Here is a 121,896-nt window from a genome sequence, read left to right on the forward strand (position 1 = left end):
TGGATTAAGTCTGGTGTCTCTTTCGCTGACTTTGGATAGAAGTAACAGGTATGGAAAAATGTGTGTGTTGGTGGTGCCTTCACACAGTAACCCTATAGAGGTACTCTTGATGAAAGCAAGAATTGGCCTTGCTGTCAAAAATTTAAATGACATGCACCTGTCAAACAGGTGTGGAAAAATTGATCCTTGGGTGTTAATTGTGCCCATAAAACCTACACCAAAAAATTTCTTCCAGATGGCATTAACACCCACAAAGCTAGGCAGCCTAGGCAGTCTTTTTTAGAGATTCCAGATTCAGAAAGCACTTAATCAGTGACATCGGCATCAGGGGTTTAATAGCTGCTGCTAATCCAGGACTGATTCATTTTGATAAATGTCAGCCGGACCACGGAGTCTGTGGACAGACGCACTCTCTTACCTGTCACAAAACCTCCAGCAGCACTGAATGCCTATTTGGAAAGCACGCTGGATGCAGGGCAGCCTAGCAGCTCAATTGCATACTGGGCATGTTCTGGCCAGTGGTCTATTCCCATGACCCAGTAACCCATGGGAACTGGAAAGCTTTCCATGACTGTTTTCAATCTTAAATAATCTCCCTCCATATGATACAGACGCTGCCGATGGAATGTGGAAACTTACAGCCCTGGGTGTTGAGGACTAAAAAAATTGAAAAGCATCACTGAGGCGGCCCCCTTCTCTACCAATCCTCTCTTGACCAACAGAAGCCTCAAAACTGTTTTCCACGAGACTGTAACCTACCACAGTCTGGAAAGGCGTTACATAAACTCCTCCTTAAATCTGGTGCAGCTGTGCATAATAGCTAATCAGCTTCTAACTTCAGCTTGTTCAATTAAGCTTTGACAATAAAACCTAGAAGCAGAGATACATCAGATTTTGCACATCAGTTTTAGTAAATCAATCCCAGTGAGCCTCGTACTAGGGTGAGCACGCGTCTAGTTTGATCATCGTGCTATGCCGTAAAGATGGGGGACTCAGTGGTAAAAACCATCTATAACTAAGTATTCTTGTTACATTTTCCAATATTATTATCTGTATGTAGATGGGGTGCAGCATGGTGGCTCGGTAATAACACACTTTTCAGAGACAGTTCACAATAAACCCGGTGGGAAGACAGCCCAACCGGGAACAGATACGGGTCCCAACAGTGTGTAGAGAGCAGGTTACAGCCGAACTGACAGCACCTGTTAGGAGGGGCAGAGCCTCGTGCCCAAGTGGGAAGATGTCCAGAGAAGTTGCGAGCCCTAAACTTTCCCTCCTCGCTTGGAACTTTTCCCTGCTGCTAGTTCTGTCCCTAACCTGTCCCAACGCTATCCACTCTCAAATGCACGCCAAACCTGGGAGCCAGGGCCCAAAATAGGCTCTGCCTGACCCATAATGGCTGCTGGAGTCACATGGGGCAGCAGCATCCAATCGGTTAGCTTCCCCAGTGACCCAGGAAACCATAGAGGAACCATGTCCCTGTTGACTTCCTCTCTAGCTGCAATGCCACTGCGGACGAGCGCCACCTGCAGAGGAGAAAATAGACTGCTGTACCTGCCTACATTTACTGCGGTTCGCAATAGTAAACACTGAATAAATAGATTTCATTCACAAAAAATGGTTGTTTATAACAGTGATATTCACTGTTATAAGCAATCATAGTGTGTAAAAAAAAAAATCTCGATCACCTCCCAGAGTAGTATAGTGTTACTATGGTAACGCTGGGCTGTTATGGTCACAGTATGCAAAAAAAAAAAATAAATATTTTTAAAAATTGAAGAAAAAAAATATTATTATTATTTGGTTTTTTTTTGCATACTTTCACCAGTCAGTGTCCCTGATCACCGCCACACCTGTTATATGATGTACTATTTATACTGGTGACAGTATGTAAAAATAAAAAATTGTGAATTTTTTTTTTTCTTCAATTTTTGAAAAATTGTGATAAATTACATTTTCAAAAAACTTGCCATGCCTTTTACTAAATACCTTGGACTGTCTACTTTTCAAAAAGGGGTCATTTGGGGGGTATTTGTACTGTCCTGATGTTTTTGGGCCTCAAGAATTGAGATGGCCGTCAGTACATCAGGATTGATCAGTTTTCAGATATATATGCCATAGTTTGTGGACTATCCTATAGACTAAATAATATACACTGATTTGGGTTATTTTCACCAGAGAAATGGAGCAGAATACATTTTGGCCTAAATTTATGGAGAATGATTATTTATTTGCAAAATTTTATGACAGCAATGAAGAAAAACACATTGTTTTCCAAAATTTTCCAAAATATTTCATTTTTTTTGTTTATTTAGCAAAAAGTAGAAAATCCAGTGGGGATAAAATACCCCCAAAAGAAAGCTTTATTTATGTGAAAAAAATGATAAAAAGTTCATATGGGTACAGTGTTTAATGACCGTGCAGTTGTCATTCAAAGTGTGACAGCGCTGAAAGCTGAAAATTGGCCTGAGCAGGAAGGGGGTGAAAGTGACCGGTATCAAAGTGGTTAAAGGCCTTGTCCCCTCTGGCAAGGTAACCACCCCATGTTGATAACACGTGAAATGGTATGTCCCAAGAAGGAGGGTGACTCAATTGTTTGCATGCAGATCACCCTAGATAACACCCACATGTGATGCTGAGCCTCCATGTTTGAAAGAACTGAAATTCAACGAATGACTTGTGGTGGGACAGGGACAGTCAGGCTGGGGAGGAGAGACCTAGGTGACACTGGACCTCCTCCAGCCAAGAAATTAGGTGGGGCTCTATCTGACTCTTTGTAGCTTCTTATGTCCTGTACACACGGTCGCACATTCCGACAACTAAATCCTTTGGATTTTTTCCGACGGATGTTTGCTCAAACTTGTCTTGCATACACACGGTCGCACAAAGTTGTCGGAATTTCCAAACGTCAAGAACGTGGTGACGTACAACACGTAGGTCGGGACTATAAATGGGCCAGTAGCCAATAGCTTTCATCTCGTAATTTATTCTGAGCATGCGTTGGATTTGTCTACACACGATCAGGATTTAAACGATCGGATTTTGTTGTCGGAAAATTTTATATCCAGCTCTCAAACTTTGTGTGTCGGAAATTCCGACGGAAAAAGTCAGATGGAGCCCACACACGATCAAAATTTCCGACAACAAGTTCCGATCATACATTTTACGTCAAAGTCCGACCGTGTGTACAGGGCATAATGCACATTGTGACAAGCTCACAGCATGTGGTGAAATACAGGACCCTATACAACTGTGCAAGACTAAAGAAAAGGTTGGAGTTCAACTTGAAAACTGCAGATTGGATGCTCTGAGATCCTCCAATTCTAGAAGAACAACAAGTCCCAGCATATCCTGCAGCATTATTTTATACAGTAGTAGATTCTATATGGCTGTAGTATGATGGAGGAGCAGCAAAGGTACAGTAGATAGAGATATTAGGTGTCCTCTGGTGTCCTTCAGTCTATATCAGAAGGTCATCTTCTTCTCACAGATGTAGTTTATCTTTTCAGAACAGTGAAGATCATTCCAGTCATATCCAATCCATAACATACCACAGTCTTCCCCTCCTCCGAGAACATGACCCTTCCAATCATTGGGCTGATCCTCCCCCCAGAACCTGAAGGACAGAAGTGACAATAGAGGTTTAGACCAATACAGGAACTAAGCAGAACTGGGACCTCAGAAATGCTATAAAATGAGATTTAAAATACAACCCCATACATACATATAGCCCCTAGCTATGTGATGTGTTCTTCCTCCCACCTCTTTCCCTGATTCAATATGTGAAGAGTTTTCTCCTCCAGATCCTTCATGTGAGAAGTTCTTCCCCTTCACTCCTTTACCTATTGGTCTATGTGAGGAGTTCTTTCCCTCATCTCTTTCTTACATTGAGGAGTAGGGATGAGCCAATGGGTTGGCTTAAACCTAGGCTGTTAAGGTGTTTGGAAGAATGACCAAACGTTTGGTCCCCTGTGCACTGGGAGCTGAGCACTATCTATAGAAATGGTATTTCTACTGCTTCAATATATAACAGCTTCCTATTGTCAGTGGTTCCTAAAGAAGCAGCAAGTGCTGGTGCCCGCTGCGTCCCTAGCAACCATCTACGACACATTGCTCACATGGGTGGGAATCTACAGTTACATTAGCAAAGGGACAGGGACTGTCACTGGCCATATTTGGTCAATGATGTTACTACATTCCCCTCCCCTTCCCTTATATAGCTGATGACAGCTCACTGAACTTTCATTCAGCGAGCAGTACCATTGGAAATAGCCATATACATCAGGTCAACCCAGTTTTCAATTCTGTTAAGCCGGCAGGCATAGGGCATCCTGATTGATGATGGATTTACAAGGGCAGGTAAGTATGACATGTTTGTTATTTTTCCTTGTCAAAAGAAGTTTATTGAGTATACAATGTTATAAAGATACATAAAGTAAGTTTACAAGGATCTATAAAGTAAGCTCATTGTTTTACAGTAGGGTTTATATAGGTAAATATCATGAAATTTCAAATATTAAACATTGGGTTCACGTAAACCTAAATTAAAGATATAGATCATTTCCTTAGTTACTTTTTTAGGTATTTAAATGATTTATACCTACTATACATATTGTTTACAGGTAGAGTGTATATAGGTCAAATAAATTCTGATAATGAGCTTTAATCGTAAGAGTAGAGTACGAAAGTACAAGAGTAGAGTACGAAAACCTCAGAACCAAACCAAGACCCCCACTGGCAACTGGGCATCCATCTTCGACCAGAAAGGCAACTACAAGTATGGAACCAAAAACTGTGGAGCCTGTGCCTTCATGGCACACCGCAAAAAAGAAATCATGGGGTCCGACGGCCAGTACCACAAAATCAAACAGTTCATCAATTGCGGTACCCCCTATGTAGTCTATGGTCTTATCTGTCCATGCGGTCTTCTGTATGTTGGGCGCACAATACGTCCACTCAGGACAAGATTTAGCGAACACAAATGCAGCATAATCAATAGTAACACGTACCATCAGAGTAAAAATAAAAAATGCCACAGCTATTCAGTACCTAGGCATTTCAGAGAATGTCATAACAGCAATCCAACAGGCATCAAAGTGTTTGGCATTGAAGCTATCAAAAAAGACGCTGACAATGGGAGGAGATTCAGAAGACTCTGTAAACAAGAATCATTCTGGATTTTCACTCTTGGGTCATTGGTTCCCGATGGAATGATTGAAGATCTAGATATCCACGGGACCATCTAGATACAGAATATCACCATCATGCTTTGCCCCCCCCCCCCTCCCTTATTACCTGTGATCCCCTTCATATCATCACCATCATTCCACCATACGGTAAACCCTGTATACCCACTCCTGTCCCCGCAGTTTCATGTACACCATTTCTCCTCATATTATTCACTTCTGCAGTTATACAACCCATATAAACCTGTGTGTGTATGTGTATGTGTGTATATGTATGTTTATGTATATGTGTGTATATATGTATATGTGTATATATGTATATATATGTATGTGTGTGTGTGTGTGTGTATGTTCTGCGCAGGGTGCCTCCGGTTCACTATTCAAATCATAGTCACACTTTTCATATCACATTACTTTATATGGCTTAATTGGATTCAATAATAGCCTTTTCATTCATGCCCTCGGACCCGCCCCCCAGAGTCTTTTAAACCCCCAGCACAACCTCATCACAAAACCTTTCCTATCCCTAGGCAGCAAGACGCTTTCTATCCAGGCATCAGCTGCCTCAAGGACACCTCCTCCCTCCTTCTCCCCCCCCTTCTGCTGCCAGGATCACACGGCTCTCCACTCCAAAAGATCTCTACAGTCTGCAGCTGTGTTTACACACTTCTCCTGAGACAGGTTAGCCACAATGGTCTTTGTAACTTCCTTATCCTGTTAAACCTAGCAGTGTCCATAAGAGCTTGCTTACTTTCCCTGCTCAACCTATGTTTCACTACAGGCACATCTGACAGCCTAACAGCACCGCAAAAAGAAAATACAATCTATTTACATCCATAGGTAGGTGCGTTCTGTCATCAGCCCACCTGTCTGCCACCTCCAATATTTGGTTACCAACACCAGATTATCCCCCTAACGTATCCACTCCCGCCACTCTCCGCTATTGCGTTGCACCAACTACACATTCCCACCCTACCGCCATGACACTGGTTCTACATAGGCACAATACATGCTGTGTAGGGGTGGTCTCCACATGTGTGTGTGTATGCATGTGGACATGTATATGTGTGCATGTATATATATATATATATGTGTGCATATGTGTGTATGTGTATATATATGTGTACAGATTTATGTGAATATATATATATATTTATTTTGTGCATATTGTTTCTTTATCTATGTATATATATATATATGCATATGCGTTTTAGATTTTTATGTACATTTGATATATGCATTTTTGTATATATTTTTGTGGATTTCCATTTGAATGAACACATTTCTGTTTTTGCACAAACCACATGGCCATCTTTGTGCCCCCATTTGTGCTTTCAGTGAATAGGGGCATACCTCCACATATCTGTTCCAGCACAGCGTTTTACGTGCTAGCAGAGTTTTTACACGCATGCGCATGTCCTTTGGACAAAAGCACAACCGGTTTTACCATGCGGAGAGACAATATCTCTCAATGTGTCTCAGTGCACTTTTTACTTCATTTACCATCGCCCCCCCCCCCCCCTCTCATATGCATATAGTTTTGGGTTTTTTTTTATGCATTTACATGCGTTTGTATTATGCACGTGCATGTATATGCATGTATGTGTACACGAGTATGTGTGTGTACACTTATGTATGCGTAGATTTTTTCATTTGTATGTATTTAGACTACAATCTCATGTTCTGTGCTTCAAAATCCCACTACCTATCATTAATTTTTTGTACTGATATGGTAATTTTTATTTCTAATATATTTATATTATATACTTTTTATCATTTTATGAATGCATTTTTCAATGTAAACTTATCTTACGTCTCCAGTCTGTAGTGTACGGTATATATTGTTCTTATTTATACCCCATCTAGAACACCTAGGTATGGAACTTGGAATAATCAATTGTCCATCACAGGACACATCCTCCTACTAGCAACACCACCTCTCCCCATGTACACATATCGGCCTACCGGCCCATACAGACTGTGCTCCAGTTCTCCTGGCTCTGATGAAGAGGTTTTCCTCGAAACGCGTCAGCCTTTCTTAAATACCTGCCTCAATATGGGCACACCCCAATTTTAACTTCCTAGTACTTATTTTGTTACCTGTTTTTCCTTTTTTTTTTTTTTTTTTATAATATTATGTAGTATTTGTATGATTTTATATCTATATGACTATATGTCTGTATTCTTTTACATAAATAAACCATACATTTCTTGATGTAAGCGTCTGATCACGCGCCTTCCACCCATTCCTACTCAATTTGGTGGTGCAGCGTTTCCTAAGTACGTACTCAGGGTTGCAAGATGTACTAAAGCAGGCCAGAAGAGTCTGTAGTCATTTCAGGCTGTCATATACAGCCAGTGTTCAGTTGGCTGAAATTCAGCGGGAATTCCACCTGCCCGTAAACCACCTAATTTGTGACATGCCCACCAGGTGGAACTCAACTTTGGGAATGCTGCAGTGGCTATACATGCAGCAGAGGGCCGTCAACGAGTACTTGTGTCAGTACGGCATGACCACAGGCTCAGGCCGCCTCAGCCTTTTTTCCCCATGCCAATGGCTGATCATTAAGGATGCATGCACTGTATTGTCACCATTTGAGAAGGCCACAAGGATGGTGAGCAGTGACAGTGCATGCATCAGTGACACAATCCCTGTTGTGTTCCTGCTGGAGCAGACTTTACATGGCATTATGGACAGAGCACTGGAGGCAGAGCAGCAGGAGGAAGAGGAGGACTTCCTTTCCTCTCAAGGCCCACTTTATGCAGACACCATAATTCCTATGTCACAGAACACACAGGAGGGGAGAGGGGAGGAGGATGAGGATTCTGGCACTTTCATAGGCCTTGAAGAAGAGGAAGACATGCATCAATCTGTAAGCAATGGCTTTCCAACCCCAGGACCCTTGGGGTAGTACGTGGCTGGGAGGAGGAAGTTCCAGATGCTGTCATCCTGAGTGACCCCGAGGAGTCTGCTTCTCAAGCCTCTGCATATTTTAGGCGCATGGGCAACCTCATGCGACCCAAGGACCCAAGAATACGTGGCATAAAGGAGAAGGATGAATACTGGTTGGCAACCCTCCTTGACCACCATTATAAGGGGAAGGTCTCTGAACTAATCCCATCCCCACAGAGAGTGCAGAGGATAAAATCTCTTGAGAACACATTAAAGAGGATTTTATTGAACGTTTTTCCTGACTCTAGTAGGTTACAGTGTGGTGGAAAATGTCGTTTTGAGTCTTTCGTTGGTCAAGAAAGGAGCGTTGGAGAAGGCATCCGCCTAAGTGAGGCATTTCGGAATTTTTTTAGTCCTCACCGCCCAGTGCTGTCAGCTTCCGCATCCCATCAGCAGCGTCTGCATTACATGGTGGACAATTACCTCGGGGCCAAAACAGAGACGGAGAGCTTTCCAGCTGATGATCCACTGGCTTACTGAGTCATGAGAATAGACCACTGGCCAGAACTTGCCCAGTATACTATTGAGTTGTTGGGCTGCCCTGCATCCAGTGTGCTTTCAGAACGAGTATCCAGTGCTGCAGGAGGTTTCATTACTGATCATTAGGGATGAGCCGAACACCCCCCTGTTCGGTTCGCACCAGAACATGCGAACAGGAAAAAAGTTTGTTCGAACACGCGAACACCGTTAAAGTCTATGGGACACGAACATGAATAATCAAAAGTGCTAATTTTAAAGGCTTATATGCAAGTTATTGTCATAAAAAGTGTTTGGGGACCTGGGTCCTGCCCCAGGGGACATGGATCAATGCAAAAAAAAGTTTTAAAAACGGCCGTTTTTTCAGGAGCAGTGATTTTAATAATGCTTAAAGTCAAACAATAAAAGTGTAATATCCCTTTAAATTTCGTAGCTGGGGGGTGTCTATAGTATGCCTGTAAAGGGGCGCATGTTTCACATGTTTAGAACAGTCTGACAGCAAAATGACATTTCGAAGGAAAAAACCCATTTAAAACTACTCGCGGCTATTGCATTGCCGACAATACACATAGAAGTTCATTGATAAAAACGGCATGGGAATTCCCCACAGGGGAACCCCGAACCAAAATTAAAAAAAAAAAAATGACGTGGGAGTCCCCCTAAATTCCATACCAGGCCCTTCAGGTCTAGTATGGATTTTAAGGGGAACCCCGCGCCCCTGTGGGGAATTCATTTATCAATGAACTTCTATGTGTATTGTCGGCAATGCAATAGCCGCGAGTAGTTTTAAATGGGTTTTTTCCTTCGAAATGTAATTTTGCTGTCAGACTGTTCTAAACACGTGAAACAGTTTTTGACAATTCCTTTATTTAAATGCTTCTTCTTTCTTCTATCTTCCTTCATCTTCTTCTTCTGGTTCTTCTGGCTCTTCTGGCTCTTCTGGTTCTTTCTCCGGCGTTCTCGTTCAGCATCTCCTCCACGGCGTCTTCTGTGGAGCAGAAGAGAAGAAGGAAGAAGAGAAGAAGATGAAGAAGAAGATGAAGAGAAGAGCGGGAGCCTCCCCCCATGCCATGGGTGTGGAGCGGCCTCCTACGTCATTTTTTTTTTTTTTAATTTTGGTTCGGGGTTCCCCTGTGGGGAATTCCCATGCCGTTTTTATCAATGAACTTCTATGTGTATTGTCGGCAATGCAATAGTCACAAATAGTTTTAAATGGGTTTTTTCCTTTGAAATGTCATTTTGCTGTCAGACTGTTCTAAACACGGGAAACATGCGCCCCTTTACAGGCATACTATAGACACCCCCCAGCTATGAAATTTAAAGGGATATTACACTTTTATTGTTTGACTTTAAGCATTATTAAAATCACTGCTCCTGAAAAAATGGCCGTTTTTAAAACTTTTTTTTGCATTGATCCATGTCCCCTGGGGCAGGACCCAGGTCTCCAAACACTTTTTATGACAATAACTTGCATATAAGCCTTTAAAATTAGCACTTTTGATTTCTCCCATAGACTTTTAAAGGGTGTTCCGTGGCATTCGAATTTGCCGCGAACACCCCAAATTGTTCGCTGTTCGGCGAACAGCCAATGTTCGAGTCGAATATGAGTTCGACTCGAACTCGAAGCTCATCCCTACTGATCATAGAACGCGTCTGTCCACAGACTGTGGACCGTTTGACTTTTATAAAAATGAATCAGTCCTGGATTGCCAGCTATGAAACCCCTGATACTGATTAAGTCTTTTTGGGATGTGGAATCTCTGCAGGACTTTGAGGCTGCCTAGCTTTGAGGGTGTTCAATCATTTCATCTGGAAGAATGTTTTTGGTATGGGTTTCATGGGCACAATTAACACCCAAAGACCAATTTTTCTGCACCTGTCTGACAGGTGCATATCATTGCAATTTTTTACAGCAAGGCAAATTCTTGCTTTCATCAAGAGTACCTCTATATGGTTACAGTGGGAAGGCACCACCGACACCCAAAGACCAATTTTTCTGCACCTGTTTGACAGGTGCATATCATTGCAATTTTTTACAGCATGGCAAATTTTTGCTTTCATCAAGATTATCTCTATAGGGTTACGGTGGGAAGGTGCCACGACACCTACAGACCAATTTTAACGCACCCGTTACTTCTATCCAAAGTCAAAGTGACACCAGAATGTATCCAAAAAATCTCCAATCTTGTTACCACATTGTGGCCTCATCATACACACTGGCTCCCCAGCTGTTGCTGAGGAAAATAAAGGCAGCGTGCAGGAAAAATGTAATTTTTTTGGCTTTATATATTCAGTTATTGCTGCAGCAGATTCTAGACATGGTACAGATCTACCACTTTACAGTTAGACTAAGGGGACCCTTCTGGCACTATATTGGAAGGAATTTTTCATGTTTAGGATTTCAATTTAAAAATCAAAAAATCACTGCTCATTTAAAAATGATGTTTTTCACAAACTTTTTTTTTTTATTGATCCATGTCTCCCAGGGCAGGACCTAGACCCCTATAACCATTGTATGCCTAATTACTTGCATTTAAGCCTTCAAAATGGGCACTTTTGATATTTGACATTTGGGTCCCATTGACTTTAATGGAGTTTGCTATTCGGGTCCGAACTTTCGCGGTGTTTGGACGTTCTGGTCCGAACAGAACAGGGGTTCATTCGGCCCATCCCTAATATCGAGTATTTTCACTCCAGTATCCGAAAACACTTTACGGTAGCCAACATCTGGGAAAAGCTTTCCGGTACCCAACACGTTTCAGGTTCAAAGTCCTTTCATCAGGGGTATTTATATAGGAGAATTTAAATTCAAGTAGATAACAAAAAATAGAACATAACATTGTTTATAGTGCAAAACATCATTTTGACAGGTATAATGAGCACAATACATCCCAGGTTCAGAGGGGCAACCTACCGAGATATGGTGAATGGCACTGAAATCCAACACAGAATATTCAGGCAAGAATAAGATTAATGTTGTCAGTGAGTTAATGTTTTCTTCATGTTCCTTAAAGTGTTGGTGGTCTTTGAATGGTTCAAGTTTCACATAGATCTCATCAATCTCTTTCTCTACCACATCAATATTTTTCTGATATTCTTCTATCAAAAGTTTCATCATTACTTGTGTGCATTGTTGGAGGTTGTTCTCCCACCTTTTCCTAAATGTAGTGTCTAATGTGGCAAACATTTGTATTCTTAGACTGAAAGGATTCATATCTTCTCCGACATAATGTTCAAAGTTCTCGATGTGCCAAAACATGGATACCTTCTTTTCCACCAATCTTTTTAGTTAAAAAAACAATGAAGTCATTTCCAATTCAGTAGAAAAAAAGAAATTTGAGAATTGTCTAGTGTGAAGTTACTGCCAACATCCTAATAAACATTATAAAGAGAACATGCACCAAATGCATTGGAAGACACCCCCTTGGACTTTGATGGCAGAAGTAAAGTGTAAGAAATCAAGATAGATAAAAGAAGGGCACAAAAGTGCCAACTTTATTGAATACAAAAATGAGAGAAAATATATAAATGTTGTATCACATATAGACACAGTGGTTTAAAACGTATTGCAATAGTGCATCAATAAGTATAACAAGAAATAATTAGTACATATTAGTCAAAAGATCACTGGCCAGACCGGGAGGGGGTTGGCCAACTGGATTCTTTAGACAAAATAAACCCGACATGTTTCGGAAATTATTTGTGCAATGGTATGCATATTCCTTCTTCAGGGGTAGTTATAGAGTGGGTAATTATGTTCTTGTCTGCAACATAAATATAGGTATATGGTAATGTTTACATGACAACATCCAATAAATATCGATACTGTCAACAACCTTGTATAAAAATAAATAAATAAATAACAAGACCAAAAGTACTTGCATATCGCAGATTCAATGCAAGTTTAGCAAAACATGCTGGACAATACAAGGAGATTATACATGCTGGCTGTACCCATCCACACACTGGCACAATAGAGTTGATAGAGGCGTGCATCCACAGCCCAATAGTCAAAATGTGTTTAAAAAAGACGCCTGACAATCGCCATGGCAGCAAATTGGCAGCACATTGTGCACTGTGGAGACAATGGCAGGAAAAGGGGGGGTGAGTCCCTTTCATGGCAGAGGTGCATATATGCACAGGGTAAGTTTATATATAGGCAGTGAAAAGGTACAATAGATAGCTGATCCAGAATTAAGTTCAGCAAATTTAAAAGTTAAAGTCTTTACCTTCAGGGAGTAAGGGCATGGAAGATGTGGACACCAGGTCAGCAGCCGGCATACTGACAAAACCGTATGGGCGCCAGCAATTGTCCGTTCAGCTGTGTTTGGCATCAGCCAATCAAAACTGCGCCGGCCATCTCGCTTGATCAGCTGTAGAAAAACAGCTGACTGCGAGGTCTGGGCATCTTTCAGATGCGGAGGTGCGTGGTTACAATTGAAAAAAAAAAATTCTTCAATTGTAAGCATTCTGGCTATTCCCTCATCGTCCCACTAGATGGCTCTCCGCCGTTTCTCCACCTGCCCTCGTCTCTGCGTAGACACCCGGCGGGTAAGCCCCACCAGTGCAGGCTGACTGGATGATGGATTGTTCTGTCTCTATGTCGGCCCTTTGTGCTGGGAGGAGCTTTTGCGTTCCCCTCATTGTCCTTAGCATCAGGAGTTGGGAATTCCCTCCCGCCGTTGACGCGGGGATACGCCGCGCACCTCCCCATCTGAAAGATGCCCAGACCTCGCAGTCAGCTGTTTCTCTACAGCTGATCAGGGGCATCAGACTTGGAGACCTTTCCAACTGGGTCTTGAGGATGGATCACTGGCCAGAGCTTGCACAATATGCAATTGAGCTACTGGCCTGTCCTGCATCCAGCGTTCTTTCTGAATGCACATTCAGTGCTGCTGGAGGCTTTGTAACCAATCACAGAGTGCGCCTGTCCACAGACTCAGTTGATCGTCTCACCTTCATAAAAATGAATCAGTCTGGGCTACTGTTAGGTACTTGGTAGTTGAGCCCGACTGGTAGAAGAAGACCTCTCTTACAGCGCTGGTTCAGGAGCCACTGGGGTGGGAACAGTGGTCTCTTGAGCACAGTGGGTAGGAGTGCCTGGTGAAGGTTCTTGCAGAGGCCAGCACAGGAGCTAAGAAGAAGTCCTTCTGGGATGGCTGAGCTGCAGATGTTGGCAGGCTGAAGCGAATCAGTAGGCATGCAGGTAGGAGGTGAAGCAGCAGCAGAACCTAGAGCTGGATAAGCAGGCTGGAAAGCAGCGTCACAGGACACAGGCAAAAGCAGAGTCAGACAGTCCATTTGGCAGGAGATCAGGCAGGTATTGGCAGAAGGATAATCACAGAGTAGTCAGGCAGGCAGGCAGGTGTTCGGCAACAGGTCACAAGAGGTAAAGCAAAGTCAGGCAAGCCGGGTCGGATTGGAGATAGCAGGAAGGTCAGACGTAGCTGGGTCAATAACAGGAATAACAATAGCAGGCAGATTCAGGAACACAGGTGCAGAGCTGCAGACGAACAGCACCTCATGGGTGCAACTGACATTCTTTTAAAGAGCCCTTGGCGCCAAACAGCGGACGAGCGTGGGAGCGCCGGCTCCCCCCAGTAGGGGAATTCAACTGTATCACCCTGGGCAGGCCCCGCATGCGCACGCGCACACGCATTTTCGCCTGCTGGGCAACGGCACGTCCCTGACATTGCCCCCTCCCAATGGGCAGCCTCCGGATGCCCAGGTAACTCTTTTTTTCAGGGTGGGCAGAAAAATAGGCATGGATTAAACGTTTAGCGTGGATATTGCTGTCAGATTCCCATGAATTATTTTCTGGACCATACCCCTTCCATTTTATCAAAAACTGTACTTTCCCCAATCTTTTTCTGCAATCGAGGATGGCCTCCACCTCATACTCCTCCCCTTTAAAGGTACGAAATGGGCCATTTTAGACAGGCGGTCGACGACCACAAAGATCGCTGAACACCCTTCTGAGCATGGTAGTTCAACTATAAAGTCCATTGCTATCATCCTCCAGGGTCTATCTGGTACTGGCAAGGGTCTCAACAGTCCCCAGGCTCGAAATTTGCGAACCCTATGAAGCGCTGCATGCCCTTCTTATCCAGGGGAACTGGCCAGTCAAGCATGGCGGACACCTTCTGAGGGTTCATTTTGAATGAATTTTCTGTAGAAATTTGCGAACCCTATGAAGCGCTGCATGCCCTTCTTATCCAGGGGAACTGGCCAGTCAAGCATGGCGGACACCTTCTGAGGGTTCATTTTGATACCAGTTGGGGAGATCACTAACACAAAAAATGAATGTCCTTTTGTTCAAGTTCGCATTACTCTGCTTTAGCGTACAGTCTGTGCAAACGAAGGCGACCCAAGACTCTGCGAACATGCTCCCGGTGTTTACTAAGTGACCTCGAGAAAATCAAAATGTCATCCAAGTAAATGATTACAAAGATGTCCAGAAAGTTTCTGAATACATCATTGATCAGATGCCGGAATGTGGCAGGAGCATTACATAGGCCAAAGGGCATGACTAAATACTCATAGTGCCCAAAACGGGTCCGGAAAGCCGTCTTCCATTCATCTCCGGCCCGAATGCGGACCAGATTGTAGGCTCCTCTTAGATCCAGTTTGGTAAAGATGATGGCAGATCTCAACTTCTGAAACAGTTCAGGTATCAGGGGCAACGGGTAGCGGTTCTTAACCGTGACTTTGTTTAGCTCCCGATAGTCCACACATGGACGAAGAGTCTGATCTTTCTTAGAGACGAAAAATATTCCGGCACCAGCTGGAGGTAATAGGTCGAATAAATCCTTTTTCGAGATTCTCGTTGATGTACAGCTTAAGTGCTTCTTGCTCTTTTTCAGATAGCAGGAAGATGTGCCCAAAAGGAATCTCGGCCCCAGGGAGCAACTCAGTTGGGCAGTCATAAGGACGATGGGGTGGCAGGGAGTCTGCTCCCTTCTTACTAAACACATCCGCAAACTCCCGGTAGGCCTCCGGTATGGTTTGGAGTAGATCCTGATCAATGTCCATACAAAGTAAGGTGGGAGCAGATCTGGAGGGTTCATGTAAGCAATGTCTTTGACAGTAAGGTGACAAGAACTTGACTTCACAGGTGGTCCAATTGACGTGGGGGTTATGGACCTGGAGCCAGGGCATGCCCAAAATGATTGGGAACAGCGGAGAGCAGATCACGTCCAGGGTTAGGATTTATTTATGCTGAGATAAACTGATGACAGGCAGAGGAAGGGTTTCTTGAGAGACTTGTCCAGATTTTATGTGGGAACCATCGGCCAGGAAAACTGAAAGTTTATGTGTCTTGTTTTTCAGGAGAAGATTTTGTTGAGTGGCAAAGACAGAGTCAATAAAACAGCTACATGCTCCGGAGTCAATAATGGCATTGACTTGTATTGTCCTTCCCTGGAGCTCCCTGGAGAGGGAGAGCAAGTTCAGTTGCATTGGCAGTCAAAGCAGATAAACTGGCCAGAGTAGAAGAGAAACACTTACGGGTCTTGGCTGGGCAGTTGTTCACATAGTGGCCTACTCCACCACAATAAAGGCAAAGGTTTAGCTGGTGTCGGCATGCCCGTTTTTCTGGAGACAGAGTGTTAGTCCTAACGCATTAGTCCTAGCTGCATGGGTTCAGGAGCATCAGGTGTTGGAGTGACCGAGTTTGAGCAGGAGGGAGGTAAGTAACGGGAAGCAGGAGCCGGTACTCTTGCTGTCATCCACATTGGGCGTGCTTGCTGGGAAGAACGTTCAGACCGGCGTTCACGGAGGCGTCGGTCAATCTGGATCGTTAGTGCGATAAGCTCCTCAAGGGTATCAGGCATACCAACCCGAGCAAGTTCATCCTTCAGGCCCCTCGGACAAACCCATGCAGAATTGATGGCGTAAGGCTGCGTTGTTCCATTGAGTGTCCGCGCTCCAGCATCGGAAGTCCGTGACATAGTCCTCGGCCTGCGGCCTTGCTGGAGTGCGAACAGAGCCAACTCAGCTGTGGCAGTCTGCTGAGGATCCTCATACAGCTGGGCCATGGCTTCGAAGAAAGAAGGCAAGGACTGGATCTGTACAGAGTCAGTTTCAAGCAAGCGGTGGGCCCAAGTCTGGGGTTCTCCTTGTAGGAGGGATATAACAAATCCCACCTTAGTAGCCTCTAGAGAAAAAGTCCGTGGCTGCAGGGCAAAGTAAAGTTGACACCTCCTGCGGAAGGCCCGGAACTTGGTTCGGTCCCCAGAAAACCTTTCTGGGATGGGGACCCTCGGCTCAGGTGGAAGCATTACCACAGAGGGAGATGAAACAGTCTGTGATGGGGCAGCCGCTGAGGCAGAAGCCACATCTCCAGGCCCAGTGAGGTTCAGTACTTGTCCCTCCAGTCTGGTATAGCTATCTTTCAAAGTCTTCACGGCCTGGGTGAGCGCCGCTAAGTGCGTGCAGATCTCCTTAATGGGAGAGGTCTCTCCTGCAGGCTCAGTCATGGCTGTTCGTACTGTTAGGTACCTGGTAGTTGAGCCTGACTGGTAGAAGAAGACCTCTCTTACAGCGCTGGTTCAGGAGCCACTGGAGTGGGAACAGTGGTCTCTTGAGCACAGTGGGTAGGAGTGCCTGGTGAAGGTTCTTGCAGAGGCTGGCACAGGAGCTGAGAAGAAGTCCTTCCGGGACGGCTGAGCTGCAGATGCTGGCAGGCTGAAGCGAATCAGTAGGCATGCAGGTAGGAGGTAAAGCAGCAGCAGAACCTAGAGCTGGATAAGCAGGCTGGAAAGCAGCGTCACAGGAAATAGGCAAAAGCAGAGTCAGGCAGCCTGTTTGGCAGGAGATCAGGCAGGTATTGGCAGAAGGATAATCACAGAGTAGTCAGGCAGGCAGGCAGGTGTTCAGCAACAGGTCACAAGAGGTAAAGCAAAATCAGGCAAGCCAGGTCGGATTGGAGATAGCAGGAAGGTCAGACGTAGCCGGGTCAATAACAGGAATAACAATAGCAGGCAGATTCAGGAACACAGGTGCAGAGCTGCAGACGAACAGCACCTCATGGGTGCAACTGACATTCTTTTAAAGAGCCCTTGGCAGAAAACAGCGCTAGTGTGCACGGGCACGCGCGGGAGCACGCCGGCGCTCCCCCAGTGGGGGAATTCAACTGTAACCCTGGGCAGGCCCCGCGTGTGCACGCACGCACGCATATTCGCCTGACGGCGAATATTCGCCTGACGCGGCACTTCCCTGACAGCTACCAAGCACCTGATGCTTATGTAACCCATTAATTTTTCTATGAATGTGAGATCCCTTAAAGACTGCCTATGCTGAGTGACTATCCTGTTATACTGAGTGACTATCCTATTTCTCCTCAATGTTCATATTGATAGCTTCTAAGAACATTTTTGTTTCAGGACACCACCACCAGTGCCTAATGCCCAATTTTTCTGCCCCTGTTTAACAGGGGCATGTAATTACAATTTTTGCTGTAATATTTCACAGCAGGGCTCGTTGCTGCGCTCAACTAGAGTATCTATGAGGGGTTGCAGTGTTGTGGCACCACCACCAGTGCCTAAGACCCAATTTTTCTGCCCCTGTTTAACAGGGGTATGTAATTACAATATTTTGTCTAATATTTCACAGCAGGGCCCGTTCCTGTGCTCAACAAGAGTATCTGTGAGGCTTTACAGTGTTGTGCCACCACCACCACCACCGCCTAAGGCCCAATTTTTCTGCCCCTGTTTAACAGGGGCATGTAATTACAATATTTGCTCTAATATTTCACAGCAGGGCTCATTCCTGCACTCAACAACAGAATCTGTGAGGGGTTACAGTGTTGTGGCACCACCACCACTGCCTAAGACCCAATTTTTCTGCCCCTGTTTAACAGGGGCGTGTAATTACAATTTTTGATCTAATATTTCACAACAGGTCCCGTTCCTGCGCCCACCAAGAGTAACTGTGAGGGCTTACAATGTTGTGGCACCACCACCACTAAAGGTCCAATTATTTCTGCCCCTGTTTAACAATGGCATGTAATTACAATTCTTGATATAATATTTCACAGCAGGGCCCGTTTCAGCGCCCACCAAGAGTAATGCCGCGTACACACGGTCGGACTTTTCGTCTACAAAAGTCCGACAGCCTGTCCGACAGACTTCCGACGTACCTTCGGCGGACTTGCGGCAGACTTTGTTACGAACGGACTTGCGCACACACGACCACACAAAAGTACGACAGCCTAGTACGCGGTGACGTACACCAAGTCCGACGAGACTATAAAACGGAAGTTCAATAGCCCGTACGACACCCTTTGGGCTCCTTCTGCTAATCTCGTGTTTATCTCGTGTTAGTAGAAGTTTGGTGAGAGACGATTCGCGCTTGTGAGACTCGTATTTTTCAGTTCGTTTTAACTGTTGTTCAGTCTGTGCTTGTGAGGTTTGTATCTGCTTTTCAGTGCGTTTGGTCAGTTGGCATTGAGAAATCTTTGTTTTATTGGCCGCTCGTTCCTGATTTTCAGGTCGTTCTTCACAGGCCTTGCTGTTCTTCAGTGCGTTCTGTTTAGTGCGTTCTGACCAGCCGACCGTTTTGAAGCCATGTTACCTGTACGTACTCGTCGTAGAGCTCGTGCATTGTATGTGCTTGGTGCTGTAGTTTATTCTTCAGCCCAAGACCAGTCCATGAACAGGGCGAGGAGGAGTTCATGGACCAAGAATTGGTTGCTTCAGCGTGACCAGTTCTGTCACATGCCTTTGCTCCGTGAGATCCGTGAGAATAATCCTGAGGATTTCAGGAACTTTCTCCGGATGACGGACCCCGTTTTTGACCGTTTGTTGGCTTTGCTGACCCCCTATATCAGCAGGCAGGATACCTGCATGAGGCAAGCCATCACTCCGGAGCAGAGGCTGGTCGCTACCTTGCGGTATTTGGCCACAGGGAGAAGCCTGCAGGACCTTAAGTTCTCGACAGGCATCTCCCCCCAGGCTCTGGGGATCATTATCCCAGAGACCTGTTCTGCCATCATACAGGTCCTGCAGAAGGACTATATTAAGGTAAGATATTTTTCTTTTATTAGCATCACATGTTCTTTTATGTAATCTTTGATAATATAATGTATTTCTTGCTTCAAACACTACTTACCATCATTGCAATATAGTGTGAATGTCCCCTTTTTATCCTCACACATGCTGGATTTTTTTCCTGTTATTTTTTGTCATGCATGTATATTTTCCTTCAATAACCTTCCCAGCATGAAGTGATGGGAACATATCCACCTAGTCTACTCATTTGGAATGTATTTTGTTTGAGTGTATTTAGTTTGCTGCTAATGAGCAATTATCTAGATTTCACAACCCCCCCCCCCCCCCCACCTAAACTCACTCCAAATAGTTTGCTGCTAATGAGCAATTATCTAGATTTCACAACCCCCCCCCCCCCCCACCTAAACTCACTCCAAATAGTTTGCTGCTAATGAGCAATTATCTAGATTTCACAACCCCCCCCCCCCCCCCCCCCACCTAAACTCACTCCAAATAGTTTGCTGCTAATGAGCAATTATCTAGATTTCACAACCCCCCCCCCCCCACCTAAACTCACTCCAAATAGTTTGCTGCTAATGAGCAATTATCTAGATTTCACAACCCCCCCCCCCCACCTAAACTCACTCCAAATAGTTTGCTGCTAATGAGCAATTATCTAGATTTCACAACCCCCCCACCCCCACCCTCGTTAAAATTTGCTGGAATGTTCTGTGGTGTTGATTTGTCTAAAGCAAATATATGTGGCACTTTGCAAAATGCATGTGCACTCTACAAGTGCATTTGTTCCAGTGCTTTAGTAAATGAGCAGAAGCTCTGCTGATTTCCATCATCAAATCATATGCAAGCCTCAAAGTGTTTTCATTAATTGCCCTTGCATGTGATTGTGTACTCCTTGCAACATGAATGCCTTTTTACATTACCTCATTTACTGTAAGCTGGTTAGCAACTGCACCTGCAGAGTGCGACAACTGCAGTCTTGTAGCCTTTTTAGTCCCTAAATTCCTGCGTGTCCTAAAAGTAATTTTTTTTAGGGATTTCACAACCCCCTAAAATGTAATCAATGTTCCATCAGAGGGGGTGAGCAATCTGATAAGTGTGCCTTTCCATATTAGTTATTCCAGAACAATTAAATTATTGAATGTTATACTGATGCTGGGGAATAATGTTTTTAATTGTCTAATTTTCTTGCAATGTTAGCTTACAAATTAATTGATTTTGGTTTTCTTTTTTGATTTCCCAGTTTCCTTCAACGCCACAGGAATGGCAGACTGTGGCATCCCATTTTGCCAGCCGTTGGGACTTTCCCAATTGTGGAGGGGCTATAGATGGGAAACATGTCCACATTGTGCCACCACCCCATTCGGGGTCATATTATTTTAATTATAAGGGGTTCCACAGTATTGTTTTAATGGCGGTGGTGTCGGCACACTATGATTTTTTATATGTGGACGTGGGGAAGAATGGCCGGATGTCGGATGGAGGAGTATTTGCCCAGACGGAGTTCTGCCAGCGTCTCCAGAGTGGTGGCCTGGGATTGCCACCTGATGAGGATAACGTGGAAGGACTCCCCTTTGTCTTCATTGCCGATGAAGCCTTCGCTCTCAGCAAGCACCTCATGAGGCCATTCCCCCAAAGAACACTCACCCCGGAGAGGAGGGTTTTTAATTACCCGGCTGGCCAGAGCTAGAAGAGTGGTTGAGAATGCGTTTGGAATTCTGGCCAGCCGGTTCCGCCTGTTTCAAACAGCCATTAATTTGGCGGAATACAAACTTAATTTTATCATTTTATCGTGCTGCATTCTGCACAACTTTTTAAATAAGCATGCTCCAAATTATATAGGCACAGTTGGGCCTGAGGCCGGACAAATAGAAGCCAACCTTACAGGCCTGGATACTGTCCGTACTGGCTTGGCCCCCCAAAGTGCCCGTCAAGTTAGACAGCAATATGTTAATTATTTTATGGGTAGGGGGGCCATTGCAATGGGCCAGGATATATAATTTTTGCCAATAAAAAAATTATTGATGAAATCTTGCATTATATTTATTGCTTGCCTTTCTTTTGGGCTGTCTCCTAGGTTATGGTCGAGCAGTTGTAGTGCCAACTGTATTGTAATTTTAAATGTCTAAATAAGCTCCATTGCCACTGTAAACAACTTTTTTACAATTATAACTAAAATGATACTGAGCCTTGAAATAACAAACCACACATTTATTTAATTCCTATAAGGAGATGTTTTTATTAATGGTTGTTATGCATTCAGTTCTGCATTTAGTATAAAATGTTCATTGACAAAAATAGAATGATATCTTAATAATGTAGCAAAATATAATTATATCTAAATATTTATACCTAAATCCACAAAAAATTATTTTTGGCTTTTTGATTTTCACAAACAGGCTTTTTTTTTGGTTTTGGGAAAATCAAGTTTTGTTTTGTGTTTTTTTTTTTTTTTTGTTTTTAAAGCAATTTTTGTGTTTATGTTTTTATTTTTTTAGCAAGTTATTTTTGTTTTTATTATTTTTTTTGAATAAAGTTTGTCTATTTTTGTTTTTTTGGTTTTTTAAAATCAAGTGTTTTTTAATTTTTTTTTTTTTTTTTAATCATGTTTTTTATTTTTTTTTGGTTTTTTAAAATCAATTTTTTTTTTTTTTTTGGTTTTTTAAAATCAATTTTTTTTTTTTTTTTGTTTTTTTTAAAATCAAGTTTTTTCTTTTTTTTGTTTTTTTAAAATCAAGTTTTTTCTTTTTTTTGTTTTTTTAAAATCAAGTTTTTTCTTTTTTTTGTTTTTTTAAAATCAAGTTTTTTCTTTTTTTTGGTTTTTTGAAATCAAGTTTTTTTTTTTTTTTGGTTTTTTTAAATCAAGTTTTTTATTTTTTTGGGTTTTTTAAAATCAAGTTTTTAATTTTTTTGGGTTTTTTAAAATCAAGTTTTTAATTTTTTTGGGTTTTTTAAAATCAAGTTTTTAATTTTTTTTGGTTTTTTTAAATCAATTTTTTTTTTTTTTTATTTTTTGTGTTTTTTTGAAAATCAATTTTTATTTTTTTGTGGATTTGTGAGGTATTTACAAGAAACAGCCCTCCTTTTTTACATTAGCTTAAACAGCCATTTATGTTCTGGCCAAAACAAAAAAGAGAAGGCCCAGAATGGGGTCAGCAAAACAGGAAATGAAGGACATGATTGATGTTTTGGGGTTTAAAAAAGGGCATTTAGATTCGACCCAAAACATCAATCATGTCCTTCATTTCCTGCTGCATACGATCCAGCCGATTCCGCATTTGATCGATCTCCCCATTCCAGGCCATGATTTGAGCAATTAGCCGTTGGGCACTGTCTGGGGTAAAATAGTCAGTTGGACCTAAAGTGGAATGAAAAAAAAAATATGTTTAGAAATATGCACACATAAGTTTACCTTACCATAAAGCTGGTGTCTCAGACACTGACCTGGTGGGGTGCCCATGTCGCAAAGTTCATTAACATCCTCGGGGGGTGGCGCTGTTGCTTGACTCCAGCACAACCAGATCACCTAAAATAGAGTAGAAAAATTACATAAAATAAAAGGCAGCCATGCATAGATTACCGTAAGCTGGTGTGTCAGACACTGACCTGGTGGGGTGCCCATGTCGCCCACCTCTCCTTCCTCCACATCCTCAATGGGACTTGGGCTTATTTCCCAATCATGTTTTGCTTTGGGTTGGCTGAGTGATTTTTCCCCTATGTGAAACAAAAAATTATTTTAATCTAATTAGCACACAGATATTTTAGTACATAGTAATTTTCCAACATTTGTAATGAAGTGGTTTGTGTAGAGTTCCTATTTTACCTCAATATTTAAAATTAGAAAGACATATCGGATAGATAGATATCAATATCTCAAAATATAGTTAATAATCTTTTGATCTCTCTCTATATCTGGAACAAAATCTCAAACTATCTAACTAAATGTAAAGCCAAAAAATTAAGATAACTTCAAATCTTCCAAAAGAATGTTTTAAATTTATATATCTATCTATCTACCTATCTCTATATTTCTCTCTCTCTCTCTCTCTCTCTCTCTCTCTCTCTCTCTCCTCTCTCTCTCTCTCTCTCTCTCTCTCTCTCTCTCTCTCTCTCTCTCTCTCTCTCTCTCTCTCTCTCTCTCTCTCTCTCTCTCTCTCTCGTTTATATATATATATATATATATATATTTATATATAGTTATATATATATATATATATGTGTATATATATATATATATATATATATATATATAGTTATATATATATATATATGTATGTGTATATATATATATATATATATATATACACATATATATATATACACACACACACATATATATATATATATATATATATATATATGTGTGTGTATATATATATATATATATATATATATATATATATATATATATATGTGTGTGTGTATATATATGTGTGTATATATATATATATATATATATATATATATATATATATATGTGTGTGTATATATATATATATATATATATATATATATATATATATATATATATATATAGATATATATCTATAGATATGTAACTAACGAGGTTTCTTAAAAGATCGTTTAAAACGATGAAAACAAAAATCGGATAGGAAGGAAAAGCACATGGAGCAATATACAAGGTAATAAACACAAGATAAAAACACGACAAGTACTTACTTTTTTTAAGAACTTTCCGGATACGTCGGTATTGATCCGGCTCCCTGAGTTTCAGGTCAGACCATCTTTTTCGCAGTTGGTCTTTGGAGCGCTGGACCCCAAAAGATGCCTGCAAAGTTTCCACCACCTTCGCCATTATTTTGGCCTTGCGCAAATTTGGCCGTGCGTACGGCCCATACTTCCCATCATAGTCGTCTTTGTGAAGAATGGCCACCATCTCCACCATCTCTTTAAAACTCATATTAGAGGCCTTAAATCTAGGCCTCACAGATTTTGTTGACGTTCCAGCCTCCGGGCTGTCTCCACTACCTGAGGTCGTCAACATTTCAGGTGTCTCCGCCATTCTTTAACTCCACTACGCGCCGTAACAAAAAATGGGCGGAGAACATGAGTTAAAATCGAACGTCAGGGGCGGGCGACGCAGGCGGAGTTTCACACATGCGTAGTGTATAAAGAGGGGCCTTGCGCACGTGTCGTACGTACGTTCTGTGCGTCGAATTAGGGGGCGGAGAACATGAGTTAATTTCGAACGTCAGGGGCGGGCGACGCAGGCGGAGTTTCACACATGCGTAGTGTATAAAGAGGGGCCTTGCGCACGTGTCGTACGTACGTTCTGTGCGTCGAATTAGGGGGCGGAGAACATGAGTTAATTTCGAACGTCAGGGGCGGGCGACGCAGGCGGAGTTTCACACATGCGTAGTGTATAAAGAGGGGCCTTGCGCACGTGTCGTACGTACGTTCTGTGGTAGGTGATAGTGGACCTGGACGTTACAAAACGAAGGTAATTTTAGATATATTCTTTTTTTTTTTTTTTTTTTGGTTTTTATGGTCATGACTTTGTAGCAAGCGGCCTATATGGCTTGATAGATTGATGAGGCCTACATAGGGAGAAGATGATGAGGGGTTAGCCGAAACCTATAATAAAAGTGTTTTTTGTCTTGTGACTTCATCTTTTCCAGATATAATGAATCCCCTATTTAAGGATCCAGAGTTCCTTACATCTTTTATTTCCAAATATCGAGAGATGAGGAATTTGTGGGAGGTGAAACACCCTCAGTATTATGCTAAGCATGTGAGGAAGTCAACGCTGGAGAGACTTCTGGCCTTTGTCCAGGCGACCATCCCGGAAGCAACAATGGAGACATTGCTCAAGAAAATTGGGGTCTTGAGGAACATGTATAAGAGGGAGCATAAGAAGATCCAGGAATCAAGGAGATCAGGAGCATCAGCAGATGATGTTTATGTACCCAGGCTGTGGTACTACAATCAACTCCGTTTTCTGGATGACCAGAATGAAGCCAGGCCATCACTTTCAACCCTTCCCTCCACCCTTCCCTCCACCCTTCCCTCCACCCCAGCAGAGGCTGATGAGGAGCAAGCTGGGTCTTCCATCCTGGATGAACCAGATATGACCATCTGGAGTCAGGTAAATTATTTTAACAAATATTTACTGTACTAATATTAATGATGTTAACTGGATGTTATAATTGTCTAAAATAATTTGGCACTCAAAATTGTGTATACATATCAATTGACAGTAGTGGCTAAATATGTTTGGCACCTGCTTGAAATAATTATGGTGTCTGATTAGACTCTTTTATTAAAGAGAAGTATTCACATTGAATTTGCTATTCATGAGAAGCAAACTGTGTGTCATTGATGAACCCAAAAAAATATACTCAAACTATTGTCCTTTTTTTATACACAGGATGAGTCCATCCAGGAGGAATGGGGGGAAAGTGGCAGGCAGGAGGAGACCAGGCCCATGGACAGCCTGGAGGAGGCCGGATTCACCATCATCCTGGAGGAGGCTGGGCCCAGTGTCAGGCAGGAGGTGGCTGCTCCCAGTGAGGTGGCTGCTCCCAGTGAGGTGGCTGGGCCAAGTGAGGTGGCTGGGCCAAGTGAGGTGGCTGGGCCCAGTAGGAGCCTGACCGAATCCCAAGTGCCTCCCCTCCACCTTCCCAAAAAAAGGGCCAGGAAGGGGATGGTCACACAGGACGCATCCCTGCGCCTCATGCAAGAGGCCACCCGTTTTTTAAAAAGCCCCCCCGAAGCGGAAGAATCCTATGGCTGCTACTTAGCCAGCAGGCTTCTTCAGATGGATTGGGAGCAGCGCCTCATTTGTGAGCGCCTATTTGGGGAAACAATCCATAAGGGGCTGCAGGGCACGCTAACACAAAACACCCAACTACATGAGGCAGCCCCCCCTCCTCCTCCTCCTCCTCCTCCTCCTCCTGCCACAACTGAAACACCAGAGCCACAGCCTCAAAAGAAGGCTACAGGGAAGGCTGCAGGGCAGCGTGGAGGAAAGGCTGCAGGGAAGAGAAGAAAATGATGACCTGGGTTCAGTCTGGTCTGACAGAAGACGCAGGCTGTTGTAGGACCACAGTCTGGGGACATCTAGATCATCTGCTGGTGCTGTTGATCTCTGGGATTCTTGGACCAGATTGTGCTCCCTCTTATATGGACTCCTCAAGATCCCAATTTTCTGGTACACCGACTTTTTCCAGCGTTGACTTCCTCTTTATTTTATTTTGACCATGAATAAATGGATATTTTTTGAGTTTAGCAAAAGACTTTATGTGTTTTCTTTGAAATCATTGATTTTACACACAATGTTCAATTAACAAGGGACAACAATCTCATTGAGTTTGAAAAAAAACACACCAAAAATACATTACTAATGTTAATAATGTTCAAGTGGTAAGTCTTGAAAATCCAAAAAATTACGTAACCAAAAACGGTGCTTTGGGTTAACTTTATCTAAAAACTAAAAAATAAACACTATAAAAAAAAAAAAAAAAAAAAATAATGGGTTCTTTGTGTTAACTTTACAAACCTAAAAAAAATAAAAAAAAAAAAAAAAAAAAAATAAAAAGGGGAAAAAGTATTATTAGTATGGAAACATTGTTTTAAAAAGGCATACTATATCATTCATGAGATCAAAGAGAAAAAGAATCCAGAAATCAGTTTGGGAGAACTCTGATTATGAACAGCAAAACACCTTCGTTCTTTAGAGCCTTCGTAAAGAAGAAATAAAATGCGCTGCATTGAACGATCACAGATTTTGCAGCGTGATGAATGTGCTACCTACAATACGAACACTAGTTTTACTAGACCGAGTGCTTCCGTTTAGTTTTTGCTTATGAGCATGCGTCGTTTTTTTGTCCGTCGGACTAGCATACAGACGAGCGGACTTCGGGGTCCGTCGTACTTACGACGTAAAGATTTGAAGCATGCTTCAAATCTAAAGTCCGTCGGATTTGAGGCTAAAAAAGTCCGTTGAAAGTCCGGAGAAGCCCACACACGATCGGATTACCAGCCACCTTTAGTCCGTCAGCGTCCGTTGGACTTTTGTAGACGAAAAGTCCGACCGTGTGTACGCGGCATAATTGAGAGGGCTTACAGTGTTTTGGTACCACCAACACCTAAGGCCCAATTTTCTGCATAGTATATAGGACAGGCCATTTAATATATACAGGCGGTCCCCTGCTTTCAAAAATCCGACTTACAAACAACTCCTACTTCCAAACGGAGGGAGACAACAGGAAGTGAGAGGAAATCTACCCCTAGGAAGGGAAATTCTCTCCTGTATCCTGTGTCTCTACTGATGCTTTATCACCAATCCTTGTTTCCCTAATAACCCCAAATTTTCCAGATCCAATTGTCATTGGGACAGAAAGTGAGGTGAAATCTTCTGAACAGGGCCACAGACAGCAAAACAAATGTTACAGGGGTGATGATAACCCTTCCCTATGTTATCCAAAAAGCTTGTAAATTGATTTTGTTGGTTGGAGCTACACTTACAAAATGTACCTGTTCCAAATTACAAACAGTTTATACTTAAGAACAAACCTGCAGTCCCTGTCTTGTTTGGACCGCCTGTATACTGCTGTTCAGAGTATATAGGGCCTGTTCACTCCACGCCTTTTCTTTTTTTAATTTAGGTGCGGGGTTCCCCTTAATATCCATACAAGACCCAAAGGGCCTGGTAATGGGCATTTTTCTCAATAATTTTCACCCATATTTCTGGGACCCAACATTACATTACAGCCGCAAGCTGTTTTAAGTGACTTTTTTCCCTTAGAAATGTCATTTTGCTCTCGGACTGTTGTAAACACGGGAAACATGTGCCACTTTACAGCCATACTATAGACACCCCCCAGGTATGAAATTTAAAGGAATATTTCACTTTCATTGTTTCACTTTAAGCATTATTAAAATCACCGCTCCCGAAAAAACTGCAGTTTTTAAAACTTCTTTTTGCATTGATACATGTCCCCTGGGGCAGGACCCGGATCCCCAAACACTTTTTAGGACAATAACTTGCATATTAGCCTTTCAAATTTGCACTTTTGATTTTTCACGTTCGGGTCCCATAGGCTTTAACGGTGTTCGAATGTTCGTGCAAACTTTCGATCCGTTCGCATGTTCTGCCCCGAACTGAACCGGGGGATGTTCGGCTCATTCCTAATAATTACCACTGAAAGGTGAAAAGGGATCTCTTGACCAGAACTTTAAAACCGTTGGATAATACCCGAGGGTCCATACTCATTCGTGTCCCAAGGGCGGGAAGGATCGATCCGATGTGGCTTGCAAGCAGTCAAGCTGAGGACAATCTCAGAGGGTAAGGGAAGCCAACACCTGCAGCAAATTCCCAATAATATCAATGCACCAAAAGGGATTCCAAAAAGTCCTAACATATTACAAAATGTCAGACAAATTCCAATTATTCATTAATATATGTCTCCTTTATAAAGATCGAGAACATTAAATGCTAAACAGATTCCACATGTTCATTAGGTATGTTCATATATTGTCATAGTAATTAATTTGTATTAAATTAGATGGAGTATGTATATGTTGTTCTGACAATAGTGTGGTATTGTGTGATGGGAAAAAGGGATAGAATGAGGTAGTGTATAAAGGGAAGTAAGGGAGGGCCAAAAAAGGACAGTAGTAAGAGTGATCTAGTGAATGGGGTGCAAGCGCACAACCTATAAATATGGTCTGACAACATAAGCCTGGTATATGTAAATGCTATAAAGCATCAGTTGACTAAAATGGGATGCCTGGCTTCAAATATATAATGAGTAGGGATGAGCTTCGAGTTCGAGTCGAACTCATGTTCGACTCGAACATTGGCTGTTCGCAAGTTCGCCGAACAGCGAACAATTTGGGGTGTTCGCGGCAAATTCGAATGCAGCGGAACACCCTTTAAAAGTCTATGGGAGAAATCAAAAGTGCTAATTTTAAAGGCTAATATGCAAGTTATTGTCATAAAAAGTGTTTGGGGACCTGGGTCCTGCCCCAGGGGACATGGATCAATGCAAAAAAAAGTTTTAAAAACGGCCGTTTTTTCAGGAGCAGTGATTTTAATAATGCTTAAAGTCAATCAATAAAAGTGTAATATCCCTTTAAATTTCGTACCTGGGGGGTGTCTATAGTATGCCTGTAAAGGGGCGCATGTTTCCTGTGTTTAGAACAGTCTGACAGCAAAATGACATTTTGAAGGAAAAAACTTATTTAAAACTACCCGCGGCTATTGCATTGCCGACAATACACATAGAAGTTCATTGATAAAAACGGCATGGGAATTCCCCACAGGGGAACCCCGAACCAAAATTTAAAAAAAAAAATGATGTGGGAGTCCCCCTAAATTCCATACCAGGCCCTTCAGGTCTGATATGGATATTAAGGGGAACCCCGGCCAAAATTTAAAAAAAAAAAATGACGTGGGGTTCCCCCTAAATTCCATACCAGACCCTTCAGGTCTGGTATGGATTTTAAGGGGAACCCCGCGCCAAAAAAACCCAAAAAACGGCGTGGGGTCCCCCCAAAAATCCATACCAGACCCTTATCCGAGCACGCAACCTGGCAGGCCGCAGGAAAAGAGGAGGGAACGAGAGTGCGCCCCCCCCTCCTGAACCGTACCAGGCCACATGCCCTCAACATTGGGAGGGTGCTTTGGGGTAGCCCCCCAAAACACCTTGTCCCCATGTTGATGAGGACAAGGGCCTCATCCCCACAACCCTGGCCGGTGGTTGTGGGGGTCTGCGGGCGGGGGGCTTATCGGAATCTGGAAGCCCCCTTTAACAAGGGGACCCCCAGATCCCGGCCCCCCCCCTGTGTGAAATGGTAAGGGGGTTCTTACCCCTACCATTTCACTAAAAAACTGTCAAAAATGTTAAAAATGACAAGAGACAGTTTTTGACAATTCCTTTATTTAAATGCTTCTTCTTTCTTCTATCTTCCTTCATCTTCTGGTTCTTCTGGTTCTTCCTCCCGGCGTTCTCGTCCAGCATCTCCTCCGCGGCGTCTTCTATCTTCTTCTCCTCGGGCCGCTCCGCACCCATGGCATGGGGGGAGGCTCCCGCTCTTCTCTTCATCTTCTTCTCTTCTTCATTTTCTTCTCCGGGCCGCTCCGCAACCCATGCTGGCATGGTGGGAGGCTCCCACTGTGTGATGGCGCTCCTCGTCTGACAGTTCTTAAATAACGGGGGGCGGGGCCACCCGGTGACCCCGCCCCCCTCTGACGCACGGGACATGACAGGACTTCCCTGTGGCATTCCCCGTGACGTCACAGGGAAGTCCCGTCAAGTCACCGTGCGTCAGAGGGGGCGGGGTCACCGGGAGGCCCCGCCCCCCTGTTATTTAAGAACTGTCAGACGAGGAGCGCCGTCACACAGCGGGAGCCTCCCTCCATGCCAGCATGGATTGCGGAGCGGCCCGGAGAAGAAAATGAAGAAGAGAAGAGGAGAAGAAAAGAAGAAGAGAAGAGCGGGAGCCTCCCCCCCATGCCATGGGTGCGGAGCGGCCCGAGGAGAAGAAGATAGAAGACGCCACGGAGGAGATGCTGGACGAGAACGCCGGAGGAAGAACCAGAAGAGCCAGAAGAACCAGAAGAACCAGAAGATGAAGGAAGATAGAAGAAAGAAGAAGCATTTAAATAAAGGAATTGTCAAAAACTGTCTCTTGTCATTTTTAACATTTTTGACACTTTTTTCGTGAAATGGTAGGGGTACTTATGTACCCCCTTACCATTTCACACAGGGGGGGGCCGGGATCTGGGGGTCACCTTGTTAAAGGGGGCTTCCAGATTCCGATAAGCCCCCCGCCCGCAGACCCCCACAACCACCGGCCAGGGTTGTGGGGATGAGGCCCTTGTCCTCATCAACATGGGGACAAGGTGTTTTGGGGGGCTACCCCAAAGCACCCTCCCAATGTTGAGGGCATGTGGCCTGGTACGGTTCAGGAGGGAGGGGGGGCCGCACTCTCATCCCCCCCTCTTTTCCTGCGGCCTGCCAGGTTGCGTGCTCGGATAAGGGTCTGGTATGGATTTTTTTGGCGCGGGGTTCCCCTTAAAATCCATACCAGACCTGAAGGGTCTGGTATGGAATTTAGGGGGAACCCCACGTCATTTTTTTTTTAAATTTTGGCCGGGGTTCCCCTTAATATCCATACCAGACCTGAAGGGCCTGGTATGGAATTCAGGGGGACCCCCACGTCATTTTTTTTTTTAAATTTTGGTTCGGGGTTCCCCTTTGGGGAATTCCCATGCCGTTTTTATCAATGAACTTCTATGTGTATTGTCGGCAATGCAATAGCCGCGGGTAGTTTTAAATGAGTTTTTTCCTTCAAAATGTCATTTTGCTGTCAGACTGTTCTAAACACAGGAAACATGCGCCCCTATACAGGCATACTATAGACACCCCCCAGTTACGAAATTTAAAGGGATATTACACTTTTATTGTTTGACTTTAAGCATTATTAAAATCACTGCTCCTGAAAAAACGGCCGTTTTTAAAACTTTTTTTTGCATTGATCCATGTCCCCTGGGGCAGGACCCAGGTTCCCAAACACTTTTTATGACAATAACTTGCATATTAGCCTTTAAAATTAGCACTTTTGATTATTCATGTTCGTGTCCCATAGACTTTAACGGTGTTCGCGTGTTCGAACAAACTTTTTTCCTGTTCGCATGTTCTGGTGCGAACCGAACAGGGGGGTGTTCGGCTCATCCCTAATAATGAGTCAGAGACTCAATAAACAGAGGCTAAGATGCAGTGTTAGGCCCCATGTACACGGGAGGCTGCTAAACACAAGTTCAGAGGCAGTTGGACGCTTTTTTGAACTGCCCCTGAACTCATTCAATGTTATCCTATGTGACCATGTACACATTCTCGTTTATTGCCGTTTTTAGGCAGTTGAGTTTAACAGCGTTTCTTTGAAAGCAAAAAAATGTAGGGCTGTTACTGATTAAAATTTTTGTGTTCGATTAATCGATTTTTAAAAAATTGATTAATCGACTAATTTCGATTAATTATAACGCACATACAGATCCAACTACATTTAGCTGATCTCCTTGCATTGTACTACGGATGCGTTGCGCTTGCGCAGTACAAACTATTGCGGTGATGCCGAAAATTGCCGAACATAAACAGCTGTGAGTGAACTCTACACCGCATATGCGCAATTAACATGACATTCTACCAAACTATGCCCCGCACTCTCCAGATGTTCGTGCTACTCTGCAAGGGGTGGCTCTATTATTACTGTTATATCGTGTAGGCCTTAATTTATTTAAACACTCCCCACAAACAGCTCTGCCCATTGATTTAAAATTCCGCCTCTTCTGTAGCCATCCACCCCTTACACGATATAACAGTAATAATAGACCCGACCCTTGCAGAGCAGCACGAGCATCGGGAGCGTGCGGCATCGTCCAGTACAATGACATGTTAATTGCGCATGCACGGTGTACATCTCACTCACAGCTGTTTATGTTCGGCAATTTTCGGCAGCTCCGTAGTCCTTCGTACTGCGCAAGCGCTGCACCTGCGCAGTACAGGGGGGGTCCTTATCCACCGGGCGGACCTTTCTCGGCAGAACACCATCAATAACTGGAGAAGGGGGGGGGAGTCCAGTGACGTCAATGTCCGGGACTTAACCAGATCTCCGACGAAACTCCCTGAAGATCTGGAAGGCGGTGGAGAGGTGAGTACCGATCAAAAGAATTTTGATCGATCAAAAAAATTAATGATTAATCGAGGAATTAATTGTTAATTTCTGCAGCCCTAATATATATATATTAAATACGTTTACCGCAGTTTATATCAGTGCATTATTTTAGGTTTACTGCAGTAAATTTCAGTGCATTATTGCATGTTTAACACAGTATAGACATGGGCTGAACGACCCCCAGTTCGGTTTGCAGCAGAACATTCGAACATCGAAAACGTTCGGAACAGGATACTGAACTTCATTGAAGTTCTGGGGGACATGTATCAATGAACACAAAGTTTGTAAAAAACATAATTTTTGAATGAGCAGTGATTTACTATGGCTTAAAGTGAAACCACAAAAATGAGAACTATCAATAAAAATTAAAAATTCCTTTAAATATAGTGTTTGAGGAGTCCCCTTAGTCTACCTGTAAAGTGGCACATATGTACCGTGTACAGAACCTGCTGCAGCAATAGTGACATTAATAAAGCCAAAAAATGAAATTTTCCCTGCCAGCTTTCTTTATTTTATAAACAACGGCTTAGGAAGCCAGTGTGTATGATGAGGCCACAATGTAGTGCACTCGGAACAAGATTAGAGTTTTTGGATTAAGTCTGGTGTCTCTTTCGCTGACTTTGGATAGAAGTAACAGGTATGGAAAAATGTGTGTGTTGGTGGTGCCTTCACACAGTAACCCTATAGAGGTACTCTTGATGAAAGCAAGAATTGGCCTTGCTGTCAAAAATTTAAATGACATGCACCTGTCAAACAGGTGTGGAAAAATTGGTCCTTGGGTGTTAATTGTGCCCATAAAACCTACACCAAAAAATTTCTTCCAGATGGCATTAACACCCACAAAGCTAGGCAGCCTAGGCAGTCTTTTTTAGAGATTCCAGATTCAGAAAGCACTTAATCAGTGACATCGGCATCAGGGGTTTAATAGCTGCTGCTAATCCAGGACTGATTCATTTTGATAAATGTCAGCCGAACCACGGAGTCTGTGGACAGACGCACTCTCTTACCTGTCACAAAACCTCCAGCAGCACTGAATGCCTATTTGGAAAGCACGCTGGATGCAGGGCAGCCTAGCAGCTCAATTGCATACTGGGCATGTTCTGGCCAGTGGTCTATTCCCATGACCCAGTAACCCATGGGAACTGGAAAGCTTTCCATGACTGTTTTCAATCTTAAATAATCTCCCTCCATATGATACAGACGCTGCCGATGGAATGTGGAAACTTACAGCCCTGGGTGTTGAGGACTAAAAAAATTGAAAAGCATCACTGAGGCGGCCCCCTTCTCTACCAATCCTCTCTTGACCAACAGAAGCCTCAAAACTGTTTTCCACGAGACTGTAACCTACCACAGTCTGGAAAGGCGTTACATAAACTCCTCCTTAAATCTGGTGCAGCTGTGCATAATAGCTAATCAGCTTCTAACTTCAGCTTGTTCAATTAAGCTTTGACAATAAAACCTAGAAGCAGAGATACATTAGATTTTGCACATCAGTTTTAGTAAATCAATCCCAGTGAGCCTCGTACTAGGGTGAGCACGCGTCTAGTTTGATCATCGTGCCATGCCGTAAAGATGGGGGACTCAGTGGTAAAAACCATCTATAACTAAGTATTCTTGTTACATTTTCCAATATTATTATCTGTATGTAGATGGGGTGCAGCATGGTGGCTCGGTAATAACACACTTTTCAGAGACAATTCACAATAAACCCGGTGGGAAGACAGCCCAACCGGGAACAGATACGGGTCCCAACAGTGTGTAGAGAGCAGGTTACAGCCGAACTGACAGCACCTGTTAGGAGGGGCAGAGCCTCGTGCCCAAGTGGGAAGATGTCCAGAGAAGTTGCGAGCCCTAAACTTTCCCTCCTCGCTTGGAACTTTTCCCTGCCGCTAGTTCTGTCCCTAACCTGTCCCAACGCTATCCACTCTCAAATGCACGCCAAACCTGGGAGCCAGGGCCCAAAATAGGCTCTGCCTGACCCATAATGGCTGCTGGAGTCACATGGGGCACCAGCATCCAATCGGTTAGCTTCCCCAGTGACCCAGGAAACCATAGAGGAACCATGTCCCTGTTGACTTCCTCTCTAGCCTCAATGCCACTGCGGACGAGCGCCACCTGCAGAGGAGAAAATAGACTGCTGTACCTGCCTACATTTACTGCGGTTCGCAATAGTAAACACTGAATAAATAGATTTCATTCACAAAAAAATGGTTGTTTATAACAGTGATATTCACTGTTATAAGCAATCATAGTGTGTAAAAAAAAAAATCTCGATCACCTCCCAGAGTAGTATAGTGTTACTATGGTAACGCTGGGCTGTTATGGTCACAGTATGCAAAAAAAAAAAAAAAAATATTTTTAAAAATTGAAGAAAAAAATATTATTATTATTTGTTTTTTTTGTTGCATACTTTCACCAGTCAGTGTCCCTGATCACCGCCACACCTGTTATATGATGTACTATTTATAATGGTGACAGTATGTAAAAATAAAAAATTGTGAATTTTTTTTTTTCTTCAATTTTTGAAAAATTGTGATAAATTACATTTTCAAAAAACTTGCCATGCCTTTTACTAAATACCTTGGACTGTCTACTTTTCAAAAAGGGGTCATTTGGGGGGTATTTGTACTGTCCTGATGTTTTTGGGCCTCAAGAATTGAGATGGCCGTCAGTACATCAGGATTGATCAGTTTCCAGATATATATGCCATAGTTTGTGGACTATCCTATAGACTAAATAATATACACTGATTTGGGTTATTTTCACCAGAGAAATGGAGCAGAATACATTTTGGCCTAAATTTATGGAGAATGATTATTTATTTGCAAAATTTTATGACAGCAATGAAGAAAAACACATTGTTTTCCAAAATTTTCCAAAATATTTCATTTTTTTTGTTTATTTAGCAAAAAGTAGAAAATCCAGTGGGGATAAAATACCCCCAAAAGAAAGCTTTATTTATGTGAAAAAAATGATAAAAAGTTCATATGGGTACAGTGTTTAATGACCGTGCAGTTGTCATTCAAAGTGTGACAGCGCTGAAAGCTGAAAATTGGCCTGAGCAGGAAGGGGGTGAAAGTGACCGGTATCAAAGTGGTTAAAGGCCTTGTCCCCTCTGGCAAGGTAACCACCCCATGTTGATAACACGTGAAATGGTATGTCCCAAGAAGGAGGGTGACTCAATTGTTTGCATGCAGATCACCCTAGATAACACCCACATGTGATGCTGAGCCTCCATGTTTGAAAGAACTGAAATTCAACGAATGACTTGTGGTGGGACAGGGACAGTCAGGCTGGGGAGGAGAGACCTAGGTGACACTGGACCTCCTCCAGCCAAGAAATTAGGTGGGGCTCTATCTGACTCTTTGTAGCTTCTTATGTCCTGTACACACGGTCGCACATTCCGACAACAAAATCCTTTGGATTTTTTCCGACGGATGTTTGCTCAAACTTGTCTTGCATACACACGGTCGCACAAAGTTGTCGGAATTTCCAAACGTCAAGAACGTGGTGACGTACAACACGTAGGTCGGGACTATAAATGGGCCAGTAGCCAATAGCTTTCATCTCGTAATTTATTCTGAGCATGCGTTGGATTTGTCTACACACGATCAGGATTTAAACGATCGGATTTTGTTGTCGGAAAATTTTATATCCAGCTCTCAAACTTTGTGTGTCGGAAATTCCGACGGAAAAAGTCAGATGGAGCCCACACACGATCAAAATTTCCGACAACAAGTTCCGATCATACATTTTACGTCAAAGTCCGACCGTGTGTACAGGGCATAATGCACATTGTGACAAGCTCACAGCATGTGGTGAAATACAGGACCCTATACAACTGTGCAAGACTAAAGAAAAGGTTGGAGTTCAACTTGAAAACTGCAGATTGGATGCTCTGAGATCCTCCAATTCTAGAAGAACAACAAGTCCCAGCATATCCTGCAGCATTATTTTATACAGTAGTAGATTCTATATGGCTGTAGTATGATGGAGGAGCAGCAAAGGTACAGTAGATAGAGATATTAGGTGTCCTCTGGTGTCCTTCAGTCCATATCAGAAGGTCATCTTCTTCTCACAGATGTAGTTTATCTTTTCAGAACAGTGAAGATCATTCCAGTCATATCCAATCCATAACATACCACAGTCTTCCCCTCCTCCGAGAACATGACCCTTCCAATCATTGGGCTGATCCTCCCCCCAGAACCTGAAGGACAGAAGTGACAATAGAGGTTTAGACCAATACAGGAACTAAGCAGAACTGGGACCTCAGAAATGCTATAAAATGAGATTTAAAATACAACCCCATACATACATATAGCCCCTAGCTATGTGATGTGTTCTTCCTCCCACCTCTTTCCCTGATTCAATATGTGAAGAGTTTTCTCCTCCAGATCCTTCATGTGAGAAGTTCTTCCCCTTCACTCCTTTACCTATTGGTCTATGTGAGGAGTTCTTTCCCTCATCTCTTTCTTACATTGAGGAGTAGGGATGAGCCAATGGGTTGGCTTAAACCTAGGCTGTTAAGGTGTTTGGAAGAATGACCAAACGTTTGGTCCCCTGTGCACTGGGAGCTGAGCACTATCTATAGAAATGGTATTTCTACTGCTTCAATATATAACAGCTTCCTATTGTCAGTGGTTCCTAAAGAAGCAGCAAGTGCTGGTGCCCGCTGCGTCCCTAGCAACCATCTACGACACATTGCTCACATGGGTGGGAATCTACAGTTACATTAGCAAAGGGACAGGGACTGTCACTGGCCATATTTGGTCAATGATGTTACTACATTCCCCTCCCCTTCCCTTATATAGCTGATGACAGCTCACTGAACTTTCATTCAGCGAGCAGTACCATTGGAAATAGCCATATACATCAGGTCAACCCAGTTTTCAATTCTGTTAAGCCGGCAGGCATAGGGCATCCTGATTGATGATGGATTTACAAGGGCAGGTAAGTATGACATGTTTGTTATTTTTCCTTGTCAAAAGAAGTTTATTGAGTATACAATGTTATAAAGATACATAAAGTAAGTTTACAAGGATCTATAAAGTAAGCTCATTGTTTTACAGTAGGGTTTATATAGGTAAATATCATGAAATTTCAAATATTAAACATTGGGTTCACGTAAACCTAAATTAAAGATATAGATCATTTCCTTAGTTACTTTTTTAGGTATTTAAATGATTTATACCTACTATACATATTGTTTACAGGTAGAGTGTATATAGGTCAAATAAATTCTGATAATGAGCTTTAATCGTAAGAGTAGAGTACGAAAGTACAAGAGTAGAGTACGAAAACCTCAGAACCAAACCAAGACCCCCACTGGCAACTGGGCATCCATCTTCGACCAGAAAGGCAACTACAAGTATGGAACCAAAAACTGTGGAGCCTGTGCCTTCATGGCACACCGCAAAAAAGAAATCATGGGGTCCGACGGCCAGTACCACAAAATCAAACAGTTCATCAATTGCGGTACCCCCTATGTAGTCTATGGTCTTATCTGTCCATGCGGTCTTCTGTATGTTGGGCGCACAATACGTCCACTCAGGACAAGATTTAGCGAACACAAATGCAGCATAATCAATAGTAACACGTACCATCAGAGTAAAAATAAAAAATGCCACAGCTATTCAGTACCTAGGCATTTCAGAGAATGTCATAACAGCAATCCAACAGGCATCAAAGTGTTTGGCATTGAAGCTATCAAAAAAGACGCTGACAATGGGAGGAGATTCAGAAGACTCTGTAAACAAGAATCATTCTGGATTTTCACTCTTGGGTCATTGGTTCCCGATGGAATGATTGAAGATCTAGATATCCACGGGACCATCTAGATACAGAATATCACCATCATGCTTTGCCCCCCCCCCCCTCCCTTATTACCTGTGATCCCCTTCATATCATCACCATCATTCCACCATACGGTAAACCCTGTATACCCACTCCTGTCCCCGCAGTTTCATGTACACCATTTCTCCTCATATTATTCACTTCTGCAGTTATACAACCCATATAAACCTGTGTGTGTATGTGTATGTGTGTATATGTATGTTTATGTATATGTGTGTATATATGTATATGTGTATATATGTATATATATGTATGTGTGTGTGTGTGTGTGTATGTTCTGCGCAGGGTGCCTCCGGTTCACTATTCAAATCATAGTCACACTTTTCATATCACATTACTTTATATGGCTTAATTGGATTCAATAATAGCCTTTTCATTCATGCCCTCGGACCCGCCCCCCAGAGTCTTTTAAACCCCCAGCACAACCTCATCACAAAACCTTTCCTATCCCTAGGCAGCAAGACGCTTTCTATCCAGGCATCAGCTGCCTCAAGGACACCTCCTCCCTCCTTCTCCCCCCCCTTCTGCTGCCAGGATCACACGGCTCTCCACTCCAAAAGATCTCTACAGTCTGCAGCTGTGTTTACACACTTCTCCTGAGACAGGTTAGCCACAATGGTCTTTGTAACTTCCTTATCCTGTTAAACCTAGCAGTGTCCATAAGAGCTTGCTTACTTTCCCTGCTCAACCTATGTTTCACTACAGGCACATCTGACAGCCTAACAGCACCGCAAAAAGAAAATACAATCTATTTACATCCATAGGTAGGTGCGTTCTGTCATCAGCCCACCTGTCTGCCACCTCCAATATTTGGTTACCAACACCAGATTATCCCCCTAACGTATCCACTCCCGCCACTCTCCGCTATTGCGTTGCACCAACTACACATTCCCACCCTACCGCCATGACACTGGTTCTACATAGGCACAATACCTGCTGTGTAGGGGTGGTCTCCACATGTGTGTGTGTATGCATGTGGACATGTATATGTGTGCATGTATATATATATATATATATGTGTGCATATGTGTGTATGTGTATATATATGTGTACAGATTTATGTGAATATATATATATATTTATTTTGTGCATATTGTTTCTTTATCTATGTATATATATATATGCATATGCGTTTTAGATTTTTATGTACATTTGATATATGCATTTTTGTATATATTTTTGTGGATTTCCATTTGAATGAACACATTTCTGTTTTTGCACAAACCACATGGCCATCTTTGTGCCCCCATTTGTGCTTTCAGTGAATAGGGGCATACCTCCACATATCTGTTCCAGCACAGCGTTTTACGTGCTAGCAGAGTTTTTACACGCATGCGCATGTCCTTTGGACAAAAGCACAACCGGTTTTACCATGCGGAGAGACAATATCTCTCAATGTGTCTCAGTGCACTTTTTACTTCATTTACCATCGCCCCCCCCCCCCCCCCCCCCCTCTCATATGCATATAGTTTTGGGTTTTTTTTTATGCATTTACATGCGTTTGTATTATGCACGTGCATGTATATGCATGTATGTGTACACGAGTATGTGTGTGTACACTTATGTATGTGTAGATTTTTTCATTTGTATGTATTTAGACTACAATCTCATGTTCTGTGCTTCAAAATCCCACTACCTATCATTAATTTTTTGTACTGATATGGTAATTTTTATTTCTAATATATTTATATTATATACTTTTTATCATTTTATGAATGCATTTTTCAATGTAAACTTATCTTACGTCTCCAGTCTGTAGTGTACGGTATATATTGTTCTTATTTATACCCCATCTAGAACACCTAGGTATGGAACTTGGAATAATCAATTGTCCATCACAGGACACATCCTCCTACTAGCAACACCACCTCTCCCCATGTACACATATCGGCCTACCGGCCCATACAGACTGTGCTCCAGTTCTCCTGGCTCTGATGAAGAGGTTTTCCTCGAAACGCGTCAGCCTTTCTTAAATACCTGCCTCAATATGGGCACACCCCAATTTTAACTTCCTAGTACTTATTTTGTTACCTGTTTTTCCTTTTTTTTTTTTTTTTTTTATAATATTATGTAGTATTTGTATGATTTTATATCTATATGACTATATGTCTGTATTCTTTTACATAAATAAACCATACATTTCTTGATGTAAGCGTCTGATCACGCGCCTTCCACCCATTCCTACTCAATTTGGTGGTGCAGCGTTTCCTAAGTACGTACTCAGGGTTGCAAGATGTACTAAAGCAGGCCAGAAGAGTCTGTAGTCATTTCAGGCTGTCATATACAGCCAGTGTTCAGTTGGCTGAAATTCAGCGGGAATTCCACCTGCCCGTAAACCACCTAATTTGTGACATGCCCACCAGGTGGAACTCAACTTTGGGAATGCTGCAGTGGCTATACATGCAGCAGAGGGCCGTCAACGAGTACTTGTGTCAGTACGGCATGACCACAGGCTCAGGCCGCCTCAGCCTTTTTTCCCCATGCCAATGGCTGATCATTAAGGATGCATGCACTGTATTGTCACCATTTGAGAAGGCCACAAGGATGGTGAGCAGTGACAGTGCATGCATCAGTGACACAATCCCTGTTGTGTTCCTGCTGGAGCAGACTTTACATGGCATTATGGACAGAGCACTGGAGGCAGAGCAGCAGGAGGAAGAGGAGGACTTCCTTTCCTCTCAAGGCCCACTTTATGCAGACACCATAATTCCTATGTCACAGAACACACAGGAGGGGAGAGGGGAGGAGGATGAGGATTCTGGCACTTTCATAGGCCTTGAAGAAGAGGAAGACATGCATCAATCTGTAAGCAATGGCTTTCCAACCCCAGGACCCTTGGGGTAGTACGTGGCTGGGAGGAGGAAGTTCCAGATGCTGTCATCCTGAGTGACCCCGAGGAGTCTGCTTCTCAAGCCTCTGCATATTTTAGGCGCATGGGCAACCTCATGCGACCCAAGGACCCAAGAATACGTGGCATAAAGGAGAAGGATGAATACTGGTTGGCAACCCTCCTTGACCACCATTATAAGGGGAAGGTCTCTGAACTAATCCCATCCCCACAGAGAGTGCAGAGGATAAAATCTCTTGAGAACACATTAAAGAGGATTTTATTGAACGTTTTTCCTGACTCTAGTAGGTTACAGTGTGGTGGAAAATGTCGTTTTGAGTCTTTCGTTGGTCAAGAAAGGAGCGTTGGAGAAGGCATCCGCCTAAGTGAGGCATTTCGGAATTTTTTTAGTCCTCACCGCCCAGTGCTGTCAGCTTCCGCATCCCATCAGCAGCGTCTGCATTACATGGTGGACAATTACCTCGGGGCCAAAACAGAGACGGAGAGCTTTCCAGCTGATGATCCACTGGCTTACTGAGTCATGAGAATAGACCACTGGCCAGAACTTGCCCAGTATACTATTGAGTTGTTGGGCTGCCCTGCATCCAGTGTGCTTTCAGAACGAGTATCCAGTGCTGCAGGAGGTTTCATTACTGATCATTAGGGATGAGCCGAACACCCCCCTGTTCGGTTCGCACCAGAACATGCGAACAGGAAAAAAGTTTGTTCGAACACGCGAACACCGTTAAAGTCTATGGGACACGAACATGAATAATCAAAAGTGCTAATTTTAAAGGCTTATATGCAAGTTATTGTCATAAAAAGTGTTTGGGGACCTGGGTCCTGCCCCAGGGGACATGGACCAATGCAAAAAAAAGTTTTAAAAACGGCCGTTTTTTCAGGAGCAGTGATTTTAATAATGCTTAAAGTCAAACAATAAAAGTGTAATATCCCTTTAAATTTCGTAGCTGGGGGGTGTCTATAGTATGCCTGTAAAGGGGCGCATGTTTCACATGTTTAGAACAGTCTGACAGCAAAATGACATTTCGAAGGAAAAAACCCATTTAAAACTACTCGCGGCTATTGCATTGCCGACAATACACATAGAAGTTCATTGATAAAAACGGCATGGGAATTCCCCACAGGGGAACCCCGAACCAAAATTAAAAAAAAAAAAATGACGTGGGAGTCCCCCTAAATTCCATACCAGGCCCTTCAGGTCTAGTATGGATTTTAAGGGGAACCCCGCGCCCCTGTGGGGAATTCATTTATCAATGAACTTCTATGTGTATTGTCGGCAATGCAATAGCCGCGAGTAGTTTTAAATGGGTTTTTTCCTTCGAAATGTAATTTTGCTGTCAGACTGTTCTAAACACGTGAAACAGTTTTTGACAATTCCTTTATTTAAATGCTTCTTCTTTCTTCTATCTTCCTTCATCTTCTTCTTCTGGTTCTTCTGGCTCTTCTGGCTCTTCTGGTTCTTTCTCCGGCGTTCTCGTTCAGCATCTCCTCCACGGCGTCTTCTGTGGAGCAGAAGAGAAGAAGGAAGAAGAGAAGAAGATGAAGAAGAAGATGAAGAGAAGAGCGGGAGCCTCCCCCCATGCCATGGGTGTGGAGCGGCCTCCTACGTCATTTTTTTTTTTTTTAATTTTGGTTCGGGGTTCCCCTGTGGGGAATTCCCATGCCGTTTTTATCAATGAACTTCTATGTGTATTGTCGGCAATGCAATAGTCACAAATAGTTTTAAATGGGTTTTTTCCTTTGAAATGTCATTTTGCTGTCAGACTGTTCTAAACACGGGAAACATGCGCCCCTTTACAGGCATACTATAGACACCCCCCAGCTATGAAATTTAAAGGGATATTACACTTTTATTGTTTGACTTTAAGCATTATTAAAATCACTGCTCCTGAAAAAATGGCCGTTTTTAAAACTTTTTTTTGCATTGATCCATGTCCCCTGGGGCAGGACCCAGGTCTCCAAACACTTTTTATGACAATAACTTGCATATAAGCCTTTAAAATTAGCACTTTTGATTTCTCCCATAGACTTTTAAAGGGTGTTCCGTGGCATTCGAATTTGCCGCGAACACCCCAAATTGTTCGCTGTTCGGCGAACAGCCAATGTTCGAGTCGAATATGAGTTCGACTCGAACTCGAAGCTCATCCTTACTGATCATAGAACGCGTCTGTCCACAGACTGTGGACCGTTTGACTTTTATAAAAATGAATCAGTCCTGGATTGCCAGCTATGAAACCCCTGATACTGATTAAGTCTTTTTGGGATGTGGAATCTCTGCAGGACTTTGAGGCTGCCTAGCTTTGAGGGTGTTCAATCATTTCATCTGGAAGAATGTTTTTGGTATGGGTTTCATGGGCACAATTAACACCCAAAGACCAATTTTTCTGCACCTGTCTGACAGGTGCATATCATTGCAATTTTTTACAGCAAGGCAAATTCTTGCTTTCATCAAGAGTACCTCTATATGGTTACAGTGGGAAGGCACCACCGACACCCAAAGACCAATTTTTCTGCACCTGTTTGACAGGTGCATATCATTGCAATTTTTTACAGCATGGCAAATTTTTGCTTTCATCAAGATTATCTCTATAGGGTTACGGTGGGAAGGTGCCACGACACCTACAGACCAATTTTAACGCACCCGTTACTTCTATCCAAAGTCAAAGTGACACCAGAATGTATCCAAAAAATCTCCAATCTTGTTACCACATTGTGGCCTCATCATACACACTGGCTCCCCAGCTGTTGCTGAGGAAAATAAAGGCAGCGTGCAGGAAAAATGTAATTTTTTTGGCTTTATATATTCAGTTATTGCTGCAGCAGATTCTAGACATGGTACAGATCTACCACTTTACAGTTAGACTAAGGGGACCCTTCTGGCACTATATTGGAAGGAATTTTTCATGTTTAGGATTTCAATTTAAAAATCAAAAAATCACTGCTCATTTAAAAATGATGTTTTTCACAAACTTTTTTTTTTTATTGATCCATGTCTCCCAGGGCAGGACCTAGACCCCTATAACCATTGTATGCCTAATTACTTGCATTTAAGCCTTCAAAATGGGCACTTTTGATATTTGACATTTGGGTCCCATTGACTTTAATGGAGTTTGCTATTCGGGTCCGAACTTTCGCGGTGTTTGGACGTTCTGGTCCGAACAGAACAGGGGTTCATTCGGCCCATCCCTAATATCGAGTATTTTCACTCCAGTATCCGAAAACACTTTACGGTAGCCAACATCTGGGAAAAGCTTTCCGGTACCCAACACGTTTCAGGTTCAAAGTCCTTTCATCAGGGGTATTTATATAGGAGAATTTAAATTCAAGTAGATAACAAAAAATAGAACATAACATTGTTTATAGTGCAAAACATCATTTTGACAGGTATAATGAGCACAATACATCCCAGGTTCAGAGGGGCAACCTACCGAGATATGGTGAATGGCACTGAAATCCAACACAGAATATTCAGGCAAGAATAAGATTAATGTTGTCAGTGAGTTAATGTTTTCTTCATGTTCCTTAAAGTGTTGGTGGTCTTTGAATGGTTCAAGTTTCACATAGATCTCATCAATCTCTTTCTCTACCACATCAATATTTTTCTGATATTCTTCTATCAAAAGTTTCATCATTACTTGTGTGCATTGTTGGAGGTTGTTCTCCCACCTTTTCCTAAATGTAGTGTCTAATGTGGCAAACATTTGTATTCTTAGACTGAAAGGATTCATATCTTCTCCGACATAATGTTCAAAGTTCTCGATGTGCCAAAACATGGATACCTTCTTTTCCACCAATCTTTTTAGTTAAAAAAACAATGAAGTCATTTCCAATTCAGTAGAAAAAAAGAAATTTGAGAATTGTCTAGTGTGAAGTTACTGCCAACATCCTAATAAACATTATAAAGAGAACATGCACCAAATGCATTGGAAGACACCCCCTTGGACTTTGATGGCAGAAGTAAAGTGTAAGAAATCAAGATAGATAAAAGAAGGGCACAAAAGTGCCAACTTTATTGAATACAAAAATGAGAGAAAATATATAAATGTTGTATCACATATAGACACAGTGGTTTAAAACGTATTGCAATAGTGCATCAATAAGTATAACAAGAAATAATTAGTACATATTAGTCAAAAGATCACTGGCCAGACCGGGAGGGGGTTGGCCAACTGGATTCTTTAGACAAAATAAACCCGACATGTTTCGGAAATTATTTGTGCAATGGTATGCATATTCCTTCTTCAGGGGTAGTTATAGAGTGGGTAATTATGTTCTTGTCTGCAACATAAATATAGGTATATGGTAATGTTTACATGACAACATCCAATAAATATCGATACTGTCAACAACCTTGTATAAAAATAAATAAATAAATAACAAGACCAAAAGTACTTGCATATCGCAGATTCAATGCAAGTTTAGCAAAACATGCTGGACAATACAAGGAGATTATACATGCTGGCTGTACCCATCCACACACTGGCACAATAGAGTTGATAGAGGCGTGCATCCACAGCCCAATAGTCAAAATGTGTTTAAAAAAGACGCCTGACAATCGCCATGGCAGCAAATTGGCAGCACATTGTGCACTGTGGAGACAATGGCAGGAAAAGGGGGGGTGAGTCCCTTTCATGGCAGAGGTGCATATATGCACAGGGTAAGTTTATATATAGGCAGTGAAAAGGTACAATAGATAGCTGATCCAGAATTAAGTTCAGCAAATTTAAAAGTTAAAGTCTTTACCTTCAGGGAGTAAGGGCATGGAAGATGTGGACACCAGGTCAGCAGCCGGCATACTGACAAAACCGTATGGGCGCCAGCAATTGTCCGTTCAGCTGTGTTTGGCATCAGCCAATCAAAACTGCGCCGGCCATCTCACTTGATCAGCTGTAGAAAAACAGCTGACTGCGAGGTCTGGGCATCTTTCAGATGCGGAGGTGCGTGGTTACAATTGAAAAAAAAAAATTCTTCAATTGTAAGCATTCTGGCTATTCCCTCATCGTCCCACTAGATGGCTCTCCGCCGTTTCTCCACCTGCCCTCGTCTCTGCGTAGACACCCGGCGGGTAAGCCCCACCAGTGCAGGCTGACTGGATGATGGATTGTTCTGTCTCTATGTCGGCCCTTTGTGCTGGGAGGAGCTTTTGCGTTCCCCTCATTGTCCTTAGCATCAGGAGTTGGGAATTCCCTCCCGCCGTTGACGCGGGGATACGCCGCGCACCTCCCCATCTGAAAGATGCCCAGACCTCGCAGTCAGCTGTTTCTCTACAGCTGATCAGGGGCATCAGACTTGGAGACCTTTCCAACTGGGTCTTGAGGATGGATCACTGGCCAGAGCTTGCACAATATGCAATTGAGCTACTGGCCTGTCCTGCATCCAGCGTTCTTTCTGAATGCACATTCAGTGCTGCTGGAGGCTTTGTAACCAATCACAGAGTGCGCCTGTCCACAGACTCAGTTGATCGTCTCACCTTCATAAAAATGAATCAGTCTGGGCTACTGTTAGGTACTTGGTAGTTGAGCCTGACTGGTAGAAGAAGACCTCTCTTACAGCGCTGGTTCAGGAGCCACTGGGGTGGGAACAGTGGTCTCTTGAGCACAGTGGGTAGGAGTGCCTGGTGAAGGTTCTTGCAGAGGCCAGCACAGGAGCTGAGAAGAAGTCCTTCCGGGACGGCTGAGCTGCAGATGCTGGCAGGCTGAAGCGAATCAGTAGGCATGCAGGTAGGAGGTAAAGCAGCAGCAGAACCTAGAGCTGGATAAGCAGGCTGGAAAGCAGCGTCACAGGAAATAGGCAAAAGCAGAGTCAGGCAGCCTGTTTGGCAGGAGATCAGGCAGGTATTGGCAGAAGGATAATCACAGAGTAGTCAGGCAGGCAGGCAGGTGTTCGGCAACAGGTCACAAGAGGTAAAGCAAAATCAGGCAAGCCAGGTCAGATTGGAGATAGCAGGAAGGTCAGACGTAGCCGGGTCAATAACAGGAATAACAATAGCAGGCAGATTCAGGAACACAGGTGCATAGCTGCAGACGAACAGCACCTCATGGGTGCAACTGACATTCTTTTAAAGAGCCCTTGGCAGAAAACAGCGCTAGTGTGCACGGGCACGCGCGGGAGCACGCCGGCGCTCCCCCAGTGGGGGAATTCAACTGTAACCCTGGGCAGGCCCCGCGTGTGCACGCACGCACGCATATTCGCCTGACGGCGAATATTCGCCTGACGCGGCACTTCCCTGACAGCTACCAAGCACCTGATGCTTATGTAACCCATTAATTTTTCTATGAATGTGAGATCCCTTAAAGACTGCCTATGCTGAGTGACTATCCTGTTATACTGAGTGACTATCCTATTTCTCCTCAATGTTCATATTGATAGCTTCTAAGAACATTTTTGTTTCAGGACACCACCACCAGTGCCTAATGCCCAATTTTTCTGCCCCTGTTTAACAGGGGCATGTAATTACAATTTTTGCTGTAATATTTCACAGCAGGGCTCGTTGCTGCGCTCAACTAGAGTATCTATGAGGGGTTGCAGTGTTGTGGCACCACCACCAGTGCCTAAGACCCAATTTTTCTGCCCCTGTTTAACAGGGGTATGTAATTACAATATTTTGTCTAATATTTCACAGCAGGGCCCGTTCCTGTGCTCAACAAGAGTATCTGTGAGGCTTTACAGTGTTGTGCCACCACCACCACCACCGCCTAAGGCCCAATTTTTCTGCCCCTGTTTAACAGGGGCATGTAATTACAATATTTGCTCTAATATTTCACAGCAGGGCTCATTCCTGCACTCAACAACAGAATCTGTGAGGGGTTACAGTGTTGTGGCACCACCACCACTGCCTAAGACCCAATTTTTCTGCCCCTGTTTAACAGGGGCGTGTAATTACAATTTTTGATCTAATATTTCACAACAGGTCCCGTTCCTGCGCCCACCAAGAGTAACTGTGAGGGCTTACAATGTTGTGGCACCACCACCACTAAAGGTCCAATTATTTCTGCCCCTGTTTAACAATGGCATGTAATTACAATTCTTGATATAATATTTCACAGCAGGGCCCGTTTCAGCGCCCACCAAGAGTAATTGAGAGGGCTTACAGTGTTTTGGTACCACCAACACCTAAGGCCCAATTTTCTGCATAGTATATAGGACAGGCCATTTAATATATACAGGCGGTCCCCTGCTTTCAAAAATCCGACTTACAAACAACTCCTACTTCCAAACGGAGGGAGACAACAGGAAGTGAGAGGAAATCTACCCCTAGGAAGGGAAATTCTCTCCTGTATCCTGTGTCTCTACTGATGCTTTATCACCAATCCTTGTTTCCCTAATAACCCCAAATTTTCCAGATCCAATTGTCATTGGGACAGAAAGTGAGGTGAAATCTTCTGAACAGGGCCACAGACAGCAAAACAAATGTTACAGGGGTGATGATAACCCTTCCCTATGTTATCCAAAAAGCTTGTAAATTGATTTTGTTGGTTGGAGCTACACTTACAAAATGTACCTGTTCCAAATTACAAACAGTTTATACTTAAGAACAAACCTGCAGTCCCTGTCTTGTTTGGACCGCCTGTATACTGCTGTTCAGAGTATATAGGGCCTGTTCACTCCACGCCTTTTCTTTTTTTAATTTGGGTGCGGGGTTCCCCTTAATATCCATACAAGACCCAAAGGGCCTGGTAATGGGCATTTTTCTCAATAATTTTCACCCATATTTCTGGGACCCAACATTACATTACAGCCGCAAGCTGTTTTAAGTGACTTTTTTCCCTTAGAAATGTCATTTTGCTCTCGGACTGTTGTAAACACGGGAAACATGTGCCACTTTACAGCCATACTATAGACACCCCCCAGGTATGAAATTTAAAGGAATATTTCACTTTCATTGTTTCACTTTAAGCATTATTAAAATCACCGCTCCCGAAAAAACGGCAGTTTTTAAAACTTCTTTTTGCATTGATACATGTCCCCTGGGGCAGGACCCGGATCCCCAAACACTTTTTAGGACAATAACTTGCATATTAGCCTTTCAAATTTGCACTTTTGATTTTTCACGTTCGGGTCCCATAGGCTTTAACGGTGTTCGAATGTTCGTGCAAACTTTCGATCCGTTCGCATGTTCTGCCCCGAACTGAACCGGGGGATGTTCGGCTCATTCCTAATAATTACCACTGAAAGGTGAAAAGGGATCTCTTGACCAGAACTTTAAAACCGTTGGATAATACCCGAGGGTCCATACTCATTCGTGTCCCAAGGGCGGGAAGGATCGATCCGATGTGGCTTGCAAGCAGTCAAGCTGAGGACAATCTCAGAGGGTAAGGGAAGCCAACACCTGCAGCAAATTCCCAATAATATCAATGCACCAAAAGGGATTCCAAAAAGTCCTAACATATTACAAAATGTCAGACAAATTCCAATTATTCATTAATATATGTCTCCTTTATAAAGATCGAGAACATTAAATGCTAAACAGATTCCACATGTTCATTAGGTATGTTCATATATTGTCATAGTAATTAATTTGTATTAAATTAGATGGAGTATGTATATGTTGTTCTGACAATAGTGTGGTATTGTGTGATGGGAAAAAGGGATAGAATGAGGTAGTGTATAAAGGGAAGTAAGGGAGGGCCAAAAAAGGACAGTAGTAAGAGTGATCTAGTGAATGGGGTGCAAGCGCACAACCTATAAATATGGTCTGACAACATAAGCCTGGTATATGTAAATGCTATAAAGCATCAGTTGACTAAAATGGGATGCCTGGCTTCAAATATATAATGAGTAGGGATGAGCTTCGAGTTCGAGTCGAACTCATGTTCGACTCGAACATTGGCTGTTCGCAAGTTCGCCGAACAGCGAACAATTTGGGGTGTTCGCGGCAAATTCGAATGCAGCGGAACACCCTTTAAAAGTCTATGGGAGAAATCAAAAGTGCTAATTTTAAAGGCTAATATGCAAGTTATTGTCATAAAAAGTGTTTGGGGACCTGGGTCCTGCCCCAGGGGACATGGATCAATGCAAAAAAAAGTTTTAAAAACGGCCGTTTTTTCAGGAGCAGTGATTTTAATAATGCTTAAAGTCAATCAATAAAAGTGTAATATCCCTTTAAATTTCGTACCTGGGGGGTGTCTATAGTATGCCTGTAAAGGGGCGCATGTTTCCTGTGTTTAGAACAGTCTGACAGCAAAATGACATTTTGAAGGAAAAAACTCATTTAAAACTACCCGCGGCTATTGCATTGCCGACAATACACATAGAAGTTCATTGATAAAAACGGCATGGGAATTCCCCACAGGGGAACCCCGAACCAAAATTAAAAAAAAAAAATGATGTGGGAGTCCCCCTAAATTCCATACCAGGCCCTTCAGGTCTGATATGGATATTAAGGGGAACCCCGGCCAAAATTAAAAAAAAAAAAATGACGTGGGGTTCCCCCTAAATTCCATACCAGACCCTTCAGGTCTGGTATGGATTTTAAGGGGAACCCCGCGCCAAAAAAACCCAAAAAACGGCGTGGGGTCCCCCCAAAAATCCATACCAGACCCTTATCCGAGCACGCAACCTGGCAGGCCGCAGGAAAAGAGGAGGGAACGAGAGTGCGCCCCCCCCCTCCTGAACCGTACCAGGCCACATGCCCTCAACATTGGGAGGGTGCTTTGGGGTAGCCCCCCAAAACACCTTGTCCCCATGTTGATGAGGACAAGGGCCTCATCCCCACAACCCTGGCCGGTGGTTGTGGGGGTCTGCGGGCGGGGGGCTTATCGGAATCTGGAAGCCCCCTTTAACAAGGGGACCCCCAGATCCCGGCCCCCCCCCCTGTGTGAAATGGTAAGGGGGTTCTTACCCCTACCATTTCACTAAAAAACTGTCAAAAATGTTAAAAATGACAAGAGACAGTTTTTGACAATTCCTTTATTTAAATGCTTCTTCTTTCTTCTATCTTCCTTCATCTTCTGGTTCTTCTGGTTCTTCCTCCCGGCGTTCTCGTCCAGCATCTCCTCCGCGGCGTCTTCTATCTTCTTCTCCTCGGGCCGCTCCGCACCCATGGCATGGGGGGAGGCTCCCGCTCTTCTCTTCATCTTCTTCTCTTCTTCATTTTCTTCTCCGGGCCGCTCCGCAACCCATGCTGGCATGGTGGGAGGCTCCCACTGTGTGATGGCGCTCCTCGTCTGACAGTTCTTAAATAACGGGGGGCGGGGCCACCCGGTGACCCCGCCCCCCTCTGACGCACGGGACATGACGGGACTTCCCTGTGGCATTCCCCGTGACGTCACAGGGAAGTCCCGTCAAGTCACCGTGCGTCAGAGGGGGGCGGGGTCACCGGGAGGCCCCGCCCCCCTGTTATTTAAGAACTGTCAGACGAGGAGCGCCGTCACACAGCGGGAGCCTCCCTCCATGCCAGCATGGATTGCGGAGCGGCCCGGAGAAGAAAATGAAGAAGAGAAGAGGAGAAGAAAAGAAGAAGAGAAGAGCGGGAGCCTCCCCCCCATGCCATGGGTGCGGAGCGGCCCGAGGAGAAGAAGATAGAAGACGCCACGGAGGAGATGCTGGACGAGAACGCCGGAGGAAGAACCAGAAGAGCCAGAAGAACCAGAAGAACCAGAAGATGAAGATAGATAGAAAAAAGAAGAAGCATTTAAATAAAGGAATTGTCAAAAACTGTCTCTTGTCATTTTTAACATTTTTGACACTTTTTTCGTGAAATGGTAGGGGTACTTATGTACCCCCTTACCATTTCACACAGGGGGGGGCCGGGATCTGGGGGTCACCTTGTTAAAGGGGGCTTCCAGATTCCGATAAGCCCCCCGCCCGCAGACCCCCACAACCACCGGCCAGGGTTGTGGGGATGAGGCCCTTGTCCTCATCAACATGGGGACAAGGTGTTTTGGGGGGCTACCCCAAAGCACCCTCCCAATGTTGAGGGCATGTGGCCTGGTACGGTTCAGGAGGGAGGGGGGGCCGCACTCTCATCCCCCCCTCTTTTCCTGCGGCCTGCCAGGTTGCGTGCTCGGATAAGGGTCTGGTATGGATTTTTTTGGCGCGGGGTTCCCCTTAAAATCCATACCAGACCTGAAGGGTCTGGTATGGAATTTAGGGGGAACCCCACGTCATTTTTTTTTTAAATTTTGGCCGGGGTTCCCCTTAATATCCATACCAGACCTGAAGGGCCTGGTATGGAATTCAGGGGGACCCCCACGTCATTTTTTTTTTTTAATTTTGGTTCGGGGTTCCCCTTTGGGGAATTCCCATGCCGTTTTTATCAATGAACTTCTATGTGTATTGTCGGCAATGCAATAGCCGCGGGTAGTTTTAAATGAGTTTTTTCCTTCAAAATGTCATTTTGCTGTCAGACTGTTCTAAACACAGGAAACATGCGCCCCTATACAGGCATACTATAGACACCCCCCAGTTACGAAATTTAAAGGGATATTACACTTTTATTGTTTGACTTTAAGCATTATTAAAATCACTGCTCCTGAAAAAACGGCCGTTTTTAAAACTTTTTTTTTGCATTGATCCATGTCCCCTGGGGCAGGACCCAGGTTCCCAAACACTTTTTATGACAATAACTTGCATATTAGCCTTTAAAATTAGCACTTTTGATTATTCATGTTCGTGTCCCATAGACTTTAACGGTGTTCGCGTGTTCGAACAAACTTTTTTCCTGTTCGCATGTTCTGGTGCGAACCGAACAGGGGGGTGTTCGGCTCATCCCTAATAATGAGTCAGAGACTCAATAAACAGAGGCTAAGATGCAGTGTTAGGCCCCATGTACACGGGAGGCTGCTAAACACAAGTTCAGAGGCAGTTGGACGCTTTTTTGAACTGCCCCTGAACTCATTCAATGTTATCCTATGTGACCATGTACACATTCTCGTTTATTGCCGTTTTTAGGCAGTTGAGTTTAACAGCGTTTCTTTGAAAGCAAAAAAATGTAGGGCTGTTACTGATTAAAATTTTTGTGTTCGATTAATCGATTTTTAAAAAATTGATTAATCGACTAATTTCGATTAATTATAACGCACATACAGATCCAACTACATTTAGCTGATCTCCTTGCATTGTACTACGGATGCGTTGCGCTTGCGCAGTACAAACTATTGCGGTGATGCCGAAAATTGCCGAACATAAACAGCTGTGAGTGAACTCTACACCGCATATGCGCAATTAACATGACATTCTACCAAACTATGCCCCGCACTCTCCAGATGTTCGTGCTACTCTGCAAGGGGTGGCTCTATTATTACTGTTATATCGTGTAGGCCTTAATTTATTTAAACACTCCCCACAAACAGCTCTGCCCATTGATTTAAAATTCCGCCTCTTCTGTAGCCATCCACCCCTTACACGATATAACAGTAATAATAGACCCGACCCTTGCAGAGCAGCACGAGCATCGGGAGCGTGCGGCATCGTCCAGTACAATGACATGTTAATTGCGCATGCACGGTGTACATCTCACTCACAGCTGTTTATGTTCGGCAATTTTCGGCAGCTCCGTAGTCCTTCGTACTGCGCAAGCGCTGCACCTGCGCAGTACAGGGGGGGTCCTTATCCACCGGGCGGACCTTTCTCGGCAGAACACCATCAATAACTGGAGAAGGGGGGGGGAGTCCAGTGACGTCAATGTCCGGGACTTAACCAGATCTCCGACGAAACTCCCTGAAGATCTGGAAGGCGGTGGAGAGGTGAGTACCGATCAAAAGAATTTTGATCGATCAAAAAAATTAACGATTAATCGAGGAATTAATTGTTAATTTCTGCAGCCCTAATATATATATATTAAATACGTTTACCGCAGTTTATATCAGTGCATTATTTTAGGTTTACTGCAGTAAATTTCAGTGCATTATTGCATGTTTAACACAGTATAGACATGGGCTGAACGACCCCCAGTTCGGTTTGCAGCAGAACATTCGAACATCGAAAACGTTCGGAACAGGATACTGAACTTCATTGAAGTTCTGGGGGACATGTATCAATGAACACAAAGTTTGTAAAAAACATAATTTTTGAATGAGCAGTGATTTACTATGGCTTAAAGTGAAACCACAAAAATGAGAACTATCAATAAAAATTAAAAATTCCTTTAAATATAGTGTTTGAGGAGTCCCCTTAGTCTGCCTGTAAAGTGGCACATATGTACCGTGTACAGAACCTGCTGCAGCAATAGTGACATTAATAAAGCCAAAAAATGAAATTTTCCCTGCCAGCTTTCTTTATTTTATAAACAACGGCTTAGGAAGCCAGTGTGTATGATGAGGCCACAATGTAGTGCACTCGGAACAAGATTAGAGTTTTTGGATTAAGTCTGGTGTCTCTTTCGCTGACTTTGGATAGAAGTAACAGGTATGGAAAAATGTGTGTGTTGGTGGTGCCTTCACACAGTAACCCTATAGAGGTACTCTTGATGAAAGCAAGAATTGGCCTTGCTGTCAAAAATTTAAATGACATGCACCTGTCAAACAGGTGTGGAAAAATTGGTCCTTGGGTGTTAATTGTGCCCATAAAACCTACACCAAAAAATTTCTTCCAGATGGCATTAACACCCACAAAGCTAGGCAGCCTAGGCAGTCTTTTTTAGAGATTCCAGATTCAGAAAGCACTTAATCAGTGACATCGGCATCAGGGGTTTAATAGCTGCTGCTAATCCAGGACTGATTCATTTTGATAAATGTCAGCCGAACCACGGAGTCTGTGGACAGACGCACTCTCTTACCTGTCACAAAACCTCCAGCAGCACTGAATGCCTATTTGGAAAGCACGCTGGATGCAGGGCAGCCTAGCAGCTCAATTGCATACTGGGCATGTTCTGGCCAGTGGTCTATTCCCATGACCCAGTAACCCATGGGAACTGGAAAGCTTTCCATGACTGTTTTCAATCTTAAATAATCTCCCTCCATATGATACAGACGCTGCCGATGGAATGTGGAAACTTACAGCCCTGGGTGTTGAGGACTAAAAAAATTGAAAAGCATCACTGAGGCGGCCCCCTTCTCTACCAATCCTCTCTTGACCAACAGAAGCCTCAAAACTGTTTTCCACGAGACTGTAACCTACCACAGTCTGGAAAGGCGTTACATAAACTCCTCCTTAAATCTGGTGCAGCTGTGCATAATAGCTAATCAGCTTCTAACTTCAGCTTGTTCAATTAAGCTTTGACAATAAAACCTAGAAGCAGAGATACATTAGATTTTGCACATCAGTTTTAGTAAATCAATCCCAGTGAGCCTCGTACTAGGGTGAGCACGCGTCTAGTTTGATCATCGTGCCATGCCGTAAAGATGGGGGACTCAGTGGTAAAAACCATCTATAACTAAGTATTCTTGTTACATTTTCCAATATTATTATCTGTATGTAGATGGGGTGCAGCATGGTGGCTCGGTAATAACACACTTTTCAGAGACAGTTCACAATAAACCCGGTGGGAAGACAGCCCAACCGGGAACAGATACGGGTCCCAACAGTGTGTAGAGAGCAGGTTACAGCCGAACTGACAGCACCTGTTAGGAGGGGCAGAGCCTCGTGCCCAAGTGGTAAGATGTCCAGAGAAGTTGCGAGCCCTAAACTTTCCCTCCTCGCTTGGAACTTTTCCCTGCCGCTAGTTCTGTCCCTAACCTGTCCCAACGCTATCCACTCTCAAATGCACGCCAAACCTGGGAGCCAGGGCCCAAAATAGGCTCTGCCTGACCCATAATGGCTGCTGGAGTCACATGGGGCACCAGCATCCAATCGGTTAGCTTCCCCAGTGACCCAGGAAACCATAGAGGAACCATGTCCCTGTTGACTTCCTCTCTAGCCTCAATGCCACTGCGGACGAGCGCCACCTGCAGAGGAGAAAATAGACTGCTGTACCTGCCTACATTTACTGCGGTTCGCAATAGTAAACACTGAATAAATAGATTTCATTCACAAAAAAATGGTTGTTTATAACAGTGATATTCACTGTTATAAGCAATCATAGTGTGTAAAAAAAAAAATCTCGATCACCTCCCAGAGTAGTATAGTGTTACTATGGTAACGCTGGGCTGTTATGGTCACAGTATGCAAAAAAAAAAAAAAATATTTTTAAAAATTGAAGAAAAAAAATATTATTATTATTTGTTTTTTTTGTTGCATACTTTCACCAGTCAGTGTCCCTGATCACCGCCACACCTGTTATATGATGTACTATTTATACTGGTGACAGTATGTAAAAATAAAAAATTGTGAATTTTTTTTTTTCTTCAATTTTTGAAAAATTGTGATAAATTACATTTTCAAAAAACTTGCCATGCCTTTTACTAAATACCTTGGACTGTCTACTTTTCAAAAAGGGGTCATTTGGGGGGTATTTGTACTGTCCTGATGTTTTTGGGCCTCAAGAATTGAGATGGCCGTCAGTACATCAGGATTGATCAGTTTCCAGATATATATGCCATAGTTTGTGGACTATCCTATAGACTAAATAATATACACTGATTTGGGTTATTTTCACCAGAGAAATGGAGCAGAATACATTTTGGCCTAAATTTATGGAGAATGATTATTTATTTGCAAAATTTTATGACAGCAATGAAGAAAAACACATTGTTTTCCAAAATTTTCCAAAATATTTCATTTTTTTGTTTATTTAGCAAAAAGTAGAAAATCCAGTGGGGATAAAATACCCCCAAAAGAAAGCTTTATTTATGTGAAAAAAATGATAAAAAGTTCATATGGGTACAGTGTTTAATGACCGTGCAGTTGTCATTCAAAGTGTGACAGCGCTGAAAGCTGAAAATTGGCCTGAGCAGGAAGGGGGTGAAAGTGACCGGTATCAAAGTGGTTAAAGGCCTTGTCCCCTCTGGCAAGGTAACCACCCCATGTTGATAACATGTGAAATGGTATGTCCCAAGAAGGAGGGTGACTCAATTGTTTGCATGCAGATCACCCTAGATAACACCCACATGTGATGCTGAGCCTCCATGTTTGAAAGAACTGAAATTCAATGAATGACTTGTGGTGGGACAGGGACAGTCAGGCTGGGGAGGAGAGACCTAGGTGACACTGGACCTCCTCCAGCCAAGAAATTAGGTGGGGCTCTATCTGACTCTTTGTAGCTTCTTATGTCCTGTACACACGGTCGCACATTCCGACAACAAAATCCTTTGGATTTTTTCCGATGGATGTTTGCTCAAACTTGTCTTGCATACACACGGTCGCACAAAGTTGTCGGAATTTCCAAACGTCAAGAACGTGGTGACGTACAACACGTAGGTCGGGACTATAAATGGGCCAGTAGCCAATAGCTTTCATCTCGTAATATATTCTGAGCATGCGTTGGATTTGTCTACACACGATCAGGATTTAAATGATCGGATTTTGTTGTCGGAAAATTTTATATCCAGCTCTCAAACTTTGTGTGTCGGAAATTCCGACGGAAAAAGTCAGATGGAGCCCACACACGATCAAAATTTCCGACAACAAGTTCCGATCGTACATTTTACGTCAAAGTCCGACCGTGTGTACAGGGCATAATGCACATTGTGACAAGCTCACAGCATGTGGTGAAATACAGGACCCTATACAACTGTGCAAGACTAAAGAAAAGGTTGGAGTTCAACTTGAAAACTGCAGATTGGATGCTCTGAGATCCTCCAATTCTAGAAGAACAACAAGTCCCAGCATATCCTGCAGCATTATTTTATACAGTAGTAGATTCTATATGGCTGTAGTATGATGGAGGAGCAGCAAAGGTACAGTAGATAGAGATATTAGGTGTCCTCTGGTGTCCTTCAGTCCATATCAGAAGGTCATCTTCTTCTCACAGATGTAGTTTATCTTTTCAGAACAGTGAAGATCATTCCAGTCATATCCAATCCATAACATACCACAGTCTTCCCCTCCTCCGAGAACATGACCCTTCCAATCATTGGGCTGATCCTCCCCCCAGAACCTGAAGGACAGAAGTGACAATAGGGGTTTAGACCAATACAGGAACTAAGCAGAACTGGGACCTCAGAAATGCTATAAAATGAGATTTAAAATACAACCCCATACATACATATAGCCCCTAGCTATGTGATGTGTTCTTCCTCCCACCTCTTTCCCTGATTCAATATGTGAAGAGTTTTCTCCTCCAGGTCCTTCATGTGAGAAGTTCTTCCCCTTCACTCCTTTACCTATTGGTCTATGTGAGGAGTTCTTTCCCTCATCTCTTTCTTACATTGAGGAGTAGGGATGAGCCAATGGGTTGGCTTAAACCTAGGCTGTTAAGGTGTTTGGAAGAATGACCAAACGTTTGGTCCCCTGTGCTCTGGGAGCTGAGCACTATCTATAGAAATGGTATTTCTACTGCTTCAATATATAACAGCTTCCTATTGTCAGTGGTTCCTAAAGAAGCAGCAAGTGCTGGTGCCCGCTGCATCCCTAGCAACCATCTACGACACATTGCTCACATGGGTGGGAATCTACAGTTACATTAGCAAAGGGACAGGGACTGTCACTGGCCATATTTGGTCAATGATGTTACTACATTCCCCTCCCCTTCCCTTATATAGCTGATGACAGCTCACTGAACTTTCATTCAGCGAGCAGTACCATTGGAAATAGCCATATACATCAGGTCAACCCAGTTTTTAATTCTGTTAAGCCGGCAGGCATAGGGCATCCTGATTGATGATGGATTTACAAGGGCAGGTAAGTATGACATGTTTGTTATTTTTAAAGAAAAAAAAACTGAGACTTTAGTATTACTTTAAGGATATGAAAGCATTGCCAATAGGATCCACAGGTGTTAGGATACTCAAGAGGCAACACCCCGCTGGAACCTTTTTCTACAGAGTCAGTCCCTCTACCCAGCCCCTCACTGGTATGTTTTGCTCAAAAGGGCTTGCTCATGAAGACTGAATCATAGATTATTAATAAACATGTCCTGCCACTGTAAAAATGGTTGAAAAACGACACAGGGTTCGCACATGTGCAGAGTGCGGGACTCCGGAGTATGGATTTTGAGCTGAGAGAGAGTTTCTTACAGCTTTTCCGGGATTTTGGTATTTGGGGATTTCAAAGTGCCTTGGGAGAGAAGAAATCTCCAACCCAGTGTCCAGGTTTTGTTGAAGACCAGCAGGGTGTGTGTGAAGGACTGAGAACATTTCAGGGCTCCAGCCAGGAGGGAGGTGTGCTCTAATTTTGGAGACAGGGCTTCACCTTAGGAGACAGGTGTGAGCCAGTATCACTGGGTGCATTAAAGAGGAGCTGTGTGCCTTAATTAGGAGCTGTGTGCATTGACAGGCTTGAAGATATGTGCATTGAAGAGATGTTGGTGTGAGGGACACATTACTAAGAGCAGAAGTACTGCTGAAAAAAGAGCCAGGTGGCTTGATATTTTTTTGCCTATTTTTATGCTGTGTGCTGGGAAAGTTTATGGACTTTACGTTAATCTGTTTTCATAAAAGTGGGCTACCAGGCCCTTAAAACTGGCATGGACTTCACTAAAAAAAACGCATCTAATACTGAGTCTAATCACTCCATGTCACAGTACATTATTGTTTTCTAGGTGACAAAGTATTGTACAGCACTAGGGGAAGTGAATTAAAGTCTTAACAATTTGCTCAAGGATCCATTGGTGTGCCACCCTTTCAGATCCTTTTGCCAGATCTTAGAAATATGTGAGTAGGATTCTGATATTTGAGGTTTCAGTGTCTTACTTTGGAGTTATGTCATAAGGCGTTCCATCCACCCATCTCCAGGTTCCATCCGCATCTGTTAGACCGATCCAAGAGTATTGTTCGTTTGAAATCCCACGCAGAAAATTCTTAAGAAAATTCTTAAAAAAGACAAAAAATAGAAGTTGTTAGAAGATAAATTAGTATACACACAATGGGTGATTAGGTCACATGACAGTTGGGCTACCAGTATATTTTAGGGTTTGGGTAGGAAACTGGGAACCAGGAGGAAATCCACTAAAATGATGAGAACACGTCACACCCCAACACAAATGTAATCTTCCCCCGGAGACAAAGACATGGTACAACTTATCTCCAGGCTCGTGACACCCCTGAGGTCAGCCTTAGAAAATAGACAGCAAAGTCAAGGTTTAAAAATTGAGAAGAGAGGAAATGTATTCTACAATAGCAATGTTTTGGCTGTGTGTGGTGATCCAACATAATCTCATGACATTTACATATGAGGATCATGCCTAGAAACCAATTCATTCTGAAAAAAGAAAAAATATTTCCACAAAAAAAATATTTTAAAGTAAACTTGCCCTAATATAAACACAGGGGATGCCACTGCTGACCTCCTACTAAATATACCAGATTGATGGCTTCTACATTAGCCTACTGGTATCCTTAGATGAATTCTTATCTCGGGTCAGTGAATCAAAACACCAAAGCCACAGAGTCAGCATGAGAGCCTGAAAACTCACAATTTTATAGGGAGACGTCAAAAATAGCCAACTCCGTGTTCCTCTTAGGACAGGTTTCCTTTAGTGTTGTAAATGTATGTGTGCGGTCAGAGCATTATGCTGTGAAACATCCACAATGGCACCATTCCAAAAATGTATAGAAGAACAGGGGAAGGAGGGAAAATGTTGTATTGGTATTTCGAGTCGGGCTTCTTTTTGTGGCTTATTACTATTTGAGATGACAACCTAGTTCTATGTTCCTTTTGAGACGAGGTAAGTTTGGTTGTTAGATAGAAGAGCACCCTTCTTTTTTGGCCCTTTGATGCACATATTGGCACTTTTCCTTTTTTGGTTTATGTCTCCCCCATGGGGTATCCCCTCGTGTCTCCCTCTCCCCTTTCTTTCCTTCCTTCCTTTCTTATTCCCCCTTCCCCCCTCCCCCCCTCAATTTCCCTCTGCCCCCCTCTTCTCCTGGGTGTTTTTTTTTTAGCATTCTCTCCTCTTTTTGCTTGTATTGTGTTATGTATGTATTTAATATGCTATTACATACCATATATACTCGAGTATAAGCCGAGTATTTCAGCACATTTTTTTTGTGCTGAAAATGCCCCCCTCGGCTTATACTCAAGTCAAGCACTTTTCTGCAGCGGAGAATGACATTTTCCGTACCAAATTTGGGGCCCCGTATCTCAGGGCCACTTGGTGCTAAGAACAAAGTCGGTTCGGAAAATGTCATTCTCTGCTGCAGAAAAGTGCTTGACATTTTCCAAACCTACTTTGGGGCCCTGTTTCTTAGGGCCACTTTGTGCTAGGAACCCCAGCTTTGGATATGTTTTAGTGCTAGTTCCACTGGGTTTGCACACCAAATTTGGGGTTCCTAGCACCAAGTGGCTCCGAGATACGGGGCCCCAAATTCAATCAACTGTGTCTATCTGCAGCAATGTCATTTTGGGACCCTTTGGGTCCAGAGACCCCAAATTTTGGCTGCAGCTAGGGGACATCTAGAAACCCTTAACTACCGAATTTGAAGTTTGGGGGACCTATGGCTGCAAATGGGCACAGTGAGGCATGCAAATGGGCACAGTGAAGTTGCAAATTGGCATTGCTGACCCTCTTTTTCACTTACAGTAGCTGCACATTTCTCACCCTAGGCTTATACTCAAGTCAATAAGTTTTTCCAGTTTATTGTGGTAAAATTAGGTGCCTCAGCTTATACTCTTATACACTTAGTAGGTGAGGTTGAAAAAAGACACAAGTCCATCAAGTCCAACCTATGTGTGTGATTATACGTCAATGTTACATTGTATATCCCTGTATGTTGCGGCCTTTCAGGCACTTATCTAATAGTTTTTTGAAACTATTGATGCCCCCCGCTGAAACCACCGCCTGTGGAAAGGAATTCCACATCCTTGCCGCTCTTACAGTAAAAAAACCCTCTATGTAGTTTAAGGTTAAACCTCTTTTCTTCTAATTTTAGTAAGTGGCCACGTGTCTTGTTAAATTTCCTTTCTCGAAAAAGCTTTATCCCTAGTGTGGGGTCACCAGTATGGTATTTGTAAAATTAAATCATATCCCCTCTCAATTGTCTCTTCTCCAGAGAGAATAAGTTCAGTGCTCGCAACCTTTCCTCATAACTAATATCCTCCAGACCCTTTATTAGCTTTGTTGCCCTTCTTTGTACTCGCTCCATTTCCAGTACATCCTTCCTGAGGACTGGTGCCCAGAACTGGACAGCATACTCCAAGAGTCTACAAGACCAGAGTCTTGTAGATTGGGAGAATTATCATTTTATCTCTGGAGTTGATCCCCTTTTTAATGCATGCCAATGTTCACCCCGCCCCCTCTGACAACACGGAGAAAGCCACAGGAAACTCCTGTGAATTCCCCGTGGTCACCGGGTGGCCCCGCCCTCTGTTATAAAAGAAGTGTCAGAAGAAGCATCACATGGCTGAAGACTCCCACTGAGGCGGATCATGCGGACGGAGCGGAGAAGAAGCCTGGAGGAAGATGCGGGACGAGAAGAGCGGAGGAAGAAGAAGATGGAGAAGAAGAAGATGAAGAAGAAGAAGATGGAGGAAGAAGAAGAACACCGAAGGAAGATCAGAAGAAAGAAGATGGAAGAAGAAGCCGAAAGAAGAAGAAATTAATAAAGGACCTGTCAAAAACCGTCTCTTGTGTTTTTTAACCTTTTTGACACTTTTTTTGTGAAATGGAAGGGGTACATTTGTACCCCATTACCAATTCACACAGGGGGGGGTGGGAGCTGGGGGTCCCCTTGTTGAAGGAGGCTTCCAGTTTCCGATAAGATCGCCGCCCGCAAACCCCCACAACCACCGGCCAGGGTTGTGGAGATGAGGCCCTTGTCCTCATCAACATGGGGACAAGGTGCTTTGGGGGGCTACCTCAAAGCACCCTCCCAATGTTGAGGGCATGTGGCTTGGTACGGTTCAGGAGGGGGGGGCACTCTCTTGCCAGGTTGCGTGTTCGGATAAGGGTCTGGTATGGAATTTTGGGGGGATCCCACAACATTTTTTTTCAATTTTGGCATGGGGTTCCCCTTAAAATCCATACCAGACCTCAAGGGTCTGGTATGGATTTTGAGGGGGACCCCCACACCATTTTTTAAAAAAATTTTGGCACGGGGTTCCACTTAATATTCATACCAGACCTGAAGGGCCTGGTATGGAATTTAGGGGGACATCCACGCCATTTTTAAAAAAATTTTGGCGCGGGGTTCTCCTGTGGGGCAATCCCATGCCGTTTTTATCAATGAACTTTTATGTGTATTGTCGGACTGGCAATTCATTAATAGCCGCGAGTCGTTTTATATGACTTTTTTTCCTTTGAAATTTCATTTTGCTGTCAGACTGTTCTAAACACGGGAAACATGCGCCCCTTTACAGGCATACTATAGACACCCCCCTGGTACAAAATTTAAAGGAATATTACACTTTTATTGTTTCACTTTAAGCATTATTAAAATCACTGCTCCTTTATAAACGGCCGTTTATAAAAATTCTTTTTGCATTGATCCATGTCCCCTGGGGCAGGACCCGGGTCCCCAAACACTTTTTATGACAATAACTTGCATATAAGCCTTTACAATTAGCACTTTTGATTTCTCCCATAGACTTTTAAAGGGTGTTCCGTGGCTTTCGAATTTGCCGCGAACACCCCAAATTGTTCGCTGTTCGGCGAACAACCAATGTTCGACTCGAATTTGAAGCTCATCCCTACTGGAGAAATACAAGACCAAACGACTGGAAGCTTTGGAATCTTTTATGCCCCATACACACACTGGAAATTCAGCCAGCAAAAGACCGATGTGAGCTTTTGGTTGAAAAATGCGACCGTGTGTATGCTCCATTGGACTTTTGCTGGCCGAATTCCAGCCAGCAAAAGATTGAGAGCAGGTTCTCAATTTTTCGGTCGAAAAAAGTTCAGATCGGAAATTCCGATCGTCTGTACACACTCCGACGCGTAAAATTCCTACGCATGCTCGAAAACAATTCGACGCATGCTCGGAAGCATTGAACTTCATTTTCTCGGCTCGTCGTAATGTTGTACATCACCGCGTTCTTGACGGCCGAAAGTTCCAAGAACTTTTGTGCGACCGTGTGTATGCAAGACAAGCTTGAGCGGAATTTCGTCGGAAAAACCATCCAAGATTTTTCAGACGGAAATTCCGTTCGTGTGTACGGGCCATTAATCATCCTTTCTGTCTGTGGTGGAGGAGAGTGACTGATGTTTGGAGCGAACCAAGTGGAATAATACAGGTGATCACCATAGCTCCCAACTGTCCCTGATTTCGAGGGACTGTCCCTGATTTGGAGAAATGTCCTAATGTCCTAATTTCTATAAAGTTGTATATAAAATGCACTTTTTATCTATGAAAAAGTGTATCCCAGTGCTAAACCTTTCTAAATTGCTGCATTTGGAAATTCCTAAAGCCAATATAAAGGAATAGTTGTGGTAAAAAAAAGGACTTGTGGGTTTAACCAATCTTGTTTTTTTTTTACAGTTCTCCTTTAAGGGGGCGTGGCAAGGGGTGTGTCCTATGCCTGCATACTTTTGATGATAGGTGTCCCCTCATTCCTATCTCAAAAAGTTGGGAGGTATGGATCACTGTGTATATCAGGCGTGTCTGACCCTTATAATCTTACCCGGTAAGAGGCCATCTAGCTTTATGAGGCACACCAAAACAAAATTTATAACAGAGAAACCGCGCTATAAACGAACAACATAATAAAATCAATATTGTGAAGTGTAGTCCCATGTACATTAAATAGTCCCTTGTATAAATCAAAATTATGTCTTGTCATAAATGAGTGATGTGGATTTCATCCAGAATAGATATGTGATGAACAGGCATAAATCTGGAACAATTTATGAGGTAATGTGCTTACCAGAAGTAAGCCAAATTGGGGCAAGTGGCTTAAACCCAGCCTGGGCCTTGAGATGATCAATCCCGGTGAGGCAGGATAAACACGCTCGTCCCGTGTATACAGTCCATAGAGGTTAGCCAAAAATATATGAAGCAAACATAGCGTAATACTGATACGTACAACAAACCTTCGGGAGATCCTGCTTACCAGAACCCAAAATGGGATAGACAGATGAAACGAGATCCCAAAACGAGCTCCTATAGGAACGGTGAGGATACGTCCTGCCACAGTAGGTTCCAGGCTCTTCACAAAGCTGGTAATCTCTCAGCGATCGGTTGGGTGAAATCACATCAATCAGGACCGCTAGCTTCTGTCCTGCAGACCTCCCAGGAGCTCGATTCCAAAAGGTCACCTTTGCTGGTCCAATGTGAATATCCAAGTTCTCTCAAGTTATCCCCTCGGATGAGAAGTGGGGGGGGGGTTACAGGTACTGATTGATGTGATTTCACCCAACCTGAGGTCCGATCGCTGAGAAATTACCAGCTTTGTGAAGAGCCTGGAACCTACTGTGGCAGGACATATCCTCACCGTTCCTATAGGAGCTCGTTTCATCTGTCTATCCCATTCTGGGTTCTGGTAAGCAGGATCTCCCGAAGGTTTGCTGCTGCTTTGCATCCGGTGTTTTTTCCATGTATGGTGGACAGTCTTTGGCTAGATTTACTCACACTGTTTTCTCATCTGGTAAGCAGTTTGCACATGTGATTTGCTGCACCTAGAGGGATTTATGTCTTTTCCTGGGTGACTATTACAGGCCTAATTTTTCCTCTATATCTGGTAAGCAGATCTGGATGTTATTCACATTTTTTATTTTTATTCACTCCAGTATCTATATCTTGCATGTTTGCCTGACACTCATACAATCACCCTCAGTTGTTGTCACTTGCACTGGATTTTTTATGATCACGTATGATTTTTTGGGCTAAGATTGAGTGTTGCACATTTCTGCTTTGAAGTGTTTTACGTATCAGTATTACGCTATGTTTGCTTCATATATTTTTGGCTAACCTCTATGGACTGTATACACGGGACGAGCGTGTTTATCCTGCCTCACCGGGACCGATCATCTCAAGGCCCAGGCGTAGTTTAAGCCACTTGCCCCAATTTGGCTTACTTCTGGTAAGCACATTATCTCACAAAGTGTTCCAGATTTATGCCTGTTCATCACATATTTTTTTCTGGATGAAATCCACGTCACTCATTTACATCTAGCTTTATATTTCTCCGCTGGGATAATATAAAACATCCTTTTTCTGATATTGCAGATATCAAGGCGCTGCATCAGAAGTTTACATGAACACATTTTTTTTAAGTTGATCCGCGGCTTTGTTTTTTGGACTTTCATATAATACAGCATAATCACACGTCTATCTGATTATTTTTATTAATTGATTTTTATTGAGTGTTGGACTAATATCATAAGGCATATATCAATTACACTGTATGTTGTTTAGGCTTGCGCAACTCCCTATTATATGGGTGTGAATTGAGTATTTAATTCTTGGGAGTAGCGGCACCCACACATATAGAATTTATTCACATACAGTATATATTTTGTGTATATATAGACTCCTTATATATACATAAAAAATGTTTTGGGGGAAAATATTTTTTCACATTATATATAATTTTTTTTATAAATGTATTGATTTTTATACGTTCACATATATTTATTTCTGCTAAATAAGTATAATCACGTTATAATATATATTTTTTCACACATTTTAATAATTTTTTATATATTCACATATTTTTTGTTATTAAGCTTAATCACGTTCACCTTACTATTTTTGGTAAGCTCTGAATATTTAAACCATATATCCATTGTACTACTCCACCAGCAGCCCAGCAGCAAGCACGTTTACCGGTACTAGTGCGACTCCTGCGCCGCCTGCATACTCTACCAGGGGGGCCCCCCGAGTCAGAGGTGTAAAGGAAACCTTCCTCAGCATAGACCAGGCTCTACCCACCAGGTATACGTGACAGGTGCCCCTATAGTAAGCTGCTTGCTGTGGGGGGCACGCAACAGGAGGGAGGGGCCAGGAGCACCGAAGAGGGACCCAAGAAGAGGAGGATCCGGGCTGCTCTGTGCAAAACCAACTGCACATACCAGGTAAGTATAACATGTTTGTTATTTTTATAGAAAAAAAAAAAACAAAACCGAGACTTTACACTCACTTTAACCACTAAAGCCCCGGACCATTTGGCCAAAGACCTGAGCACTTTTTGCGATTTGGCACTGTGTCGCTTTAACTGACAATTGCGCGGTCGTGTGACATTGCACTCCAACAAAATTGAGGTCCTTTTTTTCCCCACAAATAGAGCTTTCTTTTGGTGGTATTTGATCACCTCTGCAGTTTTTACTTTTTGCGCTATAAACAAAAAAATAGCGACAATTTTGAAAAAGTGCATTTTTTTTTTACTTTGTGCTATAATAATTATCCCCAAAAAATTTATAAAAAAACATTTTTTTTCCTCAGTTTAGGCTAATATGTATTCTTCTACATATTTTTGGTGAAAAAAAAATTGCAATAAGCGTTTATTGATTTGTTTGCGCAAAAGTTATCGCGTTTACAAAATAGGGCAGGGATATGCAATTAGCGGGATATGCAATCAGCTGTTGCAAAACTACAAGTCCCATCATGCCTCTGCCTCTGGGTGTCATGCTTGTGGCTGTCAGAGTCTTGCTAGGCCTCATGGGACTTGCAGTTCTGCAACAGCTGGAGGTCCGCTAATTGCATATCCCTGAAATAGGGGATAGTTTTATGGCATTTTTATTAATAATTTGTTTTTTTTTTATTAATAATGGCGGCGATCAGCGATATATTTATCGTGACTGCGACATTATGGCGGACACATAGGACACTTTTGGCGCGATTGTTTTGACCATTCACATTTATACAGCGATCAGTGCAATTAAAAATGCATTGATTACTGTGTAAATGTGACTGGCAGTGAAGGGGTTAACCACTAGGGGGCGCTGTAGGGGTTAAGTGTGTCCTAGGGAGTGATTCTAACTGTGGGGGGGAGGGGTTATGTGCGACACGACACTATCAGTGTCACTGTCACTAGGCAGAACAGGGAGATGCTTGTTTACATCAGCATCTCCCCGTTCTTCCTCACCATGAGATGATCGCGGGTATCCCCGCAGACATCGAGTCCGCAGGACCCGCGATCGCGCTCACGAAGCTCCCGGTGGGAGCGCGTGCCCACAAGCCGCCTCTTAAAGTGCAACATACACTTCTGCCTGTACATGCCCTTCTGCCGACGTATATCGCCGTGAGGTGGTTAGGAAACGGTTAAGTTTGGTTTTTCCCTGCTTTGTCTCTCCATTGTTTTGGCACATTTAAAGTCCCTTCAGTTTTTGGTGGGAGGGAGGGGAGTTGCTGCCCCCTTGTTGCGTTGGGGTTACCCCCTTTTTCCCTCCCTCCCCTGTTCCTTCTTCAGTGTTACTCCCCACCATCTAGCTGTTTCACAGAATGTGTAAGTCACTATAATTAGAGAAGAATGTAGGTTTTCCTTGCTAAAAATAAAAATAAAGTAGTATGTGGCGCTAACTAATAAGTGCAAATACGACTAAAGGACTCATAAATGTAACAAGCTCACACAAATGAGTCACAACAATGTGAAAAAAAATAGAATAGTGAATCTTCCATAAAGTGAAAATACTTGATGTAAACGTAAACCTAAGGCTGTCAGCAAGAAGCCAAAATGAATGCGGCAATACTGCAGCATAAGTGTGTAACCAAACTTAAATGAATGATAACAATAGTGCTAACGAAAAGATTTTTTTAAAAATATAGGTTTTCCTTGCTGACCTCCTAAACATGCCAGTGGTCTGGCTAGAACTCCAGTCAAAACGTTTTCTTTCTACTTTTTAATCTCCCGGGAAGGAACTATAACCTCCATCAAGTCTTCATTGTAACACTATAAGAGATGAGGAGCACTGGATTGCAGTGGCGGCTGCTCCATTAGGGGCGCGTGGGCACCGCCCCCCTAATCAATGCGCCCGGCCCTAATCACCAATGTCTTTATGGACCTTGCTTTGTGCACTGGTCCAAATCATTGGGTGGAGGGGGGATTATGGTGTGGGGTCGTTTTTCAGGGGTTGGGCTTGGCAGCTTAGTTCCAGTGAAGGGAAAGCTTAGGCCGCGTACACATGATCGGACATTCCGACAACTATTCCGACGGATGTTGGCTCAAACTTGTCTTGCATACACACGGTGGCACAAATGTTGTCGGAAATTCCAAACGTCAAGAACGCGGTGACGTACAACACATATGACGAGCCGAGAAAAATGAAGTTCAATAGCCAGTGCGGCCCTTCTGCTTGATTCCGAGCATGCATGGAATTTTGTGCGTCGGAATTGTGTGCACACGCTCGGAATTTCAGAAAATTCGAGATCCAGCTCTCAAACATTTGTTGTCGGAAATTCCGACAGCAAATGTCCGATGGAGCCTACACGCGGTCGGAATTTCTGACAACAAGCTCACATCGAACATTTGTTGTCGGAAATTCTGACCGTGTATACGCACAATTTAGGTGTCAGCATACCAAGACATTTTGGACAATTCCATGGGTCCCAACTTTGTGGGAACCGTTTGGGGATGGCCTCTTTCTGTTCTAACATGACTGAGCACCAGTGCACAAAGCAAGGTCTATAAAGACATGGATGAGCAAGTTTGGGGTGGAGGAACTTGACTGGCCTGCACAGAGGGGTTGATTTACTAAAACTGGAGAGGGCAAAATCTGGTGCAGCTGTGCATGGTAGCCAATCACCTTCTAACTTCAGCTTGTTCAATAAAACTTTGACAATAAAACTTGGAAGCTGATTGGTTTCTAAGCAGTTTTAGTAAATAACCCCCAGAGTCCTGACCTCAACCCGATAGAACATCTTTGGGATGAATTAGAGTGGAGACTGCAAAACAGATCTTCTCGTCCAACATCAGTGCCTGACCTCACGAACGCCCTGGAAGAATGGTCAAACATTCCCATAGACACACTCCAAAACCTTCTGGACAGTGGGAGAAGTCATAATCTCTCTCAGTCTACCAGTGCTTAGATTGTTGTCCTGCAAACTGGACAATCTCTTCCCAGGGTGAGGCTGGGAGCATAATAATCAAATACTGCTGGCAGTGATGTGATCAGACAGTGGGACTAATACAATAGGAAGTGTATATCTGTGCATACCATCTCTGCCTCGCTGTTAGTGACCACCAGGTGGGCCTTCCTGTCCTCACAGGCTTTCTTGGAGGCGATCCATGGTTTTGTGTCTGAAGAGAAGTAGTAACAGCTGAGTCCATAGTGATTCCATCCCTCACTGCATAATGGATTGGAGGAGTCTGAGGGAGCAAGAAAGAGGATTAGGTGGGTGATGCTGGATTGTTATGGTTATAGCCATACAGTTTAGCCAAGACGGTAAAATTATATGAAGCGACAGCATTTTTGCTAATTAATGTAACGCTATGTTATTCTATGTACAGTGTTATAGCTTAGTATATATCACCATCTAGCGGTCAAAATGTGGAATGGATTTGGTTTCATTTTATTTTTATGTGGTTAAACTGGAAAACATATCACAGGAAGTAATTATTTATTTACATTTCACATGAATTGACCTACCCAGAATGCCAAGTGTTTTTTTACCCAGCAGGACTCAGTACTGAAAGTCATCCTGGGTAGGCTATAAAAAGGCTGGGAGCGGCCATCTTAGGACTCTGGGGAACGCATGGCCTGCTGCAAAATGTGGACAAGGAAAGATTACTCCTGCGCTTGTGAGGGTGTATTAGGTTTGGAATGGTAGTATTGTAAGCTGTAGAGGAACTGAAAGAGATGGTGTTGCGTTTCCTGCTGCCCAAACTGACCCCGGGGTCGTCAGTGTAATGCCCTGTACACACGGTCGGATTTTCTTATGGAAAATGTGTGATAGGACCTTGTTGTCGGAAATTCCGACCGTGTGTAGGCTCCATCACACATTTTCCATCAGATTTTCCGACACACAAAGTTTGAGAGCTTGCTATAAAATTTTCCGACAACAAAATCCGTTGTCGGAAATTCAGATCGTGTGTACACAAATCCGACGCACAAAGTGCCACGCATGCTCAGAATAAATAAAGAGATGAAAGCTATTGGCCACTGCCCCGTTTATAGTCCCGACGTACGTGTTTTACGTCACCGCATTCAGAACGATCGGATTTTCCAACAACTTTGTGTGACCGTGTGTATGCAAGACAAGTTTGAGCCAACATCCGTCGGAAAAAATCCTAGGATTTTGTTGTCAGAATGTCCGATCAATGTCCGACCGTGTGTACGGGGCATAAGACTATATTTAGAAGGGTGGATGGAGGGCGCGTGATCAATTGCTCACATCAAAAATGTGTATAATTTATTCATATGTAATGAAATAAAAACAAATAGATAATAACAATACAAGGTTTCATACAAACAGTTAACAAAATATGCAAAACATAAAAATTAAAAATAGGTTAAAAGTAACACAAGCCCATGTTAGGGTGAGTGTTTAAAATCGGCTGACGCGTTTCAAGGATAACCTCTTCATCAGAGCCTTGAGAACCAGGGCACAGTCTGTATAGGCCGGTAGGCCAACATGTGTACATAAAGAGGAATGGCTAGTTGGGAGGTGTAGCCTGTGATGAATAATTAGTTTTTCTGAGTTCCATATCAGTCCAAAGATCAAAAAAATATATATGTGTATATAATATAATATAATATAATATAATATAAATATAAATATAAATAGAATTCATAATTATAAATATAAATATAGTATGGAGCACATGGCAAGTATATGCAACACAAGAGACATATGATAAATTCAAATAAATATGATAGATGGAAATCATATATATATATATATATATACATACAATTGATGAAAGATACAGTGTCTATAAAAACCATAAATAATTAATCAATGGTGAACCTTGAAGCAACAAAGTAGAAGCATAAAAATAAAAAATATATATATAAAAATATATGTATAAAAAGAAGGGTGATGACGGACTGGTGACTAGATGTGTAAACACACCTACCTATGTGGTATGTTAATGTATGTTGACGGTATGTGTGTTACATAGTTACATAGTTACATAGTAGGTGAGGTTGAAAAAAGACACAAGTCCATCAAGTCCAACCTATGTGTGTGATTATGTGTCAGTATTACATTACATATCCCTGTATGTTGCGGTCATTCAGGTGATCATCTAATAGTTTCTTGAAGCTATCAATGCTCCCCGCTGAGACCAACGCCTGTGGAAGGGAATTCCACATCCTTGCCGCTCTTACAGTAAAGAACCCTCTACGTAGTTTAAGGTTAAACCTCTTTTCTTCTAATTGTAATGAGTGGCCCCGAGTCTTATTAAACTCTCTTCTGTGAAAAAGTTTTATCCCTATTGTGGGGTCACCAGTACAGTATTTGTAAATTGAAATCATATCCCCTCTCAAGCGTCTCTTCTCCAGAGAGAATAAGTTCAGCGCTCGCAACCTTTCCTCATAACTAAGATCCCCCAGACCCTTTATTAGCTTTGTTGCCCTTCTTTGTACTCGCTCCATTTCCAGTACATCCTTCCTGAGGACTGGTGCCCAGAACTGGAGAGCATACTCCAGGTGCGGCCGGACCAGAGTCTTGTAGAGCGGGAGAATTATCATTTTATCTCTGGAGTTGAACCCCTTTTTAATGCATGCCAATATTCTGTTTGCTTTATTAGCAGCAGCTTGGCTTTGCTAGCTGCTGAGCCTATCATCTACTAGGACCCCCAGGTCCTTTTCCATCCTAGATTCCCCCAGAGGTTCTCCCCCCAGTGTATAGATTGCATTCATATTTTTGCCACCCAAATGCATTATTTTACATTTTTCTACATTGAACCTCATTTGCCATGTAGTCGCCCACCCCATTAATTTGTTCAGGTCTTTTTGCAAGGTTTCCACATCCTGCGGATAAGTTATTGCCCTGCTTAGCTTAGTATCGTCTGCAAATACAGAGATTGAACTGTTTATCCCATCCTCCAGGTCGTTTATAAACAAATTAAATAGGATTGGTCCCAGCACAGAACCCTGGGGAACCCCACTACCCACCCCTGACCATTCTGAGTATTCCCCATTTATGACCACCCTCTGAACATGCCCTTGTAGCCAGTTTTCAATCCATATACTCACCCTATGGTCCATGCCAACGGACCTTATTTTGTACAGTAAACGTTTATGGGGAACTGTGTCAAATGCTTTTGCAAAATCCAGATACATCACGTCTACGGGCCTTCCTTTATCTAGATGGCAACTCACCTCCTCATAGAAGGTTAGTAGATTGGTTTGGCAAGAACGATTCTTCATGAATCCATGCTGATTACTGCTAATGATATCGTTCTTATTACTAAAATCTTGTATATAGTCCCTTATCATCCCCTCCAAGAGTTTACATACTATTGATGTTAGGCTAACTGGTCTGTAATTCCCAGGGATGTTTTTTGGGCCCTTTTTAAATATTGGTGCTACATTGGCTTTTCTCCAATCAGCTGGTACCATTCCAGTCAATAGACTGTCTGTAAAAATTAGGAACAACGGTCTGGCAATCACCTGACTGAGTTCCCTAAGTACCCTCGGATGCAAGCCATCTGGTCCCGGTGATTTATTAATGTTAAGTTTCTCAAGTCTAATTTTAATTCCGTCCTCTGTTAACCATGGAGGTGCTTCCTGTGTTGTGTCATGAGGATAAACACTGCAGTTTTGGTTACTGAAGCCCCCCGATTCACTCGTGAAGACTGAGGAGAAGAATAAATTCAATACCTTTGCCATCTCCCCATCCTTTGTAACCAGATGTCCTTCCTCATTCTTTATGGGGCCAATATGGTCTGTCCTCCCTTTTTTACTGTTTACATACTTAAAGAATTTCTTGGGATTTTTTTTGCTCTCCTCCGCTATGTGTCTTTCATGTTCTATCTTAGCCGTCCTAATTGCACCCTTAAATTTCTTGTTGCATTCTTTATAAAGTCTGAATGCTGAGGATGATCCCTCAACCTTGTATTTTTTGAAGGCCTTCTCCTTTGCTTTTATATGCATTTTTACATTGGAGTTAAGCCATCCAGGATTTTTGTTCGCTCTTTTAAATTTATTACCCAATGGGATACATTGGCTAATGCCCTTATTTAATATGCTCTTAAAGCAAGCCCATCTCTCCTCCGTATTCTTTGTTCCTAATATTTTATCCCAATTTATGCCTTTTAGCAAGGTTTGTAGTTTAGGGAAGTTGGCTCTTTTGAAATTCAGTGTCTTTGTGTTCCCTTCATGTTTCCTATTTGTGTGATTTATACTGAAACTAATTGACCTGTGATCGCTGTTACCTAAATTGCCCCGTATTTCCACATCTGTGATCAGGTCTGTATTGTTGGAAATCAGTAGATCCAGTAATGTTTTATTGCTAGTTGGTCCGTCTACCGTCTGACCCATAAAATTGTCCTGCAAGACATTAAAGAACTGGCGAGCCTTAAATGAATGCGCGGTTCCCTCTGCCCAGTCTATGTCTGGATAATTAAAATCCCCCATTATGATAACACTTCCCATCCTTGCTGCTAATCCAATTTGTGATAGGAGATCCGTCTCCACTTCCTCCCTCAGGTTAGGGGGCCTATAGCATACTCCCAGTATTATTTTCCCCTTAGCTTCATCCCTTTGGAGCTCTACCCATAAGGATTCCACCTCCTCTCTAGCTCCCTCAGTGATGTCATCTCTCACATTCGCTTGTACATTATTCTTGATATATAGGCATACCCCTCCCCCTTTTTTACCCTCTCTATCCTTGCGGTATAGGGTATACCCTTGAATGTTTGCCAGCCAATCATGAGAGCTGTTGAACCAGGTCTCTGAAATTCCCACAAAATCCAAATCCTCCTTGTACAACAGTATCTCTAGTTCACCCATCTTGTCCGCCATGCTCCTGGCATTGGTGAACATGCCACATAGTTTAGACTGGTCGCATATTGTCCTCGTATTGGGTGTTTCAAAATTGCAACTAGGACTTGCTACTATACTCACCTTGTGTTTTTGTGCTTTAGTTAACCTACCACTAATGCCCCCAATACTACCCTCTGGAATATCTTCCGCGCTGGCTATCACTGTCTCTGGACCCTCCCCCCATCGCCTAGTTTAAAAACCCCTCTAACTTTTTGGTCATCTTCATTCCCGGCAGATCTGCACCCTCCTCATTTAGGTGCAGTCCGTCCCTTCTATAGTACCGGTTACCGACTGAGAAGTCGGCCCAGTCCTCCAGGAACCCAAACCCCTCCTTACTACACCAGCTCTTCAGCCACTTGTTTACTTCCCTAATCTCCCTCTGCCTTTCTGGTGTGGCTCGATGTACCGGTAGTATTCCTGAGAATACTACCTTGGAGGTCCTTTTCCTCAATTTAGCACCTAAGTCCCTAAAATCGTTCTTTAGGACACTCTATCTGCCTCTGACTTTGTCATTGGTGCCAACGTGCACCATGACAGCCGGGTCTTCCCCAGCCCCTCCCAGTAATCTGTCCACAAGATCTGTGATGTGCCGAACCCGAGCGCCCGGTAGACAACATACTGTTCGGCACTTCAGGTCTTGGTTACAAATTGCCCTCTCTGTCCTTCTAAGAATTGAGTCCCCTATCACCAGAATCTGTCTTTCCTTTCCCTTTGCTGCCCCCCCACTCTCACTGGAGGAGTTCTTCCCCCGGCAGCTAGGAGAGTCCCTCATCTCCAGCAGTGCTGGTCCCTGACTGGTTTTACCAATGTCACTCAATGGAGCGTACTTATTGGGATGCTCCAGTCCTGGATCGGCCTCTCTGGCACTTCCCCCTCTACCCCTCCTGACTGTCACCCATCTACTCTTTGCTAGTGCCTGCACCTCTTTGTCTCCAGCCGCCTCTGTGCTGGCCCCTGCCGGCACCTGCCGTGTACATTCCTGGCTCACCTTTAGTATGGAGGGACAGCAGTGCTGACAGTTGCTTCCCCAGATTCAGAACCTGGGCTTCCAGGGAAACAATGTGCTTACATTTTGCACAGCAGTATTCGCCCTCGATCGGATGATCAAGGAACGCATACATGCGGCAAGATGTACAAAAAGTCGCCTCTCCACACCCGCCGGGCATCGTACCTATTAAATTTAGTGAGGATTTTGGGATTTTACCCTGTCCAAATTACCTAACAGCTAGCTTCCTGGCACTAATACTCAAGACAATACACAGGTACACAACAAGACAATACACAGGTACTCACAGACCTACGTGCACTCGCAATACTCAAGTATACAGTACACAATACACAAGTACTAACGATCCACACACACTACTCAGACAACACTCAGATACTCACACTACACAGGTACTATGACCCCTGTTATAACCTCCTGTTTTAAACCCTGGTTTTTAACTCCCACTTATACCAGCTCCACTTACACAAAGTTCCACAGCCTCAGACTGAGCACGAGCTCCTTTAAATTGTTGATGTGAGACTGTGGGGTGGACCTGAAAAGGGGGGGGAGGTACAGTATTGAAAAAATCAGGGGGAAACCAGAGAGGTGACCTGGGAGGGATCCCTCAGGACACTGATAGGCAGACAAATGAAACTTCATAGCATGATGCAAAGTTAGTGAAGAGACTGGATACCTGACCTATCTCACGGCTAGAGCCTGTGTACGTCCTAAGGGGAGAAGGCAGTCCTGTGCTCTAGGAGGATGGAAGAGGGGAGATATCTCTTTATACAATGCTGGAGCCGTGTGTGTCTGAAGCTGTCTCTCTGCCTCAGACATAGGTGAATGTCAGGATGAGGAGGACATGCTTGTGAGTTATAAGCCGGTTGGGGGCAGGCCTGAGCGCGGGCTGCATGTGCATGTGGTGAGCTGGAAAGGAGGGGGGTGTGGCCGACACTGGAACGCACGCCGTCAAAGGAATGGGCATGGTCGTGCGCTCCAAAGGCGAACACATGACCGGACTCCTGTCAGCTCCCGAAGACTAGGGATGCGCCGGCGGAGTCCTTGCAGTGGATGAGCCGGTCTGGTGTGTGCCGTGTGGGACGAAAAGAACACACACAGACGGCTCTAGTCTGCGAGCACACAGGGGGTGTGTGGCAGCAGGGGGGCTTGAGTGAGAGTGGAGCACAGTGAAACCAAAAACGTCCCTGCCCATCTGGGTGTCATACAGAAAGCAGGAAAAATGTGCCAAAAAACAAAACGCATGGCCTGCCTGTGAGGATCTGTGTGGAGGTCTCCAGCGAAGCGCAGCCTACACCCATTGCGGAGCCATCTGATCAGTGCCCCTGCAGCATATCAGTGAGCTGGACTGACGGCAAGGCAGGACTGAGAAGGATCCAGCGGAGCCTGTCAGAGCCATCTGAGGGCCCCCAGAACAACTCGCTGAGCAGAGCGGCGTAGCAGTGTCGGAACGGCTGGAAACAGGATCCTGTGTGCCGGAGCAGAACTGTTATACTCGGTAGACCTGGTTGGGTGAGAGGGCTGCTGCCCAAAGTTTCATTGACGCACTTTTACACACTTGCACCTATAACACAGTGCTGCTGGGACCTGTAGTCCCACAGAGGAAATTCAAAGGATTAAGACTGAGTTCAATGTAGGCCTCAAGCCTGTACTTTATTACAATTCTGACACTGTGTTATATAAAGTTACTTGCACCAGAGACAGTTGCAGTGTTGCTGCATCACAACACTAGTTCAGCATTCAGTTTGCTCTGACCTGGGAGTTGTTAACCATTGGATTACAATTTCATAGTTGCCAACATTGCAAAAAAAAAAATTCGGGACACTTTTTTGCATGTAGGCAGAGCCTGTTATAATTAGGGGGCGTGTCATTCATTTGTAGGCAGGGCATACTGTAATAGAAAAATGTGTGCATGAAAAAAAATGGGCGTGGCTTGAGCTGAATAGTGGGGGTGTCTTAAATGGGCGTGGTTCAGAAGGGGTGTGGTATGAGATGAATGAGGGATGGAGGGAGAAAGAAAGAAAGAGGGAGAGAAAGAAAAAGAGAGAAAGAAAGAGGGATGGAGGGACAGCAGGCCCAGATCCTACACCACAATAGAAATATGTGTATTCCAGAAAGTTTAACAATCAGCAGATAAAGATACTCCAAACACCTGGTGTTGGTGCTTCAATCATCCCGGCACCATGGTTATGGTGTCAGGATTAGGGATGAGCTTCGAGTTCGAGTCGAACTCATGTTCGACTCGAACATTGGCTGTTCGCAAGTTCACCGAACAGCGAACAATTTGGGGTGTTCGCGGCAAATTCGAATGCCGCGGAACACCCTTTAAAAGTCTATGGGAGAAATCAAAAGTGCTAATTTTAAAGGCTAATATGCAAGTTATTGTCATAAAAAGTGTTTGTGGACCTGGGTCCTGCCCCAGGGGACATGGATCAATGCAAAAAAAAGTTTTAAAAACGGCCGTTTTTTCAGGAGCAGTGATTTTAATAATGCTTAAAGTCAATCAATAAAAGTGTAATATCCCTTTAAATTTCGTACCTGGGGGGTGTCTATAGTGTGCCTGTGAAGGGGCGCATGTTTCCTGTGTTTAGAACAGTCTGACAGCAAAATGACATTTTGAAGGAAAAAACTCATTTAAAACTACCCGCGGCTATTGCATTGCCGACAATACACATAGAAGTTCATTGATAAAAACGGCATGGGAATTCCCCAAAGGGGAACCCCGAACCAAAATTAAAAAAAAAAAATGACGTGGGAGTCCCCCTAAATTCCATACCAGGCCCTTCAGGTCTGGTATGGATATTAAGGGGAACCCCGGCCAAAATTAAAAAAAAAAAATGACGTGGGGTTCCCCCTAAATTCCATACCAGACCCTTCAGGTCTGGTATGGATTTTAAGGGGAACCCCGCACCAAAAAAAAAAACGGCGTGGGGTCCCCCCAAAAATCCATACCAGACCCTTATCCGAGCACGCAACCTGGCAGGCCGCAGGAAAAGAGGGGGGGACGAGAGTGCGGCCCCCCCTCCCTCCTGAACCGTACCAGGCCACATGCCCTCAACATTGGGAGGGTGCTTTGGGGTAGCCCCCCAAAACACCTTGTCCCCATGTTGATGAGGACAAGGGCCTCATCCCCACAACCCTGGCCGGTGGTTGTGGGGGTCTGCGGGCGGAGGGCTTATCGGAATCTGGAAGCCCCCTTTAACAAGGTGACCCCCAGATCCCGGCCCCCCCCCTGTGTGAAATGGTAAGGGGGTACATAAGTACCCCTACCATTTCACGAAGAAAGTGTCAAAAATGTTAAAAATGACAAGAGACAGTTTTTGACAATTCCTTTATTTAAATGCTTCTTCTTTCTTCTATCTTCCTTCATCTTCTGGTTCTTCTGGTTCTTCTGGCTCTTCTGGTTCTTCCTCCGGCGTTCTCGTCCAGCATCTCCTCCGCGGCGTCTTCTATCTTCTTCTCCTCGGGCCGCTCCGCACCCATGGCATGGGGGGGAGGCTCCCGCTCTTCTCTTCTTCTTTTCTTCTCTTCTTCTCTTCTTCTTTTCTTCTTTTCTTCTCCGGGCCGCTCCGCAATCCATGCTGGCATGGAGGGAGGCTCCCGCTGTGTGACGGCGCTCCTCGTCTGACAGTTCTTAAATAACGGGGGGGCGGGGCCACCCGGTGACCCCGCCCCCCTCTGACACACGGTGACTTGACGGGACTTCCCTGTGACGTCACGGGGAATGCCACAGGGAAGTCCCGTCAAGTCACTGTGCCCGGTCCCGTCAAGTCACCCGGTGACCCCGCCCCCCCCCCGTTATTTAAGAACTGTCAGACGAGGAGCGCTGTCACACAGCGGGAGCCTCCCTCCATGCCAGCATGGATTGCGGAGCGGCCCGGAGAAGAAAAGAAGAAAAGAAGAAGAGAAGAAGAGAAGAAAAGAAGAAGAGAAGAGCGGGAGCCCTCCCCCCCATGCCATGGGTGCGGAGCGGCCCGAGGAGAAGAAGACAGAAGACGCCGCGGAGGAGATGCTGGACGAGAACGCCGGAGGAAGAACCAGAAGAGCCAGAAGAACCAGAAGAACCAGAAGATGAAGGAAGATAGAAGAAAGAAGAAGCATTTAAATAAAGGAATTGTCAAAAACTGTCTCTTGTCATTTTTAACATTTTTGACACTTTCTTCGTGAAATGGTAGGGGTACTTATGTACCCCCTTACCATTTCACACAGGGGGGGGGGCCGGGATCTGGGGGTCACCTTGTTAAAGGGGGCTTCCAGATTCCGATAAGCCCCCCTCCCGCAGACCCTCACAACCACCGGCCAGGGTTGTGGGGATGAGGCCCTTGTCCTCATCAACATGGGGACAAGGTGTTTTGGGGGGCTACCCCAAAGCACCCTCCCAATGTTGAGGGCATGTGGCCTGGTACGGTTCAGGAGGGAGGGAGGGGCCGCACTCTCGTCCCCCCCTCTTTTCCTGCGGCCTGCCAGGTTGCGTGCTCGGATAAGGGTCTGGTATGGATTTTTGGGGGGACCCCACGCCGTTTTTTTTTTTTTTTTTTGGCGCGGGGTTCCCCTTAAAATCCATACCAGACCTGAAGGGTCTGCTATGGAATTTAGGGGGAACCCCACGTCATTTTTTTTTTTTAATTTTGGCCGGGGTTCCCCTTAATATCCATACCAGACCTGAAGGGCCTGGTATGGAATTTAGGAGGACTCCCACGTCATTTTTTTTTTTAAATTTTGGTTCGGGGTTCCCCTTTGGGGAATTCCCATGCCGTTTTTATCAATGAACTTCTATGTGTATTGTCGGCAATGCAATAGCCGCGAGTAGTTTTAAATGAGTTTTTTCCTTCAAAATGTCATTTTGCTGTCAGACTGTTCTAAACACAGGAAACATGCGCCCCTTTACAGGCATACTATAGACACCCCCCAGGTACGAAATTTAAAGGGATATTACACTTTTATTGTTTGACTTTAAGCATTATTAAAATCACTGCTCCTGAAAAAACGGCCGTTTTTAAAACTTTTTTTTGCATTGATCCATGTCCCCTGGGGCAGGACCCAGGTCCCCAAACACTTTTTATGACAATAACTTTCATATAAGCCTTTAAAATTAGCACTTTTGATTATTCATGTTCGTGTCCCATAGACTTTAACGGTGTTCGCGTGTTCGAACGAACTTTTTTCCTGTTCGCATGTTCTGGTGCGAACCGAACAGGGGGGTGTTCGGCTCATCCCTAGTCAGGATGATTGAAGTGCATTATTTCTATTATTACATTGTAATATAAAATGAAATTATTTAACTCACCATAATGCAGAATCAGTGGGAACCCTGAACGTGTCACTAGCCACGTCGCCTGCCACCAGATGCCATCAGGTGTCCCCAGCGGAGTCCTCCCTTACATCATTCATTGTAGCGGAGTCCCCCCTTACATCAGGCATTGCAGCAGAGTCCCCCCTTCCATCAGGCATTGCAGCGGAGTTCCCCCTTACATCAGGCATTGCAGCGGAGTCCCCCTTACAATAGGCATTGCAGCGGAGTCCTCCCTTACATCAGGCATTGCAGCGGAGTCCCCCCTTACATCAGACATTGCAGCGGAGTCCCCCCTTACATCAGACATTGCAGCGGAGTTCCCCTTACATCAGGCACTGCAGCGGAGTCATTATAAAAAAAATTATAAAAAGCAGTACAGCACTTAAAATTTAAATTAATACTAATACAAAAAGTCCATAAACTGGTAAGAAAGCACAGACAAGCTTCCAGTGTTGAAAGTGAAGAGATGCACAATATATGGTGACTTCTGTGCCACCCTCCACTAACGTAAGGATTGGCCCCTCACCTCATGACATGGACCCCTGAGTTAATCAGTCAGGTCTAATACAGCATTCCCATTGCTGGGTCATTATGCACACATCATAACTTGCAGTGTAGGGACAGTCTGGTTAAAAGGATCCTCTTCAACTCCAATCAGTACATACATGTAATAAAATAAGCAATATCTAGTGCTCCCTGTATTTCAAATCTTAAGTCTGTTTATTAAAAGTAGAAAAAAACTCACAAGCGTAGCACTGTAACCCCAGGTGCTAAGGATCGAAAGCAATCATAGACACGGCGTGTCTGCGGGAATCAGCATCGGGACGCGGGTGACGTCACAAACGTATCATGTGATGTCCGTACGCGTTACGTCCCATAAACTAGGCGGGACTTCATCAGCGGTAACGTACGAACGTGCTACACCCTTTATTATAACTATAGTCAGTTGATCCGCTTAGCCAATGGTAACAAATGCTAGGTAGTCACCATGGTTACTCCCAAGCCACGGAACGCTGACAATAACAAGCTGATTTCCCATTGAACCTGTCATAGTGTAAAATACTTATGAACAGCAGATGAAATTATTATTATTATTATTATACAGTATTTATATAGCGCCAACAGTTTACGTAGCGCTTTACAACTTGAGGGTAGACAGTACAAATACAATACAATTTGATACAGTAGGAATCAGAGGGCCCTGCTCCTTAGAGCTTACAATCTAAGAGGGGAGGTCAAGAGATACAAGAGGTAATAACTGTGGGTGATGTGCTGATTGAGAAGATAAATGTACAGTTGTTAGGTGGGGGCCAGATAGGCTTCTCTGAAGAGATGAGTTTTCAGGGATCGTCTGAAAGTGGATAAAGTAGGAGAAAAACGGACGGATTGGGGTAGAGCATTCCAGAGGATGGGGGAGGCTCTGGAGAAGTCCTGAAGGCGAGCATGGGATGAGGTGACAAGGGTGTTCGAGAGCAGGAGGTCTTGGGAGGAGCGAAGAGAACGATTAGGTTGGTATTTTGTGACTAGGTTAGAGATGTAGCTAGGGGCCAAGTTGTGGATGGCTTTGTAAGTTATAGTTAGTATCTTGAATTTAATTCAGTGACTGAGTGGCAGCCAATGGAGGGATTGGCAGAGGGGTGTAGCAGACGCTGAGCGGTTTGTGTGGTGGATGAGCCTGGCCGCAGCGTTCATGATGGACTGAAGTGGGGATAGCCTATTTAGAGGTAAACCAATGAGGAGGGAGTTGCAGTAGTCAAGGCGGGAGATGACCAGGGAGTGGATTAGAAGCTTTGTGGTGTCGATGGTTAGGAAGGGGCGTATCTTGGAGATGTTGCGAAGACAGAGGCGGCAAGCTTTGGATAGTGATAGAATGTGGGGTCGAAAGGTTAGTTCAGAGTCCAGGATTACACCTAGGACCTTGGCGTGGGGAGATGGGTTGATAGTTGAGCCGTTGATCTTGACAGGGAGATCAGGGGAAGTGGCACCTGAGGGAGGAAATATCATGAGCTCGGTTTTGGATAGGTTGAGTTTGAGAAAGTGATGTGACATCCAGGCTGATATGTCTGCTAATAAGTTGGTAATGCGTGAGGAGACAGGTGGAGAGAGCTGGGGGGTGGAGAGATAGATTTGGGTGTCATCAGCGTAGAGATGATATTTAAAGCCGTGGGAGGCAATCAACTGACCCAAGGAGGTGGTGTAGATTGAGAAGAGGAGAGGTCCGAGAACAGAACCTTGGGGGACCCCAACGGAAAAAGGAAGAGGAGAGGAGGAAGTAGAGTTGTAAGTGACACTGAAGGAGCGGTGGGATAGGTAGGATGAGAACCAGCGAAGAGTACAGTCACGGAGACCAAAGGAGTGGAGTTTTTCGAGGAGGAGGGGGTGGTCCACTGTGTCAAAGGCAGCAGAGAGATCCAGGAGAAGTAGTACAGAATAGTGTCCGTTGGCTTTAGCCATTAGTAGGTCATTTGAGAGTTTAAGGAGAGCAGTTTCCGTGGAGTGTTGAGGGCGAAAACCGGACTGAAGGGGATCAAGAAGTTTATTCTTGGTCAGATGGTCACTTAATCGGTTGTAGACCAGTCTTTCAAGAAGTTTGGAGGAGAAGGAGAGTAAGGAGATGGGACGTAAGTTGTTGAGATTGGTGGGATCCAGTGAGGGCTTTTTTAGTATGGGGGTGACTAGCGCATGTTTTAGAGAGTTTGGGAAGATGCCACAAGAGAGGGAGAGGTTGAAAATGTGAGTTAGAGAGCGTAGAATTGAGTCAGAGGGTGAGCATAGCATTTGCGAGGGAACAGGATCCAGGGGGCAAGTGGTTAGATGAGTGCTAGATAAAAGTTTAGCAACCTCAGTAGTAGTAGCAGGGTTGAATGAGGGAAAATGAAATAAATCAAATATATTAGATTTCGAACACCGTAACACCAACATTCCTGCTGATTCCCTTAGACTTCCATAAATAATGGCAAATGGCTAATAAAATTACAAAATCAATCTACTCAATATAAAAACAATAAAATGACACCAAAAACATTAAAAAACATTAACAGTCAGAAATAAAACAATTAATGTCGAATTCGACATTTAAGCCCCCGGGCACAAGTACCTTTGTGTCATGGATCCAATAAGATTCCCTGCGACTAATTTGTCGCAGGAAATTGCCCCCCCTCCAGTGTTTGGTCACTCGTTCGATGCCCCAGAACTGGAGACATTTAGGGTTCTTATTATGAACTAATCTGTAATGCTTCAATACATTGTGCGTTTTTAGTCCCCTCTTACTTTTAGACATTGCAGCGGAGTCCCCCCTTACATCAGACATTGCAGCGGAGTCTCCCTTACATCAGGCATTGCAGCAGAGTCCCCCTTACATCAGGCATTGCAGCGGAGTCCCCCTTACATCAGGCTTTGCAGCGGAGTCCCCCCTTACATCAGACATTGCAGCAGGGTCCCCCCTTACATCAGACATTGCAGCGGAGTCCCCCCTTACATCAGACATTGCAGCGGAGTCCCCCCTTACATCAGACATTGCAGCGGAGTCCCCCCTTACATCAGACATTGCAGCAGAGTCCCCCCTTACATCAGACATTGCAGCGGAATCCCCCCTTACATCAGGTATTGCAGCGGAGTCCCCCCTTACATCAGACATTGCAGCGGAGTCCCCTCTTACATCAGACATTGCAGCAGAGTCCCCCCTTACATCAGACATTGCAGCGGAGTCCCCCCTTACATCAGACATTGCAGCGGAGTCCCCCCTTACATCAGACATTGCAGCAGAGTCCCCCCTTACATCAGACATTGCAAGCGGAGTCCCCCCTTACATCAGACATTGCAAGCGGAGTCCCCCCTTACATCAGGCATTGCAGCGGAGTCCCCCCTTACATCAGACATTGCAGCAGAGGGGAGGGAGATTTTTTTTCCTCCTCAAACAGAAGCTGGGAGCACTTTGACTTACCGAGTGACACAGTAGCTCCCCCCATGTGGCGCCGACTGTTCCCTGGTGGTCCCGGCCTCAGGCTCCCCCGGTCCTTTCACGTTCTCCTCCTCGGGGTCCCTCCCAGGCTGAGCCTCAGGTGCTGTGTAAACAGGAGGAGGCAAACCTCCTCCGAGTGAGAGTCCTGGCGTCCTGGCACTGACAGCAGCAGCAGTCAGCGTGACACAGCGGCGCACACCTCCTCCCCCATCGATCCATGTGCTCCGACTGTGAAGTAGCCACGCCCCTGCTTGCCATACTTGGCAAATCAAGGCAGGCAGAAAGAGCATGTGTCCTCCTTGTCCAATAGAAGACAAGGAGGACAAAATGAGGCAAGGGGGGACGCTCTGGAGTAGGGGAGGATACAAGGCTGCTGCGATATAATAATTAATGCTTTATTGCCCAAATTTTTTTTCCGATGCTCGGGACAAGCGGCAAAATTCGGAACAAATAGCGGGAAACAATAAAATCGGGACGAGGCTCCAAAATTTGTGAATGTCCCGGGAAATTCGGGACTATTGGCAACTATGCAATTTAATCTACACATAGCTAGCAGAAGACAGAAGAAAAGAAGGACTGCCTCTTTAAATGCAAGGCCTTTATTGTTCTTCAGTATTATTGTAATATAAAGCAGTGGGACCTCCCTAGGAATTGTGTTATGCTCTATTAAAATTCCAATTGTCTCTTTTACATAGACAAGCGTGCTGAGAGTGGGACAGTACCCATAGTGAAGTCAGTTTCACTCTGCCATTGATCACATTTCATAGACGCATTTCTAAGAGGTTAAATTAAACAACTTTCATTTGTGTAGTACTTTTGTGAGTTAAATCTGTTGGCTGTCACGCTATGTTGATCTGATAGTACAACTGCTGTAATCATTATTTTTTAAGCAGATACAGTAAAATATTAATCTTGGTTAAGTACTATTGTGTGGAGTGCTGTTTCCTTTAAATTACATACCAGGTGGAAGCTGGAGGTTAAAGGTAAAGACAAAAGGTATACTATATTATATATTGTGGAATTGTCTTTAAGTTTCTGCTGCACGCTAACATTACACCACAGCTGTGTGAAAGGGACGTAGTCAAATGAAGGGGGCGTATAGCAGAGTACAGGCCCAAATCAAAATATCAGCAGCTCCTTCGGGGGTCAGTGCTACATATAATAAAAGGAAATCAGGCACAGCATGCAGACATACATTTTGTGGGGGCAATGGGGCTACTCTACTACATCCCTTTATCACTAAAAAAAAAGGAAAATTTCCCTGGGATTTTAAAGGGCACTTATCATCACAACACATATATTTAAAATTATGTAATACTTTTATTGGTACAACATCATACAAAGATTTAAAAACATATGAGTACGGCATAAAATATTACTTTGGAAATGTCCTAGATCAGTGCTGGCGAACCTTTTTAAACCCGAGTGCCCAAACTGAAATAATAAAGTTGGTTTTGTGTTGCAAAGTGCCAACACAGCAATTCATGAGAGAGGGGGGCTGAACGAAAGAGAGGGGTTGTGTGAGAGAGAGAGATGGGGGTGTGTGTGTGAGGGGGGGGGCAGAGAGAGGGGCGTGAGAGAGATGCTGAGAGGGAGGGGGGCTGAGAGAAAGAGAGGGGGGCTGATAGGGAGAGGGAGGGGGCAGAGAGAGAGGGGGGGGGCAGAGAGAGAGGGAGGGGGGGCAGAGAGAGAAGGAGGGGGGGTGAGAGACAGAGGGAGGGGGCTGAGAGAGAGGGAGGGGGCTGAGAGTGAGGGAGGGGACAGAGAGAGAGGGAGGGGACAGAGAGAGAGGGAGGGGGCAGAGAGAGAGGGAGGGGTGCTGAGAGAGAGGGAGGGGGCTGAGAGGCTGGGGGACAGAGAGAGAGGGAGGGGTGCTGAGAGAGGGAGGGGTGCTGAGAGAGGTAGGGGCAGAGAGAGAGGGAGAGGGTTGAGAGAGAGGGAGGGAGCTGAGAGAGAGGGAGGGTGCTTAGAGAGAGGGAGGGTGCTTAGAGAGAGGGTGAGGGCTGAGAGAGAGGGAGGGGGCTGAGAGAGAAGGAGGGGACTGAGAGAGAGGGAGGAGGCTTAGAGAGAGGGTGGGGGGACAGAGAGAGAGAGAGAGGGGCAGAGAGAGAGAGGGAGGGGGCTGAGAGAGAGGGAGGGGTGCTGAAAGAGAGGGTGGGGGGACAGAGAGAGAGGGGGGGGTCAGAGAGAGAGGGAGGGGGGCTGAGAGAGAGGGAGGGGACAGAGAGAGGGAGGGTGCTGAGAGAGAGGGAGGGGTGCTGAGAGAGAGGGAGGGGGCTGAGAGAGAGAGAGGGGTGCTGAAAGAGAGGGTGGGGGGACAGAGAGAGTGTGAGAGAGATGCCGAGAGGGGAGCTGGAAGAGAGGGGGACAGAGAGATGGAGGGGGGCTGAGAGAGAGGGGGGACAGAGAGGGAAGGGGTGTGAGAGAGAGGGAAGGGGACAGAGAGAGGGGGACACAGAGAGGGGACTGTAAAAGAGGGGGGTTGAGAGGGAGGGGGGCTGAGAGGAGAGAGAGACCTCTAGCTCTGTCCTATTCTGCAGTCTCTGCTCTGCCTCCCTGCCCCAGTCTTTGTCTGCAGGTTGTCAGTGTATAATTGTGCCTGGTACCTGTCTCTGTCCTTGATCCAGGAGAGCTCTCTGCTCTGTTCCATCCAGCGGCTCCCTCACAGCCTGTGCCTCCCACCTGTCCTCGTCTTCAGGGCACACAGTCAGCCTGTTCTCCGGGCCTCACTGTTGAAGAGGAGGTATGAGGAGTCCAGGCTCCGAAAGGTGCCAGGGATGCTGCACCCGCTGCGTTCCTCTTCGGCCGTCAAGTAAGCGGTGAAGCTCTTCTCTTCCTCCCATGCTGTTAGGCCTGTAGCCTTCTGCGGCGAGGCTGCGGGGCTGCCCACTCACTCGTGCAGACAGTTTCCTGCTCCTCGCCACTGCTTGCGCCTGCGCTCTCCCCGCCGTGAACCTGGACCCTCTTGCATGCCCACAGAGATGGCTCTGCGCGCCAGCTGTGGCACGCATGCCATAGGTTCGCCATCACTGTCCTAGATGTTGCAAAATGAATCAATGTGACTTTTTTCACCCGATACGTTTCAGAGAAATTAAATCTCCTTCATCAGGGTTGTTTGGAGTATCACATCTCCACGATACTATTTGAACATTCACTTAATTGTCAAAAGTATTGTGACACCTGCCTTTACACGCATATGAACTTTAATGACATCCCAGTCTTAGTCCGTAGGGTTCAATATTGAGCTGGCCCACCCTTTGCAGCTATAACAGCTTCAACTCTTTTGGGAAGGCTGTCCACAAGGTTTAGGCGTGTGTCTATGGGAATATTTGACCATTCTTCTGGAAGAGCATTGGTGAGGTCAGGCACTAATGTTGGATGAGGAGGCCTGGCTCACAGTCTGCGCTCTAATTCATTACAAAGGTGTTCTGTCGGGTTAAGGACTCTGTGCAGGCCAGTCAAGTTTTTCTGCCCCAATAAAGCTCATAAATGTCTTCATGGACCTTGCTTTGTGCACTGGTGCACAGACATGTTAAAACAGGAAGGGGCCAACCCTGGAACTAAGGGGGGCGAAGCCCAACCCCTGAAAGACAACCCCACGTCATAACCCCCCCTTCACAAAATGATTTCCGGCCAGTCAAGTTCCTCCACCCCAAACTCGCTCATCAAAGTCTTTATGGATCTTGCTTTGTGCACTGGTACAAATCAGTTGGTGGAGGGGGGATTGTGATGTGGGGTTGTTTTTCAGAGGTTGGGCTTGGCCCCTTAGTTCCAGTAAAGGGAACTCTTAAGGCGTCAGTATAACAAGACATTTTGGACAATTTCATGCTCCCAACTTTGTGGGAAAAGTTTGGGGATGGCCTCTTCCTGTTCTAACATGACTGCGCACCATGTAGACCAAAAGAATTGGATAGGCTGCACACCCACACAAATCAATCAGTTTATTAAAGCATCATAATACCACTGGATGGGTACAGGTAGAGGAATGAGGTTGGCGCGTTTCACGCAATTTTGGTTTTGACAATACACGTAAATCATGTGAAAAACGTCAACCTCGTTCCTCTACCTCTGCCTGTACCATGCAAGAAGTTAGGGGGCTGTCTAGTGAATTGGCTAGTCATTTTTTTCTAGTAAGTTCAAAGGCACATTTCAAGTAAATAAAAAATTTGGTGGAAAAGAAAAACACTGCAACAAAATATTTAAAATGCTTTTTTTTTGTGTGTTTTTACCTGCATTTTTTAAATTGATAACAGGGTTTCTGTGAGAACCCAGGAAAGTAACTGGAACTCCCACTTAGAGGAGGCTCAGCTTCCCTTTACGCTGGAGTTACAGCATTGGGATGTAATTGTTGCAAGGTGAGGATCACCCCACATAACCCCCATGATACAGGGTTCAACATATCATTTTGAGGTGAAATATTTTTGGAAATTTTTTCTGATCCTTTTTGTGATGTAAAACATACAATTATAACTATAAAATAAATTATTGATGTTTTTATCTTTATCTGGACTTACAAAGGTGCGGCCATCAGTAGATGTATTGTGGATCCTTGGAGAATTTTTTGGAGGAAACAATTTAAGATAAACTTACTTTTCATTTTCTGGAGCTCTTCTGCCACTTTCCCAAAAAATCCCCAAATCCTCTGAATGTCGCTGGAAAAGGAAGCTGAAATGCACAGAATGTCAGGAGAGAGCTGGCCTCCTTTTATACCAGAGGTCTCCAAACTACAGACCACTACAAGATTGTATCTGGCCCACAGCTAGGGGCAGACCTCTGCTTTATACACACAGGTACTCGTGGGATATGACATCCTCATTCACATCTATCTATCTATCTATCTATCTATCTATCTATCTATCTATCTATCTATCTATCTATCTATCTATCTATCTATCTATCTATCTACTTAACTTCTTGCTAATGTCCAACTAACCACCTACCCCTTGGACCCTGTTCCCTCGCAAATGCTACGGTCACCCTCTGGCTCTATTCTACACTCTCTAACTCACATGTTCAATCTCTCCCTCTATTCTGGCATCTTCACCAACTCTCTAAAATGTACACTTCTTAAAAAGCCCTCACTGGACCCCACCTATCTTAACAACTTCCGCCCCATCTCCTTACTTCCCTTTTAATCCAAACTCCTTGAACGTCTAGTGTACAACCGACTGAGTGACCACCTCACTGAGACAAACCTTCTTGATCCCCTTCAGTCTGGATTCGGCCTCAACACTTCACAGAATCTGTCCTCCTGAAACTAACGAATGATTTACTAACAGCCAAAACCAATGGACACTATTCTGTACTCCTACTGCTGGACCTTTCTGCTGCCACTGATATGGTTGACCACTCCCTTCTCCTAAAAAAAACTCCATGCCTTTGGTCTCCGTGACTGTACTCTTCGCAGGTTCTCTTCCTACTTATCCATCCGCACCTTTAGTGTTACTTACAATTCGACTTCCTCCTCTCCTCTTCCTTTCTCTGTTGGGGTCCCCCAAGGTTCTGTTCTTGGACTTCTCCTATTCTTGATCTACACCTCCTCCCTGGGTCAGCTGATAGCCTCCCATGGCTTCCAATACCATCTCCATGCCAACGACACCCAAGTGTATCTCTCTACTCCTCAGCTCACTCCCTCGGTCTCATCATGTATCACTAATTTACTAACAGACATATCAGCCTGAATGCAATGCCATACAACTTCCTCAAACTCACTCTATTCAAAGTCAAGCTCATAGTTTTTCCTCTCCCACGTGCCCCTTCCCTGATCTCTCTGTCAAGATCGATGGCACAGCTATCAATCCATCCTCCCATGCCAAAGTTCTAGGTGAAATCCTGGACTCTGATCTATCCTTTAGGCCCCCACGTTCAATCACTGACCAAAGCTTGCTGTCTCAACCTCCGCAACATCTCCAAAATATGTCCCTTTCTAACCAATGACACCACTAAGCTCATAATTACCTCTCTGGTCATTTCTCACCTCGACTACTGCAAATCCCTCCTCATTGGCTTACTTTTACATAGTCTATCCCCCCTTCAGTCCATTATGAATGCTGCTGCCAGGCTCATCTAACCTACCAACCACTCTGTGTTGCTACTCCTTTCTGTCAATCCTTTCACTAACTCCTGCTTACCCAACAAACTCAATTTAAAATACTAACAACGACTTACAATGCCATCCACAACTTTGCCTCCAGGTACATCACTAGCCTACTCTCAAAATACCAACCTAATTGTTTTCTTCATTCCTCCCAAGACCTCCTGCTCTCTAGCTCCCCCGTCACCTCCTCCCATGCGTTAGTCTCCAGGACTTTTCCAGAGCCTCTCCCATCCTATGGAACTCCCTACTCCAATCTGTCCGATTATCTCTTATAGGGCGTACACACGGTCGGACTTTGTACAGACATTCCGACAACAAAATCCTAGGATTTTTTTCCGACGGATGTTGGCTCAAACTTGTTTTGTCTACACACGGTCGCACAAAGTTGTCGGAAAGTCCGATCGTTCTAAACGCGGTGACGTAAAACACGTACGTCGGGACTATAAACGGGGCAGTGGCCAATAGCTTTCATCTCTTTATTTATTCTGAGCATGCGTGGCACTTTGTCCGTCGGATTTGTGTACACACGATCGTAATTTCCGACAACGGATTTTGTTGTCGGAAAATTTTATCTCCTGCTCTCCAACTTTGTGTGTCGGAAAATCCGATGGAAAATGTCTGATGGAGCCCACATACGGTCGGAATTTCCGACAACACGCTCCGATCGGACATTTTCCATCGGAAAATCCGACCGTGTGTACGGGGCATTACTCTGTTTGCCTTTAGACAATCCCTGAAAACCCTCCTCTATAGAGAAACCTATCCTGCCCACACCTAACAATTGTACTTTTATTTTCTCCATCTGTTCATCCCCCACAGTTTTTACTTTTTTGTATCACTTGACCCTCCCTCCTAGATTGTAAGCTCTAATGAGCAGGGCCCTCTGATTCCTCCTGTATTGAATTGTATTGTAACTGTACTGTCTGCCTAATGTTGTAAATTGCTGCACAAACTGTTGGCGCTATATAAATCCTAGTAATAAACTGAATGTATCTATGGACCTACTTACACCAACAATAGTAACTCTGTTACTATTGAGTTAAAACAGGCAAATAACCAACAATCAATCAAAATGATCGTTAACATAAAAAAGCAGCCACTAAAATAACATATAAAAACATAATAAACTAATAGTATCTAGCCAAAAGCATTGAAAAATGCACCCTCCAATATTACAGCAGCGCTCCTGTCAATCCATATCTTGACTGGCATTCATATGTTAAAACATATGAGAAACATTTGAATGGCATAAGGTGTTTAAAGTTTAGAGAGTACATGGTGATCCTAGTTGATAATAAACAAGCGTGCCCCGTACACCAAGATCTTCACTACGTGGGTCACTCTCCCCTAGGGGTTCAAACTCTCCAGCAATAGAAAAATCACAAGCCTCTATAAATCTTCAGAGAAGTGTCATCCAAATGGCAGGTAGGTTAGGGATAAAGATCACTCCACGGATAGTCAGACATGATCTGCATCCCTAACCTACCTGCCATTTGGATGACATCTCTCTGATTACTAGGGAACCCGATGTTCGAGTCGAACGTAAGTTGGGTGTTCGCAGAACAGCGAACATTATGCGGTGTTCACGGCAAATTCGAAAGCCGCGGAACACCGTTAAAGTCTATGGGACATGAACATGAAATACTAAAAGTGCTCATTTAAAGGCTTATATGCAACTTATTGTCATAAAAAGTGTTTGGGGACCCGGGTCCTGCCCCAGGAGACATGGATCAATGCAAAAAAAGTTTTAAAAACTGATGTTTTTTTGGGAGCAGTGATTTTTTTTAAAGCTTAACGTGAAACAATAAAAATGAAATATTCCTTTAAATATTGTGCCTGGGGGGTGTCTATAGTATGCCTGTAAAGTGGCACATTTTTCCCGTGTTTAGAACAATACCACAGCAAAAGGACATTTCTAAAGGAAAAAATGTCATTTAAAACTGATTGCGGCTGAAATGTATTGTCAGGTCTCGGCAAAATAGATAAAACTCATTAAAAAAAATATCAAGGGTCCCCCCCAGTCCTGTACCAGGCCCTTTGGGTCTGATATGAATATAAAGAGGAACCCTGAAACAAAATTCCGTGGGTGTCCTGCCAAAATCCATACCAGGCCCTTCAGTTCTGGTATGGATTTTAAGGGGATCCCTGCACCAAAAATTTTTTAAAAAATGGCGTAGGGGTCCCCCCCAAAATCTATACTAGACCCTTATCCGAGCACGCAACCTGTCAGGTCACAGGAAAAGAGGGGGAGGGCGAGAGAGCGCCACTCCCCCTCCTGAACCATACCAGGCCACATGCCCTCAACATGGGGAGGGTGCTTTGGACTTTGCAATGAGTTTTACCTATATTGCCGAGACCCGACAATACATTACAGCCGCGATCAGTTTTAAATGACTTTTTTTTTCCTTTAGAAATGTCATTTTGCTGTGGTACTGTTCTAAAGACAGGAAAACTGTGACACTTTATAGGCATACTATAGACACCCCCATTTTTATTGTTTCACTTTAAGCATTAAAAAAATCACTGCTCCCAAAAAAAAGGCAGTTTTTAAAACTTTTTTTTGCATTGATACATGTCCCCTGGGGCAGGACCCGGGTCCCCAAACACTTTTTATGGCAATAACTTATAAATAACTTATAAATATAAGCCTTTAGAATGAGCACTTTTGATTTTTCACATTCGTGTCCCATAGACTTTAACGGTGTTCGTGTGTTCGTCTGAATTTTTGGCATGTTCGCAAGTTCTGGTGGGAACCGAACCAGAGAGTGTTCGGCTCATCCTTACTGATTATATCAAGGCTTCTGATTTTTCTATTGCTGGTGGCTATATAAATCCTGTATAATAATAATAATAATACATTGTATGTATGTATCTATCTATCTATCTATCTATCTATCTATCTATCTATCTATCTATCTATCTATCTATCTATCTATCTATCTATCTATCTATCTATCTATTCTAATATACAGTACATTGAGCAGTACATAATTACCCATGACTTCATATGTTAAATTATACTTCACATCGGAATCTGAGAAAGAGAGGAAAACCAACATCAATTAGTATAATCAGGTTTATCATTATAGACCTCTCTTACTCTACATACATTCATTTAAGACACACCCACTTCCTTACCCATCTCTTTTGGGTTCACATGGTTTCTGCTAAAGAGAAAAATCCACCAGTCTGAACTTTGATCCTAGGCATTTAGTCATGTGACCATATTGGGATTCTGGAGAAGTGGTTTCTACACGTAATATAATGTTTCAGGACTGTTAACATTTATGATCACCATGGAAAGTGGTGGACCAGGCAGTAGAAATCCTATTTGATAAAAGGTCTGCTTTCAAGCCCAACTCTAGTTTAATACCAAAAATAAAATAAAATAAAAAGCAACTCTGGATATGTCCTTTGCAGTAATTATAGTTCAACAGTTTTCCAGATTGAATGATGTCCATTGTGGCTTAACCCACTTCCTGTGAACTCAGGGTGTCAAAAGACCTACCTACCTATGAGTATGCCATTCATGGGTTCACAGGAGCATGCTGCTGAGAGCAACACCTTGTCATTATAAGGTCTGCACTCTGCAGCATTCAAGATTCACCCAGTGCTGAGGACAGAAGAGAAACCATGAGGAACCATAAGGTCAGGACCTACCCACTGCTGAGGAATGAAGAGGAACCATGAGGTTGAAACCCACTCTCTGCTGAGGACAAAAGAGGAACCATAAGATCAGAACCTACTCTCTTCTGAGGACAGAAGAGAACCCATGAGGTTAGGACTCACCCACTGCTAAGGACAAAAGAAAGCCCATGAGGTCAGGGCCCAGCAACTGCTAAGGACAGAAGAGGACCCACCATGTAATGAACCCACCCACTGCTGAGGACAGAATAGGAATTATGATGTCAGGACCCACCCACTACTGAGGATAGAAGAGGGTCCATCATGTCATGGGTCTGTGACATCAGGACCCACCTACTGCTGAGGACAGAAGATAACCCATGAGGTCAGGAACCACCCACTGGTAGGGACAGAGGAGGACCCATCATGTCAAAGACCCATTATATAAGGACCCCCCCCCACCACATTGCTGAGGACAGAAGAGGACCAATGAGGTCAGGACCCACCCACTTCTGAGGATAGAAGAGAAGTCACGAGGTCAGGACCGACCCACTGCTAAGGACAGAAGAGGACCCATCATGTCATGAACCCATAGCCTCAGGTCCCACCATCTCCTGAGAGCAAAAGAGGACCCATGAGGTCAGGACCCACCCACTGCTGAGGATAGAAGAGGATCCATCATGTCATGGATCTGTGACGTCAGGACCCACCTACTGCTGAGGACAGAAGATAACCCATGAGGTCAGAAACCATCCACTTTTGAGGACAGAAGAGAACCCATGAGGTCAGGACCCACCCACTGGTAGGGACAGAAGAGGACCCATCATGTCGCAGACCCATCATATATGGACCCACCACCACACTGCTGAGGACAGAAGAGGACCAATGAGGTCAGGACCCACCCACTGCTGAAGAAAGAAGAGAACCCACAAGGTCAGGACCCACCCACTGGTGAGGACAGAAGAGGACCCATCCTGTCGCAGACCCATCATATAAGGACTACCCCCTCCCACCACCACACTGTCGAGGACAGAAGAGGACCAAGGAGGTTAGGACCCAACACTGCTAAAGATAGAAGAGAACTCACAAGGTCAGGACCCACACACTGCTGAGGACAGAAGAGGACCCATCATGTCATGGACCCATAACATCAGATTCCACTATCTCCTGAGGACAAAAGAGAACCCATGAGGTCAGGACCCACCCACTGCTGATGACAGAAGAGAACCCACGAGGTTGGGCACCACCTACTTTTGAGGGCAGAAGAGGACCCATCATGTCACAGACCCATCACATCAGGATCAACCCACTGCTGAGGACAGAAGAGGACCATATCATGTCACAGACCCATGGTGTCCGGACCCACCCACTGCTGAGGACAGAAGAGGACCCATGAGGTCAGGACCCACCCATTGCTGAGAACAGAAAGGGACCAATGAGGTCAGGACTCCCCCACTGCTGATGACAGAAAAGGAACTGTAATGTCACAGACCCATGATGTCAGGACTCATGAACCACCCACTGCAGAGGACAGAAGAGGACCCATCATGTCATGGACCGGTAATGTCAGTTTTTTTCACCTTATTTGTTTGATATCTGGATACATCTTTCTACAAACAGACAGAGAGAGGCTTTGTGATATCTACATCCTGTTTGCACACTGTGGTTAAAGGTGGTTTGATAGGTAAGTGTTCCAGTGATTGAAATAAGATAAACTTACTGCTTGCTGTCTGGACTTTTTCCAGGTTCCTCACAGCTCCCCGAATGCTCTGAACATCGCTGGAAAGAGAATCTGTAATGATAACAATAGTGGCTCGTCTCAGATTACTGTGAATCTACACTCCAATACATCCACAGAACATTAAACAAAACTTCATAGGTGCCTGATAATATGCAGTTAACCGCTAATAAAATGATACAAATGTATTCACAAAAAATGTAAAAGTACAGCGCATGAGAGCCACACCTGGCCTATTTACAAAATCCACATTGTATAGGCAATAAAAAATCACTTGTTTCTCAGTATAACGTTGGCTTTCCCACCACATGTGCACATTGTAGGCTCATTAGATGACTTCAAGATCATAGATGACAGTAGCAGAGTGGATCTCAACCCTTATGCCGTGCCCTTGCCTTACCCAGGTAACACATATACTACAAGATGGTTTATTGGATGGGTAAAGGTTGTGATATGCAGCTATATAGCCTGTGTCCTCCCTAAGGATCACCCACTATTATGGGACAATAGAAGAGGGCTAATAGAATGGTATCCTTTTTTTATGTTAAAGGGATAATCCCTGAGACCCCGCCAAGTGTTTCACAGATCCCGAGGAAGTGGAATATATGGAACCCATGAAATGCATTGTGACATGACCATTGAGACCATTATACACTCACCATTCCTCATCTGTGACATTTCCTCACTGATACTTTTATCTGAAGAGGAAATAGAAAACAATGTCAGATAAGGTTCTTCAATGTTGGAGAACTCACATCAGCAAATAGAGTTTAGAAAAAATTAAAGAAAAAAAATTAAGCAATCCTTCTTTTTTTAATTGTCAGATAGGTCTAAATTAAGAGTCAGAGGTTCTGCACAGGAAGGTAGTAGTCACCTTAGCCCTAGGTAAATATTAAAAAGTCTGCCCCCTGTGGGAAGGGCAACCAGTAACGAATACAGAGGGAGAAATCCTGTCAGGTAGAATACTATGACCATAAGAAACCCACTCTTCCTCAAATGTTCCTTCAATAGGCAAATGACCAGAGGCAGTCTGGATCTGGAATGTTGCTGTTATAAACTAGAGGTTGTCTGGTTGTGGCAGGTATGTACTCTTTTTACACTTATTTTTTTAATTATTTATGAATTTAAAAAAATGGTTTATATATTTTATTTAAAAATATATTTTCTTCCTTGTAAGGGGGTCCCTGCACTGATCAAGCAAACATAGGCAGGAACGGCAACGCAACCTTGGCACTACATTAGGCAAAAAAGAAGTCCTAGGCCTCAACACCACCTTGTCCCTTTATAAAATCAGAAATGGCTCTTTGCAAAATAAGGACAAATGTTCGGAGACACAACTCAAAGAAGTGATGGGTGCAAGGATTACCCCGCCTTGTAGGTGAGATAGAGATATAAATAGGAAGATATAGGGATGTAGAGAGACATAGAGGGGAGGGTCTCTAATTGGTTGAAAAGACCATCTTGAAAGATTAGAAAAAAACAGAATGGGGCTTAACCCAGGAGTGAGAGGCCAACAGTCTCTTGAAGTTAAAAAGGGCAAAAAACAGCCAATTTCTCACTCAACATTTTTTTTTTAATGCTATTTACAAATTTGCCTTTTTTTATATTTGCCTTTTATATATTTTTTTCCTGATAGTGATGAGCTGAACATCCCAGGTTCTGATTAACGGGTAAGTTCATGAACCTAATCAAAGTTCAGATGCCAAATCCAAACCCCAATATCCCAATATATTAGAGATACTCACAGGAAATGAACAGGAAAGTCGTGAGGGTGACCAAAGTAATGAAGACCAATATTAGGAGGATCCCCAGGAGCAGTATCAGCCGGTGATGTGTATTCTTGGCAGCCGGAATCTCTACAGACAGAGAGGATAGTGAATAATCCTGCGTGTATCAACCGGTATAATAATCTCATGTAAAGACATTTTATATTCATCCCGGATCATCTGTGTGCTCGTTCCCTTCATACAAATCCGTAATCTTCTACTATAACTGTATATATCTATATTTATATCACATCTATCCAGGGCTTTTTTTCCTCAAACAATAGGTGCTGGAACTCAACCACAACCGCCCTAAACTCCTCCCCCCACACACACTCCAAAATCACATCAAAAAGTGGGTGTAGTCAGATTTCACAAACAGTAGGAGGGTCTTAAAGGGGCATTAAATACCAGGATTGCATTACAGAGTTCAGAGTTCAGGTTTGTTACATAAAGAGTGCAGAGCTGTCACTTGTAAACACAGAAACCGGACTTCTGTATTTACAAGTGATCGTGGTGAGCAGTCACCAAAGGGTCTGAGCCAGAGGTGGTGGAATTGAGTTTCACCAAGTTCCACCTGAAAAAAAATCCCTGCATCTATCATATAATAATCTTTCACTAAAACTGTAAATGTACATATCATATCATAAGCAAAAGATTGCCGCTCCAATCTCTCAAATCCGTATCAAGACACCCGCCCTACACTCACAGGTGCTGGCTCTGCACAAGCTTGAGGAAAGAGAAAAATATCCTGGACGGCCGCACACCATAGAAGACATCTTTATTGATACGAAGAAATAAAATCCAAATGCAGTCACCTCCTGTACAGGGAGGAACAGGAAAGATAGCTAACATGTTTCACGCCCCATCATGGCGCTTATTCATAGCTTATACATATCATATCATGTTATTTCATTATCATGATATAGCCAAATGAGAGTGTAGGTTCTGGTTCATACCCTAATACTGTATGTCTACATGTCCAACTACCATATGGCTACATGTCCTACTACGTGTGTCTACTACATGTTCTACTACCGTATGTCTACTACATGTCCTACTACCGTATGTCTACTACATGTCCTACTACCGTATGTCCAAAAAATATTGTCTTATGATGTCTAAAAAAATATTGTCCCACAATGTCCAAAAATTAATATCCCGTGATTTCCAAAAATAATATCCTGCAATGTCCAAAAACAATGTCCCACTATGTCCAAAAAAATGATGCCCCATGTTGTCAAAAAATAATGTCCCAAGATGTTCAAAAAATTATGTCTATGATGTCTAAAAGTTCATTTCCCTTAATGTCCAAAAATAATATCCCACAATGTCCAAAAATAATGTTCATGATGTCTAAAAGATAATGTCCCAAGATGTCCAAAAATAATGTCCAAAGATGTCCAAAAAGTATGTGTCCTTCAAAGTCTGAAAACAATCCCACGATGTCCAAAAATAATGTCCCTTGATGTCCAAAAAATAATGTCCTATGATGTCCAAAAATAATGTGCCTTGATGTCCAAAAAAATAATCTCCCTTGATGTCCAAAAAATAATCTCCCTTGATGTCCAAAAAAATAATATCCCACAATGTCCAAAAATAATGTTCATGATGTCTAAAAGATAATGTCCTAAGATGTCCAAAAATAATGTCCAACGATGTCCAAAAAGTATGTGTCCTACAAAGTCTACAAACAGTTCCACGATGTCCAAAAATAATCTCCCTTGATGTCCAAAAAAATAGTGTCCTATGATGTCCAAAAATAATGTGCCTTGATGTCCAAAAAAAAAATCTCCCTTGATGTCCAAAAAAATAATATCCCACAATGTTCAAAAAAAATTATGCACCAAGATGTCTAAAAAATAATGTCCTATCATGCCCAAAAATAATGTCCAAAAGAAAGTCCCACTAAATGTCCCACAATGATTTTTTCCCACTGATCCTCTTACCGGGAATGACAGCAAAGCTTTAATGAAAGCATAGTGGTTCTTGAAAGCTGGTGACCCCCAGTGTCCTAGCAACCAATGATGCATCCCTATTCAGCTGAATGGAAACATTGACGCTGAGGATGCTTGCTGACATCACTGAGCAAATATGACCACAGGGTGATATTTGGTCAATGATATCTGCTAACATCCCCATTACAACTATCTACATTCAGATGAATGGGGGCAGGGATGCTCCATTTGTTGCTCACCCCCTGACAGCCACTATGTCCTGGCAACCACAGACCTTAATGGGAAGCTGTCAATCATTAGTGGCAGTAGTAATACTGCTTCTAATGAACACCTTCCTTGTGAATCAGGAGGTTCACTGCAGTGGGTGGGTAAACAAGTCATTTATTTGACCTGTTAACTGAAACGCAAGCAGCTAGAGTTTGGGGCAAAACCTGCATTGCTACAAACTTGAACCCTTATCTCTAATTTTGAGTGTCAGGATTAAGGTCTCCCACAAGCCTGTCATTTGTAGGTGGTAGCAGCTTGGATATTAGTATATGTGTGCATTGTGGGAACTTTGGGATTTCCATAGGGCTGGTCAATTTCCAAGAAGGAGCAATGGACGGCAATGCTTCATGCATTGTTTTGCACCTCCATCAACTAAGTATCCCTCAGGACCTAGGTTCTGTATATATATATATATATATATATATATATATATATATATACACAGTCAGATCCATAAATATTGGGACATCGACACAATTCTAATCTTTTTCTTTTTGGCTCTATACACCACCACAATGGATTTGAAATGAAACGAACAAGATGTGCTTTATCTGCAGACTTTCAGCTTTAATTTGAGGGTATTTACATCCAAATCAGGTGAACGGTGTAGGAATTACAACAGTTTGTATATGTGACTCCCACTTTTTAAGGGACCAAAAGTAATGGGACAATTGGCTGCTCAGCTGTTCCATGGTCAGGTGTGTGTTATTCCCTCATTATCCCATTTACAAGGAGCAGATATAAGCTCCAGAGTTCATTTCAAGTGTGCTATTTGCATTTGGAATCTGTTGCTGTCAACTCTCAATATGAGATCCAAAGAACTGTCACTATCAGTGAAGCAAGCCATTATTAGGCTGAAAAAACAAAACAAACCCATCAGAGAGATAGCAAAAACATTAGGTGTGGCCAAATCAACTGTTTGGAACATCCTTAAAAAGAAAGCAACAGAAAAAGACCCGGAAGACCACGGAAAACAACTGTGGTGGATGACCGAAGAATTCTTTCCCTGGTGAAGAAAACACCCTTGACAAAAGTTGGTCAGATCAAGAACACTCTCCAGGAGGTAGGTGTAAACCATTGGTGAGCCTCAAAAACAGGAAGTCCAGATTAGAGTTTGCCAAACAACATCTAAAAAACCCTTCACAGTTCTGGAACAACATCCTATGGACAGATGAGACCAAGATCAACCTGTACCAGAGTGATGGGAAGAGAAGAGTATGGAGAAGGAAAGGAACTGCTCATGATCCAAAGCATACCACCTCATCAGTGAAGCATGGTGGTGGTAGTGTCATGGCGTAGGCATGTATGGCTGCCATTGGAACTGGTTCACTTGTATTTATTGATGATGTGACTGCTGACAAAAGCAGCAGGATGAATTCTGAAGTGTTTTGGGCAATATTATCTGCTCATATTCAGCAAAATGCTTCAGAACTCATTGGACGGCGTTTTACAGTGCAGATGGACAATGACCCAAAGCATACTGCGAAAGCAACCAAAGAGTTTTTTAAGGGAAAGAAGTGGAATGTTATGCAATGGCCAATGGCCAGTCAATCACCTGACCTGAATCCGATTGAGCATGCATTTCACTTGCTGAAGACAAAACTGAAGGGAAAATGCCCCAAGAACAAGCAGGAACTGAAGACAGTTGCAGTACAGGCCTGGCAGAGCATCACCAGGGATGAAACCCAGCGTCTGGTGATGTCTATGCGTTCCACTTCAGGCTGTAATTGACTGCAAAGGATTTGCAACCAAGTATTAAAAAGTGAAAGTTTGATGGATGATTGTTAATCTGTCCCATTACTTTTAGTCCCTTAAAAAGTGGGAGGCACATATACAAACTGTTGTAATTCCTACACCGTTCACCTGATTTGGATGTAGATACCCTCAAATTAAACCTGAAAGTCTGCAGTTAAAGCACATCTTATTTGTTTCATTTCAAATCCATTGTGGTGGTGTATAGAGCCAAAAAGATTAGAATTGTGTCAATGTCCCAATATTTATGGACCTGACTGTATATAAAATAGAGTGACAGTACTACACTCTATCACAGTGTGAGAAAAACTTTTTCTCACTCAGGGTTCTCGCCCAGGCAGGTTGAGGGGCTCTGGGGGGGTTAGGTCATATGGAGGAAACTGGATTTTCAGTTTCCTCCGAGATTAGAAAAAAACCCCTTTGGGTCCTGGAGCCCGGAGACTTTGTAGAGACTTATGAGGGATGGACTCTCCAATCCTGGCTCCATGTTTTTTGAGCAACCAGCTTGTCCAATCCTATTTTGTTTTGGGAGAGACTGGCCTTCCCTAAGGAGTCCATATGACTCCAAGGGGGCAGCCAGAAACACATGTGTCCAGTTTTAGAGGCTACTGTCTAGAGGAACAGATAAGAGTCTATGTTTGAGGCCAGAGCAGCAGATCTTCAAAAACAAACCAGGAAGCTAATAATAAGTGTTTGTTTGCTGAACAATTCTGAATACCCCCTACCAGGGGTACCCCTGTGTTTTTAATAATAGTGGGCAGGAAGAGGCCTTATAAGAAAGATTTGTGAGTGGACTGAGTCCTTATGATCTCTATACTTGAGCTAAATGAGCTAATTTTCCCACAAAATATGTAGATATACTGTATATAACCATGTATCAGTGGCGGCCCGTGCATTGTGGGTGCACAGGCGCCACCCCCAGATCCATGCTCCTGGCCCCTTTCAGGACACCGGACGCATGGATTCCTATGGCGGGGGTGGGAGGGGGTGGTACATTTTGAAGCACCTGATTAGAGGCAGAGGCTCTAATAGGCTTCAAAATAAGGTGGGCTCGGGGCGCAGAGAGTGTGCCCTAATCCCACCCAATTGTGTGATGATAGCAAACAAATTTTTGCTATTTTCACACTAATCTTCCCCCCCACCAATCAGGAGGCAGGGCGTCAGACCGGTTTCCTGATTGGCCAAAGCACCAGGCCACCCTATTGGATGCCTGGTGCTTAGGAAGAGGAGCAGAGGACACACACACTGGAGTGGAGGTCGCTCTGGTGCACTGTCTTGGAGAGGAGCTGCTGCCTGCCTGCAGTGAGTGCCAGGGGGTCTGTCAGTGGCATGTGCGGGGGGGTTGGGGGTGCTGCCAGACCTGCGGCTCCGCGAGTGGGGGGTCGGTGAGCACAGTGTCTTCATAAACTGGGCATAAGTGTCTGCATTTGATGGGCACAAGTGTCTGCATTTGATGGGCACAAATGGCTGCATTTGATGGGCTGTATTTGACGGGCACAAATGGCTGCATTTGATGGGCACAAGTGGCTGCATTTGACGGGAACAAATGGCTGCATTTGATGGGCACAAGTGGCTGCATATACTGGGCACAAGTGGCTGCATATGATGGGCACAAGTGGCTGCATTTGACAGGCTTAAATGGCTGCATATGATGGGCACAAGTGGCTGCATATACTGGGCACAAGTGGCCGCATATACTGGGCACAAGTGGCTGCATTTTACGGGCACAAATGGCTGCATACGATGGGCACAAGTGGCTGCATTTGATGGGAACAAGTGGCTGCATTTGGTAGGCACAAATGGCTGCATATGATGAGCACATTTGATGGGCACAAGTGGCTGCATTTGGTGGGCACAGTGGCTGCATATGATGGGCACAGTGACTATATTTGGTGGGCACAGTGGCTGCATATGCTGTCACAGTGGCTGCATATGATGGGCACAGAGGCTCTATTTGGTGGGCACAGTGGCTGCACAAGATGGGCATAGTGGCTGTATTTGGTTTGCACAGTGGCTATATTTGATGGGCACAGTGGCTGCATTTGGTGGGCACAAGTGGCTGCATTTGATGGGAACAAATGGCTGCATATGATGGGTACAAGTGGCTGCATTTGATGGACACAAGTGGGTGCATTTGGTGGGCACAGTGGCTGCATATGCTGGGCACAGTGGCTGCATATGAAGGGCACAGTGGCTGTATTTGGTGGGCACAGTGGCTGCATATGATGGACACAGTAGCTGTATTTGGTGGGCACAGTGGCTGCACATGATGGGCACAGTGGCTGTATTTGGTGGGCACAGTGGCTGCACATGATGGGCAAAGTGGCTGTATTTGATGGGCACAGTGGCTGTATTTGATGGGCACAGTGGCTGCATTTGATGGGCACAGTGGCTATATTTGGTGGGCACAGTGGCTGCACATGATGGACACAGTGGCTGCACATGATGCACACAGTGACTGTATTTGGTGGGCACAGTGGCTGCATTAGCTGGGCACGGTGGCTGCATATGATGGGCACAGTGGCTGTATTTGATGGGCACAGTGGCTGCAATTGATGGGCACTGTGAGGCTGCAATTGATGTTTTTTTTTAAGTATTTTTCAGAATTTTGTAGTTTGTTTGCGCCCCCCCCCCAAAAAAAAAAATTGTGAGCACCAGCCGCCACTGCCATGTATATCGTATTTAGGTATAAAATGTATACTAAATCAGGGCAACCAATGAGGTGCTGGTTTTTATCACCTCAATACAGATATAGTAAAAGGTGATTTCTGATTGGTAGATCCAGTATAGCAGTATTAGTATTAGTAGACAAGTGTCCTATGAATGAAGACTCGGGTCCTCAGCTGTCCATAATAGATTAAGAGGATACCCCTCATTATAATAACTTACCTTTGGCTTTTGGTGCATTCTTCTTCCTTTTTAAATTAAAATCATCCACATTGGCATACGCATTTTCCTCAAAAGAGCACCCTGAAGAAGAACACAGACCTTAATATAGATATTGTAGATACCAGGGAGGATTTTCAGGTGATGTAATTCAGATACAATGGCGCTCTACACAGCATTTTAACAATAAGGGATGGAGCTTTTCTGAAATATGATACCATTGACATTTATTGGCCTTCACAGTAAGGAGCACATGGAGGGCATATACATACAAGAAAAAGACAATTCCATAGCTCAACTCACCAACCAGTCTGCTGACCAACCAAATTTACCTGTCTAACCGTATGTTAAAGGCAGGGGTTTAGTTAGCACACATTTGCAAACGCATGTGAAAGCTGCAAGGCCTCGTCAAGGCACCCTGTATTACTTGCAGTCCTAACACTAAATTTATAAGACACTTATAAATTTAGTGTTAGGAATTGTCTTTTTCTTGTATGTATATGCCCTCCATGTGCTCCTTACTGTGAAGGCCAGTTATGGGTGTGGGCGGTGACCAGTGTCTTGTTACCGTTTGTATATTTGGGTCGGGGACACACTGGACGCCTCTGCTGCTATTGCTGGGTGTCCAGTGTGTGTCCTGTCCCTTTAATGGGGCTAGGGCGGCCTCCTGGCTCACCTGTCTCACACCTATCCATTCAATGCATGTGCTTCCACTGTGGAGACACTTATAAATTTAGTGTTAGGACTGCAAGTAATACAGGGTGCCTTGACGAGGCCTTGCAGCTTTCACATGCGTTTGCAAATGTGTGCTAACTAAACCCCTGCCTTTAACATACGGTTAGACAGGTAAATTTGGTTGGTCAGCAGACTGGTTGGTGAGTTGAGCTATGGAATTGTCTTTTTCTTGTATGCATTGACATTTATTGTGACCTATCAGGAATTTATTCTTGGAGAATTGTAAAAGTTACTGACGCCAATGATACATACTATAATATATCGACTTACATAACAATGTATAATTAAGCATTTTAAGCATTTAACAGAAGAACTTTGGGATCACTAGAATTTAATTATATTGTTACTATCACGACTTGAGACTCATCTTCCACTAGGGTTGGAGTAGATGACCAGGACTGGTTGAGGCAGCGGTGCAGATGGGCCAAAGTCGCAGAGCTGACACAGAATATTTGGAGAATCTGCTTGCCTCGCAACAGCGAGAGCCCTGAAAAGGTCCGGGTCTTCACCTGAACATCTAGAGGTAGAGAGATTGTTCTGCAGGTGATACTCAGGCTGTGGTCCTCTGACTGACCCAAGCAGATCGCAACTGCACTGCCGCAACTCCCTGGCAGTGTTGGAGCACAGGCATCACAAGGCAGTAGATAAGGCTGAAGGAAATATCAAGGCTTGCTAAGGCATACTGGGAACACATGGCTGGGAACACTCCAAAGACATGCTGGTAGGTTAAATGGCTTCTGTCCAAAATTGGCCTAGTATATAAATGTTAGTTGGGGACCTTGGATTGTGGGCTCCTTGAGGGTAGGGACCGATGGGAGTGTGCGATGTATGTGTGGAACACTGCATAAATTGACAGCGCTATATGGGTACCTTAAATAAATAATAATATAGTAGATGAGCGTCTTAATGAGACACAATGTACAGGGATAGGGACAATTGTAGACACGCACCCACACTCACTCAGGTTGAACAGGATGGACTGGTGTCTTTATTCAACCTTACTATGTAACTATGTAACGGAGTTAGGGACTCACTGGGATCAAGCAGCTGGAAACTGATAGGGACACACAGGGAAAACAAGTCTGGAAGCAGGTAGGGAATCACTGGTATCAAGCAGCTAGAAGCCGGTAGGGATACACTGGGAACACACCGTGGAAAGCATGCTAGGACACACTGGGAATACAAGGTTGGAATCAGGTAGGGAGATTATAGGAATACAAGGCTGGAAGCAGACTGGGACACACTGGGAATACTAGGCTGGAAGCAAACCGGAACACACTGGGAGCACAAGACTGGAAGCAGGCCAGGACATACTGAGGACACAAGGCTGGCCGAAGGCTGGGACACACTAAGAAAACATGGGGCTGGAAGCAGGCTGGGACGCACTGGAAACACAAGGCTTGAAGCAGAATGAGGCACAATGGGAGCACAATGCTGGAAGCAGGCTGGGAAACAATGGGAACACAAAACTGGAAGCAGGCTGGGACACACTGGGAACACAAGGCTGAAAGAAGGCTGGAACGCATTGGAAACACAAGACTGGAAGCAGGCTAGGAACACACTGGGAACACAAGACTGAGTGAGTGGCTTCAATATTTTCAACTACGCAATTTTTATAAAGAGCTGAGTAGGTCAAGTCTCTGCAGGGACTTAACTCAGTTTGAGGAGTTGTGCCTCTCTAACTCAGAATGCCCCCATACCTTATCTAAAACATAGGGCTTTTTATTATCACACACATTTCCTGACCGCCCCTTCTATGTCCGAGACTGGGAGCTAGGTAAAAATTTGGCCCTTGAAGACTGGGATAAAGTGTTCTCCCTCACTTTTAACTACTTGCCGCCCACGCTATAGCCGAAAGACGGCTACAGCGCGAGCCTTAATTGCCGGGAGGGCGTCCATGGACATCCTCCCGTGCATGAGCTGCCTGCATGGCAGCGCGGGATGCTCTGTGATCACAGAGTCTATGAGACCCGACCCTTACCGTGTGATAAGCTGTCAGCCAATGACAGCTGATCACGTGATGAAAACAGAAGATCGACTGTTGACACTGTCAGCGTGAGGGGGAAAAAAAGCTGATCACCGGCTTCTGTCAGAGGGACATCGGTCCCTCACACAGAGATCCACAGCTGTCTCATCAGTGCCCACCAGTGCCACCTGTCAGTAGCCTCCAGTGTCACCTTCCAGTGCCACCTACCAGTGCCCACATTGCCACCTACCTTTCCCCACCAGTGCCACCCATTAATACCCACCAGTGCCTCATCATCAGTGCCACCGATTAGTGCTGCCAATCAGTGTCACCTACCAGTACCCTTCAGTGCCACCTATCAGTGCCCATCAGTGCCACTCATCAGTGCCAACCATCAGTGCCAACCATAAGTGCCAGCTCTCAGTGCCACCTATAAGTGCCACCCCATCAGTGCTTATCAGTGCCACCTATCAGTGCCCATTAGTGCCATCTTATCTGTGCCTATAAATGCCATCAGTGCTCATCAGTAGCCATCAGTGCAGCCTCATCAGCGCACATCAATGAAGGAGAAAAATGACCCGTTTTCAATATTTTATAACAACCTATGAAACAGTTTTATTTTTTTCAAAATGTTCAGTCTTTTTTCATTTTTTTTTAGCAAAAAAATAAAAAAAAACAGCAGTGATTAAATACCACCAAAAGAAATCTCTATTTGTTAAAGCCGAATATTGATCTGGGCAGGAAGGGGGTTTAAGTGCCCAGTATGCAAATGGTTAAAATAACTTTATCCTCATTCACAGGAACGCAACTATAAGATTTTGACAAGATGGTATCATTGCCCGCTCCTATTAAACAACATTAATCCAGCTATGTCTGACCTATGTTGGAGATGTTGTGAATCGAGAGGCACATTATTACACTTGTGATGTGGTGATCTTGCCCGAATATTAAACCATTTTGGTCGTCATGTGGTCACCGGCAAAAAGTGGCAGGAGTATCTGGAGGTAGCTCTCCTTTCTCTGATCCATTAAATCAATTATAAAGGGAATATTTTGATTTTTCTTGATGGCAGGAAGAGCTTTAATTCCAAGACATTGGAAATCTCCAATAACACCAACAATACGGGAATGGAAAGTAGAGATAAACCACAAAATACAGATGGAAGAGCTAATATCCACAGCAAATAATAATGACTTTAATTTTATGGAAGTCTGGGCACCGTGGGTGAAGTTTCTGGAATCACCTCAGCTGTCATCTTTCTTGTGATTGTTAGGATGCTATCATTTTCCCTAATTTTACTTCATTCATCTATTTATTTATTTTTTTCTCTTCTTTCTCCTTTTTTTATTGTGTAAAAATTGGCATTGATAGCAAATATTTAAGCACGTTGCATTTATGCAGTCTCTTGTTTCTCATTCGCCGAAGCACAAGGCATGTGGTAATACAAAATTCGGGTGGCCACGGTATATTCAGGTCACGGTTAATGAGTATTGTTATTTCCTTTTCCTTTATATTGGGAACACAAGGCTGGAAGCAGGATGGGACACATTGGGAACTCAAGGCTGGAAGCAGGCTGGGACACATTGGGAACACAAGGCTGGAAGAATGATGGGACACATTGGGAACACAAGGCTGGAAGCAGACTGGGACACATTGTGAGCACAGGGCTGGAAGGAGGCTGGGACAGACAGGGAACTCAAGGCTAGAAGCAGGCTGGGACACATTGGGAATGCAAGGCTGGAAGCAGGATGGGACACATTGGGAACTCAAGGCTGGAAGAAGCATGGGACACATTGGGAACACAAGGCTGGAAGCAGACTGGGACACACTGATAAAACAAGACTGGAAGCAGACTGGGACACCCTGGGAGCACAGGGCTGGAAGGAGGCTGGGACACACAGGGAACTCAAGGCTAGAAGCAGACTGGGACACATTGACAACGCAAGGCTGGAAGCAGGATGGGACACATTGGGAACTCAAGGCTGGAAGAAGCATGGGACACATTGGGAACACAAGGCTGGAAGCAGACTGGGACACCCTGGGAGCACAGGGCTGGAAGGAGGCTGGGACACATTGGGAACACAAGGCTGGAGGCAGGATGGGACACATTGGGAACTCAAGGCTGGAAGAAGCATGGGCCACATTGGGAACACAAGGCTGGAAGCAGACTGGGACACACTAAGAACACAAGACTGGAAGCAGACTGGAACACCCTGGAAGCAAAGGGCTGGAAGGAGGCTGAGACACACAGGGAACTCAAGGCTGGAAGCAGGCTAGGACACATTGGGAACACAAGGCTGGAAGAAGGATTGGACACATTGGGAACACGAAGCTGGAAGCAGACTGGGACACACTGATGACATAGACTGGAAGCAGACTGGGACACACTGAGAACACAAGACTGGAAGGAGACTGGGACACAGGGCTGGAAGGAGGCTGGGACACACAGGGAACTCAAGGCTGGAAGCAGAATGGGACACATTGGGAACTCAAGGCTGGAAGAAGGATGGGACACATTGGGAACACAAGGCTAGAAACAGACTGGGACACATTGGGAATACAAGGCTGGAAGCAGACTGGGAAACACTGAGAACACAAGGCTGGAAGCAGACTGTGACACCCTGGGAGCACAGGGCCAGAAGGAGGCTGGAACACACAGGGAACTCAAGGCTGGAAGCAAGCTGGGACACATTGGGAACTCAAGGCTGGAAGAAGGATGGCTGACTCTGACCCACCCCCCGGACCCACGTCATTGGATTTGATTGACAGCAGCCGGGGCAAATGGCTACGCTGCTATCATGCTATCCAATCAAGAGCCGAGAACCCCGAGCAGAGAGGAATAGCGCATCTCCACAGAGGGAACAAAGGGCTCAAGTGAGTAAAACGTGCAGGGGCTGGTCAGTGTCAGAAGTTTTTGTAATCCCAGAGCCAGTCAAATGCTTTGACCTGCACTGCTATTTTAGTAGCACACACTAGAGGGTGCTACACCTACAAGGGAGAAAGTGAGAAAACAAGAAGGAAAGACACATCAACTAAGAACCAGTTGGACTTCTGTGTAACACTGATGGACTGGGCAACCACTGGTGTGCATCTGCGTAAAAGCTGATCCAAGCTACCGATTGTCCAGCAGGAACCAATGAAGTTCTATGTAACACAAATAAACCGGATAATTACTAGGGTGGATCTGTGTTCACACAGATCCATGTCAGTAATTGCCCATCAGCTAGGAACCACTGAACTTCAGGATCTTTCCAGTCTCTTCGAATGGGAAATCATAGTGATCTACTGCTGACTGGTTAAAGCCAGCAATAGATCATATTTAGAAGTGATCTGTTGCTGTACAACTATACAAGGGGTCTGGATTTAGTTAGAGGAGGCTTGATTACAACTCCTTAAGCAGCTGTTCAGCAACAGATCATTTCTAAATGTGAAGAAAAAAGTGAAAAAATAGAAAAATAAATAAATGTACAATGATTTGCTCCTTTTTATCACTGACCTGCACTATGCAGAAGAAATGTCCATGCTCAGGTCCTAAATGTCTTCCATACATACAACATATAGGATACTAAGGAGTTGAAACCAAATGTCAACCCTTACATACAGTATGTATAACAAACCTTTGCTTAAATAAACATGGATCCTTAGTTTGCTCATATTGTTGCATGTGTTTAAGCTGGCCAACTGCATCAAAGTTATCCCCCTCTGGACAACTGCGTCAAAGTGGTCTCTCTCTGGTCAATTGCATCAAAGTGAGCCCTTTCTGGTCAACTGAATCAACGTAGTTCCTTTGCTGGCCAACTATGTCAAAGTGACCCCTCTCTGATCACCTAAATCACAGTGATCCCTCTGTGGTCAACTGTGTCAAAGTGATCCCTCTCTGGCCAACAGTGTCAAAAGTGATTCCTCTCTAGCCAACTGCATCAAAGTGATCCCTCTCTGGCCAACTGCATCAAAGTGATCCTTCTCTGGCCAACTGCATCAAAGTGGTCTTGCTCTGGTCAACAGCATCAAAGTGAGCCCTTTCTGGTCAACTGAATAAACGTGATCCCTCTCTGGCCAACAGTGTCAAAGTGATCCCTCTCTGGTCAACCCAAAAAAGTTATCCCTCTCTGGCCAACTGAATCAAAGTGATCCCTCTCTGGCCAACTGCGTCAAAGTGATCCCTCTCTGGCCAACTGCATCAGATACCTTTATGGTCATCTGAATCAAAGTGATCCCTCTCTGGTCAACTGCATCAAAGTGATCCCTTTCTGGTCAACTGAATCAAAGTGATCCCTCGCTGGACTATGCACCAGTGTAATTCCTCTCTGGCCAAAAGCGTCAAAGTTATCCTTCCCTGGCCAACTGAATCAAAGTGATCCCTCTCTGGCCAACTGCATCAAAATTATCCCTCTGGCCAACTACATCAAATATATTTCTTTCTGGTCAACTGAATCAAAGGGATCCCTCTGTGGTCAACTGCGTTAAAGTGATCCCTCTGTGGTCAACTGCATCAAAGTGATCCCTCTCTGGCCAACTGAATAAAGTTATCCCTCTCTGGCCAACTGAATCAAATTGATCCCTCTCTGGCCAACTGAATAAAGTTATCCCTCTCTGGCCAACTGCGTCAAATGTATTCCTTTCCAGTCAACTGAATCAAACTCATCCCTCTCTAGTCAACTGTGTTAAAGTGATCCCTCTCTAGTCAACTGCATCAAAGTGGGCTCTTTCTGGTCAACTGAATTAACGTGATCCCTCTCTGGCCAACAGTGTCAAAGTTATCACTCTTTGGCCAACTGCATCAAAGTGATCCCTCTCTGGCCAACTGCGTCAAATTTACTCCTTTCTGGTCAACTGAATCAAAGTCATCCCTCTCTTGTCAACTCATTTAAAGTGATCCCTTTCTATTCAACTGCATCAAAGTGTGCCCCTTCTGGTCAACTGAATTAACATGATCCCTCTCTGGCCAACAGTGTCAAAGTGATCCCTCTCTGGTCAACTGAATCAAATTGATCCCTCTCTGGCCAACTGAATAAAGATATCCCTCTCTGGCCAACTCAATCAAATTGATCCCTCTCTGGCCAACTGCGTCAAATGTATTCCTTTCTGGTCAACTGAATCAAAGTCACCCCTCTCTGGCCAACTGAATAAAGTTATCCCTCTCTGGCCAACTGCGTCAAAGTGATCCTTCTCTGGCCAACTGCGTCAAATTTATTCCTTTCTGGTCAACTGAATCAAAGTCATACCTCTCTGGCCAACTGAATAAAGTTATCCCTCTCTGGCCAACTGCGTCAAAGTGATTCTGGCCAACTGCGTCAAAGGAATCCCTCTCTAGTCAACTGCATCAAAGAGATCCTTCTCTGGTCAACTGAATCAAAGTGATCCCTCGCTGGTCAACTGCACCAATGTCATTCCTCTCTGGCCAAAAGCGTCAAAGTGATCCCTCCCTGACCAACTGAGTCAAAGTGATTCCTCTCTGGCCAACCGCATCAAAGTGACCGCTCTCTGGTCAACTGCACCGAAGTTATCCCTTCCTGGTCAACTGTGTTAAAGTGAGCCCTTTCTGGTCAACTACATCAAAGTGATCCCTCACTAGCCAAATGCATCAAATGAATCCCTTTGCTGGCCAACTATGTCAAAGTGACCCCATTCCTATCCCCCTCCCTCCCCCTCAATATTAATCAATGATCACATCTACAACCTACCTGGTTCCATCTCCAGATTTTTAGCCCCCTTCATTGCAGGCTGCAGACAAACCCAATTCTGTGCCCTGCTCAGTCTGCATCTTCGATACCTGTTGATTTTATCCTTAGGAACTTCCTAAAATAAGGTGTTGCCACATACTGCATTTCAGTTTTAGTAATTTAGAAATGCCACAATAAAGAGGAAGTGTATGTATTTCTGTAATATTCTTTTGAACCGTGTGGTTTATGGACTATGATTGATTTATAATACATTTGTTTGCACTACTAATCATTAACCAGTTCCCAACCTCTGCACGCTGACAGAATGGTATGGGTGGGCAAATGGGCGTGCCTGTATGTCCCGCCCTCTCTGTGGGCCCCCCGTGGCCGCGGCGGACAGGTTCGTTAGAGGAGCGATCAGTCTCCAGGGAGAGACCAATGATTTATGGTTTGGACCTGGTGATCGCTCCCAACGAATGCAAACCTTCCCCTGTCTGTGTAAGTTTAAACACAGACAGGAGGAAGTGATGTCATCTCTCCTCGTGGAGTCTTTTTGATTCCAGTGAGAGGAGAGAGGACATCTAACCATGAGTTGCACAACACTGCACTAATACCAGTACACATAGGTATACTTGTCATCCCCTGATCATCCCCCAATCGCCCCCCAGTTAACCCTTTCACTCCCTTTCACTGTGTCACCAATTGCAGTTTTCAGATTTTTCACTGTTCACTGCATTGGTGTCATTTGTGACTGAAATAAGTGTTAGGGCAGTTAGTAGTAGCCCCTGTTAGGTCTAGGTTACCCCCCTAAACCCCCCTAATAAAGGTTTAACCCTTCGATCACCCCCAGTTAACACTTTCACCCCTTGTCGCCAGTGTCACTAATCGATCACTGTATTTGTGTCACTGGTGATGCTAATTAGTCAGTTAGTTTCACCGTCAGGTTTGTATAGCCTCAGGTACCCCATATATTACCTAATAAAGGTTTTAACCCCCTGATTGCCCCCTAGTTAACCCTTTCACCCCCTGCCACCAGTGATCACCATATTAGTGTTACAGGTGACTCTGGTTAGTTAGTTTGTTTTGTATAGCATCAGGGCACCCGCCGTATATTACCCAATAAAGGCTTAACCCCCTGATTGCCCGGCGGGTGACATCAGTTAGGTTTTAGCGTCAGTCAGCATTTAGCCCCTCTGCCCAGCCCAGCCCAGCCCACCCGAATGCAGTATAAATCGATCACTGTCACTTACAAAACACAAAACACATAACTGCAGCGTTCGCAGAGTCAGGCCTGATCCCTGCGAATGCTAACAGCTTTTTGGTAGTGTTTGAATCAGTCGCTGACAGTCAGGAGCTTTTTTCCTGTGAGTCTCACTAGTGTACCACTAAATTTAGAGCCAAAAATGTCAAATCGAAGGTACACTAGTGAAGAGGCCTACACGTTTCTGAGCATGACAGATAATGAAGAGTAGGGATGCTATCTGTTCAAGTTGAGCATGAGTGTTCGCCGAACAGCGAACAATTTGGGGTGTTCGCAGCAAATTCGAAAAGCTGCGGAACACCCTATAAAAGGGAGAAATCTAAAGTGCTAATATGCAAGTTATTGTCATAAAAAGTGTTTGGGGACCTGGGTCCTGCTCCAGGGGACATGTATCAATGCAAAAAAAGTTTTAAAAACGGTCGTTTTTTCAGGAGCAGTGATTTTAATAATGCTTAAAGTGAAACATTAGAAGTGAAATATCCCTTTAAATTTCGTACCTGGGGGGTGTCTATAGTAATGTTTCCCGTGTTTCCCGTGTTTATAACAGTCCGAGAGCAAAATGACATTTCTAAAGGAAAAGGAAAAAAAAAATTTAAAAGTACTAGCGCTAGTGCCGGCTATTAATGAATTGTCGGTCCCGATAATACACATAAAGGTCATTGAAAGTCATTGGAATATTTTAAAAAATGCGTGGGGGTCCCCCAAAATTCCATTACCAGGCCCTTCAGGAACTCCGCACCAAAATTTGAAAAAAAGATTTTTGGGTTCCCCAAAAATCCACACCAGACCCTTATCCGAGCACGGAACCTGGCAGGTCGCAGAAAAAGAGGCGGGATAAGAGTGCGCCCCCCCCTCCTGAACCATACCAGGCCACATGCCCTCAACATGGGGAGGATGTCCCCATGTTTATGGGGACAAGGGCCTCATCACCACAACCTCCGCCCGGTGGTTGTGGGGGTCTGCGGGTGGGGGGCTTATCGGAATCTGGAAGCCTCCTTTAACAAAGGGGACACCCAGATCCCGCCCCCCCATGTGAATTGGTAAGGGGTACATTGTCTACCATTTCACAAAAAGAAAGTGTCAAAATGTTAAAAAAAAACACAGGAGACGGCTTGGGACAAGTCCTTTATTAAAAAAGAATTAAAAAAATAAATAAAAAAGAGATTCCAGTGATGTAATCCAATAAATCCATGCTCCTACTCCAGCGATGTAATCCAATTCTCGATCTCCAGCGATGGATGATCTCCAGCGACTCCAGTGAGGAACAAGCACAGGATCCTACCTCCACCAGAGGCACCCAGCCAATGACGCGGCTCCAGCTTGACAGCTCTTATGTAGCTGAGGGTGGGGCCACCCGTCACGTGACCCCGTCCCCCACTGACAAGGGGAAATGCCGGGGTTACCAGTGACGTGTACAGGTGACCCCACCCCCCTCTGATGCAACACATGATTCCGCCCATTGTAAACCACTTCAACCAATGTTTTGCAGCCTTGTGTACTCCCCATCAAGTTGTCTGCATTGATGAGTCCCTGATTAAGTTTTCTGGCCACTTCTCTATCAAACAGTGTCTTCCCAGCAAGCGTGTCACATATGGGGTCAAGATGTATAAGCTCTGTGACAGGGCCACAGGCTATACATATAGTTTTAAGGTTTACGACAGAAGAGATAGTCACATACACCCGGAGTACTGCCCAGACTACATAGGGAGTGCTGGTAAGATTGTGTGGGACTTGGTGTCACCCTTATTCGGAAAGGGGTACCACTTGTATGTGGACAATTATTACACGAGCGTGCTACTTTTTAGTCACTTGTTTGATCACAGAATTGACGCATGTGACACCGTGCAATATATAATTGCCAGGGCTTACTTTAGCGACTTGTAGAATCCCGTCTTAGGCTGGCAGAGAGAGCCTGCTTGAAGTGTAATAATTTGCTCACTGTGAAGTGGAGGGACAATCAGAATGTTTTCGTTCTGTCCTCCCTTCCTGAAGACACGACGGTTCAAATTCCTACGGTGACTGGTGTTGTGGAGAAACCCCTCTGTGTCCACGAATATAACCAAAATATGGGAGGGGTGGACCTCAACGACCAGTTGTTGGCGCTATACCTAATTAACTGTAAGGCCAGACGCTGGTACAAAAAAGTGTCTGTATACTTATTTCAATTTTCTCTGCTAAATGCTTATGTGCTATACAAAGCTTCAGGATGAACTGGATCTTTCCTTAAATTCCAGGAAGAGATCACTAGAGCCCTTCTGTTTCCAGACGGTGCTGTGGCCCAACTTTCCAATCGAAATGCAGTAAGCCGGCTGCATGAGAGGCATTTTCCTTATGTCCTCCCTGGTACCCCTACCCAAAGAAACCCCCAAAGAAGATGTTGTGTCTATAGAAAGCGCGGATATAGGCATGACACCTGCTATTATTGTCCCTCCTGTCCTGACCATCCTGGTCTTTGCATTGGTGAATGTTTAGAAGGCTACCATACACTAGTTGAGTATTAACGTAGGGTACAGCACTGCACAGACTAGGACACACTTTCACAGGGTCTCCCAAGATGCCATCACATTTTGGGAGACCCGAACCTGGAACCGAACCGTTACAGTTATAAAAAAAGTGTAAAAAAAATGATATATATAGAATAAAAAAAACAAAAATAGTATATTCTCTCTCTATTGTTCTGCTCTTTTACTGTATTCTACAATGCAATGTTTTATTGTTACTATGTTTTATCATGTTCACTTTTCAGGTATGTAATTCTTTTATACTTTACTGTTTACTGTGTTTTATTGTTAACCATTTTTTTGTTTTCAGGTACGCCTTTCAGCTGCAGCATGGGTTTATTTATCTTGACAGCAACAGCGTTTGCTCCCACGATACATAAAGCCTTGAATCCATCGCTGTTGGAGGTGATTTCACCACCATAGTTAAAAAAAGAGCATATATGCCGAAGCATGGGGGCAAGGGTGGAGGAGCAATTTGTTCCTAAAATTAGGGGTGGATTGCCCCCATGCTTCAGCATATATTTTTTAGGCATAGATTGCGTTAAAAAATGTTTTATTTTTACTATTTATTGTACAGTATTTGCTTTGCAGGTATGGTAAGTCTTACTGTTATACTGTAATGCTACTTTGTTTTATTGTTAACCATCATTTGCTTTGCAGGTACGCCATTCAGCTGCAGCACTGATTCATTTATCTTGACAGCAACAGCGTTTGCTGCCACGATACATAAATCAGCGACTCCATCGCTGTAGGAGGTGATTTCACCACCACTGTTATTAAAAAAAGGTACATGCATGCCCATCATTAGAAGTGGGTGGATGAAGGGCGGTATTCTAATGGTGGGCATATCCACCAATCAATCTCTTTTTTTATTCAGCCCACAGGTTGCATGAAAAAAACAACATTACAATGTATGCCCAACAAGGACCAGCAACGTACTGGTTAGGGATGAGCCCAATGTTCGAGTCTGGCCACAACAACCTCACCCTGGCCAGAGTCATACGGATCAGGGGAGGGGTCTTCAACAACAACAGTTAAAGACATCTATCCCACCCAGTTTACTACCCAGCACCCCGAGAAGGACTAACATAAGTCAAGGTAAAGCTAAAAGGGGAAGAGGAGGTACGGGTGTGAACCCTCAACCTCCGCAATATGATAATTCTTATCAAGTGCCCATTTCTAATAGATATGAGCCATTGTGGGATCAAAATACAAACTACGGCAACTACTACCCATGCCCTTTTTTAGGGAGAGGCCGGAAGGGCCAAAGGAGAGGGAGAGGTTTCCCACCACACAGGGGCAGACCTCCGAGTTATCATTATCCACCAGCGATACCCTACCACAGGACCAGCCAGAGGCAGGACCAACCATATTGGGAAAGGAATTATGTTCAATCACTAAACCCAAGGAGAGACGAACTAGGGGGTGCAGAGCAGGACTTAGGATCCAAAAAAAGAAGGAGGGGAACCTACTAAATGGCATCTTCAATTTAAGTAACGTTACACTGTCACATAATGAAACTAATATATTGCACCAAGGACTGAAATGTGGCCTGAAAAGACCTCTTGGCAAATGTTATGCATATATTGACGTTCACAAGTATATACGGAAGTTCAGCATCAAAAAGTTTTTTCTCAACAAAAAGTCTAATCCAGTTAATATGAATGGTAACTCATCACTAGCTGTTGACAGTGGTCTGAAAAACAGATCCCTCTTTAATCCCCCCAATAACTCATCTCAATGTTTAGATGTGTTTAAAAATTTGGTCCTCCAGATCTAGATAAATTGAAACCAAAAAAGAATGTTAATCCGTGGTATATTAAAGAGGGGATCAGGTCTCTGGAGGATAGGAAGGATATCATCATCAGACCAGCGGATAAGGGAGGGGGGGTTGTCATTTTGTCCAAAGACTACTACATTACTCAATTGGAGGACCTTTTGTCAGATAGAGACACGTATTCAAATTTAGACAGAGACCCCACATTACAATATAGAGCAGAATTGCAAGCTTTGATTGAATCTGGTTACCAGTCACATGTCTTAACTAGTAAAGAAAAACGATACCTCATTCCCAGTAGTAGTAGAACTCCCACTATATATACCCTCCCAAAAATCCATAAGGATGCGTTAAATCCTCCCCCAAGGCCCATAGTTAATGGGATAGACTCAGTGACTTCCAGACTGGGCCAATACTTAGATACATTTCTGCAAAAAAGTGTTGTTGCTACAAAAGCTTACCTGAAGGATACAAAAAGCCTACTACAGGAATTACAGGAGATTAATCTCACGGGTAGAGAAGAAGTATCTCTGGTCACATCTGATGTGACCAGTCTATACACAGTCATACAACACGAAGACGCTCTATTGGCTCTCAACTGGGCACTTAGTAGAAGAGATGATCTACCCCATCAACAGAAAGTGTTCTTGAGGAATGCGTTAGACTTTTGTCTTTCGCATAATTATTTCTGGTTTGGCCATAGGTTTTTCACCCAGAAGAGAGGTGTAGCAATGGGTGCAAAATAGCTAACCTCTTTATGGGTGAATGGGAAGACAAGGTAGTGTTCCATAAGAGGAGACCAGAACTCCTCTATTACAGACACTACATAAACCACCTGTTATTACTGTGGGCAGCTACAGAATCCACATTAAAAGAATATATGGATCACCTGAACGATAACACGCATAATATCAAGTTAACAAGCCAATGGAGTACCGAACAAATAAACATTTTAGATGTGACGATATTCAGGGTTAAAGGTAAACTACAGACAAAAGTCTTCTTTAAAACCACGGATAGAAACAGCTTCCTCCCTTTGCACAGTGGCCATCACCCTCTGTGGCTTCGTAATGTGCCTAAAGGTCAAATGATGAGAGTCAGGAGGAATTGTTCCCTGTTGGAGGATTTTGATCAACAAGCATTGGTCCTAAAAAATAGATTTGTTGAGAAGGGGTACACACCACAACAGCTTGATTTGATTGTAGAAGAGGTAAGAGCTATACCACGTGACCAGTGCCTGAGGGATAGAAACATAATTGATCCGAATGTGGACCATGAATGGGGCTTTATATCTTCTTTCCACTCTCAATATAAATAGTTGGAGAATATATTCCATAGCCACTGGCACATACTCCATTTAGACAGAACACTAGCTACTGTTCTGCCCATGAAACCAAAGTTCATTTATCGCAAAGCACCGAACTTCGGGGATTTGATTGTCAAAATAGTAATCGACCCGTCTAGCCGAAATCCAACATTTTGGGACCAAATGGATTCTTTGCATGTAGAAAGTGTAAAGCTTGCAGGAGGGTCTCCAGACCTTTGAGGAGAATTGAGATGTTCTCTTCCACCTTAAATAATAGAGAATTTTCTATCAAACACTTTATTACGTGCAATACATCGAATGTAGTTTATGCTCTTAGGTGCCCATGTGGGCTAATGTACATAGGAAGAACAAAACGTTTGCTTAGAATCAGAATTACAGAACATATACAGAACATTTCTATCGGTTTTAAGGATCATAATGTATCCCTTCACTTTAAGCAACACCATGACCAAGAGCCTTCAGGGCTTGTTTTTTGGGGTATTGATCATATCAAGCCATCTTGGAGAGGGGGGAACACAG

General features: G+C 44.0%; 1 protein-coding gene across 1 annotated transcript; it reads right to left on the bottom strand.

Moving 5' to 3' along the window:
- Window positions 1–58,449: 58,449 nt before the first annotated feature.
- On the bottom strand, window positions 58,450–114,566 carry LOC141134937 (C-type lectin domain family 10 member A-like). Its single transcript, XM_073624370.1, has 10 exons — window positions 114,533–114,566; window positions 106,151–106,231; window positions 99,267–99,377; window positions 98,181–98,219; window positions 97,504–97,575; window positions 95,155–95,193; window positions 90,653–90,727; window positions 71,027–71,178; window positions 60,693–60,799; window positions 58,450–58,939 (listed from the first exon to the last, which is right to left on the bottom strand). The coding sequence occupies exons 1-10, from the start codon at window positions 114,564–114,566 to the stop codon at window positions 58,789–58,791; spliced, it is 861 nt and encodes a 286-aa protein (XP_073480471.1). The 3' UTR covers window positions 58,450–58,788.
- Window positions 114,567–121,896: the final 7,330 nt, after the last annotated feature.

This window comes from Aquarana catesbeiana, linkage group LG03 (assembly GCF_042186555.1).
Source record: "Aquarana catesbeiana isolate 2022-GZ linkage group LG03, ASM4218655v1, whole genome shotgun sequence".
Classification (NCBI taxonomy): Eukaryota; Metazoa; Chordata; class Amphibia; order Anura; family Ranidae; genus Aquarana; species Aquarana catesbeiana.

Coding starts and splice junctions, on each gene's coding strand:
- LOC141134937 (XM_073624370.1), bottom strand. CDS start 114,566: ATGAAGGGGGCTAAAAATCTGGAGATGGAACCAG. Junction 99,378..106,150: donor GAATGCACCAAAAGCCAAAG/GTAAGTTATTAT, acceptor CTCTGTCTGTAG/AGATTCCGGCTGCCAAGAAT. Junction 71,179..90,652: donor AGAGCTCCAGAAAATGAAAA/GTAAGTTTATCT, acceptor TTGCTCCCTCAG/ACTCCTCCAATCCATTATGC.